Raw genomic sequence first — 131,620 nt, forward strand, 5'->3', positions numbered from 1 at the left:
GAAATAAGTTACATTTTGCTATACACTCAAGATATTTTTATATTAAAGAACATCAGAAAGTTAACCACAAACGGCCCTTACAGAACTCTCTGATCACAAACAGCACTTATCAAGGAACATCCAGTATTGTAAATATTCACATCGATCTCACATTTATCACTTAAACTTGTTTATATGCTACTGTTAAAATGAAAATTATGTCATGATTTTGAAAGTTAACTATTACTTGAAAGCAAATAATGTTTTTCGGTTGTGTTGTGTTATGTTGTCCTCTCAAACCGTTTAAAGATTTTAGATATTTGAAAGAAGACGGTATTTAAATATTGCATGTTAAATGTCACCGATCTGCCATAGGCGCGCTATTTCTAAAATGATGCTGTCACATCATGGGACACATTTACACGTTTATTTATAAACTACCCATTTTCGTTTAACCATTTAAGGGCTACTGACGTTGCTTGGTAACGTTACCGAAGCGTCACCTAATTAATATTCGTGAGTGGGTCCTTCGCCATAGTGGAATTCGTAGCTTTGCAAACTGCTGCGTCTTTTTAAGGGAAGCAGCAGCACCATCGGCAGTGATGACGCGCGGCGTGGGCGTGCCCAGACTAACCCCACTCACTGTTGCTAGCACAACTAGCGCTGTTTTGATTCCTGTCCTTCACAATGATGTCGTACTGACGTGTTGTTTTTGTGTTATTTAATGGCGTTAATGTTAAACGCAGACCGCGGAGCCCGTGCGGAAGATTAGAGGAGATTTGACGTGATGGATGTCCAGTGGCGTGGCTGACGCGCGTGACACATGCGCGTCCACCGCGGCTCAGCGCTGTTATAATCGCTCGTAAAGCCGTATAATCAGGTTAATCGGCAACCCTGTGAAGTTATCGCGCAAGCATTAATGTTGTCGACAGGTAAGCGCGCACACGATGACACAATCTTATGTACACGCGCGTGGTGTGCCTATGATGCATATTAACATTACATCGGTTAAACGGGGGTGTCGCGGCCGTGAATATTGCTTACTTCTTTTGTTTGAATATTCATATCAATTTGCATGTTTTAGTTTTTTTAGACGTGTTCCTATTGATCACGTCTCTCACAGCCAGCCAATAAACCATGTAATCAACCAATTACATTTGACAATTACCACGTAATACTCTATTTATGTAGCTTATACAAACACTACACTAAACATATACAGTACGTACAAACACACACACACACATGTATATATATATATATAGGGGATTTCAATAGAAATGTCCAAAAACATGCTAATAGAATTGTGCTTTTTTGGTACGTTGTGTTTTTTATATTAGGAATTTATAGGAAGGTTTTGTAAAGGGTCATCATGACAATGTTATAGAATCACACAGAATTTTCAGATGATGATGATTTTTCTGAATTTCTATTAGAGATGGAGCCATTTTTCAGATTTTTTAAGGTTCTATTATGTTCTGATTCTGAGTTCTCTCTGTTTTACATGATTGTCATCTGCTTGGCAGCATTTTTCTTCTCTTGTAGAGGTGTGGTTAACTAACCAATCTGTTTGCATTGTAGACCTGTGTTATCTCATGTCTTTGTTTCTGCTGGTAAATTGCTACGTGTCAATATTTGTCGCCCCAAAGCTGATCTATCTGTACCGATATTAAAAGTGTTTCAGTAATAGGCCTTTTTATTTGAATATTAATTAAAGGAGGCATCATCTCTCACAGATAGTGCAAAAGTGAAAATGTACAGTATCATGTACTGTAGCAAGTATGTTTGACCACACCAGTCACCAGTAAGTTTAGTGTCTTTCAGGAATTAGATGTGATTTTTATTATCATGTATTTTTGCATCAGTCATTAGGTACCAAAGTAGTTACAAGTGGCATTAAGTTGCCATTCGGCATTCTTTCTTTTGTTATTAGAAGCTGTAGATAGACCTATGACCTTCTAGTCAGAACTTTCCTTTTAGTTTCTCTCAAAAGAGCAACACCATAAAGATTGACAAAAGTAGTCCTTAGGATTTGTGCACCGTATTCCAAGTGTTGTGATATTATATGACAGCTTTTTGCTAGGAACAGACTGTTTATCAATGTATGGTGTACAGTTACTAGTACACCCCAGACACAATTCACTCACAACCTACAAAAACCTAAATGACCATACAAGAAAATAGCTTATAAAACATTGATGTTGAGTAGAATAATTGTTCTGTGTTTGATCACCTCGACCTAAAAATGTACCAACATTTTATAACACCTTTAGTGTAAAGGAAGAATCTCTCAGAAGTCCCTCATATGCTAAGTATGAAAATACCTATTTACCTTATATTGTAGTATGTGGACCAGTGCTCGAACTGAAGGGGGGTTGGGTGGGACGGTACCCCCATAAGGCATAAAAAATAGACTCGGGAGGCCTTCAGATATTTTTATTTGAGTAAAAAGGATGACAAATGTGATTAAATGCATGCAATGGATATGGTAAATTTCGTGAATTAATTATTTACAATAATTTATATGAAGTTTGCTTCTGGGCTAGTTGTCATGTCTCTTTAAATTGAAACACCCCACCCCACATCTATAGACCACTAAGCGTAGGGTATCATTGACATGACTGCTTAATTGGCATCACTCTGATGAAGCTGGCTTCAGCTAAAAAATGGAGAATAATAAAACTCCACTCACAGTCTGGAAGAGGAAGCTTCTACTTACTCTTGATTTTCTCTCTCTGTCTATCTTTCCACTTTATTTATCAACTCCATGTCGGGGCTTTTGTATTCCTTGCGTAAATTATTATTATTAGGCCTGGTTCTTGGGTGCTAGAGATCTTGATGTAGATGAGTGACAGCTTTTAGTAAGTATAAAGGGAGTGCTCTTTGTGCGGTGTCTGTGGTATATATAATCCATTCAGAATTGTATAAAACTCGTTTCTCAGGCTGCTAAGAACAATGGCCACATACACGCTGAAAAGTTTCGGGAATAACATCGGCATATAAATGCGGGATTCACTCTTGAAATAGCTCTGATTGACATATTGATAGCCATAGTTAGTTCCTGAATCAAGCAGACTTTTGGACTGAAGTGGTTGAATACTCTGCTGACTGAAAGACTCACTCATAACAGTTCCTTGCCGTCACCTGGACGTAACTATGTAAACTGCACTGAAATCGTTGAAAAATCCCCACAACACTAACACACAGACAGACAGCCGGTCTTGTCACAATTTATATTTTTAATATTTAATAAACTAGTTTCTTGCATCTTAACAAGTACTTAGGAACAAACATTATTATCACAAAGTGTCAATCATGCAGTTGTTTTTAGGAAAAATAGTAAATACTATATTTACAAAAATGCTAGAATTATCCTCTTGGACGTACACTACTGTTTAAAAGTCATTTCTGTTTACCAAGCCAGCATTGATTTGATCCGAAATACAGTAAAAGAAGCCTGTTCTTTTATTTATGCCTGTATATTGTATATAAATTATGCTATCAATAAATAGTATATAGTTATGCATATTATGATAAAATATTGCTATTTTGTGTAAACTGTATATTGCGAGACTAACCCCCTCCAAAAAAAAGTCTTATGACTTAAGACTTGATTCAATTCGAGCACTGGTGTTTACCTCAGTTTTACCCAGTCCTCTGATCTTTCGCATTTGTAACTTACAATATCCTGACTTAATATGCATGTGAAAAATATTTTTACATTTGTTATAATTGTCTTAAATTTGATAAATTTTTCACATCAGTATGTGTCAAAGGAAAATGATTTCAACCTTTATAGCTAAATTTGCACACTTTATCAGTTCAAATGTTGTAGATTCTTTAAATTAAATAGATACAATTGCAGACTTTAGGAAGTATGGTTCAACAATGCTGTAGTCATATCAAGTCTTCTCTCATTGATGTTGTCATTGTATGAAGAAAACGTACAAGAAGAAGACAGTGAGGCTGACCAAACACTGTTGTTCCGAAAAGTAGCTTGCTGTTTACATTCTCAACTCATAGTTAAAATGCTTTGACGAGGCCACATCAGGGCCATGGAGTCTAGGCTCCATACAGATGAACTGTCCAATCATAGACCCAAGGAAAACCAAACAAGTATCACATGACAAATGTAGTTAGATTTCTTACGCATGCATTGTATCATATTTCTGCCGTGAATGTGGTATGTATAGTGTAAAAGTCCCACAATATTAAAATGAGCATCCAATCTCAATGATGGGATGCCATACCTGTCTTTTAGCATTTGTACTCATTGCGCCTTGCATTTGGAACAATGTCGTTCTAACAGTTAGTAAAAATATGTTGTTAAGACCGATCAATATTGTAATGATGTGCTTTGTACAGAAACGTTACTGGTGAATAATTGACATGAGATGGTGTTGCTTTGGAAAGAGCAATGAAGGGAGGAATGGGATCTTTTTCCCTTTCATGCTTTCAAAGCTGGCTTATCCATTTGAAATTGCCAATCCTAATAGCCTTAATTCTTCTCACAATAGGCTTTGTAAAAGAAGCAAAGGATGTTTTGGAGAAGTTAAGGAAGCGGGTAGACTTCATAATTTTCACAGTAAAACAAGACAGTAGGGACGAAACAGAGATGGCCCTTTGTTTTTATGTCATTTAACTTGTAGATTTCTGGGGTCTTATGTATAAATGTTGCGTAGGCTCAAAATAGGCTAAGAAATGTTTGGACACAAATCAAAAGGCACATATCGAGATTTAACAAAAATAAACTTGGCGTAAATAAGTGTGCACCGTACGGACACGTTAGACCAGGTATTCTCAACATTTTGACTCCAAGCCCCCCCCCCCCCGCCCATTGTATTTGAAAAAGCCACGCTCACAAAACCTCAAAATGTCTACCCCATAAAGTATTTCGGAGCTTAATATTAATCTGAGAAATGTTTATTAACTATAAAATGGCCAAATATTAAGAAAATCTTGTTTTTGAAAGTAATTTTCGATCCTCATTTTTCTCATTTTAAACTATTGGTCATCCTGAGGCCCCCTTGGAAGTCAGCTGGCCTCCTCCTGTTGAGAACCACCGCTTTTATATACACATTTGCTTAAATATTCCACTTTTATTATTGGAATTAATCACTCAAATTAGATCTTAAATTAAAAAAAATATATATATATATATATATATATATATATATTTCTTGTGTCTTTTGACCACTTTCCAGTTTTTCTTGACAGCGAGGAGTGTGAGGTGCATGTTACTTCCTCCTAAACTAAACCGCAGTATTTAAAGTATGTAAAAGAAATCGATCAACGGAGGAAGAGCGGTCCTCATAGCTTCCAAATGTTTCTTACCGTCACATGGATAGAAATATGCATATTATACAATGCAAGATATGCAATGAAATGTAGATGACATTATGCACAACGAAGCGTTGTAAGATCCATATATGGCTATTTTGGTAACGAAATGGGGTGGAGATACATGTACTCTGTCTTCTGCTGACTGGAATTTATAAATAGAAATATTCACAGCTTCTGGCGTATGCATGGTTTTCATAAATCTGAAAAAAATTGTGCGTACACACACTTTAAAGTTGTAATCTACACAATTTTTTTGTGAAGTTTTAAATCTGCATAAAGTTGTGTAATGTGATTGTGCATTCTAATAGAGCATTTTTTTTCTTGAAGAACTCGAGTCTTTTTCTTTTTGTCTAAAGTTTTTATTTAAGTTTTTTTTTATTAAACCCTAGTTTAATATTATTACACTTAATTTGAATGTCTGCAACCCTTCAAAAAATTGAAAATGGTTATGATTCATAAAGTTTTGATGCCACGTTATTTTACAGATTTTTTATGTAGCCTACATACTTTGTACTTACTGTGTAACTACTATGTAGTAGGCTTGTCACGGTACCATAAACATGTCTTACGATACTATACCAGCTGAAGTATCTCGATGCCAAGTAGTATCACGATACTGTGCCATATAATTCAAATCTATACAAAAATACACACATTTAGATTAAACATTTTCTATCTTCTACAGTAAACTTTATTATACTTTGCAATAGAATATGTTGTTGTATTAACTGTACTAATTGGATAGATTGTAGCAAATACTGTAGTATACTTAAATATTAACTATGATAAGACTCAAAAACACTAGTATCTATAAGTTTTAGTAGTTTACTGTAGTAAATACTTAAGTACACTAGATCATTTTTCACGTAGGAAGTAATTCAAATGTTAGACAAATTTAATTGATACAGCAGTCTTTATAAAGGGAAATATTAAGCTTACTTAAAATGCAGAACTAAAAAGTTAGTGAATCATTTAACCAACTCGTTCAAATCGCTCAAGTCGCTCAAAACACACATTCATTTAGGAGATAAACACCGCAAAAAGGCAGATGTACGTGTTCAAATGAAAAATGTGCATATGCAACATTAACTACGGTACTACGATACTACCGTTTCAAAAATAGAGAGGCATTGCGGGTATTTTGAAGGTTTAGCATCGCGATGCTAGCACCGTGGTACACCGTGCAACCCTACTATAAAGTTACCCTGAAGCTGTAAAAATAAGTACTACATATGGCGAGCGTGATTGACCAATTTCTTGTGAAATGTGTGGCGTAATCGGTATTACCAGTGTTTTCAGTGGAGAAATGTCATAACTGGCACCCTAGTGGGAAATGAGTACTGTTTGGTTTCAGATCATCAGACATGTATAAATATCAGGTGTGTGCAGAGGCGGTACAAAGGTCAAGATCATACTTAAAAATGACATTTAGAGTGGCTTTAAATCTGGAATAGCGTTCTTATTTTCGTCTTTAACATCTATCCAACATTTGACACATCTTTCATGTAATGTGTGCTTTGCTGCTGTCTGTTGATTTATTGAATACACGAACAAACTCTTGGATTCCCGGCGTAGTGGCTCTCTGAGAGAAGGTTGTTGTGTTGGTAGGTGTTTGTGTATACGCATGCACATGCACATGTCTCGCGTCCCGCAGTATGATGGATGCGTTTAGCTCTGTGCTCACATGAGGCGTCCCAGCTGCTGAATTTTAAAGAGTGAAACGGAGCAGTGGACATTAGAGGACTTTTACAGCAACAAAAGCTTTGAACGTGTAGTCCTAAGGTTTGGTCTAGTGAGCAGACAAAACCTTGGTTGCCTCTCTCCCATCCCATGCTAGATAATCTGATCCGCAAAGGACTAAACGTTGGCCCCATCCTGTAGCAGCACATGGGTTCCTGGTAAACGCTCGCTGTCGGAGATTCTGATTGGCTCAGCAGTATTGTCGGCAGTGGCTGACATGCTGCCGGCTCCCTGTGTGGCCTGTGACTGTAGACGTCTTGTGATGATGAATATGTTCCTGTAACATCCACATTTTGTTTCTTGGAGTTCTTTAAGTAAACCGGGTTTTGTTTAATGCACGGTTGTTTATTAGGTCTGGTACCGAGATCTATTGTGATGTCTGCAGGACTTCATGGGTATTTGAGAGCTCTTACTCACAGATCATTACTACGAATACATTTCAACAGGTAAAATAGACAACTGAAATAACCGCTTCAAAAATTCCTCAAGTCTGTTGATGGTAGTGCGTTAGCTTAAATGTACTTGGTGGCGCGCACCATATTTTTTTCTAATAATTTCTGTTATTTTTATGATTTCGTGCCTGCTTTGCCTTCCCACAGAATATAGAATTTGTTGCACAAATCTTGTTTTATTGGGGTAATATCATATTTGATATTTATGTTGTATGTTTGCCCTAGTCAAAGAAAATGTAGGATTTTAACATTTGTTGTTTCCATGGATATTATTATTGTGGCAAATAATCACCCCGTACTGTAGGTTCTTCTTGTGTAATATAAAAATATCAGATTAATATGACTATAATTTAATTCATATTTCATATTACAAAGTAATGGTTGTATTAGTCTCACTGCCTTCAATTTATGACTTAAAATTATTGAATATAATATAACTATGATACTGTATTTTTACTAGAACTTTCTGTATTTAAAAGAGAGCCTAATGAAAATCATGACAGAGGCAAATCATCTGCAAAAATAACAGAAATGAAAATGAGTTTTGCTTATAACAGTGAGGAAAGGTCCCTTAAATCTCACGATTTATACAGGTTCTGTATAAAAATATTTAAAATGTCCTATTGTTGCCTAAGGGTTAAAATTGACGTGTTTTGTGAGTCTTTAGTATAAAAATTTGCTCATAAACTGCAAGACCTTGTAATATCTGCGTGTTACATAAACACATCTCATCTGATTGTGAATATGATGGGTAGATAATTTGTAATGGGATGATGAAGCGGGTTATCATGTGACCTGTACAGGTTGTCCTAATCCCACTTTATATAGTACGTCATTGAGCTTTAAATACATGCTGGGGGAGTTCAACTCTCATATGAAGCTGAAATGAAGACATGTTGATTGTGTGATGTTGTGCATTTACTACAGTTTAATACATTTGGTTCTATATGTCCGCATCTTACTGTGTGGCTGTGTAATTGCCTACTAAATAGGCACAAACTCTTAAAATACCCCAACCTCTTATGTAGTTACAAGTATTTTGTTGGGTAAGCACACTGTAGTGCATGTAGTGAAAAATATGGGCAACTGTAAATTCTTAGTGTCAGTTTCAGTTCTTGATATCACAACCATATTGTCATGTACTGATTTTGAAATCTTTGGTGATGCCATGTTGTTTATACTTTTTATCGATTTATATACATTGTCACACATTTTTGAGATATTATGACAGGATTATTTATGACAATTATGAAATGTCCTAAAAACGACATTTCATGCAGTGTTAAATGTTGCTGTGTGTTGATGGAAGCAGTCTACCAAAGTTTTAAAGCCGAAAGTGAACGAATAACAAAGTTTTTCGACTCTGAATCCCCCGAACGAATCGTCTGTCGTTCTAATTTCATTTCCGGGGCAGATTTGGGTTACTCCACGTAATGGCCGTCTACGTTCCATTTGCGACACTGCACGCGGTAGACCAATCACAGCAGACTAGACCATCTGACCAATCAGAGTAGGTTGACAGAAAGTAGGGGATTAGACAGATGAATCGCCGAAGGAATCATTTGAGAGTCACTCAAGAAGTAAGGTAATAAAAACTGCCTAATATTAGAAAATGAAACTGTTTTCACACCATATATGTACGTAAACTTGTTTTTACACACTCCATAAATCAAAGTAGGACCTTAAAATAATAACAAAATATTTACTCTTTAAAAGTGTATGCATGCCCCATTTGCAGTATGATTATTGTTTATACAACATTAAACATCACTCTAATGCAATGCAGCATAGATATAATGCTGCTGATTTTGTGATGAACTCCCGTCCAAAACCAACAAAGGCTTCAGGTTTCTGTAAACCACCGTAAAGGTACTGTTTTTCAGATTATTTTAATATCGATGGTTTATTTTCTAAAGCTTAAGCATGTAGTTAAAAAAATATTCCTGTACGTTGTTTAACACGGATAACAGTGCACGAATGTTGTATGTGTTTCTGTCATGAACATTTTTGTGTGCCTTTATAATTCTCCTTCCACCCCCCTCCTTTACCTCTCACAAAAAAAGAGCAAAGTTCATCCAAAAAACAAACAGTTGTGGACTGCTGAAACAGGTCACCTTAGACACAGTTTTGAATGAAACGATCGAGGTCGAGCTTCAAATGTACGTGAAACAAAAGGCCTACAGATGATTCGAAGTGGTATCAAACTTTTGGGGTGTAAGTCGATTTGCTTGTTTGTTCTGCTTTTGTTTAACCTTTCACAGTGTGTGTGCTTTTAGCAAACTCTCCTTTTCATTGTTACATATTAGAGTTTAAGATTGCATGGATTTTGCACCCATTCATTTTCATGGTGGGTTTGCAGGGGCAGTTGCTTTCGTCGGTTCACACATGGCTTTAGGTGAAGATGTTTTCACGAGGGATGGATGTGTCAGGACTTGATGAAATCCCCGTCCCCTGCTTTTTTTTCTCGATCTTGAGTGAATTATCTTTTGTCCGCTTTCTTTGTTTTAAGTTCGGTCTCCATATGTGTTTGACGATAGCCAGCCCTGGCAGCACGTTGCCATTTTTGTCCGAGGTTTCTGACGGAGACAGATTTTATTGACTTTAACTAATCAAAAGACCACTTTTGTGATTCTAGCACAAGTTTATGGATAGATCTTCTACTATTACTTAGAATTGTAACATGTCTGGTGAAATACTTAAATGTTTATTATTGTATCTGGCATATGGGAGTCTTACTGTTGGCAGCAATGTGTCAAAGTTGCTTAATACACTACGAAAATACCCTCCATCTCAATGTGGAAATGGTGACTGCTACAGATGTGAAGCATAAGCTTTCCATTCGCAGCTTTAAACCTTGAGGTTAAAGAGAAAATCTCACACCAAACTGTGTCTTTACTATGTGAAATAGTGCTGTTTTCTGAACTCTCACTTTCATTGCAAGTTGTAATATATTTTGTTTATACAAGTTGGTATTAAGGGGTAAAGTGGACGGCACTTTATGAATTCTTTCTCTTATTTTTGTTGAAGGTTGCTTTGTTGCTACATGAACAGTAATTATTCTATGTACAGTAATTATTGATATCGTTGGCAATAATGTACTAAATGGTAGCACATATAGTGGATTGCATTTTATGGATTCTTACTACATTGTGGGTTGCTCTGGTGTTATCTATTTGTTATTAACAATGACAATAAATTCATATTTAATTCAATTCAGTTGCTGCAGCAATACAGTGGTGAAACCTCTCTGACCCCGAATGAACTTTATCTGTCAGGCTGAGGGGTTATGAGCTCTCAGGAATAGGGGAAGTTCATGAATTATACATGGTCATATATTTGTGAGGCTCACAGAAAGCAGAAGGGAGCACTTCCTGTGGGTGAAGTACACTTCACCGGGTCTGGATCAGGTCTTTGTTAGTCAGAGCTAAGTGGGACATCAGCACGTTGACTGATTAAAAAAAAACACTGTAGACATTCAATGCAAAATTCCAATGCTTATATTAACGTTTAAAGTCACCATGAAATCAAAGGTCTTATTTTCTAACGGAATCTTGAAGTATTTATTAAACATTCTTTAAAGGGAACTTCACACAAAAATTAAAATCTGTCGTCATTTAGTCACCTTAGAGTTGTTCCAAATCTGGATACATTTCTTTGTTCTGAAGAACTCAGAGAAAGATATTTGGAAGAATGCTTATAACCAGACAGATTTTGCCCCCCACTGACTCCCATAGTAGGAAAAACGGTTGCTAACATTGACTACTTGGAAAGCTCACAAATAATGCAACATGGGCACAAATCTCTTAAAACGTAGATGCGGATTCATTTACGGAGTAATTACATACCAGGGAACATATTTTTAAGAAAGTTTTGAAGAGTTGTTTGAGGCTTGTTGGTGGTGACGTTGATTTCAAGCGACTTTAAGTGTAGTCGGTTTATAACATTGTGTTAGCTTTTTACTTCTGCCGATAGTGTTACGGCTTCAAAAGTAACAAATGTGGTGTTCATTTGTAAAGATTATCTTGATAGACAAAACGTGTAAACATCATAAACCTAATCACAGAGCTTATTTTTTGCACTATGGGAAATATGCATAGGCTTTTGCTCGAGGGATCAAGCGCGGCGCATACTTCCATTTAGCCTACAAACATACGTCATCTCTGAGTTACTGGATTCATAGTTTCAAATATAAGCCGCATCCTCTATTTTCACGTTTGTGATTCGGTTTCATTCGTATTTATGTAAGAACACTGAAATAAAGACGATGGCCACATTTGGTTCACAGGGACATTAAGCATTCATTCTGGGCTCATACATAACTCATAAATTATTTCCAATTAATAGCTTCATATCAGATATTTCAGGCAACATTTGACTACTTTTATAATTGTTAATAAAATCTGGAACAAAGTATGTGAGTGAAGTGGAGCCGCTACTACACCTCTTATCAGTTCCACTTATGCTTTATTCTTTTTGTTGGAATTAAAAAGTTTGCTAAGTGCAATGCAGGAACAACAACCTAAAAATGACCGTCAGTAATGTGGGACTGAATGTAATTGTTGTATAACCATGTATCATCACCTGTTAAATGTAAAAAAACAGGAGGGAATTGGAAAAAAAGACCAAATGACGTATTTTGACGAAATCACATGAGGATATAGAAAATACTTTTCTATCTTACACAGTTTGAGAGAAGTATCATGTGTTAAGCTATAAATTAGGTGCGTGTCTTATAATGTTAAGACACACTTTATTCACATTATCACATCAACTTATTTTTTTATTAAGTACAAAGTAGAGTTGAAAACATGAAACAAGTGCGCACCTAATTACCTAATTTTATTTTTTGTCTTTTGTACAGTCACCCCTGATCTGTCTCCAGAGACCCCCCTACTCGGATCCCTTCCAATCCCGGCGCCTCGACCCCAAGCAGCGACCGCTGCCCTCCCCACGGCCCCCCTTCCACGTCCTCACAGAAAGTACAGTGAAGCAGGGCACGGCGGCCAGCCGGCGCGCGGCAGCATGGAGGTCGGCATGCGCGTGGTTCGCGGCGTGGACTGGAAGTGGGCTAACCAGGATGATGGCGAGGGCCACGTGGGCACGGTGGTGGAAATCGGGCGTCAGGGCAGCACCACCACGCCTGACAAAACCGTAGTGGTGCAGTGGGACTGCGGAACTCGCACAAATTATCGGACAGGCTACCAGGGCGCCTATGACCTACTTCTCTATGATAACGCACAGATAGGTGAGATGTTATTGAACAGATTGCTTTGTCATGTGCGGGATGTGTTGACTTTAGGATTCCAGTACTATAGAGAAGGATGCGATTAACAGTATGGTTGACGAAAGCAGGTGTTGTACGAGAGGTCTGTCACTCCCTCAGGTGCTTGAGCTGTGCAGTGTATCTCTGTGAATCTAAAAACACCAGCTGTGGCCACAGGTTAAGATCTTTATTGGCTTTATTTGTCTGTAATGGTCTGAGGTTACATCTAAGCACCTGTGTACTTTCACAGTGCCCTTGCTTTCAATGAGCATTCATCTCTATAGTCAGATCATCTTATCATATGTCTGTGATCACAGATACAATACATCATCGTGTGCTGGCACATTTTCTTTACTCAATAAGCTACTGGATTGGTGATCAAAATACTGAAGCCGCTTCAATGGCAAACATGGCTACATCAGAGCATTTGTTTATTGCTGCTGGCAACATCATTTCTGCCCACCACCATTAAAGTTCACCCAAAAATAAAAACTTGGTCATCGTTTACTCGCCCTCTTGTCATTTCTGTCTTATGACTTCATTTCGTCCGCAGAACACAAAAGAAGATATTTTGAAGCCCCATTCACTTCTATTGTATGTAAGCAAAACCAGTGCAAGTGAATGGGGACCAGTTATCAACATTCTTAGAAATAATTTATTTTGTCCCAATGTCCTAAGAGGGTGAATTAAAGGAACACTCTACTTTTTTTGGAAAATTTGCTAATTTTCCAACTCCCCCTGAATAAATTAGTTGAGTTTTAGGAACTTTACTCCCATTCCGGCTCAATAATTAAGGAAGTTTGCTGCCGCTAAAATGGCCGCAGCAGCCTCAGTGATGTCACGCAGCGCTTGTGGAAATAGGCTAACTTCCTTCAACATATCAAATGGGACCAACTGCTGGCACGAGGACCGTGATCTCACTACGCCTGCTGCGGCCATGTAACGGCAACAAGGTTCAATAAAAGGAGGGAAGGAGGCGGGAACTGGAGAACATTTAAATAAAGTTGAATCAAACATAAACAAACAATAACACGGAAGTAAAAGACCAGCAGCCACCTCACGGTCGACTGGCGGCCACAATAACATAAATACAAAGTTAAAACATGTCCGGGCCCGGTCCTCTCTCGTCAGCAGTCCCGTCACTCGTCCTCTTATGCTCCTGATTTCCTCCGTGAGATATGCGGGACCGCTGTTCTCACAGCTGATTCCAACTATCACTCACGCCACTGGCCCCGCCTCACGACTCCCGTCCCGCCTTCCTCACCACAAGTTCCTAATCATATCGGCCTAGAAAATTGCAACTTTTCATTTCCCGCCGGTCTTAGCACACGATATTACTACAGAGTCAAGTTCTAAATAGGAAAAATATGGAAACTCTTTGGTCATTTTTGAACGCGATACTACTGGTCTAATTGCATTCAATGTTCTATGCTAAGCTATGCTAAAAGTGCTATCGCCAGACCCGGAGATCGGCTGAATAGATTCCAGAACGGTACAACTCAATTTATTAAATCTAGGAAGGTTGGATAATGAGCCTATTTCCAAAAAAAGTGGAGTGTTTCTTTAATGGGACAGAATCACTTTATTCTGAGTGTATCATTGGTGCCATGCGCTGGACATTTTGTGCAGAGTTTGAATTTAGCATAGTGTTTGAACCCCCATTAGCATTAAGGGACCCCATAAGGCCTGAAATAATGAATTTGGGAGGGTTTCATTCAAACTTGAGTATTACAAACCTAAAATAATTTTACTTTTAAAAATACATTTGAAAGCTTTTGCTCTCCCTGAGAAATATGCGAGTATGCAAGTGCAGATTATGCGGGGTTGTCTGTCTGCTTGTCTGGTTCTGCTCTGTCTGGCACTCCATCTTTTCAATCTGTTCTGTCTGTGTGTCAGCCATTTGTGTATCTGCTCTCTCAGGTTGTCTGTCTTCCCCGTCTGATTGTTATTGTCTGTCTGACAGGCTATATAACTGCTCTTTCTGTCTGTCTGCTTATATCTCAGTCTGCAGTTGACTGGGGCTCTTGTGTTCGTGACTAAAAGAAATACGTAGTGCTTATTGACATCATTAAAATGCGGCCCAAACACTTTCTTTCTGCTTAATGGAGCGAAAGCGAGTGGAAAACAGACTTTAAACACGATAAAACTCTCAGTGGGCTACTGTGTAGCATTGAGCATAGCCGGTAAGTTCACCAGTAAGTGTATTGACGGGTTCACCAAAACCATCATTATTTCAAGAATTTCATGATGCTTTCATGTAACATAAGCTTACACTGCGTATGCTTACATCTACATTTTCCTCTCTTGCTCTTAGGTGTCCGACATTCAAATATCATTTGTGACAGCTGTAAGAAGCACGGCATTATGGGAATGCGCTGGAAGTGTAAGGTGTGCTTTGACTACGACCTGTGTACTCAGTGTTACATGAACAACAAGCATGACCTGACACACGCCTTTGAGCGCTATGAGACGGCACATTCACAACCGTGAGTATTCTTCTCTTTCATAGGACTCTGCTTCGCTCTTCTGCGTGACTAAACTGTGAAGCTCTCTCTCTGTCTGCGCTAGCCGTGTCTAAATGTCAGACCGACTCTCACGGTCTCATGGGAGATTTTGTTTTATTCAAGATTTATTCAAATGACCTACGCTACTCTCACATACGTTTAGAGTGTTCCCACCAAACGCGACTTGCACGAATAAATCGAGCTATTCATGCGTAGTTGGTCGCTTGAACATTCTGAGTTTACTCGCTTCATTTGCGCTTGAAATTCACTTCACAACAGACGCGAATTCATGTCATGGGAGGGGCTTCTGCTCATATATAGCTCAATTTGAGTAATAAGCGTTTTTTACAATTTACCAGATTGTCCGACCTCCTCACTCACTTTCTTCCAAGCAAGATCCTTTTATTCCTATTTCGATGTATCGTACAGGTTGCTACGTCATAATCACGTCACTACTAGAGCAAGCTCCTGATTGGCGGCGCGAATATTTGTCAAAGTTCAGATTTTCAACTCAAACGATTCACGTGAATCAGGTGTATCCCGCGTCAAACGACAATTTGCTGCACGTAATTCGCGAACCACATCGCAGGATGTCCTATCGGGTCTTTGCATGAACTTGATGTAAATCACTGACGCTTAGCGCTTCATGTGCGTCTGGTGTGAACACACAGTTACACACGGCACGGCAGTACACGGCAGTACACATTTATGATGTTTGTTGGAGCACTGTAGACTACAGAATATGTTCTGTCCACTGTACGTTTTATTTGTTTTCCTGTAGCTCAGCGGTAAGAGCATTGCAATAACAACGCAAGGGTGTGGGTTTAATCCTAGGGGATTGCAAATACCTATGTTTAAATGTATAGGTTACTTCAATGTCAGTCGCTTTGGATAAAAGCATCTGCCAAATGCCTAAATGTAAATTTAAATTTGCTTGTGGGACATCGGAGTGGGGGGGCACGGTGGCTTAGTGGTTAGCACGTTCGCCTCACACCTCCAGGGTTGGGGGTTTGATTCCCGCTTCCGACTTGTGTGTGTGGAGTTTGCATGTTCTCCCCGTGCCTCAGGGGTTTCCTCCGGGTACTCCGGTTTCCTCCCCTGGTCCAAAGACATGCATGGTAGGTTGATTGGCATCTCTGGACAAAAACTGTCCGTAGGGTGTGAGTGCCTGAGTGAATGAGTGAGTGTGTGTGCCCTGCGATGGGTTGGTGTATCCAGGGTGTATCCTGCCTTGATGCCCGATGACTCCTGAGATAGGCGCAGGCTCCCCGTGACCCGAGGTAGTTCGGATAAGCGGTAGAAAATGGAATGGAATGGACATCGGAGTAGACTTTTGATTTTATGTGAAAAAAATTGTGTGTGTGTGTTGTCCTGTTCAGTGTCAAGTTCTGTTCTGAATTATCCTGTTAAATGCCCCACAGGAATCTTCATTTCTATTTTTGGTACTGGATTATAAATACTTGGAGGAGAAATCACTTTGTGTGTGCGCGCATATGAACTAGCCCGGTACCCAGTGTACACACTGCCACCAGCAGGTGCCTAAATGGATAAATGGCTTCATTTCACACTGGCATAAATACAGAAATACACCTGCTGTAGTTGTAGGAAGTGCTGTGTGGCCACACACAGTGAATGCATAAAGAGGCTTGTTTATCAATTTTGTTCTTTTCATATAATAATCATTCCTCATCATCATTTAACGAGCAATTCGGTTAGATCTAAGAACATCGTCTAAAATACAATAAAAACACACTGTAATGGATTTTGGAGAAAGATCATGTGAAAGCCAGAATCAGTGATGAATGTCTGGCATTGAGCTTAAAACACAAACATCACATGAGGGGATATCCCTAAACAAGCATGACACCAGCATGACGCCATATGACAAGAGCTTTAATTCACTCTCAAACTTATTCTGTGAAGGTGTTATACTGTATATTTTGAGCACCCTGTTAACCCTACAGCTTATTAATTGTATTTCCGATAGAAAGAAGCAGTTTTGAGCACGATGAGTAATCCCACTGCTGTCGAATGCTTCGTTTTGAATGTCAAAGGTCAAAAGGGCTCTGAGGTGACGAGGGTTTGTTAGGACTGTTCAGCATATGGCCTCCCATATGTTTAGTAGGGCTAGGGAAACAGCCTAACTTGTTAATCGGCTAAGACAGCTACTAGGAAACTTCTGTCTTGTTGTCTTTGTTTTTCCGTGCTATCTCTCGTGGACAAACAGTCCTGTGGATCTAACGATTATGTTACAGTGCATCAGCCCCCAACATGCTTGTCAAGAGATCATAAGAGTCTTTGAGATATCCCCCAATGTCCTGCGGGAAAAATCCTTCAAAATCAAGCAGATAGAGAACAAACTAAGGATTCAGCCTGTGGGAATGTTGGTTGTGTATTTGGCTCGGTGTACAACTAGGAGTTGGTAACAAACAGGCCTCTGCGTTCATAATGTTGTTCATTAAAGAGAACAAAGTGCTTTTATGATAAAAGTACTCATGTTTTTTCAGTATAAACAGTGTTTCTGTTTTTAACTTGTTCTGTTTAATCATTCATTAGTGATGCTTGCTATGATAAGCTGTACTGCATATACATAGAGGACTGATTTGATTGTGTTTAAATCCCTAACCTTATGTATTTCACTTTGGTTTGTAACAGTGGCTATGAATGATAATAGTTTGCAATCAATGACAAATTTTGCGGTATAAATATTGTCATTTTGAGATCATGGATATTGCAGACTGCATATTTATGGTGTCTGGTCTGCACGTAACAATGGATGTTTCTACGTTTCTATGTCAACAGACTAAAAGAGATTGACCTTGATCTACTACCTTGGCTAGAGCCATATACTGTATATATATATATATATATATATAAACACACACTGTACTGTATATTACTGTAATTATTTGAGCCATCTATCAAGTGTATACAATTTTATGACACATTGTGATGCGTGTTCTGTTGTTCTGGTAAAGGATTGAGTGTTTTTATGGTGAGTGCTGCTCAACTTTTCTCTTCAGAGTTCTCACAGGTGCTCAATACACTCTTAGAAAGTGCCTTAAAGGTTCTTCACAGCAATGTCATGGAACATGGTATTCAATTAAAGTTCCAAGACGTCCGGGCTTTATATTTTCTTCCAAACGGAGGTCCGGACAATATGTTTTTTGAAAATAGATAATATTCAATCAATTTACCCCAGTTGTATATACAGTATATAAGATATGATCTTTCATAAGGCTATTTACTTTATATTTTGATATCCACCGTATGTATGTACTGTATGTATGTACTGTAGGCTCTAAAAGAAATATATTTGTAAATTAAGAAAAATATGTACAACACACAAATAACAAATGTAATTATCATAAACGGAAAACAACATTTACTTACTAAATTATCCTTTCCATTCCATAACTACTTTTATCTTTAAATAATTTACCAATTAGAACGTTGTTTATTACAAAATTTGAACCCTTATATTTGTTGTGATGTCTTTTTACTGTTTTCTTCATAAAATCATCCTACCGAATATTCTGTTCAATATTGACTGAATAATGCCATTTTAAAGATTGAAATCTTTGTTGCGTGTTATCTAATAATTGATTGGATTATGAGTGTTTAGCCTGGGTTTCCACAGGGTCACAAATGTTTACATGCTGATCAATAATGCTAATGCTAAATGTAGACGTCATGGTTCATGAAATGTATAAAATTGCTGCATTTTTTTTACTGTTGTGTATCCATCTACCTGCTCTTCATGGAGAGAAGCGGTAGACACAGAACGGAAAGGGTTAAAATGAAGCGCATTTGGCAGCTTGGCACTAGATATGGTGGTCCGTGGAGATGGTGGTCTAGTGGGTTAAACCACTGAACTGGTAAATCAAAGGTTGCTGGTTCGATCCCAGAAGCCACCACCAGTGTGTCCTTGAGCAAGACACTTAACTCCATGTTGCTCCAGGGGGATTGTCCCTGTAATAAGTGCACTGTAAGTCGCTTTGGATAAAAGCGTCTGCCAAATGACTAAATTTAAATGTAGATAAAAATATTAGAGGATATAGCGGAAAAAGATCACTGACATAAATGTTCCTGAGAGCGCGTGTGATGTGATTCTCCGGTGTGTAGACGCTTGGCTCAATTTAAACAACTGAAATAGTCAAAAGTTTTAAATGGTTCATTAGTCTATGTCTCACAATCCGGATGAAATGAGGATGACTGCCATAGAATAATCACGTATGGTTCCACAAAGAATCGTTCAGACGGAGGTTTTTTCGCCACAGTTTTCAGATGTTTTATATGGTTTTATATGGAATCATATAGACAAAAAAAATCTACCATGGCATCGTGAAGCACCTTTATTTTTAACACCATGTCTAAACCATACATGACACAACATAGCTGCATTAGAACCCATTATAGTCCTCAGTTTTTTCCACTGGATGCGGCGCAACACGACAAACCTATTTAGAACAAGCCGTTATCACATCGATCACTTATGGATTATACACTGTGTAAGCGTGTAAGGATTGGTCCCAATTCTCTCTTATGAATGCAGTGGGTCTCAATCACAAGTAATTACACAAATATTTACCACCCCAGAAAAAATGAAGACACCATTCCAAATATTCATTTCAAATTAGCATTTCTAGAGGTATTGTGGTCGATCCAGTCCAGTGTTAGTTGAATTTCAACAGAATCAAACCTGTGAAAGATTTACAGCATGACAAGACACATTAAAACTGTAATAAAATCTGCGTTAATTATATAGAATTGAATTCTTCAACTTTTCCTAGATATATAGTATATAGAAATATAACTGTTATACTGCTTAAAATGAACATGAACTTGTTTTCTTTTGCAGTATTTGAGGTCAGAAAAATACAGAGCATATTGTCTGTTATTTTGACCCGTTTCAATAGTTTTCATTTTCTGCAAATAACTGGAAATAGAAATAATATTTTTGTTTGAAATGTGGTAAATATATTGAAAGTAGTTCACAGAATGAAACAAAAAGGATAATTTTACCTAAACGCATACCTAGAAAAAAAACACTTTAAAATCAGATTATCAGATTATCAGGCTATATATACACATTTGAACTCGATTCACAACGAATTTTGTTTTTTTATCTCGGTCTGACGGTGATAAATTGGAAGTTCAATTTAATTTGCATAAAACACGACCAACCAGCTCTATGAAAGGGCATTTCACAAGGCATCTGCTGTCCAGAGACATTTATAACAAAATGTGTGGATGTTTGCGGTTCACTGTAGAACATACTTTTGCCATCACTGTAATCTACACTCAGTTTTTGTCCATCGTTGCTTATAAACAGACAGCTTCATGCGTTTGTGGATTAGCTTTGCTCTTGGACATGCACCCTAGATTCAGGAGGGCCAGACTGCTTAGGGATTTATCCTGATTCTGTTTTAAGCCTTCAGACGCTACAGGTGGTGCCAAATGCTAAAAGACAGCGAGCAGCAAGGTCGAACATAAACCTACTGCTCTCTTCACCGGACACTGAGAGAAAATGAGATGTGGTTGAAGGAAACTATAACTAACAGAGGTCAAAGATCTTCATCTTTGCTGCCTTCTGACTTGTTCACACCTGCATTTAATGAATCTACCGGAGTTCATGGTATATTTTTGGCGGAGAAGCGACTGCTGATGATTGACCGTTTGGATGAATTATGGGAATAGGCAGTTCGTTTGCTCCTCGGTCAGATCAGATCTTTACTATAAGGTACGTGTTGGGATTCTGTGTTGTTTCTTTCAGTTATGCGCAAAGCGTCTGCCAAATATTTCGCAATTCTCTCTTAACAGGTTCCCAGATCTCCTTTGGTTTGTTGACACAAGACAGCCTGTCTGTCATTAGCTGTGTTGAGAACATGTGTTTCAAATCATGATGTGCTTGGACGAACTCTGTCGAGTGTCCTGGAACGCACATTCACATATGAGAAACATCACATTTGTTCTTCACTCTGAACACCAGTGAAACACGACTTCATTATATTCCTTTGGCTGAACTTCTCAATGATGCGCAAAGGGGCATTTTCTCTTTATATATGGACCAATTTATCCTGTTGTGTGTTTGTCGTCGTCATCTTCTCATTGCAGTAATTGAATGTATAATCAGTGATTTGGAGATTGTTTTGTTAAACTTGCTGAAAATATCACTAGGTGCGTTTTCATTACCCTTCAAAATTCGCAAATTGAAATGCGCAATGGAAACGCATCAAATTCGCAAAAACTCCCATGTATCGGCATAAACTTCTCACGCTTGCCGGAGGTGTAAGGGCAAAACGATAAAGGCGTATTTCACCAAACTGCAATGAAAACACTTTGTCGTTTTTACAAGACAAGTGGTGTACAAAAAAGTCACATGACCATGTATGTTTTGGCTGTATGTTTTGTCAGAACATTTGGGAATATAGGATGTAAGGAATACACATTATGTAATATCTTATATGATGGCCCAAATGCAGGAAAACGAGTGAGTGCTGTATGGAGATTGATTAGGAAAGTGAGGTAATATGAAAATATATAAGGAAATATAGACATCACAGTAGGTGGCACTATGCACTAAAGTTGGTTTGCTACCTGCCATAAAACATTCAAAGAAGAGGTATGACCAGAATGACTTATCGTGCAAGAAGAGCTAAATACACTTTAAACGCAGTCATTACCCTAATATTTTTTTAATCGACATCTGGAAAATATGCGGAAATCTGTAATGGAAACCTGGCTACTATTATTAGCAGGGACGGATTATGACTTTGATGTGCCCTGGGCACGGATGTTTCAAAGGCCCCCTGGCATCACTTATTTTACGAGAACGGTGTTGCACCATGCCCAAATACACAGGACATAGGAGCGTTTCGCACAAGACGTATCTTTGTTCTCAGGAATGGTTTGAAAAAGCGCAGCGCAAACCGCGTGGGTCTAGTGACACTCTTTCGATAGAAGAAATTTCCATATGCCAACTTTCTATTGTAATCAAAAGCTTACGACACTTGTCCCGCCTTAAGGGTCTTCTGATTGGTCCACTGCTGTGGAAGGATACATAAACTGTGCGTAAAAATGTAAATCATTTATAGACTCTGCAAACGACACGAGACGCAGGCATAACAGTTATCACGTCCGTCTAGAGTGTGTTTACATACAAAAAAATATAAACATAGTTATCCACAATCCAACAATGGGAATTAAACACAGCTCGCTGAGATGTTTTTGACACATTTCTGTGGTTTTTATTTTGTTATTTAGCTTAACTGTTTTCTGCAGGTGACTTCTGCACGCTTATATTACACAGTGTTTTTTAATCGCCTCTATATGTCCTTCTAAACAGCGCCACAATGCATTAGGAGTGTTTATTTATTTATTTGCTACGGTTAATACTTCACGACTGCAAAAATAATCCTTTTATTCCACAGTTTTCAGACATATTTTATTGAGAAAATAAACACAATAAAAAATATACACATATGAAATTTGCCAGGGCCCTGGGCACGTGCCCAATAGACCTGTGCGTTAATAATGTGAAAATCTTTGATCAACTTAAACTGTAGAAGCAGAAAAGTAGTTTTTGGTGCTAGGATTGTTTTTACATTTACACTAATAAATGTAAATGTCAAATTCATATGTTGTGCAGGTAATCAAGAGTGTCAAGATGTATGATAACAGGAGTTATTTCTCACGGTCATTACGTGAAGTGATGTTGCATTAAAAAAACCTTGTCTTTATTTTTTCTCAAATTCAGAGTGAGTCTCACACCAAGACAGAACCTGTCCCGAATCATTCTGAAAGGAATCTTCCAGGGTGTGAAGGTGGTCCGGGGACCCGACTGGGACTGGGGCAACCAAGATGGTGAGGCACATTTAAGTTAGTTATTTCAGGGAATATTCTGGGCTCAATAAATAAAAGTGAACCTTTCTTGACATGCGATTAGACAGATTGTTTTTTTTGACTCCGTTGGTAGTAAAAGAGCAAAACTAATTTAAAGCTCAACGTTCATAATAAGAAAGGGGCTGTTGACACGCCACATTACTTGCATTACGAACCTCAAAACCATAATTCTATCCACCTAGAAAGGTAATCCCTCTGGTAAAATGAGCATTTATAAGACTTCATAGTTTACATAATAAAGACCAATATAGACATAGACCATTTCATCAGACGTGTTCACATGGACTGCCGTTTACTTCTGCTCTGTGTTTGTTTATTGGTCTTTCTTGCGTCTAATAATATAACTGTTTATAATATTATTGTATTGTAAAATAGTTGTATCAATAAACAATTTATGGAATTTTGTTGCATTTAAAGAAACCGGTATGAGACGTTTACATTTAGTGGTTGAGCTTGGTATCGCTGTCTAAATATAAAATATTGGAGAGGCAAGTTTAGCCAAGTAACGGTTCATCTCGTTGCTTGTTATCAGAAATCATTTACAATAACTCTTTTATTTGCAAATGTGAACCGGAAGTTAAGGGCAGTCCATGAATGCGTGCATGTGCAGTCACGTTTGTTAATGTTGTTGCTTTGAAACGGTCTGTAAGAGAACTTGAAGTTGCAATTGACTTAAGTATTGTGGCGCATTTCTGAGTAAAGTAATATATCTAAACGTTAAAAATAGAAGACCGTGGCTTAATTTTTCCCTTCGCAAATTGATGGCATAAATAAAAGTTGCCGCTTCAATCAGAAATGGAAATGGACAGTACATTTTCCGAGCTTCAGAGCCACGTGGATTGAAATAAAATATAACAACCTGCACAAAATAAATCATTTATAATAAACATTGCAATGGTCCATAAAAAACAAGACTAGTCCGTTTTCATTTCATAGCGACTTTTTAACCATCTGTAATGTTTTTCTTAACATTAATTGTCATCAGTTTGTAAAGGCGCAGATGAGCTTACACTAATGCACATTTGAAAAGGGTTTTCTTTTATATATGGCATGGGTCACAGATGCCGTCCATAGAGCTGAACTCATAGTGAAACGTTGTAGATTTCAGATGTTTTCCCTAGACAGCCGCTCAGTGTAAACTGGAGAAAAAAGAGTGAAGCTCTGAAGTCTATATATAGCCTGTAGGACTTTAGTGTGATTGATGTTTGCAGAATTATCCTTGCATTATCTGTGTTACCTTAAAAGGAAAGTGTGTTATAGCATGCTGATACACTGTTTCACATGAAATGTTTGATCTTGTTAGGTATACAACATTAACGTGTACTGTTTGTTTTTTTAAATGCTCCTTTAAGGGTGTTTTCATGAGGCTACAATAACCAATGAGTCAAAACGTCCATGCAAAGTTCACTGATTTATCAAGTATAAGACTTTGTCCTTTTATTTAGACTAGATGTCTGATTCCTCTGTGGTTTCATTTATTCTCTTTGTGTAATGGGATTTTGGTGCTATAGTTTGTCATGTCTGTGTGTAGAGTTGGGTAGGTTGTGTTTTTGATTGGTAGTAACTAGTGCATGTTATTTATTTATTTTTTTACCATATCATGTCCAGGTTATATTTTTAGGCATCGGGTACTTAAAAACACATTTAAATGAAAAATGTAAAATTTAGGTTAGAGACAGTCACACTAACGTTGGTTAAGCGGGCGATCAAACATAATGCGCTTTTCTATTTGAAAATGCAAGGTGCTTTTGGTTGAGTCTTTAAAAAAAAGCTGCGGTCTGCTCTTTTCACTGTTGCTAGGTAACCACTGAAATAGCTGTCCTGTTAAGGATTATAGCGCGAGCCGCCCGGCGTGCATAAGCAGCGCGCAAAACGCTTCCTGGCAACTGAAAACAATTCACAAGAGGCGCGTCCAACAACAAAAAAATGCGTTCTGTCTGATCGATCCCTAATGCTGGGTTCACACCAAACGGGAACAATTTACCCAATTCGCACCGCCTGCCACGAGTTTGCTTCTATACACGTCTTTGCATTGACTTTGTATGTTATTTACTTGCGCAAAACGCTTAATTTATTTGTTTGTTGTGAATGGAAGACACTTTAACAGTACTATTAACAGTTTTGTTTTTACAACAAGCATAATAGCACAACAATTTATCAATGGATTTGTAAAAATGTTCACATATGAGAATGGAATGGCGAACTACTCTTTGAAATGTCATGAAAATGGGATCACAACGCAAAACAATCCATTGGGCTGAAACTGTTCTTGGAAGGTTTCGTGAGATTCTCTCGGTCTCACCTGCGATTGAGTGTAAGAGTGTTTGTGCAGGTTAAATGTTCACATGTAAATACGAGACTGTCAGGAGAGATCAGAAGTCTTCTATGATGATGCCGTGTATATAATCTGCTGTTGCAACATTCAAGTCTACAGCCTGATTTGTTTCCTGTTCACACTCATTTTAGTATGTCAGTGCTGTCACGTTTACGCCCTTCTAAACCGCTGACCGTGTTCTGAGACTCCTCCCTGTCCCGCTTCTGTCCGTATCCGTTTGCTTGCGTGTATGTGTGTGCGTGAGCAGGAGGTGAGGGAAAGGTTGGGAAGGTGGTGGACATCCGCGGATGGGATCAGGAATCGGGTCGCAGCGTGGCTAGCGTTACCTGGTCCAACGGAACCACAAACGTCTACAGAATGGGTCACAAAGGGAAGGTGGATCTCAAATACGTCTCTGATGTTCAAGGAGGATTTTACTTCAAAGAACATCTGCCCAAATTAGGTAAAAGCAGTAAAAGACGTTAAGTGCCAGCGGCTGGCCAGGAGAGGGTTTTATTTGTCCTGCTTATCTGTGTGTAGGTGAGCATGCGGAGCTCCAGCGGCAGGAGAGCGCAGACAGTCACTCATTTCAGCAGGGTGATAAGGTGAAATGCCTGCTGGAGGTGGACATCCTCAGACAGATGCAGGAGGGACACGGAGGCTGGAACCCCAAAATGGCAGAGGTGAATACACATATTACTGATAACACGGGCGTAAAAACATCATACTGTCAAATTGTACACTGATTCAAAAATGAATAATTGGCTGCGACCGAACGATACGGAAGCTGACAGCATTTACACATGAAGGCAGCGAATGAATTTGGAAAGGCACCGTAACTACTATACAAATGTCGGATTGAAAATAAAACCTTTTTATACAAAAGTGTTCTCTGACCGCTTTCTTGGTCGTCACTGAAGAAAGCAATTTTATTTTTGGGACCTGCCTTGATACATTCCCGCCTTGGAATTGTATAGCTTTCGGATGCAAATACGTATACTGATTGATTGGAGGTTGACCCGTGTTTGTACGTCATTTTATTGGTCAGTACATCTTCAGAATCGGCTCAGTGCACAGGATAACAGACCGTGGAGATGTCCGGGTGCAGTACAGTAACAACATCCGCTGGACCTTCCACCCTGGAGCTCTAACTAAGGCAAGCATGGAACGACATTTCCAGACACATAAAGACTGGGCATTTTCCAAACGGAAGGTAGCATCCCTATGCCCTACTCCCTTTGAAGGGCTGAGCCCTTGAAGTGAACTCTTTGAAGGGTGTAGAGTATTACTGTCTCTCGTGACTCGTGAGTGCGTTTGGATCTCCCTTCACAAAGGGAATGACTGGTCAAATGTTAGCTTGACCACCCCGCACGCGCTCTCTGAATCCAGCACTCGTTTGTTGAAAATAACCAACATTTTTAATACTTCTTGTTAGATATTGTGTAATTATGCCTTATTTCACTTAGTTTTTTCACTCCACTTGGTATTAATAAAGGGAATTATGATAAAGGAAAGCTATAGTTGTTTTTAAACATATCAAACATACTTTCCTATAAACTAAATGATCTTTTTACTTTATTTTAATTTTGTTAAATCATGTGTATCACTGAAAATAATAGTATAAATCAAATACAAACTAAATAATTGTACCTACAGTTGTAGGTAACTTCAAAATCTCGCATCACATTTGCTTAGTAATCCAAGATCACGTGATCACAAACAGAACACACTTCTTGAAGCGACCATGACATGTGCCCTTGACTAACAGACTTCTGAATGGGCCCTTCACGATGGGATTCAGGTGTTCACTTTCGTGTGGAACGGCCTTACAAATGGCGTCCACTTCGCGAAGGGCCCTTCAAGGACACATAAATGCCGTTTGGAAAATGCCCTATATCTGCGTTTCAGGGAAGGCTGCAAGTCACTCTCTTCTTCTGTGTTCATTATATTTAGTTTCTCTTAAAGCTGCCTGTCATGAAGCCTGCTGTGTTGGTAGAAAAATCTGCTATTAATAGCTAATAGTGTCTGTTTATTTCTTCTTCCGCTGAACAGATTGTGAGTTCTGTGGCAGTGATTAGTTGAAGCTTCAGACGATTTTGTCTAATTTTAGGACATGATGCATTCTTATTATAGTGTCTCACCTCTTCACACTCCTAGCGTTGATCTAATCTCTCTCTCTCTGTCTCTCTCTCTCTCTGTCTGTGTGTGCACAGGTCAATAGTTTTGCTGTAGGCGAGCTGGTGAAGGTTCTTGATGACATCGAGTGCGTGAAGAGGCTACAGGTCGGTCATGGAGAGTGGACAGACAGCATGGCTCCAGTAGGTTTTCACATTCTGTAATATTCGTATTGCCTTGGCATCACTGTTGTTGCCATGGTGATTTTCATGCCTTGTGTATTTGGCCATTAGATGTGTTTCACAGTTTTTTTCTTTAACCCACTAGTATGGGAGAGCAGTGTTGAACTAGTTACTGTAATTGAATTACTTTCCCCTTGAAAAGTAAAGTAAGGGATTACTCTTGTTTTTATGTTATTTAATTGCAATTACTTCTGATGTAATTTAACTTAATACTGTGTAATATATTCAAAAGTGGAAATGACATCAAAATTAGTCTTACTTTAAAATGTATGCTTTAATGTATCCTTCTCATATTTGTATACTTTGGTCCGTTAATAAGAATAATTTATGTAGTTATTTATTATTTATTTGTATGAATTAAATAATCCGTTTCATGAATCAATTCTAATCAAGGTTGATATAAGGTATAGAAAGTAATTAGTAATGAGTAATTAAATACTTTTTGAAGAGAGTCATTTGTACAGTAATCTAACAACACTATTAAATATGTCATTAGTAACTAGTAATGAATTACTTTTAAGAGTAACTTACCCAACTGTGTGGTAGTTACACAGAAATGTCTTCATTTTAGCAACAAAAACAAGTCATACTCTGGGTTGATTTATTTTTGTGAAACAATTGAAATGAAGTCAGTTGAAAGTCTACAGCATCACACCTTCAATCACATATGTTCAATGAAGTCCTCACAGGGCATCACAATGATGTAGTCGTAGTATAATGTATCTTTATTACACGGCTCGTTGGAATGCTCGATTCTGATTGGCCAGTCTTGCGATTTATCATGATAATTGATTTAACAGCCCTTGTATTGATGTTAATGAATATGATTAAATTCCATCATTTATTGATGCTGATAAAACGTGTTAAGGGGTGACTTTCATTAAGCACATTCTAATATCAAAATATAGAAATTGTCAAAATGCTCAACTGTATATCTTTTTTAACATAAAAGCCCGTACATAAAGTCTTGGTATATGCTGTAATATCTTTCATTAGTATCTTCCAATAAGTTTCAGGTAATTTTGACACATTTTAATACATATGTGTGTGTGTGTGTGTGTGTAGGCTTTGGGTCAGGTTGGGAAAGTGTTGAAGGTGTATGCAGACGGAGACCTCCGCGTGGCTTTCGGAGGACAGACGTGGACCTTTAACCCTGCATGTCTATCCTCTCAGTCTGGGGATGTCGATGCCAATCTGATGACTGCGGACAACTCCAGCGAATCAGGAAGTAAGAGCGCCCAGGAAACTCCTGAATGATCTGCTTCTGTCGTCATTTCTTGTTTTTACTCGATGTGAATTCTTTTCTTTGGCTTTCTTTTGAATACCGTGAAAATAACCTCATCTTCTGTTCTCTTTCACTGTTTGCTGCATGTGAAGTTTAACTCTTTCTTTTCTCCCTCACTTGCTGTGCCGGTTCTGGCATGTGTTTGTGTGACTTGCATGGACATTTTGACTCATTGAAATGTGTTTTTTACGTGGGACGCTTTTCTGAACGCAGAATGAAATGTTTATGACACCACGACTTCTCATCTTCTCCCTCGCTCTTGTTCAGGTACGGTCATTTCAGTGCTAGAGAAGCTTCTCTCTCAGGCGACAGAGCAGGATCACCCGGGCCGACTGGTCATCGAGGCAGCTCATGGAAGGGCAGTTAAAGTGCGGGAACTGCTTCAGAAATACCCGGACAAGGTCAGTAGGAGCACAGTGAGAACGTCGCGCCTTCTCTCTCACGGCCTGAGAGAATTAAAACACGGAAAGAATTTGTTTTCCTACTTGTTGCCGTTTTTTATCTGATGGCGAGGAATCTCTAGTGGTTCAGAGTTATTTCTGGCATAGTCTGTCCAGAGGGTTATAGCCTTTCCTTCATAAACACATGGGCCACCAGAGACGCTTCATAACATTACTCGGCTATTTTTAGATATTTTTGGTACAGTACTATAGTGATTTAGTCAGTGTAGAATAGTCATTTATAAAGCAACAATGCAGCACAATGTTTGTTTGTTTTAATACCTTGTCTTTGGTGGACAAAAGTGATGTTCAGAGGGAATATTTGCAAAAATCAGCTCTCAATGACTCCACAAGTTCAAGTTAAGCGTCAAAATACAAGCTGCGTGTTAAACAAAAACTAAACTTTGATCAAAATTATTCGGCGGAAGAGAAAACTACATTCCTTCAAGGAGTTTCATCCTAATATACAAACAAGCATAGAAAAACAAAAACCTCACAGAAAATAAAGCTTTTATAGTCTTATAAGCCACTGCTAGTGTACCATATACATATATTACATATATTATTGCCCTGCTGTGTAGTATGCAGAGTATATAAAGTTGATTGACAGTGATGTGGGTGTGTGTTCAGGTGGATATAAAGAATCAGGGTAAAACGGCCCTGCAGGTGGCTGCCCATCAGGGTCATGTGGAGGTGGTGAAGGTTCTCCTGCAGGCCAACAGCAGCATTGAAGCTAAAGATGAAGACGGAGACGCTGCGCTACACTACACAGCCTTCGGGTGAGCAGTCACAACTAAGTCTGTTTTTCCTGAGTAGTGTAACCTGCCATCAAAATCCAATTTCTTTTTACTCATATGTGACCCAGATATGTTGTGTGAAGAGCACAAATCACATGAAATCCATATGTGACCCTCACTCATATACAATCTGACCTCAGTCTAAACAGCCATATCCAAACTTTTATGTCCTTATAAATTGGCATGTGTCACATGAATTTTGTTGACTCCTAAAAGCATTAAGCTATGTGGATTCAAGATTCCGGTGCAATGTTTGTCTTCCTCTTGATGTTTGTTGTGAAATATGGATCCTGAGGCAAGACTAGAAAACACTTTACTGCTTTCTATTTTCTACATTTATTATAGGGATGCATCCATAGATTAATATGCATCATGTGCATCCCTCATTTATAATGATAAATTCATATAGTGTATGTTGTGGCTTGTATTTAATGTTCCTCATGCAGTGAGTTTGTATGTAATGTGTGTGTGCAGGAATCAAGCCGAGATCGCACGTTTGCTGCTCAGTAAAGGAGCGAGTGTGAATCTGCTCAATAACTCCATGTGTACGGCCCTGCACATCGCTGTGAATAAAGGCTTTACAGATGTCGTGAGAGTGTTGACGGAGCACTCGGCCGACGTCAATCTGCAGGTAAAACATACAACACACATACTTCAGAAGTACATACTCTTGAGTGATCCGTCAACCTCTGCTTATGAAGAACTTATTAAAGCTAATAATCATTTCAAATAGTGTTTTAACAAACCTTGCACAATAGAGTTGACTGTTATCCTACCGTAAAAACCTTGTGATGTTTCTTAGTTTTGATGATTAGTGATTTGAATATTTTGGGTTCAGGATTCATATGGAGATACACCCTTACATGACGCCATAGCTAAAGACTTCAGGAGCATCATTGAGATTCTCACCGTGGTGCCTAACATTGATTTCAACCAAAAGAACAACCGCGGCTTTAACCTGCTGCATCACGCCGCACTGAAGGGCATCAAACTGTGAGTTAATTCCTCTTCTTTAAACATACATTAGGTCTTAAAGATGCTGTTGAAATTCAGTTCAGTTCCTTCACAACTAATACATGACATCACAAATCATCCATCCAGAAGATGTGTTAGGGTCATTCTCACAAAACCTCAAACATCATGGCAGTTAAGATTTGGGGTATAAAACATGTTATTGGGGAACACAAAAGATGAGCGTAATCTTTTACACAGGAATGAATTATTTATCTATATCATTGCTCAGATAAATTATTCTCTTTACAGAATATTCATGTATAATAAAAATGAAATAGTGGAAAAAAGAAGGGTCCATGACTGATATTCTCTTGCACCTTAACATTTTAAAAGATATTTACATTAAGTTTGACTTTATGTGAAGAAACACATCGGCCAGCACCTGACAGGTTAACAGATTACTTTATATTTTTCTAGTAAAAAGCTTAATATGCTCTTGTCATGCGGTGTACACAACCTATTTCAAGTCCATAACTGCTACAGGTAGTTTTCTGCATTTCTACAAAAAATGTACAAGTATTAAAATCTTATTCCTTAATGTATTATTATGTATGATTAATAAAAACTTGCTAAGGCATCGTGGCTTCTGTTTTTTTAAAGATGCCAATTGACATAAAGTCCAAAACTTTGTCAAACTGTCTGTAAAAGTTTTAAATGAATTTTCTTAAACATGTCATATGTTGTTTTTAATGAACGAAAAGGACAGTTGTTGAAACATGTGTTTTTAAGAAAATTATGTTGACATCCTGAAACCAAGAGTTGGTTGGAATCGCCCATCACAGCGAGGCACCAAATCTCTTGCAAACACCTTTACTCATTGGGATCCCCTGTGGTGGAATGAACTGAGACCCTCCGCCCCAACTATAGCATCCTTCACAACCTTTAAAAAACAGCTCAAAACATACCTGTTCTGCATTTATTTGACTAACCAATAACTGTCTATGCTTGTGTCTAAAAACAATAATAATTGTTGTTCATTCTCTCCTTTGCTTACTCCAGCTGTAGAAGCATGGCATTCACCATTTACACTATTGTAAACTAACGCTACTTTTTAGCGTGTTGACAAAATGTTTCTATGATCTCCTACTTGTAAGTCGCTTTGGACAAAATGGGCATAAATGTAAACGTTATAGTTTCAGTTAGTTTAAAGTGAGGTTTGTATGGTCTTTAGTTTCTTTGCATATTTGTTTCTTTACGATTACTGTACATGAACTGTTTATTACATGTAGCGTTTCCTGAGGGATCTAGCTGTCAGTGGGTTATTTCTCCCTCTCCACCGCCTGTAGATTCAGGACGTGGCGCTCTTTGGCATCCCGATCGCTCAGTCACAGTATGTACATATGAGAACTGTGACCCAGATCCTTTCACAACACTGGCACGACCACAGGGATACACCACATCTCTCTCTGCCTCTCACAAAGTCACGCTTAATGTGACTTACACAAGTAGGGCATGTTCCTGGATCCTTGTTTATCCCATCAGCCAATCAGGTTACAGTTAGCCCTGGGTTTGGAGATAGAAGTACATGGTTATTTTCCCCTCTGGTTTCAGAGATACTGTCCTATCGTATGTATTGATTTTTAAATCTCAACACCATACTGCACGTGTCCCAGCGCTCGTGTCTTCTATGGCGAGATCATTGTGAGAGCTGTCATATGTTTGCGTTTGAGGGTAATTGTTCTGGATGGGCGTGACCTAGAGGAACATAAAAACTCCAGTTCTCATCCCATTTGGTATTTGCGCTTTACTTCTACACAGCTCCTCTTACCGCTGTAGTTTGAAGCTCTTACTCGCCTTGATTAAAAACGTCTTGGTTTTCTACCGTTTTCATTTTGGCAGTAGGACGTGTGCAACATTTCATTTGTTTGCTCTCTGTGATAATTAGCAGATACATACACACAAAACCTGTTCAAGATGTGTCATCGCTCTAGACAAACCTCTCATTCTTTACCGATTGACCGAAAAGATATTTGTAGGGATGGGTACCAAGAACCGGTTCTTTTTTGGAGCGGTACATAAATGGGTCGAGACCAAAGTATTGATAAGCTTCATGACAAACGATACTGATATCCATACTTGCTTTGTTATATCTCTGTTTATTCGGGTGTTCAACGGCGAATTAGAGGCTTGTGCCTGTCATTTTCCATCCCTTAATGATGTCCAAATAGCGGAAGTTTGCTCGACGTATGTGTAATAGCTACAGGAGGGCCATATGATTTCTGCAATGTTTTTGTAATCTGCTTGTTTTGCATGTTTATGGGTGAAAGAGTGGCACGGTTGCGCTTGAGGAGCTTTCAGAGTCATCCTTTCACAACGAGGAAGCTTCTGTCAAACACCCCTTTGGGGCAACCCGTCAAAATAAAAGTCCTTTATTTGAGAACAAGTTATAACATTGTTTTTAATAATTCGGCCACGGAGTATATTTTCTATCTTTAGTAAATTGAAGTAAATATGCTAGTAAAATTATAAAAAAGTACATACAATTAAAAAAATATTACTTGCTTAGGGTGATGTATATTTAGATCTGCAGTTGTGTGTGATTTCCGGGCTGATGGTATTGGTGTCTGTATTTGCAGAGCGACTGAGATGATCTTGGCTCGAGCGAGACAGCTAGCTGACGTGAAGAAAGAAGACGGTTTCTCTGCACTGCATCTGGCTGCTTTGAACAACCATCGTGATGTAGCTGAGATACTCCTGAAAGAGGTGTGAAATATTGATTCGTTCTTTTTTAGTTCGTTCACCAAAAGGCTTTGTTCAGATTCTTTAAGTGACCATGTCTATAACAAGATAGCAGGTGGCGAAAAAGAGTTGTGTTATGTCAAGGAACGTATAAACTGATTACCGGCTTTATTAAAATGTGTAATGTACTAATTAAATCAATAAAGATAAGTCTTAATTAGTGGTTCAGATGACCAAAGCATAAGGTTTCCTTGCATAATTATAAAGTGAACTGTTTGCACATTTACACATTCATTCATCTGGGATTATGTTGAACATGAAGTATGTTAAACAAACAAGCATGCCAACCTGTAACTGCGCTTTGAATCTGCCTTCAATGTGCCTTCATACCCGGAACTGGAATGCTATTTGCTGACGCGACACGAATGAGAGCTAACCAATACTGTCACTTTTTGTTTCGTGTTACAGTTTTTAGACAAGCGGATGAAATGAATTAAAATGAAGTATGTAATGAATGTAATGTTGTTTTTATTTGAAAGAAAATTATTCAAATATAAAATTAAAATAAATCATACAAAAATGCACACAAAACACCTGTGCTTGCAGTACAATAACTGAGTATGTAGTACATTTTATAATAAATATAATATAATAGTGCATTTTATACAACAAAACACAGTAGTGCAAAAATACAAAATAAGGGCAATATTTAAAGAGTTGGCTAACAGAAAAGAAAACCAGGTAAAGAATAAAGTACAATAAAATTAAGTCTAAAACCCCATTTGCAATGTTAATTTGTCTGTTACATTTAACCGTCAGCATGCATTATTTGATTATTTTGTTAAGGATCTTTGAATTGTGTCCATTTCTGTACTTGTTGAACCAGAGACCTCTTTCATTTCATTCTCGAGTGAGAAGTAGCAGCTCGTTTAGTTCATTTATGAACAAGATGACTGATCGTTCATGTCGTTCACGAACGAGAATCAGCGGATCTTTTCGTTCATCTAAGAACTAGATCTCTTTCGTTCAGACTCAAAACGCGTATTCGTTCAGTACATTCAACCAATCAAGTGCTCTTTCAAAGCTCACACTCAAACGCCATTGGCTCGTGCTTTAGACACTCTTTTAAGGCAAGACACTCTGTGCTCGAGGTAGAGAGTTTGGTGCACGAGAAATGAGTCATTGCATTTCGTGAACGAGAACGATTTGTTCACTTAAAAGATTCGTTCAAAAATAAAGATTCGTTCACAGACGTTTGAAAGGCCACATCCACACACATCCACAGTCTTCAGGATAGTTCAGCAGTTCTTAGAAACATTCTTCTGATGGGTTTTTATAGAGACTCTTGGCAAGTATAAATTGTTTCTAGATTGGTTCCTAACCCTCCATCGTTTTCATGTTCAGGGTCGCTGTGACATCAACATCCGTAACAACCGCAACCAGACGCCTCTCCAGCTGGCCGTGACTCAGGGTCACGTGGCTCTAGTGACCCTCCTGGTGACGGAGGGAGCGGACGTCAATGCGGAGGATGAGGACGGAGACACCGCCATGCACACGGCTCTCAGCCGACAGCAGCTGACCACCGTCATGAGCAGTTCTGAGGGCGAGGGCGAGGTGCTCTACAGCAGGGTAAGATCAGATGCCTGCAGTCCCATCTGTGTTTAAAATACTGTTTTTGAATTATTGTTTAAAGAACTGCATTCAGGCAAATATGCCCATTAGCAGTTGCGCAGAACAATTTACTCCCTACCAGACTACATCTACAAAAACATATATGCTTACAGCACAGTATTGTATACAATGTGGATTTCATGCATTTTTTTATGGTTTATACTTTTTCATTGTAGGGCTGCAGTCCCCCCAAATAAAAGATGTATAATCTCAAACTTGGAATTTTAATTAAACCAAAGACAAATTAATTTATACAATGCTGGAACATCAATAATTTTGGTTGATGGGCTTATTTTTATGATGTTTGTTTACATAAAAGTTAATGATAAATTTCCATATTTCATAAAATGCCACAAAATCTGTAGCCCCCCTGAATCCATTTTAGGGCCACTGGCCCCAGTTTGAGAACTGTTATTTTATAGTATTAGTTCCAGTCCTTGATAAAAGCTCTAAACATTCAGACAATAGTTGTCATATGACCTCACTCCTCGCATGTTCAGTTCATAGACTGCCATCTAGTACACTGCAAAAAAATTCTTTCCTTTTTTTCTATTACAAATATCGAAACATTCTTAAATCAAGATTGACTTTCTCGAAAAAAAGTGACCTTAGATATTTAGTCTCTTTTTAAGGAGGAAAATATAAGAACTAAGTAAGTTTATGGTAAAAACATGCAAAAAAGTACACTTGAATTAGGCAGTTGAGAAAAAGGTCAAATTAAATACAAGTTTATTTTTCTTAACCCATTGGCAGATGCTTTACCATAAACTTACTTAATTCTTATATTTTTGATAAAACAAGACTAAAGTCGGTGCCGGTAGCCCTGTTGTTAGTAGACATATCGTGCCTGTGCACTTATGGCCTGACCCGGGTTTGATTTTGTTTGTCACTTGAAATTTTAGTTTCAATTTATCAAAATGTAATTTTTCTATACTTCTTTTTTTAATAGTGTTTTTTACACATTTTTGCGTATTTTTATGTTTTTTTCAGCCCCAATTATTCCCTTCCCGCTTATCACCTGGCAATCACTTGAGTTAAACGCAGTCACCTGTAGCTCTTAACTGAGGCAAAAGGCCAGAAAAAATGAAAATTTCAAGAGCTTTGGCTAAAAAACGACCATTTCAAAGGCAGGGTGTCATTCATTATTGGTCATGGAAATTCAACATTTTAGTAAGTGAAAGTCGGGGAAAAGTCAGGGAATTTGACATTTGGCTTAGAGTGGGAACCCTGGTATATTCATTTTACATGTTCTAGATATTTTTACTAAAAACAAATAAAAAAATGCTTGGTAAGGATGTCATTTTTTGCAGTTTACTATTTTTTGATGTTAAAATAAAGATTATTTCCTTTAAGTGTGTCCACAAAAGTGTTTTTATGCGGCTGAAAAACGTGTCAAATATTTGTTTAATTAGACGGCTAAGTAAACGATTACAAACAATTGAATAAAAGATGAACAAAAAGCTTTGTGACACGCATTGTAATGGCACAAACCCATGCAATCGCTTTCATGTTAAGATCTTCGGTAGTCTAAACAAATAATGTTTCATAAAAATCCCTCATACAACTTATGTTTCATTTGCAATACTGAAAATAGAAGGTCATGTCGAGCACATTGCATTGTGGGATACAGCGATATGCAGTGGGCTGTGTTGTATAATGCACATTTTGTTATCACCAGGTCATCCTGGCATTCTATGCATACAAAATAATCTCTGTACAGTTTACAAACTACACACATTGAGTAGTGTGGCTACTAAACAAATCTCAAGCTTTATATGTTTGATGTATGAATTGATAGTAAGAAAATGAGAGGTGTTTAATTGATTGTGTGTGTGTTTGTTTAGTTGTGTAGCTCAGGGCTGATGGGAAACACAGAACTGAATGTCGGTGCTGCTATTGCCTGCTTCCTGGCGCAGGAAGGGGCCGATATGAATTATGCCAACCATAAAGGTAAAAGCCCGCTAGACCTGGTGACAGACAGCAGCATACAACAACTCATCCGGAGCTTCGCAGAGAAGCACAGGTGTGTGTTAGAAAATGATCACTAATGTAATGATGCGATACAAAATATCTGTGCAAAACACAGTACTTTATAACCTAATGGAGCAACGAAACGGAGAATGTCAATTCTGATTCTAGATGTGGATGCTGACAGATTTGTAGCGTGTTCCATTTATAAGGGGTCGTCTTCCTCTATTCGACCCATATAGAATCTCCATTTCTAAAATTTCCTGTGATTCTGTGGCGGGGTCGGAAAATGACCAGGTGTGTGTTTGTGGGTTTTCAGACTTCAAGCGGTCACGTCCGGCACTGGGACGAGCAGCAGCAGCAGTCTCAGGCGAGTTCACACCACACCCAACACCATGACCAACCTGGCCATGCCCAGCACCACGGGTCCCAGCGAGTGCCTCATCTGTTCAGAGCTTGCCCTGCTCGTGCTGTTCTCTCCGTGTCAACACAGCGTCGCCTGCGAGGGTGAGCACCCCCACCACACACACACACACACACACAAGGAAATCAACTTGGGCTGCAGCCATCGATTATTTTGATTCTACTGATTTTTCAATCGATTAATTGCGTTTTTCAGGATAATAAAGACTTTTTCTTTATAAAAGAGCAATACTAAATATACAAGAGAGAATAAGACAGGTCTCTTAAAATGAACAACAAATTTGTTACCTTTTTAGAAAAAATTATTTTTTTATTGCTGAAATTGCATGAATTCATATCTGTGAAAAGTGATCCCATTTAATACTTTACATTGCCATATTACATTCAAAATGTATAAATAAGAAACATAAAAAGAGAGAGAATAATTTCTACGGTAAACAACTAACTTCAGTTTATTAGCATTTATGCATTTGGCAGATGCTTTTATCCAAATCGACTTACATTTCATTATCCTATACATCCCGTGGGATCGAACGCACAACCTTGCGTTGTTAACGCAGTGCTCTTACCAGTGAGCTACAGGAAAGCTAATAAAAAGTTTGTGAAATAAACTCTAAGAGCAACTGTGGAGATGAAGTTCATGTCCTCATAAAGCGCAGACGCAGACAAATTCATGAGCATCACGCGTTTAGCATGTTATACTGTGCAGTTCATTCACTCAGACACGCAGATAGACAGATGTTTATGGACTCAATGCAGCCGGGAAACAAGTTTCACTCGCAAAAGAGACCAAAACTAAGTAAAATAGCAGTTCACCATTTCAATAAGATATCTCTTATTTACCATCATGAGACATACGTGTGAGCGTGTGAACAGATTAAAATGCGTGTGTCAGGAGACTTTTGAGTCCAGTAACATGTATAAGCTGTGCGTTAGTAATAACGGTCCGTGGGGAAACGCAGTGCTCCATCTGAACTGTAGTTAAATGAATTAATAGAAGCTTTTAGGCAACAAAATTGCCTCGATGATTTTTTGTATTTGAATTACTCGAGTAACTCAATTAATTGTTTCAGCCCAAACATCAACACACTTTCATTCCATGTTACTCTCTTCCAAACCCTAATAGAATGTGTTCTTTGCTTAGAGTGTGCTCACAGAATGAAGAAATGCATTCGGTGCCAGGTGACAATAACCAAGAAAATTCGTCAAGGTAATTGCTTCGAATTGAAATGCATTCTGGTGATGTGGGTGGAAATTTGTGGGACCTTAATGTGATGGCCGGCTTTCCTGTGTCTCAGATCAAACCGAGGTTGAGTGCAGTCCCAGCTCAGAGAACTCCGAGCAGCACAACCTGCTGGAGCAGCTGCAGTCGCGCTACAGGCAGATGGAGGAGCGCATAACATGTCCCATCTGCATCGACAACCACATCAAGCTGGTGTTCCAGTGCGGCCACGCCTCCTGCATCGACTGCAGCTCCGCCCTCAAAACCTGCCCCATCTGCCGACAGACCATCCGCGAAAGGATCCAGCTGTTCGTCTGAGGAACGCCGGCCGCCTTTTTCTCGTAGTGGTCGCGTGGCTGTTCTTCAAACGGAGCTAAAGCGGTTGCCTATTTGCGCTTCATAGTCTGTCGAGCATCATCATTTAGAGGCAGTGCTGGATGTATGGCCCTCTCATGCCAGACAGCGGGATAGAGCGGATGCCAAATGGCTAACCAATGAGAACATGTGCTTGTCTGTGTGTGTGTCATGTGATGCGTCACCAGGGTTGTCATCCACTGGTACCGAAAATTTGACGGAAGAGAATTTCTACACGTTTCTGGATTTGTCAGATGTGTTTCTCCGCTCGTCCTGGTAGCGCGATGAGATCTTTACCCGTCGTGAGGTGTAGAGGTTCGTTCATAAACGATCGCCAGATGCTGTTCCATGCTGCTGAGCTTAAATGATACGATAACATTGAAAGACACAGCATGTGCGCTTCAGACATACGGTGGGCTGTGGCGCAAAAAGACGCTCTTTTAGGTAAATCTCACAAAACCTGAACAGATGGAGCATGTCCGGATTATATTTCACCCTAAAAACAACAGGAAAAAATAAAACAAATTATATTTTGCATAGAGAAAACGAAGCGTGTTTTTTTACCATCACTGCAATGTGACCGTTTTAATTGTAAAATGTTTATCATCATATAGTATTTATTGTATTGATTTATTAAATGATAATAAAATAGGTCACATTGCGAAGAAATAGACATGCAAAATATAATGTCTTATTTTTCTCTTATTTTCTTTTGGATGGATCCAGAGATAGCTGCTTCCTCCTAACTAAAATCTCAAACATTCTGAGATCCTCTTAAAGTACAGTCCACCGTGTTCTATTCTATGGTGGTTCAGAGGTTTATTAGCGAGAGGGTGATGTTGTACAGCTGCCTGTAACATATGCCTGTACTGCGTCACTCGCAGATCTAGAAGCTTTCCACAAGCGAGACATATACATAATGCATGCTGGCGAGAGTATTATCTATGTCATATATTGTGTCATGGAAACCATGTGTAGTGTTATAAGTACAGGCGTTGTGTAATTTCTACCCATGTGTGGTGATGGCTGTGTGTCTGTGCAAGGATCTGGATGAGAGACCCCTTTCGAGACCCTTGATAGTAATCTAGTAAATTAACCCACATGCAAATTTCCCGCATAATGGCAAAGAGCCATTTCATTCTTCTTTGAAGTACAAATGTCTTTATTTTGATGAACACAGAGAAAGATATTTGGAAGATTGCTTGTTACCAAACAAGATTTTGCCGCCATTGACTCCTATAGTCGGAAAAAATACAATGGTAGTCAAAAGTGCCCCAGAACTGTTTGCTGTCCTACATTCTTCAAAATATCTTCTTTTGTGTTCAACAAATTTTTTCCTACTATGGGAGTCGATGGGGGGCAGAATCTGGTTTTATAAGCATGTTTTATACTTCTGATAGAACATGAGCTTGTTTACTAAGGACACTCGGATAACGGCGAATTTAGGACTGTAGGAGATTGAACAACGTAGATTTAAATTGAAAGAGTTTATCCTCACTAGGTTATTCCGAGTAGAGTGTTGAAATTCTCCCATAGCCATTCTGAATTTGGCCTTGTTTTGGCGTCAATGCATCTCCTTGTGTATTCTTACCGTCAATTAAGTGTTTTTGTTCCAGAAGGGCTCACTGTACGCATATACGAAACTGATTCTATTTCAATGTGTTCATCGTCCTGTTACGGCTGTTTTTGTAAATCCCACTTTTGGGGCTAGCCAATGCAAAGATTTGGATGTCAGAAGAGGTATCTTGCTTTCATGATGGGGAAAATAGTGCCAAAATGTGTCAAAGTGCGCGAAAGAGCACAGTTATGTACAAAAGCATCATGTCCTTCTTTGTACTATTTAGATAGTGAACGTCATTGGTTCTTGTTACAAGGATGCATTAGTTACCTTGAGTAGTCGTTTTTGTTTTCAGATTTCTGAAAGCGGAAGATTTGTGTTGGTTTATTTCAGTTAAAAGGACAACAGTAGGACAGCAAAGACAGCCTCGGCTTTAAAGAATAGAAAGACTTTGTGTTGTCAGTATCTGCTACCAGCTCCCAGTGTACAGTACAGCGTGCGTCTTTAAGGCATCTGTTTACAGAGCTCCATTCCACTGAAAAGAACTATTAAAAGATTGCAATGTCATTTATGTTACTGTTATATAGAAAGTATCTTACAGTAAAGTTTATATTATGATGTAAGTGACAAAACGTCATATGCAATACAACGTGCCATAAAGTACATACGTGCATTATGGTTTGCATTTTGTGCATTCAGATACATTGGGGGGGTCATAATTGGACGCTGAATTCCTCCAATAATTTGGCTAAATAAATGATTAGATGAACTTGATATTTTACTTATGTTTCAATAAAAAATGTTTGTTTCGTTTGACAATCTAGAATTCTCCTGGTACTGTCAAATCAATACTTGATGTGCTGTACATAATTCAAAAAAGTACGGCCAAAAACACAGTATTTATAAGGTAGTGGAGTAATGCTGAGTTTTGCATTAAGGAACGTGTGTCAAATAATTATTTAAGCAAAAAAAATGATGTCTGTACAGTATGTGGAGCTTTAATGTTGGCCTTACTGTCCTATATTTATTTTTCGTTTTTTTCATTCCTTTTTTGGTCTTACACTTTTCTTTTTTCCAGGTTTTACTCTGTACAAATATTTTGCAGTAAATATTGAACTGTTTTATAAACATATATTTATGGGTTTGTCTTCTGTGAGCTGTAGGGATCCAGAATCTTAACAATTAATAAGTGACAAGTAATTTTCCGCACTTTTAACACGGCCAAAAATCATCATATGAAATATTTTAGTAATGCATAGTAATATAATCATAATGGTCATTGTCATGAACAGTGGACAGAGAACCTAGACGCAGACAGATCTCGAAACCAAAAATACTTTGTTAATGTGAGAACACAAAACAAAACCCACAGTGGGAAATTCATAATATTAGAACAACAAAACACTTCCCACGAGGGGGAATAAACTGGAGCATACAAAAGGGAACTGAAACGCATACTTCAAAAATAACTAAAGTACAGGACCACGGCAGAGACAAGATTTCCAGACTAGATGTTACATGACATGCACTAGGAACAATTAACCGCATGGAACAAGAGACAAGAGACAAGAGGCACTTAAATTGGGGCAATAACCAAGGACAATAATTCAGGGCAGGTGACGGGCAGGTGGCAGGAATTAACACTAAAAGAAAAAAAAGCGGGAAGCTACAAGTGGCAGGTGAGGGGAATGAAACACTAATGTGAAGCAAATGGAGAAAACAAGGGGGCGGGGCCAAGAGACAAGATCGGAGAACACGCGGCGCAAAGTCATAACAAACAGCAACGTGTCTTCACACAAGACGTAACACACACACACAAAACGTGGTACTGCCATGACCCTGTCCACAAAACTAGGAATCTCTGGTAAAGAGGGACAGGACCATGACAGGTAATGCTATACGGAAAAATTTAAGAAAGAGATGGTTCTTTAAAGAATCTTTGACTGAATGGTGTTTTACAGAACCAAAAATGTTTATTCTATGGTATCACCGTGAAGCTACGCCCAGCCCTCCAGATGTTGTTTTTTACTATATGAAAACTATAAGCACTGTCAAAATTAAAAAAGCTAATATTTTGTAAAAACATTTTGGGAAACATTCCCAATGTTTGTGTTATTTCAGCTTCTGTACCCTCACTTTTTGTGGCAAAAAACAAACCATTAGAATATATAAATATATTTTTTGCAAGAGCACTCCCTGGATCACAAGATCATAAATGGCAAATGACTTGTATTTACCATCATGTATAATTTACTCACAGCTTTCTAAGGCCACTTTTGATCATCACCACCCTATAGTGGCGCATAAAAATTTGAAATTAACCAATTCTCCAAACTACTTTTTCTCGAAATGTGGGGATTAATAGAAGCTAATATTAATAGGAATTAACCGAATGAATACATATGATATATGAACTTTGTATTAAACACAGATGCAATATTTGTAGAGGACAGGACGAAATCCAGATTCTCACACAAACGGAATGCTAAAGTCTACCCTAGACGATCTCAGGTCAAAAGTAATACCCTGGACAAGTTGACAGTCACTCAAACAACCACATTCACATCTATACAGGCAATTTACTAAGAATCTGATCACTACAAAAAATGACATTCCTACTGAGCATTTTTGTACGGTTTTATAGTATAAATATCTTCACATTCTTAAATCAAAATACATTTTCCTGACCAGAAAAGGGACCTTAGACATTCAGTCAGAATTAGGGAAATTTATGTTTTAAAACAAGAAAAATGTCTGGCAATGGGGTGAGAAAAATATTCTTGAATTTTGTAAGAAGTCTAACCATATTTTGAGTTCATTATATAAATATATATTATTTTATAAAACAAGACTAAATATGTTAAGTCACTTTTCCTGTCAAGAAAATGTAACTTGATTTAAGTCGTTTTGGAAAATTAGAAAACAATAAAAAATTGCTTAATAAGAATGTCCGTTTTTTTGCAGTGATCAACATGACTTGGTCATTAGGGGAAAGGACACAATCTTCAGGTTCTACATCAGGGATGATTCATAAGCATAGTGAGAATTCTGTAATCATTTACTCACCCTCTTGACTTTTCAAACCTGTATGACTGTATAATGTGTAAACCGTATAAACACAACAGAAGATATTTGAAAGAAAGGTAGTAACAGAAAACCGTTCGTCCACATTGACTTTTCTTCATACAATAGAAGTCAATGGGGACCATTGTTAAATGATGATAGAAATTTTGTTTAGGGGGTGAACTACGGTACCTTTAATCATGACTTGACTTAATTTGACATATTACACATTTTACACATAGCTTCCTGGAACATGCTGCAATAGTTATATGATTTTCTTTTCAACAGGTTTTTCTTTAATTTCTTTCCATTTTTTGTTTTTCCACAAGGTTAAGCAGGATAGGGATTTGAGATGACACGGGCCTCCGACTTGCCGTAGAGCACGCAAACCCAGAAGAGGAGGGGCTATGTATATTAGCTAATACGTTTGCATTTTGAGTGACGTGTGACGTTAACTTAACGTCAATCGGCGCAGGGGATTACTTTAAGACGTGTCGGCGTATGACATTAATTTAGCACCAGACGGCGCTTATTTAACGCCTGGCGGCGTTAAGAAATCGGTGTTTTAATATTAATACGGCGATCCAAAGCACGCGAATTGTGATACTGTTGGCTTTCGATACGCAAGAGGCTCGCGCCAGTTATGAACTTGAGTGTGCAGGTGGCGCGCACTATTACCTCCCACAACAGAGAGCTGCCTGCATGTGGCGTGTTAAATATCTCTTGTCTTATTTTATCAACAGATGTACACTATCCTGACTAAAAACGTTATAAAAACGAATATTTAAAAAGTAAACGGCATGAAAATCATTAATGTAAATCAAAAAAAGTACAACGTGCCATTAGCTTTACCTGTAGGTCATGTTATTACCAAAATATGTGACGTAACTGGACCGTCCTTGGTTATCTTGTAACGTCATGAGTTCGTGTGGGCGACGTCATGAATTGGTCATTTAATGATAACGAAATTACGTGCATGGGACGTGCCAGCTACGTTGTCAGCTGGTAAATCATGAAATTACCAAAAATGATCAATACATTACGATCTTGTATCGCTCCCGCATCATATTAAACTGCATTTATTACTAAAAAAGGCAAAAATGCAGATGTCATGTTAATGCACACACCTTGTAACGTTACTCTACTAATGACGTTCACTCCCAGTGTGCTGCTGTGTGAACTGAAGAATGCGCTAAATAACGCAGCCTAACGCCGTTTTCATAATAAGAGTTTTAAAGGGGACTGTAAAGCGATATCAAATTCTACTACAGATTACATAATTACTCACAATATTTTAGCTGGGCTAAGCCAGAACTTTATGTGGGCTTTAGCTCCCCTTAAAAGGGCCTAGCAACGCCACTGTTCTACACAACATCTGCTGTTCATTAATTATTTGTAGTGCAGAGTTTCTGCATTTCTGACCCTAGTGGACATGAAGTTTTTCCACCAGGGTTTCAAAGGTTGAGACATTAAGATGTCTTTCATCTTTTTTTTTCTATTTCTATCAAGAGGGCGGTTTGAACTTGCATGACACGTTTTTGGTTTGGTGCAGTACAAAGTACAGAGAGAGAGAGAGAGAGAGAGAGAGAGAGAGGTGGGGACCAAAGAAAGTAAAGCAAGCTCCAAGAACTAAAGAGCTGCCAGATTCATTTCAACAAAGGAGCAAAAAGAAGCAAACGACACATTTTCACAATATTGGAATTCCCTGAAATGGCCTCAGTGAGTAATCTCTTCAAGTTATTTCACCAGCACTAGAATGTCAAAAGCTACTGCATACTAGTGAAACATGTGAAAATGAATAAGTTCAAATTCACAGACAACATGATTTTAAAAGAACAAATGCTATGATTTGATAAACATATGCAAAATTTAAACACACTTTTTATGAAAAAGGAGCCTGTTTTTAATAAGAAGTTCATGAGGTGCATCACACTGAAGGAGTTTCTTTTGCCATACCAACCGGCTGTACATTATCCCGCTTATTACACAGCTACATGCATCATAAAGACATTAATTCAATTCTTTGACATGAAATATTGCTTTCATGTATTTTATTGTTTGCTCATATGTGACGACCACCCGTTAGGTTTCAAGGCAAAGAAGAACAGTTCATTTGGTTTAATAATTTGTAAATGGAACCTAAAATATGTAATTTATCAGACATTTCTTTTTTAATTATGTGTAATATGTAATATGATGTGCCCTGATGACTCTGTTAGTGTTAAGCAGTTGTTATCCGGGACAGACCTTGAAGTGTTGCAACTGACCAGTGAACAATGAGAATCAAGTATTCCTGAGCGCTGTGTAATGATGTATTACTATTAATATATTGTTACTGAAAGCTAAAGTATCCAAAAGCTGAACTGTTAAATTCTGCATTTGTATTTGTAAAAGTGAACCATTTTTTTATTATTATTATAATAATACAGATGAAACTGCAGAGTCGGCCTGTGGTCTTTGACTTTGAGGGCATTTCTATGACCCACTTCTTCACTGACAACTGGGAAAATGTGAAGAACTTCCAGGCAAGACCAGATGACATTCTAATCGCCACTTACCCCAAAGCTGGTGAGTGTGCTGATATTGAGAGATACTGTAAGACTACTGTACTGTAGGCTAACTCTTAACCACATAATCAGAGGACTTTGTATTTTCTTCCCAATATTGACATTTAAAGAAGAGAAACTGTGAAGTTGAAGTTTTTTGCATTCTGTCAAGAAATCGCTTTTTAAACTTAACTTACTAGCACAACAAAGTCCTGCAAACATTCAAACATCTCAATACAAACTTTGCTGTAAACTTTACAAACTGACAGTCAACACTAAGCCTGACTGAGCACTCTTGGAATATAAAAATTCAACACCGTAAAGCTAAAAGTAGTCATGAAAGATGTAAGACAGACCCAGGGGGTTATGAACCCTTTTGCGGTCTTCGGGGTCTTTTTAACCCGCAAATGACATTTGCTAAAATAAAAAAGTAATCTTTGTCCAAATGGCATGATACTTTTTAAAGTGGTCAATACTTGCTAGATCTACAAAAATTGGAGTGATATCTTGATTATGTGTTGGTATGGGTAAAAAGTCACACGGTCTCTGGCTGGTCTAATAGCACATAAAAAGTGGTATCAGCTCTCTACTGGTAAAAGTGACCATTATTTATGTTTTAAAACTGCATTTCCAAAAGATGGGCAAAAATCTTACACTTAACCACCTCAAATGATCTGTTTTATCCCCATGAATGAAAGATAGAAATGTGGGTCTTTTATAAAACAAATTTTACATTAAAAGCTGTTTTTGTTTAAAACCTATTTAAAACATTATTTATATACATTTTAAAAATGTCATTAATCCTCCAGAAACTGGAGTTAAAACAATAATAAACGGAGTAAAATTACATTTACATTTACATTGTAACTTTGTTACAAAATTACATTTTGTTGCCTGAAATACCATGAGTGAACACCCCAAACAAAGACCACATAAGGGTTCAGGACCAACATTGAAATCCAAAAAGTTTTTCTGCGTTTAGTCAAATGTATCATTTTGTGCTGTCTACAGTTTTTTCAGTTATAAATGAGAAGGCTTTGTGTGACTGTCATGTTCTCAAACACTTTCTTTCCATTGTTATGCTGCTGCGCTGTAGGTACCACCTGGGTTTCTTATATACTGGACCTGTTGTATTTTGGCAAAGATAACACACAGACAAAGCCCATTTATGAGAGCGTCCCATTCCTGGAGTCCTGCTTTCATAAGATTCCAGCAGGTCAGACGTTTTCAATTCACTTGATCTTGATTTCAAGACGTCATGCGACATGAGACTGGATGAATGAACTGGGATCTAAACATCACCTAGAAACTTATTTGAACAAGTAAAAGGGTTAAAGATATTTGTGTTTTCTTATCCTAACACAGCTTAGCGATTATAAATATGTGTCAATGATTAGTCTCTTGTTTAACATGTTGGATACATATTGATTTTCATGTGAGGAGTTCTTGACACATTGTCCGTGTAATGCGTTTCACATTCAACTCATGCTCTTTTACAATATTTTCATTTACAGGGACTGAAATGGCAGATAATATGACGACTTCTCCTCGTCTCATCAAAACTCATTTACCTGTTCAGCTGGTGCCCAAATCCTTCTGGGAGCAAAACTCAAGGGTATAGTACTGTATATATCACAGTATGCATTAGACTCTTTGCCAGCATGGCTGTGATTCAGCAAAAGGCCACAGATAATGACAGACATGCTAACATTACATAGCTGAGTTGAACAAGACGACTGCAAGTGTGATGCTGCTTTTACAGTAACAACAGCACAGGTGTAACAGCTGGTCAGTTACTCTGTGGATTTGTGCCACGACAAAGGAAATAGGTCCTGAAACATATTTTGTGAAAGTGTTGATTAAGACGGCGCTTATAAGGTTTACTCTGAAGGCAATACTGTGCTCAGTGCTGGGTAACTTACTCTGGAAAAGTAATTACTTAAAAATTTGTGTAAAAATTTGATTATGGCACAAATTACTCTCTCCAAAAAGTATTTCATTACTTATTACTAAATAGTTTCTTTATCCTACACTATAAAACTTTACTGTAGTAAAAACTTGATGCAGATTTAATAACTACTTAATCCAACTTTCCAATTTGTAATGTTTTCAATTACTTTAATCAAAATCGAAATAACAACACTTTGACCTTTGAGATTCAAAATGAGCACGAAGAGACTGGCATTAGTACACCAATACTGGAAAAAAATTATTCTTCCTAAGCATTTTCATTAGATTTCTAGTCAAAATATTTAAAACATTTTAAATGTTTTTCTAGTAAAAATGTATATATTATAATTATTTTGTAAGGATCTAGTATTCTGTTTTTTTATTTGTTTATTTTGGTATGTACAGCGCACTGAAATGTGCTATAGAAATAAAATAAAATAAAATAAACAAACAAACAAAACTTCTTAAATTACGAAACATTTACATATTACAGTAAGTCTTGTTATATGAAAGAAAAGAAACTGGGTAAGTTTATGCTTAAAACAAAATCTACAGTAAGTTACTGGCAACCCTGTTGCGAAATTTCAGCAAAGTTTTAAAGTGTAAATCAACCTTGAATAAAAAATCATTCAAGTATAGAAAAGAAACATCTTATTTTTAACTTAAATTTAAATATACATATAACTACATACATTATTCTTATTAACTGACCAAAGTATTACAAATGTGTTAAGGATACATTAAAGCATGCATTGTAAAGTAAGACTTAAATTTCCACTATTGAATATATTACACAGTATTTACTGTAATTTCATAAGAAGTAACTGTAATTAAATTACAGAAAAATAAGAGTAATCCTGTACTTTACGGTTTCAAGGGAAAAGTTATTAAATTACAGTACCTAATTACTAAGTAGTTACACCTACACTGACCTTGACCAATTACCTTTTTTTTATCCCCAATGACCTTTAGCCAAACACACTGTTCCCCTATAGACAAAATTAAACTTGGTTAAAAAACTGATACTGAGTTTCACAGAATCCTTCTCCTATTTCAGACTTTGTACTGTTCACACCATATATTCTTGTCAGAGAAACTGCAAATACAGGTTAAGGGATACAGAACAGTGAGCAGTATATCAGCTCTCTCTTTTAACTGCCATAAATCTGACAAATTTATCTGAACGTTCACTTTAGTGCTAGGACTGATCTATAGCACAGTGCCTATTATATTACTAAAGATATATGTCTAGAGGTTCCTAAATAGAGAAAAGGATCTTTCTTACTAACTGACACAACAATGTGTCACAACAAATAGCATGAGAGAATACAGGGGCCTGTTTGTCACGATGGGAACCGTGTTTGATCTGATTTCTTATGTTCGAAATCTATATTTTTAATGAAATTGTTATTTTATTAGTATTAAATTGCTGTTTCTGGTAAACAGTGCTGCGTATATGTAGTAAAGTATAATGAAGTATAATGCGGTCCACTTGTTGTTTTTTATGTGAAGAAAACTTTCTTTTCATTAATACACAATTGAATAAAAGTCCTGTATCGTCATAATTTATGTGCTTTTTTTCATTTTTTCATTCCAGGTGGTGTATGTAGCCCGTAATGCAAAAGACAATGCCGTTTCCTATTTTCATTTTGATCGAATGAACATGGTACAGCCTGAATCAGGAGACTGGAACACCTTTATACAGAAGTTTATGGAAGGAAAGAGTAAGTTGACACATGGTTAAAATAAACATTACATTGTAAGATCAGAAATTCATTTAAAGATGATGCTGTAAGCTATAAACACGAGAAGAGTAAAGTTATTTAAAATATCCTAGAAAGGTAACAGTGAAGAAATTAATTTCACTCCACAGATGTGTTTGGTCCGTGGTTTGACCATGTCAGCGGATGGTGGGAGAAGAAACAGACATATTCTAACTTACAGTACTTGTTCTATGAGGATTTGGTGGAAGTAAGATCTGTTCATACAGCAACAGTTTCTTTTCATACTTTTGTCAGCAGTGTGTTTAAAGTGTGTTGTGTGCACGACTCTGCAGGACACCGGACGTGAGGTGGAACGCTTGTGCTCCTTCTTGGGATTATCGACTTTACCTGAGGAGAGAGAGAAAATAACAAAAGGAGTTCATTTTGATGCCATGAAAGAGAACAAGGTGACCAACCATGCTTCAATTCCTTTCATGGACTTCAAGATCTCACCCTTCATGAGGAAAGGTTAGTGGGATCCTCTCATCTAAACTCATCCTAATAACAACACTCAAGTCTTTCACCTGATTTTCTGCTTTTATTTGTGTTCTAAAAGGTAAAGTTGGAGACTGGAAAAATCACTTCACTGTGGCACAAAATGAACAGTTTGATGAAGTCTACAAACAAAAGATGAAGAACACCACTGTCGAGTTTCGGACTGAACTGTAAAGCTTGTGTTCTGGACATTGGTGTCACTAAAAAATAAATTGAGTCATTAATAATTTAGTTCTGGTACTGAAAGTATTGTTTCCCTTTATTTAGGTACAGAATATTGTGAATATCATATGAGTAGAAATAATAATCAGTTGAATAATAATAAAAGTTGTCTCATATCTTTATACCTAATAACAACCTTTAGTTGATTATTGTTCCCGAAATACCTTTAATATCTCACACTATGAAAGCTGTTACTGGGATGGTACCTTTAAAAAATGTTGTATGTAGACATGTATATAGTTGCTACCAATATGTAGTACGCTTCTAACAAAATAAAGTTTGTCCAACAAACTGTATTGATTTTAGACAGATGCCCTTTTTCCTCTTAATTAAAAAGTAACACCAGTTACTACATAATTGAGATTATTAAATTGTCATAATTAGTTTTATTAACACTGATTTTATCATAGACATGGTTGAACAGAACCAAAATCATTCCACCTTTTACACAATTTTCGATGCAAATTGATAGCAAGAGCTGATGTAGCTTTTCCAATGAAATGCCTTTTGAATAAAACATCATTTATTTTCTCTTTGAGCCTAATTTAAGCAGTACCTCTTTATAACCTTCTCTTTATTTTAATTCAACATCAATCATGTAGCCTCAACTTTAACATATTATGTTAAATGACTGAAACAGTCATCAGCTTTTTAAACACCTGACACACAGAGATTGAACTTGTTTACATATGTTAAATGGTTCGGGACCTATCTTGCAATCCTGAACTCAACTGATGTGGAAAAATTAAGTTATCTAGCCAATTGCTTTGACTCACTGTAACTTAAATATTTGTGTAAACAAATAAACACAGATATTTAAGTTAAAAGTACACACAGTATTAAGTTAAAGTGCATTAAATTAAGTTGTGCCAAGAGATGCCATGAATGATTTTTAGAGTGTTCTTTTATATGCCTAAATATAAAAAAGAGATCAAACTCAGAAAAAGTGTTTTCCGTAATCTACTGCAAAATTTTACAGTCACAATTTTTTTTTATTAATCACCCGTCCCAATTTAATGTGACTATTCATATTGTAATGTTTAATGCTATGCTATATTGGTTCTCTGTTCTGTATACAATAAAAATAATAATACAAAACAAGTCCTAATTGAATACAGACTTCCTTGTCTTTTACATTTAAATATCCCCAAGATTATGGATTTTCATCCATATTCTCTCAATTACATAAGAGTTGAATTTAGTTAGGAATTGATCTTTCTTGTAAACCCCATTTTTTTTCATCTTCTTCCGATCGTTATGTTATATTTGGATTTCTTGCTATCGACATTATTTCATGCTGTGTCTAAGAAACCTGTATTTTCTAGTGCCTTGTTGGACATTATAAAACAAATCTGTTAGTTGAGTTTTATCTGTGAACAATGGTTCAATCACAAATTATATGTTGAGCAAATGAGGATTTTTTTACAATTTTTTTTACAAAATCCTGTTGTAAAATAACTTTAAATACTGTAGCTTTTATTAATGTATAAGCTTAATTAAACATGTATAATAGTAAAGCAACATGAGTGAGTTATTTATTATTTATTTTCCTAAAATAAATATTTGGAAAATGGTTATACACTAAGCACAAAATGTCAACACAACATATTCTTTACCACATCATTTTAATTAGAAATCAAGTCAATCACCGGAAAATATATCATTGGAAAGAGTATATAAAGTGTATAAAATAAAATAAATTACTAAGCTCCCATGCTTCAAAGGCAATTGAAAACTATTACAGTATTGTTGAGAGACTTGCATGGTCTAAATTTCAAAACGATAAAATGAAACCAGTAAAACCCTTAATCCTACCCTGTCTTTGAACTTTAATGTTCATGCAAAGAGCATAATGTAGTCTGATTTAACAAGACTCATGAAAACATGCTGTTGTTAAACCTGTAGATGAAGTTAAATGTGCCCAGAACCGTGCACATCTGATTTAATAGCTCAATTATGGCATACTGGTGTATTTTCAAAATGTCCACTAGATGGCGCCCTATACAGAAACTACTGAGCTCATAAAGTCGCCATGAACTTGGACTTGATTGATTTCATAATAATTAGAATTTTGCACTTGTAGGACACATGTAGGAGAGAGGAATCTGTGACTATTACATTACATAATCTACTCTCAGATGTAGTTGGAGTGAATGCCTCTGTAAGAGGACATTTGTTTGGATGTTGACACTCTAGGCACGTGGCTGGACTATCAGATTATTTTAAATGATTCACTATTATTATTACTTTATCAGATTATTTTAAATTATTCACTAATAAACCACATATTAATGGGATGAAATTAAAAGCTTTCACATTGGTTACTCATAATTAGGGTTAAGCATTATCATATAGTAGGCGCTTTCATTCAAAGCAAATTCAAAAGTGAGGAAAATAATGAAACGATTAATTATATAATGGTTCAAAATTGTTAATAATGACAAATTATGTTAGCAACTGAAATTACCAGGGCATCCTTGATGTGCATGTTTTACTTCAAAAACATTTATTTGTTTTGAGGTTTTTGTTAGTAGTATTTTACTACAACTATTGTTATTCCTAACAATTTCTTTCACCTCAAAGAAAACAACTTGTATGTGCACTTATACAGTGTACCTCAGGAACCCCTGTAACTCTCTCATGAACCACCAAACCCAGACTGCTTATGGACACTTAGAAAACTAGAACATGTTCTGCTCTCCTGTCTATCGGCCAAAAAATCACAGTGAAATAAGAATGCCATTTCATTTAATGGACATTCTATTATGTAACTGAGGGTATTAATATCAACGATTTATTTTACAATATCTTAAAATGACTATAACTTGTGGGAGAGGCTGCGAAAGGGATAATTGATCCACACTCCATACCAGTTGGTGGCGGTAGTACGCCAAGTCGTTTGTCAACCACCAATAAACCTAAAGAAGAAGACGCGCACATTTCAAAACAAAGATGGCGGCGCTGGTGGAAGATGCTGCGAAGACTTCACACGTGGAGAGAAAGACTAACAAGAAGGTTATTAGATTCGTGCATGCGTTCGAGTAAAAAAGTGTGTGTTTCATGAAACGAAAATATACGTTTTTTTCGTAATTTAGAAAGTAATTCTCATCGGAATAGATGAGGCCAAGAATGCCTGGTGCATTCCGTCTCGACATGTGTTCATGTCACAGTGTATCAGTAAAGAATTTCTTAATTGTCAAATGTGGATTTTTTGATGTTTTGTAATAAAGCAGATCAGAAGATCTAAGAGCGCGATATTAGTAACGTAGATACTGTATTAGATACTGTGATGTATATTTATTTATCATATTCACATGAGACTCGGATAAACATGTAATCGTGTTCACGTCTCTGTGTGGATGATAATCATTTGTAAATAAACATGCAAGAAAGCAAGACAAGAAAATACATGTATGAACACATTATGAAAACTATACTATGTTTCTCTCTTATAGCCTGTAAAGCGCTATTGGGAGGAGACAGAAGAGTTAAAGAACAGCGATCAGAACACTTCAGACAGATCCTTATCTACAGAAAAAACTGCAGACAGATGTACATCCACCGAAAGCACCGCAGACGGATCCACGTCCACAGAAAACACAGCTAATAGATCCACATCCACAGAAAACACTGGATCAGTCAAAAGAAGGAAAGGTGGACAGATCCCGTCAGGGGTAAGTAGGAGTACTCTGTCAAAATAAAGGGAATAAACACACCTATTAAACTCATTCAAATATACATATAGACATTTTAGTGCACAAGATATTGCATTTAGGACAAAAAGCATTGTTAAATTAAAATGTTAGTCTCTCATACAATAAAATGTCACTTTATTTTGACCATCAAATCATTTTGATTAAAATACACATCATTAAATGCAAAAAGTTTGGCTGTGCTTGATGGGTTCTGTTTCCATAAAGCTCAAATCATGTTTGAATAAACAATTCATGTTTATTTGAAACAACATTTAAAAAATCGATCACAGAAAAAACAGACCACTAAAGTAAAGTATATTTTAATATTAATGTTATAATTTCACTGGATGTTTTTTACTTTTAAGTATAGAACAGTAAAACACAAGACATGACTTTAGAGATGAATTTTCTCAGGCAGGACCAAACTTGTTTTTTGGACGGACCTGATTTATCTGAGATATGGTTTCTTATGGCTCCCTCTTTGAACAGAGAACATGCCTCTTTCATCTTTGGGCCAAAACTAAATTATGTACAAATCATTTATTAATCATTTTATAAAAATTATCTTAAAGTGAAAACCATCTGTGATTATTTAAGTTTGTTTATTGGGTATTTACATAGACTTTTAATGGGAATGAGTTTAAAGGGAGCAGCCCCCTGCTCTAATTTGAAAAAATATATAATTTGATTTAATTGTAATAATTTCCCAAATCCATGTTCCAGGTTATAATATGTAAAAGTTAAACATTAATCTATTAATTTTGCAGTAAGAAGTGATTCTTATCATAAATAAAGGTGCACATTTAAGGGGCTACACTTTTGGTCAAAGACAGACACCGAGAACACAAGAACACTCATATCTCAGTGACACTCAAATTAATAGTGGAGCTGTGAATCTTTATCTTTACACCTCCAATGTATTATTTATAATGCAAACACTTTTTATATTTACCAGCTATTAGCGAAACACTTTTCTGTAGTGCACAGTAAACAGGGTGCTGTAAATGACTTTTATGGGGATTTATTAACCTTGTGGGGACTTCCAGAAAGACTACAAAGCTTTATTAAAGACAATGAGGAAAGAATACTTGAAACAGAAGATAAATAAATAAGTTTTCAAATTTTCCAAGTGCAGAAAAATACATAAGAAACTTAATTTTCATGCAGCTCATCATAAGAGAGAGAGTGAGGGACTCTCAAGCGCCTGTCTGCTCCCCTCTGTTTGAGTTGCCCGTCATGCGCCTGATTTAAATGAACAATCATTCATACAACTATAATCTGTATTTATAGATTGTGTATTAAAAATTTGAAATTGTATTTAAAACACTAAATGTAAAGGAGCATGTATGCCTGGTTTCACAGACACAGCTTACCTTAAATCAGGACTATGCCTTAGTTGAATTAAGATATTTATGTCGCTTTTATACAAATTCCTTAGAAGAATACATTACTGGTGTGCATGTTGAGACAAAACAACGGCACTGAAATATTTTAAGACATTTCAAGTTATATTCAGTTAGGACAGGTCACACATTCATTTTAGTCTTGGTAGGGTCTTGAGCGGCTTGGCTTGAGCCTTGTCTGTGAAACCGGCCCATAGAGTGTTTATTTTTCTGTCGTGTCACATACCACATGTGGTCTCTTCAAGTACCACAGTTTTAGAACCACTGGTGTCAGACATCAAGTATGAACACACTTTCTTTTTGATAATCCGACCTCAAAGATGGAAGTGTGCTTGATGAGAATGTGTTAAAACTAGTACGGTAATTGTTAAAGTATAGTCTACTAAAGAATTGTCTACAGTTTTTCAGTTTACTGTAATAAACACCACGGAGTAATATAGTGTTCATAGCATAGTAGAATAGTACACTACATTTTTAAATAACTTTTAAAGTAGGATGCATGCTTGGAACACATTACTGCAGTTTGGAACATCAATATTTTGCAAGAATACTAGATATCTTATGCATTTCTTAAATTTCCATCATAGAGCTGCTGCTAGCAACAATGCAAAAGTGTGAAATATACTGTAGAAATACATCTACATTTTCTTTTTAGATTTGTGTGCTTTGCTTATTTTGTGTACTTTTAAACTACCGTACACTAGTGTATTACTAACCTCAAGTCTAACGTGTCCATTACCTTCCAATGCATGGCTTTATTGTGCCATTTTAAAGTGTCTGGTATGTCTCTTCATCTTTTGTGCATGCTGTACATTAAACCTGTCATTGGTTAATGTTATTGGTTTAGAAAAAGGACCCTTTCCCCGGTGAGGCCCCTATACCAGAAGAACAGCTTCAGAAGTACCAGAGAGGAAGTAAACACAATGTGGTGAGAGTTCAACTTTTTGTCCATGAACTTTTACTTATGAAATGATTAATGAAATATTAACAAAGTTTTGTTTGTTAAATTATATAGTTAAATACTGCCAACAATGTTTCATCATAAATGTGACATTATTTTGATAATTTTCATGATAATTCCCATTTCTGTAATGTTTCTGTATCTGGATGTTTTTACTTTTATAAATCAATGTAAATGTTTCTATCTCTCGACACAATTTTATATCAGTAAGGCAGTAACGTGAATACTACCATAATATGAATACATCACTTTAAATCTGTTATGTTCATGTCTTTATTTGCATTACAGAGATAAGAATCGATAAATAAAATGAATTAAATTAGAATAATCAAGCATGGCTTACGTATCTTTATACACATCTTTAAATTTGACTTTATTGATATATTCTCGAGAGGCTGGATGCACCCAGCATTCTCTGACTCGGACACTAGGTTGCATTTTGAATATTTTGTGATTGTAAATAAAGCTATTTTAATGTGTATTATGAGCGTAAGTCTGATTGAATCACTGACAGTTGTAGCGTTTATTTCATGGCCTTGATGTTTTGCTGTGTTTTTGTGTTCAGCCGAAAGGGTCTCAGCGGAAACTTAAGGAGGCCATTGCCTGGTCTGAGAAGGTGTCTGAACTTGCACAGAAACAAGCCGCACGATACGATCTACTACTACCAGAGGATGCTGGGTAATAAACTTCACTTTGACCCTTCTTTTCACGCTAACCATATGTCCTGACAAAAAGGCATTTGAGGAAAAAATCTGTGATTAGAGAAACGTGACGGACTTGTCTCATCCATCAATTCTCACATACTGGTTTGTGAAACTTTACACCAGATCAGATCTCTTGTGAGTCATCCAAGTTTGGAACAGCATGAATATGTGAAGTTTATGACAACATTTTCTGTTTTGTGACATCACGTTTTTTCCTTTAAGAAAAGAATCTGATCTATGTCTCTGTTTTCAGATTCCTAGAAGGAGACGAGGATGAAGACACATGCAGGATCTCTCAAGAGGACATAGCCGATGCGGTTGACATCACTTCTGGATCAAAGGTGATATAAAAAGTTGTATTTCTTCTGAACACTTCTCAGCCAGTAACTGTATTTCTGTCATGGAGTAAGTATATAGTGTCTATGGCTATTGGAGATGAAGAAAAACTAGTTCATTGGTCTTGATGCAGTATTTTGGTGATGTTGTGAATGTTTGGAAACTGCACAGACCTCGCCTCGCCTTTTATGTCCGCGTCCATGAAAACCACAGTTGGTTTATTTCGCGTGTTCAACTCTGTAAATGTGTTTCTCTACCCACAGTTTTTCAACTTGCATCTTTCCCAGTTTGGACCTTATAGACTAGACTACAGCAGAACTGGACGGTCAGTGCTTAAAAAAGGATTTTTGAAATGGATTTTAGTTAGCATACAGAAGTCAGAAGTATACATTTGAACACCAAAATTTTGGAAGGATAGATAGGTGTATGTGTGTTAAATGTTGAAATATTGATTACAATTATGCCAATACTGAAATAAATTTTTGTCTTTATAACAGGCATCTGCTATTGAGTGGAAAAAGAGGTCACGTGGCCTGCATCGAGTGGCAGTCTAAAAACCTTACGTGCGAGATGAACGTCATGGAAACGGTGAATGACATCAAGTGAGTGTACATTTCTATTTTCAGTCCTAAAATAACGTGTTGCTGGACCACGAAAACAGTCTTAAACTGCAAGACCTGCTTCAGCATCTCTGACTAACAACATCAAAGGCGATTTTCTCAATATTTAAATATTTTGCTCCCTCAGATTCCAGAGTTTTAAATAGTTTTATTTCTGCCAAATGTTATATTGCCCTATCCTAGTTAACCTTACAATACATCAATAGAAAGCTTATTTATTCAGCTTTTGGACGATGCATATATCTGAATTTAAAAAAATGGACCCATAAGTCTGGTTTTGTTGTGACTTATGTTCTGATGGGATGTCAACGCTGTGCTGTACCATCAGGTGGCTCCACACAGAGGCCATGTTTGCTGTGGCACAGAAGAAGTGGCTCTACATCTATGACTCGGAAGGCATCGAGCTGCACTGTGTGAAGAAATTCAATGACGTCTTGAAAATGCAATTTCTGCCCTATCACTTCCTGCTTGCTACAGCGGTGAGTCAGCAACTTATTTTTATTTTGTTTAAGCTGTCCCAAACTCTGTTCCCAAGTCTGTATTTCCCAAGTCAATTATAGACAGCAGTTCCATATCATCATAAAACGATTTATTACTTGAAAGAAATCTGGTTCGCAGTCAGGCATCTTGCATCTCATCTCATGATGGTTTTCACAAGTCATGTCCACCAATAACTTTAGGGCGACTTTGAATATCTCATCCCTTTTAAAGCTAGCGTTCATTTCTTTACCTTTCAGAGCGCCACAGGTTTTCTGCAATATCTAGATGTGTCGGTGGGTAAGGAGATTGCAGCCATCTGCACAAAAGCTGGACGCCTAGATGTGATGTCACAGAATCCATATAATGCAGTAATTCACCTGGGCCACTCAAACGGTACCGTAAGCCTGTGGTCGCCCAATCAGAAAGAGCCACTTGTAAAGATGCTGTGCCATCGAGGCGCCGTTCGTTCATTAACTGTGGATAAAACCGGCACGTGAGTAGCACCAAATACTAACGCGCATATCAAAAATGAGCTTTCAGCTTTTCACTCTGAGGCTGAACGATACATCTTTGTTTACTGCAGGTACATGGTGACGTCAGGTCTGGATAGAAAGCTGAAGGTGTATGATATTAGAGCTTTTAAGCCTCTTCACTCTTACTTTCTGCCTGCCGGAGCCTCTTACTTGTCTCTGAGCCAGAAAGGACTGCTCAGTGCCGCCACTGGAGATATCGTACAGGTGGGGAACTTGTGGGAGCGTGACGTGTTCCTGGATTCTTTGTTCTTAAAATATACCTGAGATCAGATCAGTCGACAGTAGGGTGTAACGGTTCTCAGTCACAAATTTATCACGCATTTATAATATGGTTTGTGAAAATTATAATGTTTGTCGATGGATACACATTTAATACCAACAAATCAAATAACGTAGACAAATTTCAATAGGATTGACGTTGCTGTAAAATGACCAGTCATTTATGCTCTCATCGCCCGGCTGTTGCGACCTGCACAGCACATGTTGCTGTTAAAACTAAACTCATTCAAGCCTTCAGCATTTAAGTAACACGAGAAAACTCGCTTGCTCAGTCATGGTGAAAATATTGAGATGACTTTGAAGTTCAAATACACATACGAAGTAGGTCAACATGCCCCTCTTGTCGAGAATCTTAAAAAAATATTAGGTTATGCCTTAAGTCAGGGCTATTCAAATCTTACCCTGGAGGGCCGGAGCACTGCAGAGTTTAGATCCAACCCTGATCAAACTTGCACACCTGTGATTTTCTAGCGATACTGAACAGCTTGATTAGCTTGCTCAGGTGTGTTTGATCAGGGCTGGAGCAAAACTCTGCAGTGCTCCGGCCCTCCAGGGTAAGATTTGAGGAGCCCTGCCTTAAGTGAACGGACAAAACAGACGATAAACAACTCATATGTACAGTATCAGTGTACTGGATCTGTTTCATTGCTCTTAAAGCGACAGCAGCATATTCCTGCTGTCTGGTAAAAGTCAAGGGAATCACTCACTGCTTGTGACTCAACTTCAATTATGCAATGTTATGTTTAATTTGATTACTTCAATCCATTTCTATAAATTATATTTCTGACCAATAAACCTTGACACAACCAAACTGTGAGTTATTTGAACCATTACAGCCCTAGTCGACGGCAGTGTTGTTTCCGGACTGCCAAACTGAAACGTGTTTATCATGTTAAACACATAGAAGAATGTTTGCAAATCGGGTTGGGCTGTATGACCAACTGTGCCCTTCCCTCGCTAACAGGGTTAAAAATGTATGTTTTGCACAACCTGATGTCCTTGTGTGTTAGCATGAAACAGGTCATTATTATTACAGTTATAGCCTCTTATTCAATTAGTAATGACTTTGGAAGTCAATGGTAAATTTTCGTTTTTGTGTGAAATGTCCCTTTTGAGTGCAAGGAAATTTAGCATTTTTGCACACAAGTTTTAAGAGAATCAAAGCTTTACACTGTCGTTGTTGCAATAAAATTTGGGTAAAATGGCTGACAAACTGAAAGTCTATTTTTGTATCAGAAGTCATTTGACACATTCCAGAGCCATTCTAGAGGATTGTAAAAAAACATTATTTTCATATTTTGTGTGTATGTGTAGGTTTATCAGAACGTTTGGGGAGGCAGTCCTGTAACCAAACCCTACATGGCCCATCGGGTGCGAGGGCAGGTTTGGGGTCTTGCTTACTGCCCCTTTGAGGATGTTCTTGGTGTTGGACATGGAGAGGGCTTTACCAGCATGATTGTTCCAGGTCAGACATAAATAATCGAACTACTAATTAAAAATGGTTCTTTTTACACAATAATCTTGAGCACAACCATGTTTCGGTTTGTTAGGGTTTCACTTTTATTTAAATCAAATCTTGCTTTTAAAGCTTCAGAATCTGAACACTATCATGAGGTGACGTTCCAGGGGAACGAAGTCTTTAATATGTTGCATGTTGAATCCATCTGACCAGGTGCGGGAGAACCTAACTTTGACGCTCTGGACACAAACCCGTACCGCAGTGCTAAACAGAGGCAGGAATGGGAGGTGAAGGCACTTCTGGAGAAGGTGCAGCCCGAGCTGATAGGTTTGGACCCCGGGCAGCTTGGGAAGGTGGACCAGGGCAGCTTTGAGCAGAGGCACAAGGAAAGAGTGGACATTTTGGTTAGTTCTGCATTCCTATGTTTATGAATGTGATTTTGCATGAGGACAGTGCAGTCTATTTTGGGGACAATTAGGATTTTAGGCTGCAAATTTAAGCCTGTTTTATGAACATTGGTAAAAATAGGATTATAAATATATTCTTTCACAAAGAAATATGATTTGCTTTGTTAATGTATTTAACAGTTAAAATGTAATTATATATTTTGGTTTTCCCTAAAATGGTGAAGTGACACCAAGTATGCTGTGTACAGTGCACACTTTAACAAGTATACAAGCATGTTTGTGCCGGAAGTCACTGAAACAAATTTTTAGCTTTCTTATATTTATATTTAATTACATTTCTTTCAATGTTTTTCATGCAGTAGTGTGATGTTTCACTGACAGAATGCTACAAAAAGCACACGTTTAGAAACAGACCACTGTACCCAACCGCTGCACCACTCCTGATTGTCGAGGTCGTGCCACCACAGTGGTGCAAAAAATCTGCCACCTGCATGGTACTGTCAGTAATTTGAGGATGAACACGTTTATTCGTCTTTTCTAAGCAGCAAAAATGTCGGACAGTGTATTTAAAACCTGCTCGTATGTGGCTTATGCAGATACACAGCAGTTGCAGGTGCATTAATACTGCTATATGATTATGATATCGTTTAAACCCTGGTGATGAATGACTGTATGTATTACATGTAGGTGCCTCATTGAAGTCACAACGCAAAAAAATGGCAAACAGTGTTGCAATGTTTTGTCCATTTTTTATTTGTGGTTTGATCTTACAGAGTTCTGACAGCGTGTATTTATGTTCTTCTCAGGGTTATGATCCACTGGCAAAAGAAAAATTTAAACCAAAGTCAAAGAAGAAAGGACGAAGCTCTGCTGGTGCTATAGAGAAACGAAAGAGGAAAGTGGCATACGAGGATCAGAGGGTATTTACTTTCTTACTTTACTCATTTACAGTTCATAAAAGGTTGAATGCACCAGGGCAGGGGTACTGAATCAGTACTGAACCAGTTTTGTCACATTGCTGATTTTATACCCAAATTGTGTTTATACATTTGACATTGTTCAATTTCGTAATAAAAGCCAGAGCAGCCAAAAGTGAAGACAACTTTTAACTTCAATCTTGAGCCTCTGTGGTACATAAGGGAAACAATATCTAATTGAAATCTGGTGTCGCCATTCAAAATCTCTCAGGATGTGATTCGACTAAACGTGGAAGAGAAAATGAAACAGCAGAAGGAGAAATCAAGTGAAAGCCAGCAGCTGGGGAAGAAGTCAACACTCGACCGTTTCAGAAAACAGGACAAATAGGATTCAGAGCACATGGACACCAAGTGCGGTCATTTCATAACAAAAATCTATGGATGTCATTTTTTTGTTGTTCCCTGAGTGTTGCTTGTTTAATAAAATAGCTACACAAGCCGCCATAATTGTGAAGGTTTTCTTTAAACTGATTTCAATCGTTAAAATGCTGACTTTTTATGTTCGAGTTTATATGCCATATTAAAGCTCCATTATTACATTAGCGTTATTTAATGATGTTTATTTAGGCAGTTTACATGCTGTAGGGTGTGTTTCACTGTGCTACAATTACCTTGCATTCTAGGAAACTGACTGAAAATGTGTCATGGACATGAAGCTGTATGTTGAGTAGACACAGATGCTCTCATCAGGAAGTGCGAATGCATTTCCTTCTCAAAACTACTGACAATGAAATATGTACGCAAATGATAAAATAATGTGTGCCTGCCGCCTTATCTAATGATTCATCAGAGGAACAACTTGGCCAGAATACAAGACTCAAATTGGGGTCCCTTCAGTGTCATTTAGATTATTTTGGTTTGCCAGAGTTTACATGGAGCGGACGAGGGTTTATGACCTGCACACCATTGGTGGAGCGAATTGCTGTTGAAATGTGGTTTCGTGACCAGCGTCCCTCTAAATAGCTCTTTTGTGTTCTTTTTACACTTGTGGGTAAACTATCACCTAAGAAACACTGAGAATGTTCCAGAATGTGTAAAGGACATTCCGTTCCGTTTGGGTTTATGTAAGGTATGCTCCAGTTTGTGGGAGTACGTTTTCTGTACCAGAGTGACAATGCTGCAGAGAGGTTTTCTGTGTCTGGTTTGAATATGAATGCAGAGTGAAAGTGCGATTCATTTCCGGACGCCAGAGACTGAACACGCTTATGCCTCGTGTAATGAATGAAAGTAATTGATGCTTTCCACTATGAATAGCAACATTATTTTCAGGCATTGATGTTGCCGGATCAGGGTTGGGTTTCAGTTCATCTCAAAGTTTTTAATAGAACGTCTGTTCTGAGCTTTGAGTGAGCCAGTCAAGTTCTTCCACATCAGAGTAAAACTATTTGAAGGACTTTGTTTTGGCCACACTGTTGAATGTACAGCAAAGTCAGAGGCATAGATTTCTCTAGAATGACAATGTATGGTGGAGCATTCACCACTTCATGTGTCCATACACGAACATTATCTGAAATAGTTTTTCTTGTGCAAGTTTACTCATTGAACAATTTCATAATCCAATATGTTTTTCTGCTAATACCTCTTGTACAGTCACAATAACCTCAAATATAAATTAATTTCAGTGTTTGCATTCAGTTATATTAAATAATGAAGACATTTGGTTGTGTTTTTCAAAAATAAAGTTTTATTGCGCTGTACCTTATTTTGTATGTCCAAGAAACCTGTCCAAGGAACCCACTAGTTACCCGCTCAAAAAGGAATGGGTTATAGCAATCATTTGCATTGTGGGATGGCATACAGGAGAAGGACATGGATGAAACCCTAAGGGGGTATCTCTATTTGCCAAAACAGCGAAAGTTATACCGCAAACTTGTGTCAAGAGTGGATTCATTGACTGTCAACAGCGTTCCATAAATAAGATGACTGCAAATCTGAACAAGAAAGGATGCGTATAAAATTCTTTCTAAAGATCTGTTTACAGTAGTTCTATGCTTCCGTGTTGAGCACAGGTCCAAAATGTAAAAAATGTGTCAAATATCTTGCTGTTCACCGTTATACCCAGAAATAAATCTAAAACCAGGCAACATTAAAACTGTCGTTGGGGTTTATGTAAGGTATGCTTGAGTTTTGAGAAAACGTCCCATTTGTAGGATAACCCAGTATGGTGGTGGTCGTGTCTCTCTTACCTACTGCAGGCATTAACTGGTGCACTAAATGAACTTGAGATCAAAGGGTCTGTTAATTCATTGGCTCTGTTAAATATTTACAGTCAACTGGGTGGAAGACACTGTTACATGAGGTAAGCTGAAAAGACATAGAACATGTCATGCTATATTCGTAACAGAGCATTTCTTCGATTATTTCTGGTACGGGGAATGCATTTTATTTAACCCTCATGTTATTTGAGAGCTGTCCATGTGAAGCTCTTTTCTTTTTTGCTGAACTATCCCTGTAAATGTGTTGCTACTTTTTGCTGCTCATGTTCTGGAAGACAACATCAGTGACTGCTTGAACTCAGTTAAGGCTTATGCATAATGTGTTGTAAGTTTTAAAACACAAAAGGCACATGCTGAGTATAGCAAAGAACAACACAATCAAAAATAAAGTTGCAGTGCATAGTGTGCCTTTGTAAACAAAAGGCTATTCATTTGTGGCTATTCATTTCTTATGTCCCCCAAACTGGAGTGGGTACTTGCATTATAATTAACAAATCTTTATAAACAACAGATTTTCTGTTGAATGCAACTTGTCTTACAAGCTGTTCCCCAACAGCCTCCCCAAAAGTGCTCTCACTTTACACACACCCAGGGAGGTTCGCACACCCAACCACGAACACGGGGCTGTGGAGTGCACCTCCGTCCAGTAGCGTAACATGTCCGCTGGCTTGGTATGGTGCACAGACACCATAGTCTGGTAGCAGCAACGGCCGAATGGCACTGCCGGTCCTCCGGAGAAGAGTGGGGAGTGGGTAGGTCTAATGCCCGCTCTGTGCGCACATATACCCACAAGCACGTCCTCTGGCAGCAAAGGTCTGGTTAGGGTCATCGTGGCAGCCACTAGGGACACCTTTAGCACTGCAGGCCGAGATAGCACGTACGCCGTCCCGCTGCAGTAATCCGGATAAACCGTCCCCGTGTATGTTGATTTTGATATGAAGTGCTTGCTGTGCGGATTGTGGTCCGGCGCCACCTGCATGTGAACGCGTCCTAGATAAAGGTCTGCAAGTTCATCCTCGCTTGTTTTATAGCTGAGGTTGAGATGCTGAAGCAGCGCACTCGGGTTGAACATCACGTCGTCATCAACCTTAGCGAGGAAGCGAGCCTGCGGACAGAAACGGCGCGCCCAACCCAGGATGGCGAGAGATTTCAGGGTCAAGTTTGCGTAGGTGTCAGTGAATCGTCCCTGTATCAAGTCTCCGCGCTCCTTTGACTCTTCGATCAATTCTTTACCAAGAACCAGGTCCGATGACTGACCCACAATAAAGAGGGTTATGACACGGTGACCTCTCACTTGTACTTCCCCGCCCCAGGTGTCCCGAATGGCGTTGCGAGCCTTTTTGTTGGCAGGCGCGGATGCCACCAAAGTGACGAGGTATGGTTTGGCGCGCTGGCAGACGTGAGAGCTCGGCATAAGAAGGAACTCTTCGGAACGGGTCGGTGGGATACTCTGTGTAAGGACTGCTCCATGAGGACCATCTGGTCTGCTCATTCCCAAACAGGTTACCCATGATTCAATTACGTCAATGAAGAGTAAAGCGAGCAGGGAGATACAAAAGGCGATCATGAGGAAATAATGGCCAACTCTTACTGGCTTCCCCACACGCCCCTTGCAGACCCTATAACGGTACCCCACCATTTATCCAGATTAAAGAAAAATCACTTCAATCTCAGATCCAGAGAGCTCATCCAAAAGGTAAGAAGGGCATTGACCTACAACAACCTCATGGCAAATCCTAACTATTTCGTATGAATTTATACGATCTCATTCATATGTTTGGGTAGGATCTCCTGGGTAAGTCCATGGGTCTGTGATATTGCCTTTCCTTCGTTTTCGTAGGATTCGCCACCTCCAAAAATAGTTAGGACTTTCTGTGAGTTCAGGATGCGTTGATGGTGTCCAATCTGCTTTTCGCTGTCTGCTCTGCCATCTGCAAGAGGAAATAAACACAACACTCTTAAAAAATGAAGGTGCTTCAAAAGTTTCTCCGATGCCATAGAACACCATTTTTTGTCAAAATGATTGACATCCGAGGAACCTTTAGTTTTCAGCAAGGTTTTTATGTGGGGAAAAAAGGTTCTTCAAATAATGAAAAGGTAAGAAAGAAATGGTTCTTTAAAGAAACTTTGATTGAATGGTTCTTTGTGGAACCAATAATGGTTCTTCTATGACATCGCTGTGAAGCGTTCAGGTGGTGTTCAGGTGAGACTCATATTCAAAAAAGATTAGGGAGGGACGCACCGAAATGAAAATTCTTGGCCTAAACCGAATAAAAATGAAACACTTTGCAGCCGGCCAAATACAAAACGTGACTTTTCGTATTTCTTCTATTTAGCCATTTTTTTCCCATACAATATAACTTAATATAAAAATGAGCAAAACAAGTAGGCTAAATTAAAAATTGAGCCCCCTCAATTCTTGAATAGCGTTAGGCCTCTGCCTGACTCCTGAGACTCTACTCTGTACCCCTGCAACAAAGAGTGTCATTCAACATCATAAGCTAAAACAATGAAGAAATGAAAACAGTTGGATCATTATAGGCGACATTGCAGAACGATTTAAAGAAAAAAAAACATCCATGCAAGCAATTCTGAATGACAACCATTTCACCAGTTCACGTCTGTCCTCCAAACTCTGCCCACAAAAGCTGACTGTCACTGTGCACTCGTGGCTGGTGTCCTGAAATGTCATGATTCTACATAATTATTTATTACTGGTTTTGATCAAATTTGATAGGGTATTTTGCACTGTAAATTAATCCATCCTGTTAATTCTATCCTGTAGGATAATCTAATAAACTGTAAACTTTTTGCTACGACTATCTGACAGGTTATTTTGCATTGTAAAATCCTCCCACCTGTTTATTTACAGCGGGATGCACAGAACATACTTTGACAAGTTGTTTAATTCATGGAATTGTGTGAACGGCAGGCGGTATGATGCGGGTGAGGGCTGCTGTCAGACCTCCTTGAGTATACTCATCACGTTGTAAGGGCGGATGTTCGAGCTCAACACATGCGCAATACGAATGAGATCCACCGGTTAAGACGCTTTCATTCAGTAATTTACTCCGGTGTCTTTCTCTTGACACTTTAAATGCTCCACACACTGCTGACATGTTTAATAAAGCGCATCTCTTCTCTATTTAATTACAAAATAAATGTGTACAAACGAAAAGAAAGATAAGTATAGTAATACAATTCAATAAAACAAAGTGTGATGTATGTAGTGCAACTTAAAGTGGTTTATAATATGTAAACATACAACAACAGAAATAGAGTTTAGTTTAAACAAAGATTTATAAAAGCAAGATACACATTTAAGTAGCATGTTGTGTACATATATTGGAAACATCAGGTCAGAGCAGATTCATTTATTTTCTCTTTTGTTGTGCAGCTGAAACACAGCTGTTCTACTAACAGATACGACATTTTCTCATCGTTTGACAGACTTACAAACGTCTGGTGTATAAACTAGATTTTTCCATAAAACATTGTGTCCATGTGTTTTGTCCATCTACTGCACTGTAACTGTATATCTGCATCTACTCATGTATTGCACCGTACCTTTAATAACCACATTAACTCATCTACTGCACTGTAACTTTTATAGCTAATGTCTGTAACTAATGCACACTCAAGTCACTTGCACTATTGTATAGTCTATATTGTTATCTGTTCATAACCTCCTGTACATTAATGTTCACAGTATATAGCCTTCTGTATATATTGTTCATAGTACATGCCCAACGTAAATTATTTTCCTAATATTGTATTCTGTATTTATTCACACTGTATATCTGCACTTGCTAATTGCACTTCTGGTTAGACCTAAACTACATTTCGTTACACTGTACCTGTAGCCTATATGTGTAATGACAATAAAGTTGAATCTAATCTAATCTTTGTGGATTCTGTTGTGAAGTGGAGTTCCAACTCAGTTTTGATGAGTTGACAGTGGACACAGTCTCTGGTCCTGTGGCGGCCATGTTTGTCTGTGTCTGTCCGTCTCTATAGTGACTTTATGTCCACTGAGTCTGGATCTTATCAATGTGTCTCTTAGTTTTTTATCTGTCACGTGTACAGATAGTCTGCCATGTGTTCTCTCCTTAGGGCCAAATAACATAGCATTTACTTTGTTGTTTTGGATTCCCAGTGAGTAATTTAGTTTTGTTTCATTTGTGTTGTAATTTGGTCGAGTGTGATTTTGTAAGTGTTGTTGTGGTTGAGAGCATCAGTATGTTAGGACTGAAACATCAGGACTGAAGCTCTGGACCAGCTGACAGAGAGGATTCCTTTCTTTGCTCATCTCGTGGTGTTTCAGGGCTTTATAGTGATATGTGTGAGGTCACTGTGTTTGACATGTTTCCAGAATTTATTTGTGCTTTTTTCTATCTTTAGGATTAGTGAATATTTGCCAGATCCTGCCTTGCGTGCATTGTTTGTTGTGTGCCGGTGCACTTGTAAGATATTTTAACAGAGTTCTGTATATGCAGGCTCTCGACTGGATGTTTTTCCCATTAGGAAAATCTTGATTTGTATTTGCCAGCGGACTCCACACTTCACTGCCATATAGAGGCAATCTGTTCAATTACTGATTCTAATATTTTCAGCCAAATTCCAGAAATGTAGATTTCTGTAGGACATTAACGTTTGATGTCAATGTCCTATGTCGAGTGGTTGATGCTTTATCATATCACACGTCATTGTTTTATGATCAAGCTTTTTTTTACATTTTCAGACAGATATTTTCAGTTGCCGAACATTCGGTCACGGTGCATCCCTAAAAAATATTGTTTTTAACTTCAAAAATGTATATTTACGTATTTTTAGCTGGACATTTTTACCAAAAAGGCAAATGACTCCTTTCTTCATTCAATGTGGTACAACAAAGATAGATTTACATAAGTTTTTAGGGCTGTAAAATGTGGGTCCACTAGACACTGTCTGAGAACATGAACGCTACAAGGAGTAATTATTTTGGTTTTTTGTAGTAAAACCATGGTTAATGTTCATAATATATATATATATAACCTTATAGTCTACGGATACAACAATGAATTAATGAATTTATTGCTTCATTATTTTATCGATCTTTTTTCAACTCATATCTCTAATGCTCAGAGTAATTGACACGCTTAAAATGATGATGAATTGGCTTCTGTTTGGGTATGAAAGGGAGTGCCAAGCCCATATTCTTTATTTCTATTAACAAAGCCAGGGGGGCCACAGAGACAGGTGGGATTTCACCTCTGAACACACAGATCACACAATTTTGACGGAAATAATCTGCAAAAATCTAGACTGCACGTGGGATTAAGTGACGAAAACAGCATCGACTCCCGCATGAAACATGACAGCGAGAAACATGCAAAACAGAAGCATCTTCTATCAGTCATCCAGTCGCCATTTGTCTAGCAAATTAAACCGTTTTATACGATCATGTAGAATACGTGACCAACGCATTTTCAACATATTAACATTTATTTTTGCGACATTTTAATCTTTCATAGTCTGAGGCAGAAGCATTACCTTCACGAGTCTTCTCGAATACAATCCAGCCAATAAGTGAATAAATGATGATGTCCAGGTCTTTCTCGGTGTCCGTTTCGCCATTCAACGACTTTCAATCCGATATTAAAATAAATCTGCGTGCGATATAATTTAGTCCGTGGGATTAAAATGCAGATCAGATCTTTGTGAAATGATGGTTCATGTGAACGACTGATTTGCTGGAAGTTGTTAAGGGTTAAGCGTGTCGCGATCGGCTTACAAAAATCTTATTTGCGTGATTGAATCCAATGTGCACGGAAAGAGAAACATTAATGTGCTTTAGACGAGAGGAACGTCACGATGCGACCTGCAGTCTGCGCAGTCAAGGCGCATATAGTGGAGGCACGACATCATCAGAGAAAACACCGCGCAGACACAGTGACGTATGAAATGTGCGTTTGCGCAGCACCGAATGAACGGTGTGCATTGTCACAACGCAGCTTTACAAAAATGTTTATAATGTCTAAAATATACTGGATTTTTTACATTATTAAACTTTGTAAATCACATTCTCGAATGATCGAAACCGTTAAGAATCATGGAAAGAAATAATTTGTGTTCGTACATTAGCCTACGTATAAATAGTCCTCCTGTGAGAAATCCTTACGACAATTAACATTAGTAACCACGAATAAATAACGGTTAACGTGTTTTTCTTGATGAAGGCCGTAGGCTACTGTGGTGTAAAAGTTTAGCAATAGAAAGAGACCAGGTTTAAACAAGTGCTGTTTGGAATCCTGAACATCTGGCCAAACTGGAACTTGGTCTGTCGGTTTATAGATGTTTCTGAAAAAAAGAAACTGGTTTTAGTTTTGACATACTATATAACAAGGTTACAGAAACCCCTCTAGATAAGCCAAAATGGGACGATAGGAACTTAAAAATGAAACTTAAAAAGTTTCCCTAGGCCCACATATCAGTCCGCTTTAATCAAACAGGCACTGCAGTTGTTGTTGGTCCTTGAGACCTTTATTAAAGGGCTGTTGTATTGTTGTTTTTTGCAATATTTGTTTGTATTTAATCAACTCTGGTTGTAAATATTTTCTTTCCCTTCCTAACGGTACGGTTTAGCGTATTGACAAAATGTAAGTCGCTTTGGATAAATGTAAATGTGTGTACGTTGTGGTTGATTCACACACGCAAAGTCACACACACTCATGTGTATATGTATCTGTATAATAATGTACATTTGCTGTCGTCTTTTCATCTTGTAAACAGTGTGAATACTTCTCCCCATGAAAGCATAGGGGTTGGGTGACATCTTTTCATCTTACGCTTTATTTGAAAACTGAAGCTTAAAATAGCAACAAATTACCTTTCCAAAATGTTCTTATGTTCCCACATTAAGAGGCGGAAAGGTTTATACACATACCTTGAAATATAAAGCTTTATATGAGCTACTTCTACTTTAACAAGCTCCCAGTGTTATTGACAGAAAAATACTTATTTAAGGAATGATTTTATTGAACACACAGTACGTAGTCAGATCTTGATCATTAACAGGAACATGTTTCAAGGTTTTTTTTTTACATGGGGAAGCAGGAAGAGAAATGACAAGTTCATCCTGAGTTTCTATGATTCAAGCTCTTGGGGACTTTTTGCTTCCTCAAACTGTGAAATTGTAGGGATGGGATTTTATACAAAGGATTCTTTAGAATCCTGAATTATCTTTTATAAGTACTTCCTTCATAGGCCTGCCCTGCAAAAACTGATAGTTAAAAATGACTCATGTTGTGTCAAACTTTTATCACGCGTAGGGAGAGTGTTCAGGGACAACACAGGTTGTATCAAATGCAACACAATGTGTGTGCAAGGCATGTTAACACACAAACAGTGTCAGGTAATTTAACACTCAAACGTGTGTTTCTAAACATTTAATGTGTCAACCATTTTAACACACTCAAATGTCATTTTAACACACTAAAGTGTAGAAATGTACATATGACTAGAAATAAGAAATGATTATGTTGATATTACAATATTAAACATTACCAGCTATTCGTAAATAAAAAAGCAACTGTGAAGTGTAAAAATGTTAACCGTTTAATCAACAGTCAATTTCAGCAGGGTACAGACCAATGCAGACAAAGCACAAAGAAGCACACAATAAATGATAACTTTTTGAAACATTCTATTAACACTTTTGACAAACATTCATTGGTCTGCATGTTAAACAAGGAACATGTTACAGTAAGCAAAAAGCAACTAAACATGTAAGACTTCTGAGGAAATTTCTCATAAAAACAACCGACTGCAATATAACAAAAGCCAGACACATTTAGACACCTTTGAATGATACAATTTTCTAAACTGGATAACAAATGTAATAAGACAATCTACAGTCTGGTAAACAGCATTCTGGAGCATAAACATTGGATCTACATACAGTTCATTTGTATTAAAACCCAACAATATATCAAATGGCAGGTATATGCAGCATCACTCTGTCTTTTCATAATGTTCATACAGCATATGTGACAGACTGGGATGTGGTTTGTGTGGTTCTACAACAGTGTTCTCAACATAGTGCTGTTGATCTCAGAATGTCTATAGCACAACATGAGTTTTCTTCAAGGAACTGATGCAGGGTATGCATTTGTTATAATAATAGTGAAGTCCTGTCCATCTGATCATGCATGTGTTTCACCTAGATGCCAAATTACTTTTCGTCTGTGGATATGGATCGTCTGCACTCTGGGCACATGTACATTCTCGTGTGTTTTACTGTACAGCCTGAAGTTTTGAGATAAACTCTCCAGAGCAGGTTACGATCTAGATTAGAGGTCTCACACTGAAACTGAACCAATCAGCTGCGAGCAAATTTACATATAAATGACGCAACTAATTCACAGTGTGTGTTACAATGGCTAGTTTTCTTTTATAATCCATCCATCCATCCATTTTCTACCGCTTATCCGAACTACCTCGGGTCACGGGGAGCCTGCGCCTATCTCAGGAGTCATCGGGCATCAAGGCAGGATACACCCTGGATGGAGTGCAAACCCATCGCAGGGCACACACACTCACTCATTCACTCACGCACTCACACCCTACGGACAATTTTTCCAGAGATGCCAATCAACCTACCATGCATGTCTTTGGACCAGGGGAGGAAACCGGAGTACCCGGAGGAAACCCCCAACCCTGGAGGTGTGAGGCGAATGTGCTAACCACTAAGCCACCGTGACCCCCCTTCTTTTATAATGTGTAATTAAAATAAAAATACTAATATAAAAATATATTGCAAATATAATATTGAATAATGGTAAATATTTAGATACATTTTGATTTTAGAAATAACATTTGCTGGTTTTCACTTACACTAACATTAAATGTATTTATTTTACATTCTTTTACTGTACTGTATACAATGTGCATTTCTTTGCATTGCATTTTTTACATTCATATCTGTGATACACAACATAACCTTCTATTAAACAGCTACAGTAACATACAGACAAAGCCATACATTGACAGGTGACATCACATATCTTTTAAAAATTTTGCTTTCCTGTAGCTCAGTGTTAAAAGCATTGCGTTAACAGCGCAAGGTCGTGGGTTCGATCTCTGGGGATTGCACATACTTAGAAACTAATGCATAGGATAATGCAATGTAAGTCGCTTTGGCTAAAAGCATCTGCCAAATGCATAAAAAAAAGAAAACTGCTGTTTTAATGCTTTTTTCTAAAATCTAGTTACACTTAGAATCCACCTAAATAATGTATCATACAGTAGGCCTCTACATTTTAAAATGCATAAGAAGTTTTCCATGCTGTAATTCCTGCATCATTCTCTTATGCATCCATGTTGTGTCAGTAATCTGAGGGAGGTCAAATAAAATGGGGGAACAGCACAAAGCACTTTAAACATGTGACCAAAAATCAATTTCAAACTGAAATACAATCTTCTCTTCTTTGTTCTATGACAGGACTGTTTGAAAGCCTGTTGGTGGGAGACAGGGCTTATCATACATAAGAGGTTTTTGCTATTCTGACCATAGAACCACTTTAACATGGCCCTCAGTCGAAGCATATGCAGGATTGAGATGACCTTCAGATTTTTAAATGTAAACTTCATCTGATTATTAAATTCACATAGGCCTATGACATTTTCTTAATTTAATATCATTCTTAATAAAGAAGATTCTTTTGTCCACATTTCTTCTGTAACCTATGGAGGTTGTGAAATGTCCTACAAGAGCAGAGACACCAGTAATAAAAATATAGATCTTCACATCACACGTGTACCATAATGAATATGTCAGTACATTGATCTCTTTAACTCTGTCAGAGCGTACAGATACTCGTGTGCTTCACCCTCATTAATAAAAGTTAACTAAATGATAAATAATATAAGGCAGGATATTTTTACTCACTGTAGGTGCACATGCACATATATTATACACACACATCATATATATTACATTACTGTAGTATTTACCTTACTATAATAGGCCTATACTAAAGTAAATGCTTGTACTATTAGTTTAACTTGCGCATTAACTCAATCAGCAGTGCTTCTGAAACACTTCTCTCTTGGGTAGACAGCAGAAACAGTATTACTCCGTGGCTGAAATACATTTGTGTGTTACTAATTCTAACACACAACTAAATTGTGACTTATATTTGCGCATAATTATTTCCTGAGAAACATAAGGAACTCCCTCTATCCATCTTGAACGCGATAAGTTTTGCTATCCCGACATCACTTGTTCATGTGCTCGTGAACAAATCTTACCTTCACAATCAAAGCTTGAGTTGACAAATAAACCCCATGAGCTGCTTCATGGTACCAACAAAGCCTGATCACGTTGGTTTGGTTTTGTCAACCCCAAACTAATCCTGTAACCCTGAGTTGGTTCAGATATGTTCATTGTTCAGGCCCCAGGGGCGACAGGACAAGACAGGGATGAAGACAAACGAACCAGCACAGGACAGCAAGCAGAACGGAATTAGGAGAGGAACAAAAGTGTCATGACGAGGGCAACAGGTGAAGGGGGTAAACTGATAACGGGATAATGAATAAGGTAACAACGGGGCGTGGCTTAGACAAAAGACATGAGGCTGTCATGATCCTGTCAGCCTGAACTAGAAAAACAACTACGAAGATACAGGATCATGACACTTCTTGCTCTTGGAAAACATACCGCCACAAAGTCAAGTAGAAATGTAACTGCAGATTTAACACTGCAGCGACTCCTAGGCAATGGTGGCAGAAGAAAGACTATTATTGTGTAGCACTTTTCATCTGAAAATTAAATGATAACAGATTATTATTAATGATTTTTCTTGTCCTGTTTGCTTGTCTGTGTTGAGAACGCTTTATTAATGAATTTAATATCAATCAATCAGCCGGTTCGCTCATCTCTTTTCGTTAATAAGGGATGCAACATCATCACTTCCATGGTAATGACAGCTTTAAGCTTTGAAATGATGTGGGCTTCACGTCGTCTGATAAACAGGTCTTTCTTTCCATCTGTCATTTTGCCAAACTCGACATCCATCTTTAAGAGATACAGCATCAGAACATCTGGACTGCCTAGTAAAATAACTTTTGTAATTAAAAAGTACATAACATGAGATAATGAAAATGACATGAAGTGTGTAATGTTGTCGTGTGTGAAAGTAAGCAGTATGCCAAGTTGTAAATCCGAAGGTGAATGAATAACAAAGTTATAGGCAATATAAAAAAGAGAGTCGACTCTAAATCATGCAAACAAGTTCCTAGTCTGATTTGCGAACAACTGCGGATTTATGTCACTACATATAGTCCTCATATACATTTTGTTAGGACTGCCCATGAAAACTTCACTCTTCTCCCCCAAACACTGTCGCCCGCGAGCCTCATTCACTTTTTTTTAACCAAACAGCTCTTAATTTCTCAAAACATACCTGTTCCACATTTATTTGACTAACCAATATCTTTTTATTCTAACATTTTAAATTGTTGCTGATCCTCTCCTTAGTAACTCCAGCTTTAAACCTAGTAGCATGGCCTTGTAACTAACGATACAGTTCAGCGTGTTGACAAAATGTTTATATGCTCACCTACTTGTAAGTCGCTTTGGATAAATGTAAATGTGTGTACGTTGTGGTTGATTCACACACACGCACAGTCGCACATAAACATGCGTATATGTATAGGTATAATAGTGTAAATTTGCTGTCGTCTTTTCACCTTGTAAACACTGTGAATACACCTCTCCATGAAAGCATAGGGGTTGGGTGACATCTTTTCATCTTACGCTTTACGCAGGTTATACTGTACTTAGGATTCTTACGAATACTTTATTTTACTTACTTCATTTTTTGCCTACTCAAAAAACTCATGAATGTCAATTTGCTTTTTAACGCTTGTGTAGCTCCCACAATTATTGCATCCCAATTGTTCATGTTCTCCAGTGCTACTAGAGTTGGTGCAGTAAAGATATATAACATATACTTGTTCAAATTGAAGTCAAGTAGAGAGTAAAAGTTGCTAATATCTTTAATACTCAGTAACCAAAAAGATACTTAAGAACAGTAACTAAGTACATTTACTCCAATACTTTACACCACTGCCGCTACCCAGGAAGTCCCACTCGCCGAAACCATGCAGGTCCAACCCGGTCCCACTCCGCGATCGTCACCAGAAAACAGAGGAACAACCAGGGAAAAATAGTAATGAAATAATATTACTTTCTTCCTCTTTTTTCCAACATCGACCACAAAACAAGACCAGACCGGACACACAGCCCCAACAAATAAAATCCCCACAACCAGAACCAACAAGCCCCCTCCCACAAACACCAACCCAGCAACCACAAATCAGGGCCACTGAATGCAGCTATAACTTCAAACTGCTGTCATGTAATTTAGCATTAAATACCAAGTATTGTAACTTCAGCATTAATGTGACAACAAGTCCGTCTTTGCTCTTTCTGGGGATGGAATTCCTGAGCTGGGATTGTCAGATGGTCGAATTTCTCTTGGGAGGTGATGGAATTGCCTGAGATGGAGCTGGGATGGCATGGGATTTCCAGTTTTAGCTGGTATAATCTCTAGCTGGGGATGAGCATATGACGTTCATCTGGACCTGGCGGAATTTCGAGTTTTAAAATAAATCTTTGTCTATATCCAGGGTGCTTTTTTATTTGGTCTGCCTGCTGGTGTTAGAATCTGCTACCAAAATGTATTGCGTTCTATATTCGTAATTTAGATTTATTTTATTTCAAGCATCTGTTGTTCTTATTCGTTTATAACACATTTACAACAGCACAATAATCCTAAAATACTATTTTATAAAATAATAAAGGTAACTTGAGGTCTCTAAATGTAATTATTTCCTAGTTAAGGATGTTTTATTTTTCTTATCCTATCACAGGGTTCCAAAACACATGTCAGCATTACATTTGGATATTGAAACTGATTTCAAAAAGATCTTAAATGATTTTAAGTTTTACAAGGGCCTGATCCCTGAGGGGCACATGCAAGCTATCATAACTACACATTCACCATAGCTGTCATCTTTAAATAAGTGAGGTGGAAGTCAATAATCTATTTTCAATATATATTTTCCAGTGTACATAATACATTAATCTGCATCCTTACAGAAATTTCCTTATGTGCCCATACTAAAGAATCCAATAGCCTAGATATACAGCTATTGTTGCACATTTTTAATAAGACAATACACAATAATACAAAAAAAACATATTTGTATTAAATTAACAAACAGTCACAAAGAAACATCGCTCACACAGAAAGGTTTATGGTTGTGTTATTTTTGATTAAATGTAATAAATATCAAATCTTTATCAATATATTTTTTTGCTCCAAACAGGTCAGCTGTGTCGGAGGCAGACAGGGTGACGTCAGCGCCGTCTTCTCCAGACGCGCGGGCTCTAGTCGCGTGAGCGCGCACAACAGAAAGGAAGAAAAACTACCGCACGCTGGCAAACGGGGTCACGAACTATGACCTTTCACTGGAGTAAAACAATAACAAACAATGTGAAATAAACCCGACGCGCATCCCTGTTATAGGTGAGCAGCTTTTAATGTCTGCATGTCACGTAGTGTTTTTAAAGCGCTCGCGGAAAAACCTTTTTGGTCAGGTTTGTTGCATAAAACAGGCCTGATTATGCCACGAAAACGCATAAGCGGTGTCAACTATTAAGCTTTAGTTTTTCTTTGACGACCAAAAATCCCTTTTTAACATTGGACGCGTTAAAATCCACTGAACGATGCACCTTGTCCTAGAGCTGCTGTCTGTTGTATAGAGTGTAATCGGTCATTTTGTTAGGAGGCGTACGGCAGCGGACGTGTTGACAGTATTAGCTGGTTAGCCTGAGAGCTAGCATATGAACTCGACCCTTTTACCTTTGCCACCGCGGGCACCAACAGTGGGTGGATTTTACCATCAGTTTTCGCATACGATTAGCTAATCTAGAGATAACCTCAAATTAAAACTGTCACGATGAAACACGATTGTAATGTGAACTCTAATGATTTAAATACACGTTTGCAAGTGTTTGGGGTTCTGTCGCTGGCTTTGTGCCAGGTTCTCCATTTTGTTCTGTTTTGACAGCGCTTCCTGAATAGTCTACTAGCGTACCGTGATTGACGTAACCTCTAGCCAATCACTGCCTCGTTCGGGGATGACGTACAATAACGTTGTCCAATTATTTATCCCGACTACGTTTAAACCGATCATCTGAACCATATGAACGTGTTGTGTTTCTATTCATCTGACTTACAAATAGGGAATAGAACAAAGCCATTCAAACATAATGCAGTAACATGAGAAGAGCTGTATACAGTAAAGTCTACAATCTAGATGAAGATAATAGAAAATAGATATGGTCATTCAATATCGTCCTTATTTGATGAGACAATTTTTGTACACAAAATGTTAATGTTATGTAAATATTAATTGACTAACAACACTTGTTAAGGGCAAAGAGGCACCAGTTTATTCTAAATCCTAGATTATGTTGTTAATATATATATATATATATATATATATATATATTAGGTGTTTTTAACATAGTTTAAGGTGTTAACATTTTACTTATCTAGGGTATTTATATACAGATTATTGTATTTTTATTTATTATTTCATCAGCTTTTCTAGATGTATTGTGGCCATTCCAGTCCTGAGTTTTTTTTATTTCAACAAAATCAAACCTCAGATGACATAAAGTCATCCAACAGCAATGTAAGTGTGACAGCATAAAACATAAAAACTGCGATGAACTTTTTCTAGCTAATACTGTTGAATTGCTTAAAATTGAATATTGAGCTTTTTTCTTTGCTGTATTTAAGGTCTGAGAAATACAAAACGTATTTTCTGTTATTTTGACTTGTTTCTCCGGTTTCCATTTTCTGAAAATAAATGGAAATAGAAACAATATTTTTGTTTGAAAATTGGGAGAAATATTGTTAGTAGTTCACAGAATGAAACGCAAATGAGCGTTGTACATTAACACATACCTATATGTCCTAAATAGTCAAGTCCTGATGTCATAAATGCATAAAATTACTAAAGTCCTGTCCAGGAAACCTCCCCTAAAAGTGGTTTTGGGACGGTTTTGGAATTCAGTAGGGCTTGTTTTTACTTAAAGGAGTAGTTGACCGTCAAAATGAAAATTCTGTCATGATTTACTCAGCCTCTTGTCATTTCAAACCTGTATGACTTTCGTTCTTCCGCAGAAGACAAAAGAAGATATTTTGAAGAATGTCGTTAACAGCCCCCCTTCACTTCTATTGTAACCAATGCATGTGAATGGGGGGCAGTTAACGACATCTTCAAAATATCTCCTTTTTTCTTATGCGGAAGAAGAAGAAATCATTCAGGTTTGAAATGACAAGAGGGAATTATTTTAATAGATATTGACATCTTTAGTTGGACTTTCTATGAATTGTGGAGGTTTGACATTACCCATTATCATCTAAATTTAGCAGGCACACAGGTGGAGGTGTTCTCTGCAGAGGTCGTACTGGCCTTTGTCCAGTCAGACAACGCTAATGACCTTACATTACCATGACAACCAATATGGAGTTGCTGGCTCAGCAAATATTGACGGCTGAGCAGGTTGCAGAGGTGAGTGACTTACAATAGTGAGGAAAACACCAAAGCGGCTCGTCTTGAGGAAGCAATAATATGACAAGTGCTATATAATAATATAAATAATAATAATGCCAATGTATGAAGTATAACACAATTTAACGATAGCGAAAAAGCAAATAAATAAACGTTTTCTTATATTTTATTTTCAAAAGTTCAATGAAATATTTCAAAGCATCATATTTGGGTTTGATTTGGGTTTGATTTGATAACGCTGCTGGTTAAACTGATTTACGTCTGCATAGTTATAGGGTGATGCCACAAATCTGAAAATGAATTTCAATTTCAGTGTTTTAACCTTTCGAAAAACACTATAACATGAGCAGTGGGAAAAAATCGTTTGAATTGCTCGTGGTTTAACAAAAAAATGTTTCTCCTGTCTCCTGTTTTCATTAGCTTCACGAATGTTTTGGCCGAGGTGCATATTATTGTTGGGATCTTTTGTTGAAGAAGACTATTCCGTTACCATGGAAACACACTGCCTTTGACCCTGAGAGGGAATGTCATTTGTGTGTGTGGGTGTGTGTACGTGCCTGCGTGTGTGTGTGTGCGTTGCAGGTACAGTCTTCTCCATCTGACGGCTCAGTGATGAGCGCCTCCCCCCAGCGCATTCAGATCATCTCCAATGACCCGTCCATCACCAGCCCACAGCGAATACAGGTGCAGACACAGACGCACACTCAAGGTTTATAATAGACAAAGTGTGTGCCAACACACTCACACACACACTTTGTCTTTGTCAGATTGTGACTGAACAGCAGACAGGTCAGAAGATTCAGATAGTGACCACGCTGGACTCCAGTTTGGCCAAACAGCAGTTTATCCTGACGGCACCCGATGCCAGTGGAGCGAGCAAAGTCCTCCTGGCATCACCTGAGAGCACTAGTGCCAAACGGCTCATCTTTGCCACTGCAGACAGCATGGTGCCCAGCCGAATTCAGGTATGAATTCACCTACATGCTTTTCTCTGTGTTTGGTACAGGCCGAATGGAAAACGTTTGCCCATGTCCCAGACTCAGATTTTACTAAACATTTGACATGTTAACAATTATGATGAGAAATGTAATGCCATTTCAGTATTGACTCTGCAAGAATTTTGTATATTCTTCTTCACATAAAAACGTCTCTTATTTAAACCACATTAAATGATTTTGTCCCTTGTTAAAAAAAACCCATTAAAAACATGTTTGAAAAGAGCAATTTTTATGGCCCGAGTACCTGCTTTTACACTCTTGAAACTTCCCTGTTATATTGTGGTTTAATTGGAATTCTCTGATGTTATGCAAAAAGTATTCAAATTGTATTTGATATTAGGGATAAATTAGCTTTCAAAACAAGAAAAAAGCGTTTTTCCATTGTATTTAAAAAAAAATCATACATAACACATCGTTTGAGATTATTATTCTAAGGCATTTTTTAAGGACTTTACAATTAAAAACGAATTAGAACTACCATTATTTCTTAGTACTTAAAGTCCCACTGTATTTAAACTCAACTTTATTTATATAGTGCTTTTTACAATGACCATTGTTACAAAGCAGCTGTACGTGAAACATGTAGACTATAAGCAAAACATTAAAGTTATACAAGAACAAAGTGACCTTTGAAAGTGACTGAAATGTTTCAACATTGTATAGTTTAAACAATTGAAACTTTTCAGTCACTGGTGTATATAAAAAATCTGTGATTTTATTATCGCAAGCAAATGATTTAAACAAATAGGTTCAATAGGTCATTTGTTTGTGAGTCGTTCTGAATGCAATGTGCGCTCATACTGGCAAATTCGCTGTGTGCAGTTCAACACTGATTCAATGAGCCAACTGCACAGCTTAAATCATTACAATGTTAATTTAAGAAACCTTTTAAGAAATTAAACGTACTTGGATGCAAAACAAAAAATATTCATCTAGTAAAGCTCCTATGGAGTGGCTCACAGGGGACGTGCTTTTGTAGACTAAAGGTCATTTCACATAGAGTCCAAAATTTGCATCCAAAATTTCCGCACGTAAAAAAATATATACAACCTCAAGCTGTTCAATCGCATTTACACACTGCCTCCAATATTTTCATCTGTCATAAAAAAATCTTTGACTGGGTTCGATTTTCTGCGTTTTTAGCATCCATAGCAAGGATTTTAATAGGGGTTTTGGTAATTCAGAAACACCGTACAAACGAGCGCCAAAATCCATGATGCTGTCTTAGTGTGCTTCGTCTCGCAGCCCAAAGTACTGTATGAGAAACAATTAAATGGAGATTACAAAGATAGAATAAAGGGAGAGTTTGGCAGATGAGCAGATGAATGCGGAACAGTTTGATAACAGGATAGTATGTACTGATTTTCTAGCCGCGGTGATAATGCTAGAAGATCATACCTCATACATTCCCAGGGCTGTATCACGTCTCCGTCGGGTTCATTCAGGAAAACGAAATACTGTTTCACGGGAGAAATAACAAAACGGATGGATGGCAGCAGGTGGGTGTGAAAAACGAGTGTTGACAGGTATGCAAGAAATGCAGGCATAGAGCGTGAGGACAGCCTACCTAGTGAGCACTGTCAATCAAGAGAAGCAAGGAATGAAAGGAGAGATAAGGAGAGAGGCAGAGTGAACGCAGGGTCAGGCTGTATTTTTTTGTGTTTGTTTTTGCAAATAGATAAATTAAAACGCATGGGATTCAGTGTGCAATGTTTGTGTGTGTGACAAATTTTTAGGATAACGATTACGGAAAAACATATACGAAAATTTCGGACTGTGTGCGCAGAAACATTAACCCAGGAGTGCCGCGCAGCTTCCTTCGACCAAAAGTCTTTGCATTTTTCGCATAGACTTTTGGGAGAGTGCAATAGGCTGTGAATAAGCTATGCACGATGACGTTTAATGTCCCCGCCAAAGGAAGTCGTCGTTATTAGCAACCGCCGTTTTTAATACACAATAAGACTCTCAAAAACCACAAGCGGATTATAATTATGATTTGATAGTAAAGAATCCCTTTCACATTGTAGGACTACCGGTTCCATCGCTCCAAGGTCTATGGGTTTTTTAAATGAGTTTTTGGTAAATTGACTGAAATAAGGTCCGTGGTAAACAAGAGAGACTGAGTCGCCTCCAATATTTCTACTGAGAACACCCTGACCATGAATATGCAGATTTGTCCCTTCTAAACTCAATCACACCAGCTCGGACCATAGATATGAATGTGCAAATTAGTCCATGCCTCCACTCATTTGCACCAGCTCGGACATGCATAGAAACTGCGTTTGGCAGTTCCAGACGTTGCAAAAATTTAAACCGAGAGTGAAACTGAGAGCTGAAAAAGTGATTGTTTCATTATTCTCTGCGGCATCCTCACATACCTATGGCTCGAATTGCTGATCAAGGGAGTCAAATGAGTCGATGATTGGTTATAGGGTTAAGTGCTCTTCGTCTGACAATGTGTATTGCAATGGCAGTGCAAAAGTGTGTTTGATTCCAGAACAAGCATACGGAAAATAAAACATACCTTTAATGCACTGTAAATACAAATGTATTTGGATAAAAGCGTCTTCAATAAGCAAAAATGATCATATAATGTAAACACATTTTGCTTTTTCTGATAGTTTGTGACTGATTCAGTGTCAGTGGAGAGGCTTCTTGGCAAAGGAGGAGACGTGAGTCGAGCCCAGCCTGTAGAATACTGCCTGGTGTGTGGCGATAAAGCATCAGGTACTAGCACCAGACTGACATTACACATGGACCCTAACTATCCTGTTTATAAATCATCCATCTGTGTGTGCAGGGCGGCACTACGGTGCGGTGAGCTGTGAAGGTTGTAAGGGGTTCTTCAAGAGAAGCGTACGCAAGAGTTTGACCTACAGCTGCCGCAGTAACCAGGACTGTGTCGTCAATAAACACCATCGCAACCGCTGCCAGTTCTGCAGACTCAGGAAATGCCTGGAGGTGGGCATGAAGATGGACTGTGAGTGTTTAACTGTAACCGCATCCGTCATCATTTAAAGGATCCTATACAATTTATAACTAAAGAGAAGATGAAACCTTGTCATTCGGACTTTTAAGTCTTGACAGCAAATGGATGTGTGTATTGCAGCGCGGAGCATCGACTGATTTGTGTGTGTGTGTTTATCTCCTGCAGCTGTACAAAGTGAGCGGAAACCCATTGACCTGCCCAGAGAAAAGCCTGCCAACTGTGCTGCGTCCACAGAGAAAATCTACATCCGCAAAGACCTGCGGAGTCCTTTTATCGCAACACCCACCTTCATCACAGAGACAGAGGCCCCACGGTGAGATATCCTTCACTGCTGCTTACATTCACCCACAGGGCACAATAGTGTCAAGGGAACAATCGTTGCGAGGGAAAATGGACTATTGGTGCTAGGGCTACAGTGGAAAAATGAATCGATGAGTAAATCAATCTAGCAAACACGCCTTTAATGGAGGCGTGGTCAGTTTAGCAGCACAGTTGCCATTATTCAGAAATAAATGATTGCATACATGAAATTGAAACTTCTCAGTAAATGTATACCAATATTTAGTTTAATTGTACAGTTGTCAGTGCTTTATTTTGCTTGTCTGCTCTGTGCAGGTCTGGCCTGTCGGACTCTGGGATGCTGGTCAATATCCAACAACCTTTAATTCAGGCTGATGGCACATTGCTTTTGGCAACAGATAAAGTAACAACCTTGTCCTTAACATGAATCTCTAACACATGCTTAAATTCTTCTGTCTCTTTCAGTTTTCCCTCCTTTGACATATAGTAAAGAACAATTGACAGTCTTTACAAGTTACTAATTGAATCGTTGGTCAGTAAATGTCAGGAGATTCTACTGTTGTACTAAACGCTTTGCTGCTACAGTGTTTGTTTTAACCAGTAATAAGAGCTTTAATTTTGTGTATTTGCGTGGTTCTTGAATTTTAAAATATAAATTAAAGATGTTTTTTCTTTTTTCTGACGGAGTCAGGACAGGGTGATCTAGGAACTCTGGCTAACGTGGTTACATCACTAGCCAACCTGAATGACTCTCTGAAAAACGGAGATCCCACAGACAGGCAACTGGAGGACTCGCCCAGTGAGATCACACGGTGTGTTAATGCCGACAACATATGTGCCTTTGCATGTAAATGAAATCAATATTTTACAGTGTTATAAATACCTGGGATATTAGTTAAAGGGGTCACATGACACTGATAAAACAAAATTATCGTTTGACTTGTAATGCAATGTGTATACACGATTTAAGGTTATAAAACGCTGTATTTTTCACATACCGTGCATGTTTGTATTTTGTTTGCTCCGCCTCTCTGATACGCGCAGATTATTCCTAAACTCATCGCTTGGAAAAGCGAGTTGTGGTATGAATGGCCAGTTCACCAGTGTGTAGTGATTGGTCGAATACTGCAAGCGTGTGACGGTATTGTAATGCTTCTTACCATATTTGGAACATCAGGTTCCTCTCCAATTGTACTGACAGCTACACCACCTTACTTGCGTATACATTTGGACACAGTCTTAGTCAAATCAGACCACCAACTGACATAGATTTGTGGGGGTGTGGTTACACGAGGCGTTTCAGGCAGGTCTGGGTGAGCATGCATCTAATTCATCTTTTGTTTACACACTTTCATTTTTGCAATTTTACATGTTTAAGACATTCAGGAATGAGAAATACAGGATGATGGCAGAATAAATGTGGTTTGGAGAGATCCCTTAAAAGTGGCCCAGCTGACCTGGAGGATGGCCAACTATGACTTCAAATTGTAAAAGAAGCATAACTTTGAGATAGTCCAATGCATGCATTTGAACAAACAACACAATTCACTTTTGAAGGACAACAGCTATCGGTGTACACAACAGGAATGAACAGAAAATATATTAGAGCGCAACAAATTGACTGTACTGTCTTACTGTTGCTGCTCTTCTTATTGGTCAGGATGATGACATCGTTTTTGCATGAAATACGTAAAAGATGTTTTATGATGTTTGTCTGTTTGGCGTGTTGTATGTGGTGTCACAGTGCCTTCGATACGCTGGCTAAAGCTCTGAATCCCAGTGAGGGGATGGAGGCTCAGAGTCTGTCTGAGGTGGAAGGGATGGGTGGACCTACAATACAGGTGATCAGCAGAGATCACATCACACCTCTCATAGAAGTCGAAGGACCTCTGCTTACAGACGCACACGTCAACTTTAAGGTGTGTAACGGCACTGAACATAATAGCACTTGAATATCTTGTTTAGTCATGAATTGTCACTTGTTCAGATAGAGTATTGATGTACAGTATCCCCTTGAGGCTACAGTACGTTCTCAGAAAGGAATTGTAAATACGCTTAATGACTTATTGATGGAAATTGATCTCAGAGTGATCTGATACGTCATTGTTTGATTTGTTTTTGTTTTATTTAGTTGACAATGCCAAGCCCGATGCCCGAGTACCTGAACGTGCATTACATCTGTGAGTCTGCGTCGCGCCTGTTGTTTCTCTCCATGCATTGGGCGCGATCTATCCCAGCATTCCATGCTCTCGGGTGAGATTTCCAGCATTGAAAGGCATGTTGTTAACTATGCTCTGCACACACACCTGTTACGTCTAAGGAGTATATTAATCACAAAGCGTGTGTGTGTCTTTTGTAGGCAGGAGTGTAACACAGCTTTGGTACGAGCCTGTTGGAATGAGCTGTTTACTCTTGGGCTGGCTCAGTGCACACACATCATGAGTCTGTCTACCATCCTCGCTGCCATCGTCAATCACCTGCAGTCCAGCATACAGGACGGTACGATACTTATAGACACCACATGACAGGCTAATGCTGATCTCTGATTGGATATTGTTGTCAGCATCATATTATAATTCATGAATAACTGCTATTCTCTCAGTAGACAAGCTATCCAGCGAGCGCATTAAACTGGTCATGGAACACATATGGAAGCTGCAAGAGTTCTGCAACAGCATGTCAAAACTGGAGACGGACGGATACGAGTACGCCTACCTGAAAGCCATTGTCCTCTTCAGTCCAGGTACACATGCCAGCACACCCTTGAATTCCTAACAGAAAGTCAGAATGTTCCATCTCAATGTTTCAAACATGTGTAATACATGTTAGTTGTTATATTTTCTAACACGCAACTGACAAGATCATCCAGGTTTGAGCAGCTGCAGTCAGATTGAGAAATTCCAGGAAAAAGCACAGATGGAACTTCAGGATTATGTCCAGAAGACCTACCCTGATGACACCTACAGGTGTGTTCTTTATGACATTTAAGCATTTGGCAGATGCTTTTAGCCAAAGCGACTTACATTGCATTATCCTATACATTTAGTTTTTAAGTATGTGCAATCCCCTGGGATCGAACCCACGTCCCTGCTTTGTTAACGCAATGCTCTTACCACTGAGCTACAGGAAAGCTTATGATAGAATGAAGATCGTCATGTTGTTTCAAACTTTTGTTTCGTCATGTTGTTCAAACTTAGTAGACATGATGTGTGTATGATGGCCAACCTGTAATGTAATATAGTGGCATCCAAAATGGTTTTCTAAAACACAGATTAATATAGTATTTTTGTATGCGAAACCCCGGAAGCGAGACTTTAGCACACATTCCATCGCACATCAAGTAAATTTTTTTTTTGAATGGGGATTACATTAAATGTCTGAAATAAGGTCTGGGTTGAACAAAAACTATACTATACAAAAGTTTACAATATACAAATAATACTTTAAGGTTTTATCCTACGACACAAAACACACCAGTCGACTGCACACATTGGTGGGGACGTTAGACGTCAGCGCACATAAAAATCTTACAAATAAGGCAACGTGGGCACAAATCTCTGTAAACGTGGATGGAGATTGATTCATTAATTACTTACCAGGGAACATGTTTTTAATAACCTTAAAAAAAAGTTGTTTATAGCATAATGTTAGTTTTTTACTGCTGCCTATTATATTTAGGCTTCAAAATTAACAAATATTGTGTGCATTTGTAAGATTATCTTTTTAGAAAAAAACATGTAAATTAACTAGAATAGATAGGATTTATGAATGTTTGATGCCTCATCTTTCAGTTTGTTTGAAAATGGTCCACTTGTGTGGTGCACACCAGGGTTCAAGTGGAAGGAACAAAAATAAAACACACTGACAGAGCAATCGCACCATAACTCGCTTTTACCAAACATGGCATATGTGAACACACCCTAAAATAAAGAAAGAAATCGTGATAATATTGTGTAGTGCAAATCTGATTCCATGATAGGCATAACTTGTAGGTGTGTATATTTAAAGGGATACTTCAAAAAAAATTAATATATAAAATTTTGTCGTAATTTACTCACCCCCATGTTGTTTCAAATCTGTCTACATTTCTTTGTTCTGATGAACACATAGAAAGATATTATATTTTGATTGTAATGCCAATTTCAATTGTTGGTTCACTGTCTCTTTAAATTTTGAGCACAGATCAGACGAGCAGTTATCATGTTGTACACTTTGAAAATCTTCTCAAAAAGAGAAAACTAAAGGAATAAAGAACAAACCGATAATGAAAAATATTTTTTCTTTTCAAATGTTTTATTTTTAAATAATGCATTTCATGATTTGCAAATCATTTTTTTGGGTGGGTGGTCACCCATACCTAAGTATAAAAAAATACTGTATATTGTTTTGTTCTGTTGAACGCGTAATGGACTATTTTGAAGAATTTAGGAAAACAAACAGTTCTGGGGCAGCTTTGGCTACCCTTACATTTTTCCTAATATGGTAGTCAGTGATGTCCCAGAACTGAACATTGCTAACATTCTTCCAAATATCTCTCTATGTGTTCATCAGAACAAAATAATTTATACAGGTATGAAATGTTATGAGGGTGAGTATATGCTGACAGAATTTTCATTTTTGGGTGAACTATCAGGCATGTATGACCATTTTGAGCAATCAGTGCATGAACAAATATTTTATTTGGGTTTTGTGCTTCATTGTAAATATATTTACTCTAGGCGTGGTTTCTGTTCTTTTTTTTTCAAACACAGCCAGTTAAGTCAAAATGATTCCCTGTGGCAATTGACAGCAAACTCTGTTTAATCTTGAATATTCCTATAATCTGACCATCTGATCTTCGGTTGGGCAGGTTGGCACGACTCCTGTTGCGTTTACCAGCACTGCGACTGATGAGCTCCAGCATAACCGAGGAACTTTTCTTCACCGGACTTATTGGCAATGTACCAATCGACAGTATCATCCCATACATCCTCAAAATGGAGACTGCTGACTACAACAGCCAAGTGACGGGTCCCTCTGTGTAACCACGCTCTGAAACCCAGAGTCATGCGACTCCCATCCTCCTCTGCCCTCGTCAAATAAATGGACTTGCGTTATATTGGACCGACCAACAAGCTCTACCTCAAGAGGAGCTGCAAAAGTGAAGGCCACGTAGTGTATGAGAGATTCCCTACAAATATTGTGATTTACTTCATGGAGTGAGAGGAATGATGGGACTTTGAATTCCAATGGCAGTGCATTTGCTTCCTAGGAGATCAAACAGACGTAGGCCTTGCTTTCCTTTCAACCTTTATTTAAAAACACTTAAGCACTTCGTTAAATGATTCCTATAGGAGTCCCATATCCAGACCTCTCCAAAGTGTCCGAAATATCTTTATTACATACAGTACAGTATTTGCAGCTATGGATCGTTGATGGATCTTCTGCCACATGACATGAATCTGATCATTTCTGCCCCCCCAAAAGAAAGATGAACACATGTTTCATATAAAGAAGTACAGTGCCAGATTAATTTTTTTTTGCATATAAATACAGCACCACAGCTCATTATTGCTCTGTACTGTATCACCTCTCTAGTCGTGACAATCATCTAACATTACGACGCTGCACTTACTTCAAAATCCTCTTTTTTTAAGACCTATTTATTTAAACAAGTCTAACTCAGTCAAAACGGCATCATAAAGTTATTTGCTTAAAATTTAATCAGTGTAAATAAATGACATACTATTGAAAATAGGAAATATTTCAGATGTTACGTGTGTTTTTAGCGTGTAGCCAGTTAAAATGTGTCATTTTAGATGTAATCTAATACATGCAGTTTTGTTATGAACATTTTTTCTAATGTATGGGACTAGGGAGTGCAAATATATTCATTATCAATACAAATATCCTGTTTGAAATGTAAAGAGTATGTGATGAGTATGTGTTGAAATGAACTTCTTTGCCATGTTTTTTATCAGAAACATTCATAATGTTTTAACTGTATCTGTATATGTGCATACAGATATTAACCTGAAAGCAAAAAGATTGCTAAGTTTGAACTTCCAGACTATTTTTGCATTTTCTTCATGTATGGCTTATGCATCTTCAACCAATATCAGTATCGATGTGTCAAATATTGGTATTTTATCCACATGAAATTTGTTTTCAAACCAAATGTGATATTCCAAACATACCAACTTTTACATAACAGCATGGCAGGTCAATGCTTTTTTACTCATAGTACATACGAATGTGCAGAATGATTTGCAATCAAATCTTTTTCCTTAAGATATTCCTTGAGAATCACCACCAGCTGTTACCGAACTCTTAAAACGGTCTTGGATATTTCCAAAATGTGCCTCGTATATTTGAAAACGATCCGATACACAGTTGTTTTGCACTTGCATGCTTTGCTTATTTATTAAGAACATTTCTGACTGAACTCTACAATACTTTCAGTATATGTCTATTATTTCTGTATGTCTACTGCAATATTTAAGTTGTGTATAAAATTGTTTTAATGACTTATTTGTTTGTATATAGCAATTTGACTTGCATAGCTGTAAACTGATTGCTTCTGAACAGTTTATTGGTAGATACTCATATTTTAATCTTTCTTTTGTAAAATTAAACCATTATCTGATGTACGGAAACATATACATTAATGTTTTTTGTGATTAATCATATTTTCCAGTTTTTGCTTAAAATTCTTTAATTCTTTATGGCCAAAAGCGCTTGGGATCTACCCCATTTAAACACACTTCTCTATTGTTATGCTTTCAACGCCTGTGTATGTATTATAAATTGCTTGTTTTGATTTTGTTCTCTCTGTTTTTTATAGGTATTGTAATGCCGTGTGACGGATTTGTTATATGTGTATTTTCATATTAGTGCATATATTTGTTTTATTTCCCTGTTTTCTGTCAATGAGACAAATTGTGCATGAACTAGCTAATGCATTTTATGAAATGCTATACTATATGTGAATTTTAAATATTGTGGCTTTAGAAAAAATATACATATGCACACATGTATACACTGTGTGTATGTACGAAACCAGACCGAAGCAAAAAAGAACTATAGCAGTACATTTCTGGTAATGATCTTGTTTATGTATCTTGTGGAGCAAGCAATGACCTCAGTGTGTTGTAAGTGAGCCTTCTTTGTTTATTTTGTGAGCATATTTGAAATATACTGTTCAGATTGCATAGTTTGTGTTTGATCCTTTTCACTCTTTTACCTCTTCTCATTTTTAATGAGTTGATCTTCCTTTGCTGGTTAAGAAAATGAAGGAGTGAAGTGTAACTGTGATTAAAGGTCCTGCGTAAAAGAATGTGGAGGATCTATTGATATTGCTGGCAATTCCTAACCTCACCACTGGATGCCAGTAAAATCTCCACATTGGTCCTTTAAATGTGTTTAACGAATTCTTTCCTGATGTAAACTACATTTACATTTAGTCATTTAGCAGACGCTTTTATCCAAAGCGACTTACAAGTGGGGTAGATAATGGAAGCAATTAGGACAGCATAAGTACAACAAAAGCTTAAGTGCAATCAAAAAGAAGACTAGTCTCATATAGCCTAACGCAGTATACGGAACCATTCATTCATAAATTTTTTTTTTTTAGAGTAGAGAAGTAAAGAGTTGAGAAGAAAAGAGTCAGAACAGATCAGTCAGATGTTGGCGGAAAAGATGTGTTTTCAGGCGTTTCTTAAAGATGGCTACAGAATCTGCAGCCCTGAGGCAGATCCTGAGGCACACCTGTGTCGAGATGATGGGACTCCGACACCTCACCTCTCCAAAATACTCTAAAGGACCTACACGAGAGGTAAGACCTGAACCATTGTAGCACCATTCCAGAGACCCCCATTGCCTTGAGAGTGGACAGGAGGATGTGATGGTTAACAGTGTCAAAGGCGGCAGATAGATCTAGTAGGATAAGAACAGATGCGTTAGAGGAGGCTCTTTCCAGTCTCAGGGCTTCAATAACAGAGAGCAGCGCAGTCTCCGTGGAATGACCACTCTTGGACCCAGACTGGTTGCTGTCCAGGAGGTTGTTCTGGGTGAGGAAAGATGAGAGCTGGTTACAAACAACACGTTCTAGAGTTTTAGCAGCGAAGGGGAGTAGGGATACTGGTCTATAGTTTTCTAACAGTGCAGGATTAAGAGTAGGCTTCTTTAGTAGTGGGGTAATACGGGCCTCTTTGAAGAGTGTAGGAAATGTGCCAGTGGTGAGAGACGAGTTGATAATGTGAGTCAGAGAGGGAACAACCGATGGAGAGATGGCCTGGAGGAGATGGGTGGGGATGGGATCTAGAGGGCAGGTAGTCGGGTGTTTGGAAGAAATTACCTTGGAAACTGCCTCTTCAGATAGGAGAGAGAACGAGGGGAACAAGCATGTGTCAGGGGATTGACTGTGGTAAAGAGGCGATGGCGCAGAGAATTGATTGCTGATGGTGCTCGTTTTCTTTACATGCGAAATCGTCAGCTGTTAAGTCTGATGGAGGTGAGGGGTAAGGCGGGCAGAGGAGAGCAGAAAAGGTTTTAAAGAGAGTACGAGGGTCAGGAGAGTTGTTGATTTTAGTGTGGTAGTATTGGGTTTTCGCAGAGGAGACATCTGCAGAGAAGGAAGAGAGAATAGACTGGTAGAGAGAGAGGTCAGTGGGTTCTTTTGATTTGCGCCACTTTCTCTCAGCAGACCTGAGAGATGTGCGATGCTCACGGAGAACATCAGATAACCAGGGGGCAGAAGGAGATGCACGAGATGGTCTAGATCTAAGAGGGCATAAGATGTCTAAGCAGGAGGTTAGTGTGGAGCAAAGGGTGTTGGTGGCAGTGTTAGCATCAAGGAGAGAGAACTGTTTAGCGGGTGGGAGAGTATCAGAGACTGCAGAGGATAAGCGGGAGGGAGAGAGTAATCGTAGGTTGCGTCGGAATGTGACCAGTGGGGAGGCATGTGTAGTGTCTGGAGAAGTTAAGTCGAGATCAAGAGTGATGAGGAAATGATCCGACGTGTGCAGTGGGGTTACCTGGGAGTGATGGGTGAAGCAATAGCGTGTGTAGATGAGATCAAGTTGATTACCAGATTTATGGGTTGCTGAAGTGGGGACTCGCTTGAGGTCAAACGATGCAGTCAGGTTGTTGAAGTCAGCAGCCTGTGGTTTTTCCAGGTGGATGTTGAAGTCACCAAGTAACCACCAGAGGAGTACCATCCTCGGGGAATGATGACAGAAGTGTGTCCAATTCCTCCAAGAAGAGTCCAAGGTGCCCTGGGGGACGATATATAACTACAACATGTGTTTTAACAGGGTAGATGACAGTGACAGCATGAAACTCAAAGGCGGTGTTGTTGCATGAGGGTGCAAGCTGTTTGAATTTCCAGTCATTAGGAATAAGTAGACCAGTTCCTCCGCCCCTCCCTGATATGCGTGGGCTGTGGGAGAAAGTGAAATTATTGGAGAGTGCAGCCGGTGTGGCAGTGTCCTCGGGTTTGATCCAGGTTTCAGTAAGTGCTAAAAGAGAAAGACCAGAATGTTTGGCAATAGCTGTGATGAAATCTGCCTTGTTTACAGCGGATTGGCAGTTCCATAAACCAATAGGAAAGGTAATAGAGGTAGTGCTGGATGCTGAAAGAGTACGCAGGTTGCTAGCATTAGCCATGCGTGGCCTTCTGCGAGAAACTACAGTAGAAGCAATTACATTAGCCACTATTTGTAATTTTATCTTATTTGCATGTTTATTCAACACGTTCATTTACTAGTTTTGCCCTACTTAACAGTTTATTATAGGACTATTAGATGGTAAAACATTTTTTTGTTGCCACTTTCCAGAGATAAGTTAAGTGGGGAACAAATATGCTGCTAGGAAAGCTGGTCACGGAAGATCATGGGAAGAACTGGTGGAGTGAGAAATAAATATGGAGCAGGATGATGGTACCACGAATAGTTAGGACAACAGAACTTTGCTGAGGTCATTGGGTGGATACTCTCTTTTCTTTTCGATGATAGTGTATGACAGCTCAACGAAAGGCCCTTTTGTTCATTGTTATCCTCTTTGCATCAATTCTATGGTTACGGGTGATTTCAACAAAAGTCCAGGAGCAAGGTTTAGTGACGCGTCCGTGCCTAAGACCCAGTAATTGTGGTTTGAGAGACAAGAGGTTGATTAAAATGATGAATTATACTAACCGATGGTTATTGGAAAATACAAAAAGTTAGTGTGCGTCTTCGGGTAGGAGGACAGAATATACAGTACAGAAAGGGATAGTTGACCCAAAAATGTAAATTCTGTATGTATTACTCACCCATAAGGTGTTTTTAAACCTGTTTGAACTTCTTTGTTTGGTTGAACAGTAAAAAGAAAGATGTTTGGAACTTTTGAAGAATGTTAGGGACTGACTCTTCTCGGGCACCACTGACTATCATAGCAGAAATAATTATTCTATCATTTGTTTTTGTTTTGTTGAACACATAATAAAATATTTTGAAGAATTTAGGAAAACAAACAGTTCTGGTGCACCTTTAACAACCAGTTTAATGGTAATCGATGGTAAATAAATCCTCAGTTGCTAACATTTTTCCAAATATCTTTGCGTTCAACAGAACAACGAAATGTATACATGTTTGGAACAACTTGAGGTTGACAGATTTAAAATTTTTGGGTGAGCTATCCCTTTAACTCATTATGATGTTTTCTAGTTGGTTTAACTAACAATTTCGTGTTGTTGTTCTAATACGTGGGCCCACAAGAAAAGCACTAAACGTTTAATATTCATGTGTGCGTTGATGTGGATATATGCACATCCACCTTGATGCCGCTAAGTGGCGCTCAAAGGTTTGTGTTCTCGTGATCAGACCTCATTGTGAAGCGCGAAGGAGACGCAATGTGAGGTCGTGTTTGCTTTATGTCTATGGGTCTTTCAGTGATATAATTTATACAAACTCATAATATAATCATGCCTATGAAAGGCAGATTTCCCATACGGCGGACGCTGGAGTATCTTCAGAAAGGAGAAGTCGTCTTTAACAACTCGGTGAAGATTATGACTGTCAATTATAACACGCATGGAGATCTGAGCGAAGGAGCAAGGTCAGAAAAACAACATCATCACCTTTACATATGCAAAAATGTATATAAAAATACTGTAATGATAAACTGTAGTAAAATTCCAAAGGAATTTAGACCACAGCAAATATGGGACCTTGTCTGTGAATACGTCATCATTTTATATTATGTGAAAACTAGCATAAAAGTTTCATTTCGATCATTCAATTAGATTTCAATTTTTGACATGGCTTTACTCAGTCAATATGAGTAGTGTAGTACAGTGTTTTACAATTTTCATTTTGATTCATAAAATTAAATACACACTTTCATTTTTGATTCTCTTCCAAAAGACTGGATATTTAAGATATGTTCTTTCTTTAATTAAAAAATAATTGTAATGACATTTGATGGCTGTTTCAGCAACCATTTTTAATGATGTCGTTTGACAGGAAGTTTGTGCTCTTCAACATCCCACAAATCCAGTACAAAAATCCCTGGGTTCAAATAATGATGTTTAAAAACATGACTCCCTCTCCCTTCCTCAGATTCTATCTCGGTAAGATGAAGATCTTGATCAGTCTTTCATGATGCTGACAGCTGTGTGGTCATATTCTGATGATATTTAACATGTTTTCTAGATGATGGTGAACAAGTGCGGATGGATGTCGAAGGAAAGGACTACAAAGAAATCACACAGCATGTGAAAAAGATTCTGGGCAAGTCAGAGTAAGTCATTTTAAAATGTGTAAATGATATGATATCAATCATTTCTTTATTGGGCAGTTCCAGCGTTACGGATGTGACAGTTGCAGTCAAAACCTGAAATTAAAATCTATTTTATTACCAATGTATTGAGTTTGTTTTGAATATATTTAAAGTTATGGAAATAAACATGGGTGTGACAAAAACAACACTTTTTTTTATCCATAGTTTATTGATTTCTTACAAATAAAATGATTACAGACACATTTGAGAGACAACATTGTTGCATTCCTAAGATTTAAGTGTAAAAACCAGAAGAAATAACTGCATCAAAGAACGTTTAATGCTTTTTTATTTTCATTTATATATATTTTAATATAGCCCATTATGGAGGGGCAGTTCTGAGAGAGCCACTTACTTGACAATGAAAAGTCATGCTTTAAAATACACATGACAAGCTCATAGATACACATTGTTTATATCAAAAGTTCAAGTGTGGACCGTTTTACCAATTTTAATTTGTCATCATTTGTCGTTCAAAAACTGTATATTGTTTCTGAGGGTATGTATCCATACAATGGAACTAAATGGGGCTCTTAGTTGTGTGGTTACAAACATTCTTTACAAATTAATTTCTTCTTCAGATTTAATTTTAATGATACGATACTGACCAGAATGTGCGGTGGTCTTCTGCCACTTTAAACATCTGTAGTCTGACACGTTGTGCGTTTAGAGACACTCTTCTCCATTCCCCTTTTGATTCAATGCCCAGATCTGGCCATTGACAAGATAGCTTCTGCCACTCAATGGATGTTTTTTGCCCATCATTCTTTGCTGTAAATACTCTGAGACGGTTTAATGTGATAGATGAGCAGTTTCTGAAATATACAAATGTGCTTGTATTCATTCATGTGTCGCTCTCTCTGTCCACAGTAAAGTCCTCGAGGCCGAAGCTTTGGCTAAAATGGAGTTGTCAAACCCTGCTAACTTTGGGCCCAAGAAATACTTTCTGCGGGAGTGTATGAGCGAGGTAGAGGGGCAGGTTCCTCATCCGCGTTTCGTGCCTCTTCCCAAAGAGATGACCGGCAAATACAGAGCCAAATTGGCTGCTGGCACAGACGATTAAGAACAGTTTGAGAAGACCTCAAGTCATATATGTTTTTTTTCTGTAGCATGACGTTCTAATTTAAATGATGCCGTTACCTAGTTTTTTTTACTGTAACTGTCAATTTCTGTAGTAAGAGATTTTTCCAAAAATCACAAAACCCCATGAAGTTTGTGTGTTACTAGCAGAAATGTAAATAAATGTACAACATTTGATTGACTTTTTCTTGGATCAAACCACAACATAAAAGATAAAATGAGAATCAGGAATATTATGTCAGATTTTTTTATTAGTGTTCCATTTATGGTATTGTTCAGTGTAAACAGAAAACATCCAAAAGCTAATGAGGATTGGCTGTTCACAAGTAGTCTTTACCACAACATCTGTGATTATTACAAAAGCACTGCATTCAGCTGTTGTGTTCTTACATACATGGTAAACGATCATTTCATAATAAATCTATAATTTACAGTTTATGTATATTCTTTACTAGAACGCTTTACATAGCTCACACAGACAAAACACAAGTCACTAAGTGTTCGACATCTGTTTGTGGTATGTACAATTATGTATTACTGAGACATGCAAGTCATTAACAGTAAGTTACAGGAAAAAACGTAAGCATATTAATTGTAGTTTTTGCATTTTGAGAACAGAGCGATGAAAACCAAGACCAGTAATAAAACATTTGTTTTCAAAAAGAAGCTGTGGAAATCAGGACTGTTAATGGATTTCAGTAACACAATGAAAGTCTGTTTTTTTTGATTATACACCTTACAAGTAAATCAACCAAGAGAATTAACATCATATCATTTAACATTGCAAATAGAATTTCAGAGCCACACAATGTTTTAAAGAAGTGCAGGACGTCAGGGACTCGATCAGTTGAAGTTTTGATCATACATTAGATCATAATCAAGCAGAAGAAAATATTAAACATTACAATTCTGCATTTCAATTTGCTGCTTGAAAAAAATTTGTTGAGAAAATCTTCAACGGACGTGCATAAAATACTGACTAGGTCGGATGAGAAATGCTTACACCGTTTCAAACCCGTTTTTCTCAAACTACCCGTTGAGACATTATGAATTTGAATATTTAGGACTGCTAATGCTCCCTTTTCTTCTTTCTAAAGCGATTTCAAATCAAACTCGACGTTTCTTCCCTTCATGCAGATTCCTACAATGTAAAAGTCAGGGTTTGTGACTACTTTTTTCTTTTCTGCTCTTGAAGCGTTCGATGTAGCTCCCTTAAGTTCTCTGACAAAAGCTCCACTTCATCTGCACGCCCGTTTAGTTTGGCGTCAAACATATACGCACGGATATTGTCTATCTGTTGGAGAAGCAGCTCTTCCTCGATCATGTCATCCATTGAGGCGTCGTCGTCTTCATCAAATGGATTGGTTGAGCCAGCTGGATTCCCATCCGAAACCTCTTTAAAAGGGTTCCCTCGATCTTCATCACCGTCCTCATCTTCGAAAGGATTTCCTTGCGACTTTGCCGTACCCGCATCTAGATCATCTTCGGCATCTTCTTCCTCCTCAAATGGGTTGTATTCTTTCTTTCCATTGGCTGCATGACTATTTTCCCTCTTGATCTCTACACTTGAAGAGCTGGTTGCTCCTTCCTCGACTGGAGAGAAATCCTCAGCATCGAATGGGTTTCTTGCTTGTGGAGTTGGTTCCTCTCTGTTTCTTGCCACGGGTGGAGAGTTTCCAAACTTCGTAGGCTTAGACTCAAGGTCTGCACTCAAATGATCTACAAGGTCACCTCCGTCCTGTTCTTCATCTTGAACATTGTCTCTAAAATCTAAGGAAGCCATTTTTGTGTGGACTTTGTTCTCAAGCTCTCTTTGCTCCAGATGTTCAATCTGTCTCTGCTGCAGGTCTGTTTCCTCAGCCAACTTCCGTGAAATCCGAATGGCTCTTCTGGTCTGCTGGGCGTCAAACTCGTCCTGAAGCTGCCGCAGGTTCTCCTCCAGCATGGCCACCTCGTCGGTGCGGTTTGCCAGGCGGGCCTGCTGTAAGAAGGACTCTATGTTTCCAATCTGTTGCAGCAGAGGGTCGTCCAGCTCAGAGCGAGTGCCTGACTGCGGCAGCCAGCCACCAGCTTTGGTCATACGGGGACCTGGAACGCTTCCGTTCACACCGAGGGCCGGGCAGTTCTTCTCATTTTCAGATCGACGTTTTTGTGCCTCTAGAGATGCCTGAGTTTCAAAAAGACAGATGGACGTTACAAGGAATTCATTTACAGCGAGTAAAGTTTATTCATGGTTATACAATCTAACCACAGCACCTGTTTCTCCTGCTGAATCCTTTTCACTTGCTCCTCCTTCCTCTTCTCCTTCAGCTCCTCATATTTCCCCTTGGTAGGCAGGGACGTCAGACCCAGCAGTTTCTCCTACACGGTGTCAAAAAGTAGAAATATTTAAATTATGTGTGCATCCCCTCTGAAGTTTATGTCTGAGATCTTGTTTTTTTGGCGTCTTACCTGTATAAAGAGCGTGGCGGCGTAACGCACCATTTTTTGTAGCTGCAGGGCTTTAGGGTGCGGCGGGACCTCATCTTTTAACCCGAGTGTGAGGATCTTCTTACTAATGCACATACGACATTACAGAAATGCATGATGACAATTCTAATACAGACACTTTCATAACAACGCATGTCTAATTTCTACCTCAGAACATCGATGAGCTCGTAGTATTTTTGTATTTCCATCCTCAATCCAGCAGCATTCTCCAGATTGAAAGCGGTCTCTCCAGCACTGCACAGGACACACAAAATGTGCAATGTATTGACGCGTTACCAGGCAAACGAACAAATGCACATCTGTAGTGGTTTTCTTACAGCTGTTGAGGGCTTACTTGAGCGACTCGGCCATGTGCATGTACTCTGGAGCCTTAGCTTCAACCTTCTCCATACACGTCCTCAACCTCTACACAGTGAAAAAGAATATGTTTGTTTGTATCTCACTAGCTTCTAAGTTCCTATAAGCCTTTTATGTATTTGTTTCATTTTCAATGAAATACTCAAATATCTGTACATATACACAATATCATCAAAATCGTGCATGAAATTGTAAAGAATATTAGGTAATCCAGTGACGTATAAAATGACAATGTTCACCTAAAATTTGGAGCAGAATTACAGGGGTTAAAATGACTTATAACAAAATATACAAATATTAGTTTAGTTAAAAAATTAACTACACAAAAAAAATCCATCAGCCTTTCAAATTTTCTTACGCTTGATCGCGTAAAGTGAGGTGATTACGTCACATTAACGACATAAGCAACCGCATGTGGTGCGGCAAGCCAATTAACACGTTAAACATTCCCATATGTGCACGCAGATTATCTTTCAGGCTTTAAATTTAGTATTTTTTTGGTTGAAATGAAACGTTGTCTATATCAACCAAAGACAACGGAGGGAGGCCAGTGGAGGTGGGAGGCCAGTGGAGGAGGGAGGCCAGTGGAGGAGGGAGGCCAGTGGAGGAGGACGGAAAAGCGCCACAGTCAGAAAGGCCATTGACCTCAGGTATGAATAGAGGCCGACGTTTGCATAAAAAAGACGAAAAATCGGTTTGTTGATATTTGACCATCTGTAGTACTACTTCAAGGTTTATGTATAACACAAGAAATGTAGTGAATAAATATTCTATAAAATAATATTATGTTAGACTGTGCTCTTTTGTGTTGTCACTATGCGCGTGTTTGGATAGACCTAATAAGTGCATGTGCGCACAACGTTTGTATACTTTAACCACCTCCGAAGGTAGAGGGGGTCTCGAGTCACTGGCACTGTTATTTTGGGGGTCCCGCTCTGAAAAGTTTGGGAACCCCTGTTATCAAGTTTTTACAAGTCTTCTGTAGCTGGTACCTCATAGAGTTTGACAATATCAGGTACGTGATCCTTTTCCTCCAGTTTAAGCTGATAGCGCATCAGCGCGTCCATGCAATGATGACAGCAGCGCACCCGATCATCATCTTTCTCCTCCAGAACAGAGGTGACGGAGGAGATGCTGCTAATGGAGCCGCGGCGAGGGATCTGTGGTGCGACCTGTGCTCCGGGAGACCCCCTCTGACCCAGAGTGCCCGGTGCATATAAAGCTTCTTTTGTTCCAGTGGTTAACTTATCTGAAACAAAACATTTCGCAAGTGTTACATGACAGAAATAGAAAAACAATTGTAACTGTATCAGCAAGTGTAACGGATGAATAAATGATAATCTGTAAAACGGTGATACATTAGCTGGATTTCAAACCCCAATGTCTTAGACGGCATTTTAAAATCAGGCTGCTTTAGTATGCTAAAATTCATTCTTCTACCCAACATCTAAAATACATTTATACTTCAACATTAAAAGTAAAGTAAAAAGTAAAAAGTTCATCAATGTGGGTCATTTTCTTTTTAAAATTCATGTGCCATCATAATCTTCAGTTAAAATTTGAAAATGCACTTCCGCCCTGAAATGACGATCCATCTAAAAGGACATAATTTAGATGGCATGGACAGAGCATCCGTTAACTCATCCCCTTCAACTGTCAGTCTGCTGCCAGTTTCATTTCAAAATCAATGCAAAAATTATTTTTACTCATCCAATCAATTCGCAGTGAAAAACACAAGCCACGCCCACTGATATGTATGTGGTGTGTAGAGTTGTGTGTGTCACTCACACGCCAGCTGCAGTGGCACAAAGTCTGTGCACTTTCTGCACATAATGGAACCACAAAGGCGGCAATGGTGGCGGCGGTTGCGAATGTTGAATTTGGCCCCACAATCCGGGCAGAACGGCACATCTTGATCATTCACCCATGACACCAAGGATTTCTCAAGTGCTGAGAAAACAAAGCAGTCACATTACAAACGATTATTTTAATAGCAGCGGTACTCATTTGTAATTTGCCGTGATATTCTTCACCTACATCTTATCTGCGCCGCATCCATATTGCTTCTGTCGAAGGAGGTTAGCTAGAAACAAACAACAACAAATAAGGAAATCAATCAGATCACCATATGAAGTTCCACTTCAAACGTCATCATTTATCTGAACCTACAGTTCAAGCTTGGCTTGATTTTTATGGTTTTAAGCCCAATTCTTGATTCAACATAAGCATTGCATTCCAAGTGATGCTGGATCTTTTTCTTGCCCCCCCAGTTAAATTAAAGTAAAAAAAGTAAATCACATTTAATAATTGTGGTCTCAATATAGGCCAAAATAATCATGATTATGACTTTTAGTCACTAAGAAAATACTCACCTTTTCCAGTCGTATGATGCATTTGTTGACTTCAATAACATAATGGTCGATTCTTGCAGCTCTGTGCTTCTTGAAAGCATCCAAGTGACTTCGGGTGGCCCCTAGTTTAATGGAATTCACACATTTATTACACTGCAGATTAGGAGTGAATTATTCACCTTGCACACGACGCCATACAGTGAACATACGGTGACTATCAACATTTATTTTAACACACTGAGCAACAACAGCCAAGTGTATTATAACCAAAGTCAGATTCAAAAGCAGAAGGTCGGGTTTTACCGAGTTCCTGCGGCTCCCACATGTAAGGGTCCACCCCTCCATAATAAAACGACTCATAGCTGCTCTCTGTCCGCTCGTCTCCATCCCGCTTCAACAGCTTGTCTTTGGCTCTCTTCGCCTTCTGGACCAGGCCTGAGAAACCACGATAAACATTCAGACTACATCTGTATGTGGTTTTGGTGAACCTTCTAGACCGTGTTTGCACCTGTACAGTTAGGTGTCTAGGCTCGTGTTGAGTTGTGGTCTTGTAAATGTTTTGCAATCTAAAATGAGATCAGATCTGACCCGTACTTACTCTTCAGCTGGCCGCTGACATGCCGGTTGTCTCCAGAGTGCTCTTCCTCAAAGTGGTCCTGTAACTGGTAGAAGGACTGGAGGTCTTTCAGACAGAGGGGACACAGAAAGCCCTCCTTCACCTCTGATGAGTCTTCTAACGAAGGTTGATATATGGAGGCCATGAGCTGGTTTTGGATACGAAGGGGTTTACGCCGCACCTGTTATGACAGCACCAGCCGCACCAGACCCCCTACATCACCTACATCTGCACAAAATATACAACAAAACGATCCATATAAAGAGCACTTTCGTATTAAGTGTTTGCCATTTCAAAATAATTACACGAAACAAATAAACGCGCAAATAATCTTCTATAGTAGGTTGATCGTCTGTATGTTTAAGTTTCTCACGGATTTCTTCTAGTGAACATAACGCAGGCCAGAGTCAAACCCCGGTGAGTGACAGATGACAAAGGAATGTCTGTATTATTCCTTACCGAGATCAGTTCATCTCGAAACATCCCTTTAAATGTGGACGTTTGTAGATATTCAAGCTGATGGAGCTGAGCAGAGGCGTTTTAAAAGAGCAGTAAAGCGCTGATCATATGGCAGATCGTGTGACTCTTTCAGTGTGACCATCGCAACTACGCTACATCCTTTTGTCAAAGCATCGTGTCAAAATAAAAGTCCCCCTCATCTTCTTCTCGGTTTTCATCAGCGGCTGGCGTCCATCGAATTAAGCTCATTACCGCCACCTCCTGCTCCGGAGTGCGGAACAGCGCTCAGTATTCTACTTAACAGCCCTGCTGTCTTTCTCATAAAATATAAGAAAGCTTTATAGTTAACCCCACTTTACCATTTTATTGAAACCTTACAGTTTACGTCTTTTGAATTCCACTTTCCTCATTATTTCCATCATAATTTTACTTTCTTGTTCACACTTACTAATGCACTTAAGATTCACACGTGTTTGTTTCCTCAGCGTGACATTGTTCACATAATCTCCGTATGTTTACTGAGAATTTTAAGTGTACTATTTAAATCGAAATGCCCTAACATTATTCTATATTACCTCTTGATTTATCAATATATATTATATTATGGTTCACTTTCTTAATTAAAATTTAAGAATATCTCATCTTCCCACTCTTCTATTGCCTTATTATCCAAATTAAAACGTTCATTTCTGACTTGCTTTATGAAACGTCCATATCTATTGTTTCTCTCTGTAAAGCTTGCTATACTAATCCACTAATGCACACCATATCCACAAACAGCGGTGTAAATACAACATTTTGATGTCGTATTCCAGGAAACCCCTCCAAATTTCATAAAACACTGCTGAAAGTGATAAACATTATTGTATGTGTTGTCAGTCCTATGAAAAAAAACAAAAATAAAGGCACTTTTTTGTAAAGTCTATTTTTGAAAGTGTATTACCTGAGGGACCCAGGAACCTGCAGACAATTGTTCTTCATTCCAGCAAGTCTCAATAAATAGAGGAAAACTGTTTTTTTCTCAATCATGTTTTCAATAATTATTTTAAAGCAACTCAAGCAATTTTAAACAGACCCTATAACCACACACTGTGGAATAAAAGATGGCAGGCTTTAATTTCACAGTAAACCTCTCAAAACTGAATGTAACCCAGCTGAAAGTGCTTGCAACAAGCGAAACTTGGTGTTGAGTTTGCTCGTGGTGTTTTGGTCCGCCTCCGCTGTTCATATCTCAGCCTCTGATTCGTCTATTGGAACAAATGAGGGATCTACATAGAGTATGAGCTTCCGTTTAATATGTATCACATGTGGATAGACGAAGGTTCAGATATTATACTGAATTTTGAACTTTCCACGCATTATGTCATGTGCTGACACAGCACGTTGATGGGAGACATTGGAAGCGGATGTTTAACTTGAAAAAAACTTGTAGGCCAGAGCAGAGTTTTAAATTTGATGCGAGCGACTAAAGGGAGCCAATGTTACCTAATGAAGAGAGGTTACATTTGTTGACATACCCAGGGTTGTTTTCTTCAGCACTCGCGTTGAAGGCTTATGCTGCTGTAGGTCAGGCCACCTCCGCCCAGTGCCCCATGACCATTGTGAAGGTCCATCAGGCCAATGCGATTAAGGTGTAAGACTGACCCAGGGCTTATGCACCTTCTCAACTCAATGTTTGGGCTATCTTGGCTCTCCTGTGAAATCAGTTGTTTGCTTCGACATCTAGACCATTTGGGCCTATAGGCCAACTGGGAAAAGAGCAAGTCTCTGTGCATCTCTTATGGAACTGGACTCATTCTTGTTAATGGTGCATCTTATCAACCCCTATTTCAGACACAATTCAGCACAGAGCAATATAATCTCCAAGAAGTTTTATGTATGATTCATAATCCCCGGTATAAAGTAACTTGGTCCAACACTGTTATGTATTCCTTTTTTCATACCAGACAACTGAACACAAGGGCTATATACACACACAGATGAAGGGTCAAACAGGAAATGAGACACTGGTGAAACCAATACAGGATAACACACCATAAAGCATGATGGGAACTGGAGTCCTTACAAAACACAGGCAGAACACAGAGTAGCATGGCGCCGTCTATCAGACTTTTCTTCCTGAGAAGACTGAATCTCCACAACAACAGGCCCATTTTACTGAGCAGCATTACATGGATTTCCTATCAAATGATTCATTTCCTTCCCATTATTGCTTAATAAAGAACAATTAATGACACCAAATACATACAGTATTTCTACATTTCTATATTTCAATACACATATATATTATAAAATATGACGTTATCTTCATCAATCAAGGTCATTATAAATGCTTCATAAACACTTTATTATAGTAACTTTGAGAAATCATCCGGCGCAAGCAAGAACATGAATCATACATATATTTCATACATATAGAGTATTAATAATATAACAATATAATAGAATTGCATTAGCTTTTTACCTAAGTGCATACAGCAGTAAAGGTTTGCACATACTTTTTTATATCATTTCATCAGTCAAACAATGAATGTATCATTACATGCCTGTAAAAGCCCTTCATTTCACTGACACTTTACAATTGCATAGACAATCAACTTAAAATCTGATGTTACCCTTTCTTTTCCTTGTAGGATTTGCAGAACTAGCAAACAACTTAAAACATGTAAAGTGATAAAGGTTTGCCAACTGTTCTTCTAAAGCAGGCACATCCGTTTGCTTGACACGATCATTCTTGTTTTCACCAATATATCCTTTTGAAAATCTACAATCCAAATCAAAGATACTGTATATTGTGCTATGAAGACTGAAACACTTTCCCAATATTCAAAATTTGTATGAGCAATGCACACTGAATGAAGCAAAAAGGATTTTAAATGACCCGTCTCATGTACTCTTGTCACAAACTCTTAACCTCCAGAAGAAGATCTAGAATGTCTCACTATAAACAAAAGAGATTTAAGATCTTTGTGCCAGTATCAATTTGAATGCTGAACATGGATCAGTGGGTTTCATGTATAGGTTATGTCAAATATGTGTATTGGTACGCTGTGTATGAATGTTGTGCAGCAGGTTGCATCAAAAAATGTTTTCGCTATTGAGTCCACTACCGATTCCCCTATCAGGGACAATAATTATATTTCATTTCAGTTTACAAAACAGGAATTTTACAAAAAAGGGCTGAAATGTTGCAGGAATTATAATGATCTTAAAGTTAAAATGCATTAAAATGCAAAGCATACAGAAATCTGTCTTTTTAATGTTTTAACTGATTTATCAGCCGCTGTATAAAATCATACTTTATGCTGTTCAGTTGCATGTTACACTTAGTTCTGCTTATGGGAAAAATATACATATTGTACATAATTGATCAAAGTGACAAGTTACATTCACCTCTGTGTTGCCAAGTGCAGGAAGTAAAGAAATATATCTGAAATTCTCTTACCTGAGGTTCAATGTACCATCCACTTGATCGTTTACACTGCCTTAACTCTTCAAACTTATAGGCTGAGTACACAGGAATCTTGTTGCTGGTATCATAAAGCGTGGCATAATAAACAACATCATTTAGCGTTTGGCAGATATTTTGGAAAGCAGGTGTCGGGGTGATAATTGGAGGTTGTTTGTCTGCAAAAAAACCATCACATTGATTCTCAAAAGCCGAAACAACTCTAGCTGAAGCACCAGAAAGCAGCCACAGCATCACCACAGGAAGAAAGAATGTCATGATGACGTGATAAGAGATGAGGAACTTCTCTGCAAGTACTAGAAACAAACATAACATCAACATATACATTTCTCCTTTCCGACAAGTTGTTGGTAGAGATTATACAGTAGCAAATGTTTTACAAGAGGCATTTTGCAACTTACTGGTGCATTTTTATATATACTCATATATTTCCCTTCTTTTTGAATGATATCCCATGATTAGAAAGCTATCCTGTCTAATGTACCTGTAAAATTACTTTTTTAATAGTCTTTACTGGTACACTACCGTTAATAAATCAAGTATTAACACAACCTTTTCAAAAATACATATGCTTTTTTATTAACAATACTGTGGTTAATAATCATTAGTCAACAAACAGTCTAAAATCAATATACAGTCATCATTTACATCATTTACCATCCTGTGCCAAACCTGCCCAGCAAAAATACTGAATTCAGTGTACATGGTATGGGTCTCACCCATAGCTGACAACACTCCTCTAACAAGACGTCCCAAGCTCTTGTCTCCTGCCAAAACCTTGATTTATTGATTTTATTTAAATAATTTTTATTTAATTCATTTACTTATTTACTAATCTTTGCCATTTAGTGATGTATATTTTGTTTTCATTTATTAAGTGATTAAGCTAAAAGCGGTTCTCCTTTCTTAGCAGTTTAATTCACAAAAATGGTTTAACACCATAAAATATAGATGTTATCATTATAAAGCAACAATATGGTACACTTGCTCACGTGTTCCCCCATTTGGTTGATAGTCGCTATTGTCAGTTACTAGTGTCGTAAATACTGTCGCTGTATAAGCTTCCCTGTGGGCAGTGCAACGCGCGTGAACTTGTTGACTAAGCTGATTGCACAGAAACGAATGCTGAAATGTCGTTTGGAAACTCTTCTGCAGGGGATGGGAGGGGCTGTGTGTACCAACCCGAACACTGAACTGTGAGAATCCCGTTTTTGTAATAACTTTTCTTAGTCCCTTATTGGACAATTCTCCCAGAAAAGCAGGCGGCATGCCACGCGTCAACCCGCGAGAGCCAGGAAAAAAAGCACGCCCACGCGTCAACCAATGAGAGCGGGAGAAGGATCATGTGTACACCTCAACCAGCTGAAGCAGGAGAGAGAGCACTGCGTTTGCGAAATAATCGTACGGCTGTATCTGTGTTTTATAAATGTGATCAAACGAAATACTCTACGGATATGCGAAGGATACTTACTATACGAAGTACTCAATATAACCAGGAGAAATGCATAAACTGTCTGAGTAATAGCCACTTTTAGAGTTGTTCTACCACTGAAATCATTTTAGTGATATTATTTTAAGATCGAAAAACTTAAAGGTGTTGCTTTAAAAAGAAATATAATGCTGTTACCTGTTGTCATACACCCTTGTAGTCTGTCTGTATTGTGTCCCTGTGTGTCTTAGTGTCACTTGCGTGCGTAGACACTTGCATTTATACAGTAGATTTAAGTCATGTGACTTGTGCACAGAACAACCTGTGGTGTCTTAGGGAGGTACTTACAGATTTTTTTGCAGAATTTCTTAATTTCCCCCAACTTCCTTCTCTCTATTTGACACATCGTTGAACAGCTCAAAGGATTTAACATCACTTTATTAAAGCATAATTATTGTAAAATGAACACTTTTCTACTCTAGAACCTGTATACAGCAGGTTGACGCAGATCTGCAAAGCATCATCGGCAAATGTCAACACAGTTATCCAGAGAATCATATTGCAGATTTCAGTTCAAAACCATAGAGATTCCACATTTTCCAAAAAATATACTTAAGCAAAGCACCTTTTTTTGTTAATATTCACTCATAGTTAGTTGTTATTGCTCCACATTAAGCCCAGGTTTCTCTGTGTTTAACAATGTTTAACAGTTTAACTCTGCAGTGTGGTGGAAGGATATAGAAAACAATGACATCCACCTTAACTGGTATACAGCTAGTGTGTGCATATTACAAACTCATATATTGTACATGTCACATTTGGTATTGATATATAGTCTCATCTAGCAGCATTTGATTAATAACGTCTTCAGTTTGGTAAAGAGGTAACTCTGATAAAGATCACACCATATAACCATGTATCCAACAAAGGCACAATAAAGGCTTTATAAACACGTAAAAATGAGCAGTTATACATATTTCTTTATAGTTATTGGTCAGAAAGTCTGCAATATTTTCCATTGACCACTGTAGTTTAAAGATCTTATGTAATAGTATACTAATGTTAATATAAAAAAATATATAAAATATGATTTATCAAAAAGACATTTCACTTGCTTGCAAATCTAATATTACACCTCCGATGTACAGTAACATGAGATTTGTATTTGGTAGTTCTTTAACCCATCAGACTTATAGGCTGAGTACACAGGAAACCTGTTGCTTGTATCATAAAGGGTGGCATAATAGACAACATTACTTAGAGTTTGACAGATCTTTTTGAAAAGCAGGTGTGGGAGGATAATCACGGTTGTTATAAAAGAGAAAATTTATCAATTTGATTCTCAAAAGTTGGAATAACTTTATTTGAAGCATCAGAAGGCAGCCACAGCACCGGCACATGAAGAAAGAATGCCATGATCAGTGTTGGGTAAGTTACTCGTGGGTAAGTTACATTAGTAATTACTAGTTACTAATTACATGTTCAATAGTGTCATTAGATTACTGCACAAATGATTATCTCGAAAAAGTATTTTATAACTTATGACTAATAATTTCTTACTATATCCTACATCAACCTCGATTAGTTAAGCTATTCACACACATATTATACAAAGTATTTAGTTCCCCTTCAGTCGGTCTCTCGACGTTGTGTTGAGAGACGACTGGGGTTTGATCTTGAGAACCTATCATCTCCGAGAGGAATTTCTAAACGCCAATAGGATTGGCGAATGGCCCGCCCACACCAGTCTCCGCCCCGGACATACGGGAATAAAAGGGAGATGGCGGCGGTCATTCATTCACCTTTTGTTCTTCGGAACTGTTTGCACTATATGTGGCAAATTTATTTCTTCGAGAGAGTCTTTCTTCTCCTGCCGGCGCGACGTGGAAGCTGCGGATCCCCTGGTGTGACGACGGTCTTCCCTTCGACTTCCCGGCAAATTCCCACAGAGCCTTATTCTAAAAGAGCAAATTTCCCAGCTGCTGAGCATGTCTCGCAGCTGTGTCCTTGGGTGCGGCAGACTCATTCCCGAGTCAGACGGCCATGAAACCTGCGTCACATGTTTGGGCGTCAAGCATGCTGAAGCAGGTTTCAGTGATACGACATGTCCTATCTGCGAGGACATGTCTATCAAGGTGTTGCGGTCACGGCTGGCGACGTTCTTCGGAACTGTTGCCGCCAACCCGCTCGCTTCTCAGGCGAGTTCGGCTGCCGCTTCGGCGAAGTCGACCGCCTCGACGAGCAGCGGGGGTGATATGGGGACTGCTATGGATGTCGCTTCGCCAGCTCCGGCTTGGCGAACCGCCCATACCCCAGTTCGCTCACCTGGTGCGTCCCCGATGGACGGCGGTAGACCGTTCCATAGCGGGCAGACTCGCAAGAGGGATGATGACGAAATCTCTGTCGCAGCATTGGACAGCTGCCTACTGGCATCAGACGGGGACGATCTCTCCGAGCTCCTGTCCACGGGCAGTAGAGCTCATGATGGGACCGACCCGGAGATGTCGGCCATGCTTGCCCGGGCAGCCGTGAGCATCGGGTTGCAGTGCGTTAACCCGCCCTCCCCGAAACGCTCGCGGCTTGATGAATGGTACCTGGGTACGGGTCGCGGCCAAAAACCGTGAACCACCCCGGTGCCGTTCTTCCTGGAAGTGCATGAGGAGCTCACGAGGTCGTGGAATGCACCTTTCTCGGCCCGTTCTACACTCGTGGGCTCGGCGGCTGTGACTTCCCTGGATGGCGGGGTGGCCGGAGGCTACGTCGACATCCCCCAGGTGGAGCGTGCTGTAGCGGTGCACCTCTGCCCGCAGACGGCTGCCACCTGGAGGGGTCGACCTAGACTCCCGTCTAGGGCGTGTAAGCTCTCTTCGACCCTGGTGTCGAAAGCTTACAACGCCGCTGGACAGGCCGCCTCCGCCCTCCACGCCATGGCGATTCTCCAGGTCTTTCAGGCTAAAGTCCTGAAGGATTTGGATGAAGGGAAACACGACCCCACTCGCATGAGTGAGTTGCGTACTGCCACCGACCTTTTCAGGGCCCGGCGCCCACTTCCTCGTTAAGAGAGTTGTTCTCCCTGGGTTTTTCTCTCCCACAGCACCCTTCGGCGCGCAGTGGCGAGGGTGGACGGCGCGGACGACTTCAACCTCCACGCGACGTTGCGTCGACCAGCGCCATCAGACAGGTAAGTCCGCAGAGCCATCAACCTCCCAGGGATCCGTCCCGGTGCGAGGTGACCGCTCTGCCACCCACCGAACCACCTCTTCCAGGGACGGTGAAGGAGATCGTTCCTCTAACACCGTTGGCAAGGATCTTGGCTGCGTGGCACACGCATACCAGCCCTTCACGGTGGTTGGATCGAACGATCCGTCTCGGTTATGCGATCCAGTTCGCCAAGCACCCCCCGAAATTCCGGGGCATTCTGTTCTCCTCAGTACGAGGAGAGAATGCCCCCGTGCTTCGGAGAGAGGTCGCCGCCCTGCTGGCGAAACGTGCGATCGAGCCCATCCCCATAACCGAGATGTCCTCTGGGTTCTACAGCCCGTACTTCATCGTCCCCAAAAAAGGAGGAGGGCTGCGCCCTATTCTGGATCTACGCGTCCTGAACAGGTACCTGCACAAGCTACCGTTCCGGATGCTGACTCAGAAGCGCATCTTGGAGTCAGTTCGACACCAAGATTGGTTCGTGGCAATCGACCTGAAGGACGCGTACTTTCACGTCTCCATTCTTCCGCAACACCGACCGTTTCTACGGTTCACGTTCGAGGGGAAGGCGTATCAGTACAGGGTCCTGCCCTTCGGTCTGGCCCTGTCTCCGCGGGTTTTTTCGAAACTCGCCGAGGCCGCCCTAGCTCCCCTCAGGGAACAGGGCGTGCGTATACTCAACTATCTCGACGACTGGCTTATTTTGGCACACTCGCGAGATGTGTTGAGTACGCAAAGGGATCTTGTGCTCGAGCACCTAGACCGTTTGGGCCTCCAGGTCAACCGAGAGAAGAGCAAGCTCTCCCCAGCGCAGAACATCTCGTATCTCGGGATGGAACTAGACTCTGTCCGCATGTCGGCGCAGCTCACTACCGAGCGTGCACAGTCGGTGCTACGCTGCCTGACACAGGTCAGGCAGGCCACAGCGGTCCCACTGAAACTATTTCAGAGGCTCCTGGGGCACATGGCATCCTCAGCCGGGATAATCCCGCTTGGGTTGATGCACATGCGACCGCTACAGCACTGGCTTCAGAGTCGGGTTCCGAGGACGGCGTGGCACCGCGGCACCAGGCGGATTACGATCACGCCCCTGTGCCGTCGTACCCTCATCCCTTGGGCAAAGTTGTCCTTCTTGCGAGCGGGGGTTCCGCTCGGACAGGTTTCGAGGCGCGTCGTAGTTACGACAGACGCTTCCCTGCAGGGATGGGGGGCAGTGTGCAACGGGCACGCAGTAGCAGGGCGGTGGACGGGCCCCCGACTGCGATGGCACATAAATTGCCTAGAGTTGCTGGCAGTTCATCTAGCACTGAGGAGGCTACGGCCCCTAGTGCAAGACAGACACGTGCTAGTCCGGTCGGACAGCACGTCTGCCGTGGCGTACATCAACCATCAGGGCGGCATACGCTCACGGCAGATGTCGCAACTGGCCCGACGCCTCCTCCAATGGAGTCAGCAGGTGACCAAATCCCTGCGAGCCACGTACATCCCGGGGAACCTGAATCAGACAGCCGATGCGCGCTCTCGTCAGGGGACTCCCCGTGGAGAATGGCGACTCCATCCCCGCGTAGTCCAGCTCTGGTTCCCAGATCTCATATCTCTCATGATAGCTCCCCCCTGGCCGATTCCCCTCTCGAAGGACCTTCTTTCGCAGGGGAAGGGCACGGTTTGGCACCCCAATCCGGGCCTCTGGAATCTCCATGCCTGGTCCCTGGACGGGACGAGGAGAGTTTAAGTGGCTTGCCTCTGGCAGTCCAAGAGACGGTCATGCAGGCTAGAGCCCCCACCACGCGGCGTTTGTACGCCTACAAGTGGCGTCTCTTCTCGTCTTGGTGTTCCTCCCTTGGAGAGAACCCGCGGAATTGCCCGATCGGGTCAGTGCTGGCCTTCTTACAGCAGAGACTAGAGAGTAACCTCTCCCCATCCACCTTGAAAGTGTATGTAGCCGCTATTGCCGCTCATCACGATCTCGTGGAGGGTAAGTCTCTTGGTCGGCACGACCTGATCATCAGGTTCCTTAAGGGTGCGAGGAGGGTGAATCCACCTCGACCGCGCCCTGTACCCTCTTGGGATCTTAATGTGGTCCTACAGGGCCTGGCTATGGCCCCGTTTGAGCCCCTCGGAGATGCCTCTCTTCCTCATCTTACGATGAAGACAGCACTCCTGACGGCGCTCGCATCCATCAAGAGGGTCGGGGACCTACAGGGCCTTTCCGTGTCCCCGGGATGCCTAGAATTTGGAACTGGTAACTCTCACGTTGTCCTGAGACCCAGACCAGGTTACGTGCCCAAGGTCCCCACCACTCCCTTCCGGGATCAGGTGGTGACCTTGCAGGCAGACCCGACCTCTCATGTGTTGTGTCCTGTACGCGCTCTGCGCCTCTACATTGACCGCACACAGAACTTTAGGAGTTCTGAGCAGCTCTTTGTTTGTTTTGGAAGACAGCATCAGGGGAGAGCTGTCTCCAAACAGCGGCTGGCACACTGGATTGTGGATGCCATCTCCTTGGCGTACCAGTCCACGGGCCAACCATGCCCGCTTGCAGTGAGAGCTCACTCCACTCGGAGTATGGCCTCCTCGTGGGCGTTGGCCCAGGGTGCCACCCTGGCAGACATCTGTAGAGCTGCGGGTTGGGCTACGTCCAGTACCTTCGTGAGGTTCTACGACCTCCGAGTGGAACAGGTGTCAGCCGTGTCCTGCTGGGATAGGGGCCCGGCATCTGGCCTGGACGTACGCCTGCGAAAGCGCCTTCTCCCCTCTTCAGGTGAGTAACGTGCGCTAACTGCCTCCCTGCAATTCCCCCATTAGGGTGAAGCATAGGCATTCCATCCATCACTAAGCACAGCATTGGTAATAGATCGGGCGGAGCGATCTGTTGCAACCAGGTCCAGTACTGGTAGAGTTACCCCTATTCAGGTGAACCCCTATACTTGGACTAGTGCCCCATACGTAGTGACTCCCTTATAGGTAGTCCCGTATGAAGATTTTCACGTATTCCCCTCTGGCGAATTGGTGACCTCCCCACCGGTGGCTCTCCACCGAGTTTACTGTCCCCAGAATCGGGTTGACACTTCCGACATGCGCTCTCCCTATGGGTAGACCATGCCTTATACCTCCACATGTACCTCCCCACGTGGCAGGATGTGGGCTTCGCAACACACTCTTCAAGAGAAGAGTAGTGTTTTTTCCCAGTGCGGCCCGGAAGGGACCTCGTTACAGGGGTAACGCCACCTTCCGTGATGACCGTCAGTAGAAGCTTCTTCGTATGTCTGATACTGAATCCACTGGAAGATTACATCTCGCGGTAGCACTCAGTCTTGACTCGCAGGGCCAGTCACTGTCGCCCCGCTAGAGGTCGTAATGCGGCTTAGTGCTGTGGCGTGTGTAGATACTTCCCCAGTCGTCTCTCAACACAACGTCGAGAGACCGACTGAAGGGGAACGTCTCGGTTACGTATGTAACCTCGGTTCCCTGATGGAGGGAACGAGACGTTGTGTCTTCATGCCACACCACTGCGCCGACCCGCTGCAGTGACGAGAGACACTATCTCAGGTTCCTCAGCACAAAGGTGAATGAATGACCGCCGCCATCTTCCTTTTATACCCGTATGTACGCAGGGATGAGCATAAATGCATGTAAATGTATTTAAAATACAAATACAAAATACTGTGTGGAAAAGTGTATTTAAATACAAATACAAAATACTGTGTGGAAAAATGTATTTAAATACAAATACAGTATTTTGTATTTTGAAAATACACAAAATACATGTGAAATTGGTGATTCAGTGCAGGTACCCCTATTAGGCTAAAATCTATCTGGGCCTATTCTAAATGCCAAAAAGCATGATGTGTTTAACTGCTAAGAAACTTTCGTTTTCATTTTATTTACCGCTTCCCTTCCCCTGCCTGGTAGGAAATACATAACTACAAAAAAGACACTTTATAAAATGTTTTATTTTATTATGTTTTATCACCCACAGTGGCTTAACGGTTAGCACGTTCGCCTCACACCTCCAGGGTTGGGGGTTCGATTCCCGCTTCCGACTTGTGTGTGTGGAGTTTGCATGTTCTCCCCGTGCCTCGGGGGTTTCCTCCGGGACTCCGGTTTCCTCCCCTGGTCCAAAGATATGCATGGTAGGTTGATTGGCATCTCTGGAAAAATTGTCCGTAGGGTGTGAGTGCGTGAGTGAATGAGTGAGTGTGTGTGCCCTGCAATGGGTTGGCACTCCATCCAGGGTGTATCCTGCCTTGATGCCCCGTGACCCGAGGTAGTTCGGAAAAGCCGTAGAAAATGGATGGATGGATGTTTTATCACCATCATAACTTCAAACTCAGTAACAAAAATAGAAAGTTTGTCTAAAATAAAAAATAAATAAAATTAGAATTTGGCATTATTCAACCAAAGGTTGTTTTTTTTCTACTAAAAGCTAAAGATTTTGTGTGGTGTATCATTAATCAGTGTCATCACAGATGCACACAATCAATACAGATTGTTGGGTTGTAGCTACAGCTGAAGCTCACGTGCATGAATGTTAGGGCTGGGGAAGGGCGTGTCTGGCCTGAATTATGTTGGTTGATGCACGAAAACACCCTGATAAAAAGGTTGACTGGCTCAAAGTATTTTGAGTATTTTGAAAATACAAAAATACTCATCTTAAATGTATTTAAATACAAATTACATTAGATTTTTCCAAAGGCTTTAAAATACAAAATACAAAATACTATTTTGTATTTCAAATACGTATTTTAAATACATGTATTTGAAATACTGCCCATCCCTGTATGTACGGGGCGGAGACTGGTGTGGGCGGGCCATTCGCCAATCCTATTGGCGTTTAGAAATTCCTCTCGGAGATGATAGGTTCTCAAGATCAAACCCCAGTCGTCTCTCAACACAACGTCTCGTTCCCTCCATCAGGGAACCGAGGTTACATACGTAACCGAGACGTTTCATTATGTCAGAAGTAACTGTAATTAAATTACAGAAAAATCTGAGTACTCCCTTACTTTACTTTTTCAAGGGGGAAGAAATTAAGGTACAGTAACCAATTACTTAGGAAATAGTTACACCCAACACTGGTCATGATGATAAAGTGATTTGAGATGATAGACTTCTCTGCAAGTACAAGAAACAAACATAATGCAATATAACATTACACAATGTTTTTGACATAGTTTTTAACATTTTACAACCATTTGTTTAAGCAGCATCCAAAACATGTTGTATGGACATAAAGAAATAGGTGTCTATACGATATTAACAACATTAACATATACATTTCTTCCCTTGAAAATTAATTCGGAAAAGCTGCAGTAAGACACGCTGGGAATTTTTTTAATAAAGAAATGTAAATTAGACTTATTTTATCTTAACACTCAGTTTAAATGACTTTGAATATCAATGATAGTCTTCCAACTGTCTGACATGTGAGGTAGTTGTAAACCAACTGAGCCCTTTTGAGCCGACACATGAAAACGCATGTTGGAACTAAAATGGCTGTTACTCATGAATTCTTTGGAACACAGACTTACGGTTGGTGTCGTTGGAAAAAAGAGAAGCTGCTTATTGCTAAAAAAAATCACACACACACAGAAAAAATCCAAGGTATATTGTTAGTTAAATAATAAAAGTTTATGTTTTTCTTTGATTAAAAAATACGGGTCGCAATAGGATAACAAAAATCTAAGCACACTCATTATAAAAAAGAATCAATTACTCTCCCTGCATAAATTATTTAAAAACATTTACATGTACATGTAGTCATTTAGCAGACGCTTTTATCCAAAGTGACTTACAGGTGGGCTAAGGAATGGAAGCAATTGGGACAGCATAAGGACAACAAAAGCATAAGTGCAATCAAAAAAGAAGAATGGTCTTAAAAACCTAACACAGTATACAGAGCTAAGTTAGAGTTTAAAAAAAAATATTTTTATAAAGAGTAGAGAAGAAATATAAGTCAGAACTGGTCAGTCAGGTGTTGACAGAAGAGATGTGTTTTCAGACATTTCTTAAAGATGGCTACAGAATCTGCAGATCTTCTAGCAGCGTGCAGATCATTCCAGATAGGTGGAACCGATCCGGAGAAGGTACACAAGAGAGATTTTTTGCCTTCTTGGGATGGCACCACAAGACGTCGTTCGACTGGCGGGTACATATGTCTGCATTAGCGAGTTAAAAAATAGGGGGTCCCGAACCACTAGTGGTCTTATAGGCCAGGAGCAGAGTCTTGAATTTGATGCGAGCGACTATAGGGAGCCAATGTAGCTTAATGAATATAGGAGTGACGTGTGCTCTCTTTGGTTCATGAAAGATAACTCTTGCCGCGGCATTCTTGATCATCTGTAGAGGTTTGGTTGAGCAAGCTGGAAGTCCACCCAGTAGCTCATTGCAGTAGTCCAGTCTGGACAGGACAAGAGCCTGTACTAGGACTTGCGTAGCATGTTCTGATGGGAAAGGTCTAATTTTCTTAATTTTGTAGAGGATGAATCAACAGGGGGCGATGGAGAGGTTGTGATGAGTCTTTGTATTGGCCGGGATTACAAGCAGTTCTGTTTTTGTAACTCAGCTGCAGGTGATGGCCATTCATCCAGAGCGAGATGTTGGCTAGGCAAGCTGAAATGCTTAAAGACACCAAAGAAATCTGTATTCTAGAGACTTAGACCTTTCCAATGATATATAGTTTGTCATGACCTCTTCTGGTCTGCTCGTTTAGCTCTCACTTAGTGTTTCATTATCAACACCTGTCACTTGTTAATCATCCTTTGTTAGTCTCCCTATATATTGCCCTTGTGTTTTCTGTCCTGTGCTGATTCGTTTTGTTCATTGCACCTAGTGATTTGTTCTACCTTTTCATTGTACCAGAAATCCTGTCTTGTGGATTACCTTACCCGTGTCTGGATGTTTATTAGTTATACGTCGTGTACAGTTTTTGTATGTAGTTTTATTTATCCTGTCTCCTTTTTTTGGCCCCTTGTGGGAAGTCTTTTCTTTCAATTTTATAGTTTTATGTTCTTGTTTACCCCCCATTGTGTGTATTTGTTTATTAAAGTCTTTTTTTGCGTAAACTGCTTCCTTGCCTTTGGGTTATTCTGCCTTAATCCCGACAAGTGCAGGCAAGAAAATTAAGAAAGTGAAACAGACAGTTCTATAAAATAACAATGTAATGTACTTTCATTAACTTTTTTTTATATTGTAAGATGTCTTTAATGTAAGTGCATACAACAACAGAACTTTGCACATTTTTTTACATTATTGTCAGAAATTATGAATTTATTAGATTGTCTGTGTAGTAAATAGCGAACGACAATGCATTCCAAGATCCCAGGTTAATGGCCAAGCCTCTCCCTAGCTGCTCTGATGGAGAAAGGTCTGGATTTTGGTGGGCTTACATAAAGAAAAAACAAGTGTCATCAGATAAGGCTGCTAGGACAACTGCCAGACAGCTCTTGCAGGGCAAGATGGAAGACCTCTCTTAGTCATTTTATTTCTTTTGTTAGTTTGATACTTTGCTGTTGATGCATTTTGGCTAGCTTTTTCATATTTGAGAAGAGAAAGCAATAAAACTCTCTCCATCCTACCTACAATTTCTTATGTGTCACTTACTAACCCATTGCTCGAGTCATCCTGTCAACAGTTGCCATCAGATCCGGGAAATAAATCAGTAAATTTGTGTGAAATCATCCAGTGCGAATGCGTCACATGAAATATTGATGTGGGGAGGTCATTTAGAAATCATCCTAGGTCCCCAGATAATGCTAATGTAAGCCGGCATCAAAGTCAGCTGCAGCCTCCCCCAAGTTGGCGTTAGTCAGCCGCGCTCCTTGGGCCAGGAGGCCCTCAGCCAGCATCTGCTTTCTCTGCCTCCCAGTCATCTGCAGCTTCCCCTCAGCTGGCACCCGAGTCAACTGCAGTCCTCCCAGAGCTCGCCACAGAGTAGGCTGCACTCTCGCAAGAACCGGCGTTCAAGTCCGCGGCAGCAACCCCAGTGCCAGTGGGCCCTCAGTCAGTAGCCGCTTCCCAAGAGCCGTAGCAGTGCTTTAAAGGTGTAATGAATTGGCCTTGTTTGTTCTTTTATACTGTTGTATGAGCTCTAGTAATGACGTTTGCGTGATTTTTACATTCAAAAACATCAATGATCAATTTGATTAGATGACAGTTGTGTAGTTGGAGCCTTCTGTGAATTTGCTTTGAGACGTATCGTTGGGTTGCATATAAGCACCATTCACAGTTTTCACACGCCATCAGTATTATCTGAAGACCTCCTGTGATTTATTAATGACCTCCCCACATCAGTATTTCATGTGACGCAGTGGAACGGGATTATTTAACTTGAAGTTACTGACTTTTTTCCCGGATGTGATTGCAAGGCTTTGCGTATAGTTTCTATAGCCTTTAATGATATATGACCATACCTGTCAGCATTTGAGACCAGTGATCCCGAACCGGACGAAAGATCACCGCAATCATGAGTCTCAAATGTTACGAAAGTTTTCATGATAAATAAAACAAACGGGAGACTCCCAGAAATGTATAGATATATTTATTTTTTCCTTGTGGTGGATCCATGAATATGCTGTATATTGTTTTTTGTCGTGAGAGAAAACGGCACATTTCAAAATGTTTATATTGCACTATGACTTGATTGTCCTGTTGAATTCTGAGGTGACAGTGTGATTTCTGTTTAAAATGAAATGATCAAATGCTACTTGATTCTAGGAGATTATGGATTTTTTTAAGTGTCTGTTGACTTCCTCTGTGATGGCTCTATCAATTCAATACATTTGTGCTGGGAGCAGGAGTTTTTAAATACATACTGCATTCTTTGAAAGTGGTTGCTTATTTATTTATTTGTGAAAATGGAGGACACTTCCTTCACTCTCTATGTAGTGGGTCAATTTGCCAGATTATGCTGATGCTGATGCTTTTTGTTTTCGTAACATCATAAATGAGTGGCCTTGACAAGAGAACACAGAGGTGCATTTGTAGTTCTATGAGCATTTGCACATCTGTACATGTAAATGCACTTGATGACAGTTAGTTATTGTAATATTGAGTATATTTACTGTAATTTATTCTGTATTTTGCCAGGTTATGGTGATCCTGGGGTCGTGATGATGGGTTACTTGGATATTGTTGCCAAGGGTACAGTGAAGTGTTAATCTGGCCCTGGCCTCAGCTGATACGAGCTACAAAAAGAATGTTGCCTCATCCCCTGATGTGCAACTCTTAGTTGCATGCTCAGAGATATTATGCAGCAGGCAAGGAAGCAGATTTCAACAAGGCTCACCGTGTTGCCCAAAGTGTTGTGGAGCGCACTTTAGGGCTATTTACAAGTCAAGTGGTGGACTTCTCTTTGTGCCTCAAAAGTCCTGTGATGTAACAACAATAACAACTATGTTGCACAACATTGCAGTCAGTGCAAGAGTGCCCTTGCACATCAGGGAGGAAGACGAAGAGGTGGAGGAAGAGAATGAAGATGACAAGAGCCCTCATGCTGACCAACCAAAACATGAACAATACATGGTTGGGTTTCATGCACGCCAGCAAGTCATTGACACATTTTTTTTGAGTTCCTCCTTTATTTTTCTTGTCTTTAAAGCACACTAACCATTTCCTTGTTAAATACCAAATTTTTACTGTACTTGAAGTCCATATACAGTAGTGTGCTTTTTCATGCTACAATTTATTTGTGTTCAGTTATGTAATTTTTATTTCATTTCTTTATTCATTATTATTTCTTTTGTGAATTATGTGTAATGGAGAAAAAAAATGAAAAAAAATAAACGTAAAACTGATGAATGTGTCACATTGAAGATAAGTACATTTGAGTGCAATTTGCCAGTTATCCAGCAGGTGACCTCATAACTCTGTCTTCTTACAAGCACTTAGACCAGGGGTTTACAAAGTCAGTCGTGGAGGGCCTGTGTCCTGCAAAGTTTAGCTTCAACCCTAATCAAACACACCTGAACAGCTAATCAAGGTCTCACAAAGCAGACTAGAAACTTCCAAACAGGTGTGTTGAGCCAAGTTGGAGCTATACTCTGCAGGACTGTGGCCCTCCAGAACCGACATTGGACACCCCTGACTTAGGGCTTTACGATTACTCCAGAGCACTCGTAGATCTACAATGATTTTCAAGTGCTACTTAAGTAACGATGCTTTTGGTAAACAGACCGTAATATTAAGATACTTGATCATTTTTACCATAAACTTAGGCTTTTGGGAAACGCTGCTCTGTACCTTTTCCTGTAGCCCACCCTCTTTGACCATTGAGGAAAGGATGACTGAAGACATGTCCATGCCACAGAGGCCTTCAGTTATTGATTTTGCATCAACAAAAAAACATCTGTGCCATGACTCTCATGATTCTGCCTTATTATGTCATGTCTATTTTTGGTCTTTGGGCAGAGTCATTGCAAAGCTTTAGGTTTTATTTTGAGAGAGATGTTTTACTTTTTGGCCTTCTATACTCTCTCTCCGGTTCTCGCCTCGTCTTCGGCCTTCTATACTCTCTCTCCGGTCCTCGTCACGGTTTCCCGCCCTTTCGTCTCGTTACTGGTAGTTACTTAGTTCATGCCCCTCACCTGCCTCCCTTGATTTTGACCCCTTTAAATAGTCCTCATGTGTCATTGTCCTATGCTCGTTCGATGTATTCACTCATGCGTACTTACCTGTGCGTACTTACCTGTGCGTACTTACCTGTGCGTACTTCCCTTTGCGTACTTCCCTTTGCGTACTTACCTGTGCGTACTTACCTGTGCGTACTTACCTGTGCGTTTTGTTTTGTCCTTTTTATTAAATTCTTGCCTGTTACCCCGTACCCCTGAGTGCATCTGGGTTCTTACCTCGACCCTGACACATGACGACCCAAACGAGGTTAAAGCTATCACTAGCTGAATACATTCTTCCTTTGTTCAGTTCATTCATGTAATTTTTATTACGGTACATTTTTAATTAAACAATCATTAGACACTAGGCCAAGTTTACATTTAAACTACATACTGTATAACTCTGTAACAAATAACAATATTGAATCTTTATGCATCTACAAGGTTTAACATTGAATTTAAAGGATGCCGTAGAAGAAAGATGTTACCATTACTGAGTTCTGTATTTGAAAGTTTGACCTGTTGGTCATTTGTTTGGCCTAGCCAAGTTTATTGTTAAGTGGTTGGCCGGTTCCTTTTGTTTGTTGTAATCCATTAGTCACTGGCTCTTAAATACACTATATTGCCAAAAGTATGTGGATATCTTTTGTAGTTGAGGGTTTTGGCAAGGCATCATCATTGCTTTGGGAATCTTGATGCCAGTGTCCATTGGCATTCTAGACTGGAGCATTGAACCATTGTCTGGGAGACTATTCTTCCTGCACTGAGAAGACCGAATGTCCACAACAACAGGCCCATTTTACTTAGCCATTCAGCATTAGATGTATTTCCTAACAAATGTCTGTAACACTTTCGTATAGGGACCAATTAACAAGTTGCTTATTAGCATGGATATTATTAGCATATTGGCTGTATATTAGCACTTATAAAGCACATATTCTGAATGACCATACTCTACATCCCTAATCCTTCCCATTACCTAAACATAACAACTATCATACTAACTATTAATAAACACCAAATTAGGAGTTTATTGAGGCAAAAGTCATAGTTAATGGTTTGTTAATGGTGAGAATCGGACCTTAAAATAAAGTGTGACCCAAATGTCTTATTCATTTCCTTCCCTTTTTTTCATAATAAAGAACAAATAATGACACATGCTTTCTCACAGAATAAACAAAAACAAATAAAAGTGTTATTTTGTCAATTACTCAGATGATGTGCAATTGGGTTAGTGCTAGATGTCATGATTCCGCTACCATGTCATGTCTATTCTTGGTCTTGGGGCGGAGTCATGGCATAGCCTTAGGTTGTGCGTGGAGGGAGAGATAGTGATCCTATCGGCTTGCTATACTCTCTCTCTGGTCTGCGTCTTTGTTCCTCCCATCTCGTTTCCTCATTAGCTTTCCTTGAGTGTTCATCCCTATCACCTGGTCCTTGTTAATTATCCTTTGTCTGTCTCCCCTATAAAACATCCTTGTGTCTATTGTCTTGTTGTCGGTTGTTGTATGTATCTGTATGCTTTTACATGTGCTTCCTGTTCATGTATACCTGTGTCTTTGTACTTACATGACTTGTCTCTGGATTGCCCTGCCCTGCCCTGCCCTGCCCTGCCCTGCCCTGCCCTGCCCTGCCCTCGGATGTCTTTGCTGTCTGTCGTGCCTTATTTTTTTGTAAGTTATAGATTCTCTGTTCTTTATTGTTTTTGCCCCCTTGTTGGAAGTCTTTTGTTTTGTCAACATTTTTAGATTAGTTTTCCCCCACCGAGGGTGTTTGTTTTGTGTATTAAAGTGTTTTTGTTAACCCCCGTACTGCTGCCTGCGTTTGGGTTCTTCCACCCCTGCAAACCTTGACATAACGAACAAGCCAGATATGAACCCAGCAGGCAGCAATGGGTTCCCGACCTTCCTGCCAGACTCCCCTCCTCTGCAGTCACGGTCAGGGGAACGACGGTCTTCTGGACTATGTTGACAGCTTGCTGGGGGCTGCAGAGGAGGCCATTTATGTGTATAGGTGTTTTTTGGGGAGGCAGAACTTGCAACCCTGTTCAACGCCGGCCTCAGGGATCCTTTGTCACGGGCGGAGTAAGGATGCTGAGACCACTGGCCTTCGACTGCATGGTGAGACATCCGCTGCAGCCTCTCCACCACAGACTACAGTCGTGGCCAAAAGTTTTGAGAATTACATAAATATTCGTTTTCAAAAAGTTTGCTGCTAAACTGCTTTTAGATCTTTGTTTCAGTTGTTTCTGTGATGTACTGAAATATAATTACAAGCACTTCATACGTTTCAAAGGCTTTTATCAACAATTACATGACATTTATGCAGGAGTCAGTATTTGCAGTGTTGGCCCTTCTTTTTCAGGACCTCTGCAATTCGACTGGGCATGCTCTCAATCAACTTCTGGGCCAAATCCTGACTGATAGCAACCCATTCTTTCATAATAACTTGGAGTTTGTCAGAATTAGTGGGTTTTTGTTTGTCCACCGGCCTCTTGAGGATTGACCAAAAATTCTCAATGGGAGTTTCCAGACCATGGACCCAAAATTTCAACATTCTGGTCCCCGAGCCACTTAGTTATCAATTTTGGAGCAATTTTGCTCCATCGTGCTGGAAAATGCTTTGTTCTTCACCAAACTGTTGTTGGATTGTTGGAAGAAGTTGCTGTTGGGGGGTGTTTTGGTACCATTCTTTATTCATGGCTGTGTTTTTGGGCAGAATTGTGAGTGAGCCCACTCCCTTGGATGAGAAGCAACCCCACACATAATGTTAGGATGCTTTACTGTTGGCATGACACAGGACTGATGGTAGCACTCACCTTTTCTTCTCCGGACAAGCCTTTTTCCAGATGCCTCAAACAATCGGAAAGGGGCTTCATCGGAGAATATGACTTTGCCCCAGTCCTCAGCAGTCCATTCACTATACTTTCTGCAGAAGATCAATCTGTCCCTGATGTTTTTTTTGGAGAGAAGTGGCTTCTTTGCTGCCCTTCTTGACACCAGGCCATCTTCCATAAGTCTTCGCCTCACTGTGTGTGCAGATGCGCTCACACCTGCCTGCTGCCATTCCTGAGCAAGCTCTGTACTGGTGGCACTCCGATCCCGCAGCTGAATCCTCTTTAGGAGACGATCCTGGCGCTTGCTGGACTTTCTTTGACGCCCTGAAGCCTTCTTTACAAGAATTGAACCTCTTTCCTTGAAGTTCTTGATGAACCTTTAAATTGTTGATTTAGGTGCAATCTTAGTAGCCACAATATCCTTACCTGTGAAGCCATTTTTATGCAACGCAATGATGGCTGCACGCGTTTCTTTGCCATGGTTAACAATGGAAGAACAATGATTTCAAGCATCACCCTCCTTTTAACATGTCAAGTCTAACCCAATCAGCCTGACATAATGATCTCCAGCCTTGTGCTTGTCAACATTCTTACCTGGGTAAACAAGATGATTACTGAAATGATCTCAGCAGGTCCTTCAATGAAATGCAGTGGAAAGGTCTTTTGTGATTAAGTTAATTTTCATGGCAAAGAAGGACTATACAATTCATCTGATCACTCTTCATAACATTCTGGAGTATATGCAAATTGCTATTATAAAAACTTAAGCAGCAACTTTTCCAATTTCCAATATTTATGTAATAAATATAGTCGGAGATAGTCGTGCCCCCCACTGCTTCTCCGCAGCCTGCCACACCTACTGTGCACCAGTCGAAGAAGAAGCAACTGCCTAAATCGGTGGTCCCAGTTCCAGTGCTAATGCAATTACACATCACATTTTGTATCTCAGCTATCTTTTTTTTGCAGAATACATTTTTGCTAATTTAAAATTACAATTTACAGGTCATGGAAGTTACTGTAATCTTGTGGATTTTGCCCTAACTTACAAAAACAGGTCAACATGGCTTCTTTATGTGAATACGAGTGCAGAATCAGGGAGATGTCAATCACTGGCGGTTTATATGTGAAATGAGGACATAGCTGCTGCTGGCGATGAGCCCAAAACCAGCATGTCCAGTGTTGTCAGGTTTTGGCAGAGACGAAACAGACAGAATGGTAATTTTATAAGTTTAATTTGCAGAATGGATCGGTACAGCGAAATAGGTGAATGTCCGGTAAGATGACAAAACAGATGGAAACTTGTCCTTAGTGTAACCCAGTCTCTCTCTTTATCTTGCAGATAAAGCTGATGATGAATTCCTTTGCAGGCGGGAAGAAGGTTTGCTGAGAAGATCGGAATAGAAGGTAGGAATACAGGTACGTATGGTATAGAGCAGGGCTATTCAAATCTTACCCTGTAGGGCCGGAGCACTGCAGAGTTTTGCTCCAGCCCTGATCAAACACACCTGAGCAAGCTAATCAAGCGGTTCAGTATCGCTAGAAAATCACAGGTGTGCAAGTTTGATCAGGGTTGGATCTAAACTCTGCAGTGCTCCGGCCCTCCAGGGTAAGATTTGAATAGCCCTGGTATAGAGTCTGTGTCATGTGTAGACGAGATCAAACAATGAGTGAATGTGGGTCTGTGGTATAAATAGGTGCACTGCTGATGAGGTCCAGGTGATAGTGATTAGTAATCGGGTGACAATGAGCGTGTGAATGACTGAGTGGGCGGAGTGAGGGAATGAGTGGAATGAGTGGACTGAGATGGTGATGGAATCCTGACAAGTGTAAATAGGCTTTGATTTTTTAATTTTTTCAATTAATTCAATTAAATACGACAAGTTGGTATCATTTATTAGGCTCTTCATGAAGTAACTGGAACATATTTTTCTAAAAACACTCAATGGCTGTGTGAACAAAACCCTTCTTGCCTAGTCAAAAACAGCTCTGCTCACAGCAACCCGTTTTAGTGCATTTCTCTTTAAATGATAATGTGTTACAGCACTCTCCACACACCTTGAGTCCGGCTTGTCAACAAAGCAACCGCGTAGTACTGCCATGGCTTAGCTAAATGATATTTCCTGAATTCCTCTGCTGTTAGTTGATGACTTGTAGTAGTCATCAGTAAGTAGTAATCAGTAGTAATTTTTGCTGCAAGGTATCTGTACTTTTACTTAAGTATAATTTTTAGGTACTCTTTCCTCTGAAAGAAATATAATGACCTTACCTTTGTTATGCACCCTCGTATTCCCTGTGTGTGTGTGTGTGTTGTCTCCCAGTCTCTATCTGTCTTAGTTTCCCTTTCACGGACACTTGCATTTATAGAATTTAGTCGTGTGATTTGTACATTGAGCAGCAAAGATCTATATGTTGTCTTACAGATCTTCCACCAACTTCCTTCTCGCTATTAGTGTCATTCCTGTCCTCTTTATAGTTGTTTTTCTAGATCAGGCTGACAGGATCCTGACAGCCCCATGTCGATACCGACACTAGTATTGGTATCGGCCTGATCCCAAGCTCATGTGCTCGTACTCGTAATGACACAATGACACCAAAGACCGATACCTCACGTGACACACATAGAGCCCTATGATTTCCGCAATGCGGAAAACGTGGACGGACTCGAGGAATCCAAGCATAAAAACAGAATTTGCAGTACAAAACGGATTGGCACTGAATCTGGCAAATGAATTCTGTCTGTCTGTCTATCTACCTATTGTTGTGGCGAATCGGCTTTCAATCGCAGAAAGAAATCTCAGAGACAAGGGTTCCAGGTGCCAAGAGTTTAAACTTTATTTGCCCGGCCAAGCAATGTGGGATATTCAGAGTTCATCTGACGTGATCTAACGAATACACATCTAACTCCATCTTTTACTCATTGTTTTCAGGTTGTTATCACAGTTTTAACCAATCATGTGTGCCTGACATCATCTTCTTCCAATCAGGTTTCATATGACATCACTTTTTCATTAGTCCCTCTGAGCTCATAGTTCCGGCCTACCATATTAGGATTTAATCATGGCGAGCATGCACCTCTCATCAACAGGTGACTCTTTATCTTGACACTTTTCCGGGGCTTTCGCATGATACATGATTTAACCTTGTTTTTATAAAAAATGAGCTCATTGTTTAGCGTAGGATGAGCAACCCAGCGTCCTTGGCTGCATGCAATTGATTAAACTTCTCTACAAAAGTGTGTGGGGTGTACTTATTAGTGTAAAAAGATATTTCAAATATATTGTGTGTGTGTACGCAGATGTTCAAGTGTTCAAACTCATAACATTAGCTCTATTAAAAATGAGCTCACTGCTTAGAGATACCCAGTGTCCTTGACTCTATGCGACAAACCAAACTTCCTTATTAAAAATGATGTGTGGTGTACATGCAGTTAAGATAAGATGTTTGTTGTTCATGCATGTGTTCAAAAGCTCAAGCTTATACATGAGGCCCATGCTGAGGCCCATGCCCAATATTATGTCAGAAGAATACATGAAACCTAGAACTAACGAAATGTATAATTTTTATAAGAAAATATAATACTATAATAGAAAAAACACCATATAATCACCCCTTTAGGGCTGACAAGCCTCACACTCCAACGAAATGGTATCCGTAAAAAGGAAATTAAAGACTCAAAAATATCAAAAAAAATTCAATAGTGCTTAAATAGATAATAAATTGTGTTTATTGAGTTAATGATAAAATACTTAGGATAAAGTACTACGTAAGTAGAAATGATAAGCAGGTTCAAATAATATTTAGGTTACCAGCAAGCACTATACAGTATAAATATAGTATATATATTTTTATTTACTCCCTCTCTCTTTGTGAAAATTAAATGGTAACAAACCTAAGCCACATACACTGGAGGAATGTTTATTTCACAATCTTTCGTAATGTAGGCATTGGTAGATCTTGATATTTTGTACAGTATATTTTAAAGGTATTCACCTCCCTCATGTCTCTCCATCCTATCTGAAAGTAGCATGTTTCGGTGCAAAATAATGAAGTAGTGGAGTCTGTTCTTCAAAGAAAAGCAACAGGTATTTTGAAAAAACACATGAAAACGAGAAGGTTGCTGGTGAAAGTATGCCTCAGTCACTTGGTTGAGAAACATGGCTTGTAAGTAGATATAGTGTTACACACTGAACTTTACTGTTTTCTTTGTCCAGTAATATAGCACATTTTTGTAATTTAGCACAGTGATCAGGAACCAAAATGTTTGGAAATGTAAACTAATATTTCCTACTGACACGTTAAAGTACTTAAAGTCTACTGAGGTCTGTTTTAAACATCCAATTAGTTTATGAGGTATTACATTTTATCAAGTAGTCTATAAACCTTACAAAATGTTAAATTATTGAAGTTCATGCGATGGGTCTTTCATAAAAGATTTAACAGAAATAAAAAATAGCCGTTTGGTTAAAATAAGCGACTGACGTCATCTGATGCAGCATCATGTCAGGCCCTTCGATGTCTGAATTTTTCTGTTCTCTGTTTCTCCCATCAGTTACCCATCCAGTGCTGAAAAGCTTTCTTTAGCTAAACACATCATTACCTCTTTCCCTTCCTTAAAGATTCAGATTGGAGGAAAGGGAGAAGGATTTGTAAGTAAAATCTAATGATTTTAAAAATTATCTAAACATCCAAATTTGTTCTTGAATTCTGTGTCGAGTGGCCTTTAAATTGCTTGTTTTATCATCTGACTCTTTCTTAGAAGCTGAAGTCCTGCGCTTATTTTAATGATTATTATTGTGTATTTTATTGTCAGTATTCTAAAAAAAATTGTTTAATTAATAAGGTATTTTTATGATCTTAGGAGCATTTTTATGATCCACACTCACATTCAGAATTCCTAAAAATGAGGCTGCGCAATATCCAGCGAAAGATAGAGGCATGTCAGCACCATTACTCAAAACGTAAGGTAGGCTGCGATACTGGACCAGCATTAGAAGACGACCAGAGGGAAAGCAGTGCTAGTGTAACTAGGGAGTGGGTCACATTAATGAAGCGGCTTCGGCCCACTGCAGAGAACATGCCTTCACTCAAATCCTCAATGGAGAAGACATACATTGGGCGTAGATCATGGATTTCCAAGGACAGTCCCACCTTAAGTGAAATCTTTCTTGGATGTGCCTAGTCTGGTAGATTTCATTTTTTACTTTAAGTTATTTTAAAAGACAGTGCAGAAGTTCTGATTTTGTATCTCTTTACGTTGAGTTTGGGAAAATGAAAGAGGCAAAGACATCTGTTTATCAGACGATGGGAAGCCCGCATTATTCCAAAGCTGAAAGCCCTCATTACCATGGAAGGTGGTGTTGTTGCGTCCCTTATAGAAGGAATAGAAGACAAAACAGATGGTATGTACTGATATTTAGCTGATACTACTATTGTATTGATAATAGAGCTCGGTGACCAAAATGTAAACCTCTGAAATTTTGGAATGAGTGGCGATATAAAGAGTATATCTTGGTATTTTTAACAAAGTGTAAATTTGTAGTGTAAAGTGTACATGTAGTTAAAATGTTAAAATAGTTAAAATCACTCAAGCTTTTAGAAAGTGTTTTTAAAAAGACCAAATTCATTACATACT

General features: G+C 39.0%; 8 protein-coding genes across 16 annotated transcripts; 5 read left to right on the top strand and 3 right to left on the bottom strand.

The window, feature by feature from the left end:
* Window positions 1–591: 591 nt before the first annotated feature.
* On the top strand, window positions 592–42,400 carry mib2 (MIB E3 ubiquitin protein ligase 2). Of its 3 annotated transcripts, none has more exons than XM_056772911.1 (19): window positions 592–911; window positions 12,376–12,759; window positions 15,092–15,263; window positions 23,041–23,147; window positions 25,769–25,963; window positions 26,041–26,183; window positions 26,549–26,656; window positions 27,714–27,818; window positions 28,923–29,085; window positions 29,410–29,543; window positions 30,213–30,361; window positions 30,854–31,010; window positions 31,218–31,372; window positions 33,970–34,096; window positions 35,477–35,701; window positions 37,588–37,766; window positions 38,031–38,218; window positions 39,279–39,344; window positions 39,433–42,400. In XM_056772911.1, the coding sequence occupies exons 1-19, from the start codon at window positions 899–901 to the stop codon at window positions 39,672–39,674; spliced, it is 3,012 nt and encodes a 1,003-aa protein (XP_056628889.1). In that variant the 5' UTR covers window positions 592–898; the 3' UTR covers window positions 39,675–42,400. The 3 variants fall into 3 exon arrangements, with proteins under 3 accessions (XP_056628889.1, XP_056628886.1, XP_056628890.1); XM_056772908.1 differs by lacking the exon at window positions 592–911 and adding an exon at window positions 9,614–9,728; XM_056772912.1 differs by lacking the exons at window positions 592–911; window positions 26,549–26,656 and adding an exon at window positions 9,614–9,728.
* A 2,216-nt stretch (window positions 42,401–44,616) lies between these two features.
* LOC130440084 (cytosolic sulfotransferase 3-like) lies at window positions 44,617–51,603 on the top strand. The gene is made up of 8 exons (XM_056772934.1): window positions 44,617–46,050; window positions 46,761–46,899; window positions 47,974–48,093; window positions 48,392–48,492; window positions 50,425–50,551; window positions 50,701–50,798; window positions 50,884–51,058; window positions 51,147–51,603. The coding sequence occupies exons 1-8, from the start codon at window positions 46,042–46,044 to the stop codon at window positions 51,257–51,259; spliced, it is 882 nt and encodes a 293-aa protein (XP_056628912.1). The 5' UTR covers window positions 44,617–46,041; the 3' UTR covers window positions 51,260–51,603.
* A 2,644-nt stretch (window positions 51,604–54,247) lies between these two features.
* wdr46 (WD repeat domain 46) lies at window positions 54,248–63,608 on the top strand. Its single transcript, XM_056772925.1, has 14 exons — window positions 54,248–54,322; window positions 54,763–54,981; window positions 57,253–57,333; window positions 57,932–58,044; window positions 58,324–58,411; window positions 58,670–58,731; window positions 58,904–59,008; window positions 59,355–59,505; window positions 59,764–59,999; window positions 60,090–60,243; window positions 61,633–61,783; window positions 61,991–62,181; window positions 62,991–63,104; window positions 63,373–63,608. The coding sequence occupies exons 1-14, from the start codon at window positions 54,260–54,262 to the stop codon at window positions 63,487–63,489; spliced, it is 1,845 nt and encodes a 614-aa protein (XP_056628903.1). The 5' UTR covers window positions 54,248–54,259; the 3' UTR covers window positions 63,490–63,608.
* Window positions 63,609–63,745: 137 nt separating this feature from the next.
* On the bottom strand, window positions 63,746–71,264 carry b3galt4 (UDP-Gal:betaGlcNAc beta 1,3-galactosyltransferase, polypeptide 4). Its single transcript, XM_056772929.1, has 2 exons — window positions 70,910–71,264; window positions 63,746–67,308 (listed from the first exon to the last, which is right to left on the bottom strand). Exon 2 carries the CDS (start codon window positions 67,014–67,016, stop codon window positions 65,913–65,915), a length of 1,104 nt encoding a protein of 367 aa, XP_056628907.1. The 5' UTR covers window positions 67,017–67,308; window positions 70,910–71,264; the 3' UTR covers window positions 63,746–65,912.
* Window positions 71,265–78,724: 7,460 nt separating this feature from the next.
* On the top strand, window positions 78,725–92,487 carry nr2c2 (nuclear receptor subfamily 2, group C, member 2). 6 transcript variants are annotated; one of them, XM_056772919.1, is made up of 16 exons: window positions 78,725–78,951; window positions 80,033–80,125; window positions 80,869–81,010; window positions 81,593–81,694; window positions 81,778–81,975; window positions 84,630–84,735; window positions 84,809–84,988; window positions 85,163–85,310; window positions 85,613–85,700; window positions 85,982–86,109; window positions 87,042–87,216; window positions 87,429–87,550; window positions 87,657–87,796; window positions 87,900–88,040; window positions 88,158–88,263; window positions 90,147–92,487. In XM_056772919.1, exons 3-16 carry the CDS (start codon window positions 80,951–80,953, stop codon window positions 90,319–90,321), a joined length of 1,869 nt encoding a protein of 622 aa, XP_056628897.1. In that variant the 5' UTR covers window positions 78,725–78,951; window positions 80,033–80,125; window positions 80,869–80,950; the 3' UTR covers window positions 90,322–92,487. The 6 variants fall into 6 exon arrangements, with proteins under 6 accessions (XP_056628897.1, XP_056628898.1, XP_056628896.1 ...); XM_056772920.1 differs by lacking the exon at window positions 80,033–80,125 and having other exon boundaries at window positions 80,872–81,010; XM_056772918.1 differs by lacking the exon at window positions 80,033–80,125 and having other exon boundaries at window positions 78,726–78,951.
* A 3,653-nt stretch (window positions 92,488–96,140) lies between these two features.
* mrps25 (mitochondrial ribosomal protein S25) lies at window positions 96,141–98,348 on the top strand. Its single transcript, XM_056729749.1, has 4 exons — window positions 96,141–96,370; window positions 96,778–96,884; window positions 96,967–97,054; window positions 97,964–98,348. Exons 1-4 carry the CDS (start codon window positions 96,237–96,239, stop codon window positions 98,154–98,156), a joined length of 522 nt encoding a protein of 173 aa, XP_056585727.1. The 5' UTR covers window positions 96,141–96,236; the 3' UTR covers window positions 98,157–98,348.
* Window positions 98,349–98,404: 56 nt separating this feature from the next.
* On the bottom strand, window positions 98,405–104,591 carry LOC130407091 (rabenosyn-5). The gene is made up of 12 exons (XM_056729748.1): window positions 104,447–104,591; window positions 103,970–104,215; window positions 103,675–103,806; window positions 103,393–103,493; window positions 103,058–103,103; window positions 102,809–102,970; window positions 102,013–102,269; window positions 100,998–101,068; window positions 100,811–100,897; window positions 100,625–100,727; window positions 100,430–100,534; window positions 98,405–100,340 (listed from the first exon to the last, which is right to left on the bottom strand). Exons 2-12 carry the CDS (start codon window positions 104,130–104,132, stop codon window positions 99,342–99,344), a joined length of 2,226 nt encoding a protein of 741 aa, XP_056585726.1. The 5' UTR covers window positions 104,133–104,215; window positions 104,447–104,591; the 3' UTR covers window positions 98,405–99,341.
* Window positions 104,592–106,927: 2,336 nt separating this feature from the next.
* Window positions 106,928–109,578, bottom strand: LOC130407121 (endonuclease domain-containing 1 protein-like). Of its 2 annotated transcripts, none has more exons than XM_056729789.1 (3): window positions 109,543–109,578; window positions 107,892–108,211; window positions 106,928–107,210 (listed from the first exon to the last, which is right to left on the bottom strand). In XM_056729789.1, exons 1-3 carry the CDS (start codon window positions 109,550–109,552, stop codon window positions 107,187–107,189), a joined length of 354 nt encoding a protein of 117 aa, XP_056585767.1. In that variant the 5' UTR covers window positions 109,553–109,578; the 3' UTR covers window positions 106,928–107,186. The 2 variants fall into 2 exon arrangements, with proteins under 2 accessions (XP_056585767.1, XP_056585768.1); XM_056729790.1 differs by having other exon boundaries at window positions 106,928–107,387.
* Window positions 109,579–131,620: the final 22,042 nt, after the last annotated feature.

The sequence above is a fragment of the Triplophysa dalaica genome, chromosome 18, assembly GCF_015846415.1.
Source record: "Triplophysa dalaica isolate WHDGS20190420 chromosome 18, ASM1584641v1, whole genome shotgun sequence".
Lineage (NCBI taxonomy): Eukaryota > Metazoa > Chordata > Actinopteri > Cypriniformes > Nemacheilidae > Triplophysa > Triplophysa dalaica.

Bases quoted from the DNA above. Each gene is read 5' to 3' on its own strand.
- mib2 (XM_056772908.1), top strand. From the start codon at position 9,698: ATGATTCGAAGTGGTATCAAACTTTTGGGGT. The intron at 29,544-30,212 runs GTCAGTAGGAGC...GTGTGTGTTCAG, and splicing joins TTCAGAAATACCCGGACAAG to GTGGATATAAAGAATCAGGG. The intron at 37,767-38,030 runs GTGTGTGTTAGA...GTGGGTTTTCAG, and splicing joins AGCTTCGCAGAGAAGCACAG to ACTTCAAGCGGTCACGTCCG.
- LOC130440084 (XM_056772934.1), top strand. The intron at 48,493-50,424 runs GTATAGTACTGT...TTTTCATTCCAG, and splicing joins TCTGGGAGCAAAACTCAAGG to GTGGTGTATGTAGCCCGTAA. The intron at 51,059-51,146 runs GTTAGTGGGATC...GTGTTCTAAAAG, and splicing joins CTCACCCTTCATGAGGAAAG to GTAAAGTTGGAGACTGGAAA.
- wdr46 (XM_056772925.1), top strand. From the start codon at position 54,260: ATGGCGGCGCTGGTGGAAGATGCTGCGAAGACTTCACACGTGGAGAGA. The intron at 57,334-57,931 runs GTGAGAGTTCAA...TTTTGTGTTCAG, and splicing joins GAGGAAGTAAACACAATGTG to CCGAAAGGGTCTCAGCGGAA. The intron at 63,105-63,372 runs GTATTTACTTTC...AAAATCTCTCAG, and splicing joins TGGCATACGAGGATCAGAGG to GATGTGATTCGACTAAACGT.
- b3galt4 (XM_056772929.1), bottom strand. From the start codon at position 67,016: ATGGTGGGGTACCGTTATAGGGTCTGCAAGGGGCGTGTGGGGAAGCCA.
- nr2c2 (XM_056772919.1), top strand. From the start codon at position 80,951: ATGACAACCAATATGGAGTTGCTGGCTCAGCAAATATTGACGGCTGAG. The intron at 81,695-81,777 runs GTGCAGACACAG...TGTCTTTGTCAG, and splicing joins CCAGCCCACAGCGAATACAG to ATTGTGACTGAACAGCAGAC. The intron at 88,041-88,157 runs GTACACATGCCA...GCAACTGACAAG, and splicing joins CATTGTCCTCTTCAGTCCAG to ATCATCCAGGTTTGAGCAGC.
- mrps25 (XM_056729749.1), top strand. From the start codon at position 96,237: ATGCCTATGAAAGGCAGATTTCCCATACGGCGGACGCTGGAGTATCTT. The intron at 96,371-96,777 runs GTCAGAAAAACA...GTCGTTTGACAG, and splicing joins GATCTGAGCGAAGGAGCAAG to GAAGTTTGTGCTCTTCAACA. The intron at 97,055-97,963 runs GTAAGTCATTTT...CTCTGTCCACAG, and splicing joins AAGATTCTGGGCAAGTCAGA to TAAAGTCCTCGAGGCCGAAG.
- LOC130407091 (XM_056729748.1), bottom strand. From the start codon at position 104,132: ATGGCCTCCATATATCAACCTTCGTTAGAAGACTCATCAGAGGTGAAG. The intron at 103,104-103,392 runs GTGAGTATTTTC...GTTTGTTTCTAG, and splicing joins GCATCATACGACTGGAAAAG to CTAACCTCCTTCGACAGAAG. The intron at 100,535-100,624 runs GTAAGACGCCAA...GACACCGTGTAG, and splicing joins CCGCCACGCTCTTTATACAG to GAGAAACTGCTGGGTCTGAC.
- LOC130407121 (XM_056729789.1), bottom strand. The intron at 107,211-107,891 runs GTAAGAGAATTT...TTTGGATTGTAG, and splicing joins GATGGTACATTGAACCTCAG to ATTTTCAAAAGGATATATTG.